The sequence below is a fragment of the Perognathus longimembris genome, chromosome 2 (genome assembly GCF_023159225.1).
Source record: "Perognathus longimembris pacificus isolate PPM17 chromosome 2, ASM2315922v1, whole genome shotgun sequence".
NCBI lineage: Eukaryota > Metazoa > Chordata > Mammalia > Rodentia > Heteromyidae > Perognathus > Perognathus longimembris.
The window spans coordinates 93710790-93854968 of NC_063162.1; the positions used below are offsets into that span (position 1 = coordinate 93710790).

Here is a 144179-nt window from a genome sequence, read left to right on the forward strand (position 1 = left end):
GAAGGACTGGAGAGTGGAAGCTGTGGCTAAGAAGCCAATGATCATTGCTTCTCAATTAACTGCTCATAGTAATAAGCAGCATGGCAACCTTTAAAGCAATGGCAAAATGATAAAAGAGGCATCATGAATTGAGAGGTTAAGAGTTGTCAGGCCAAGTGCTAGTGGCTCACACATATCATCCTAGCTACTCAGGAAGATGAGATCTGGGGATAACAAGTGAAGCCAGCCTAGGCAGAAAAATCTGTGAAACTCTTGTCTCTAATTAGCAAAAATCTGTAAGTGGAGATACGGTTCAAGTGGTAGAGCACTAACCTTGAACAAAAAAAACTCTGGTCTACACACACACAAAGAATGACAACTTGCAATTTAACAATATATTTTTAAACATTGAGAAGTGTATCTTTAAACATTAATTTTCAGCACCTAGGAACCTTCACCAAGTATTCCACTTTTTGTGTGTATACACTCTCAACTCAAAGAGAGACTGACATATGGACACACAGACACACACACATTTACACACATATACAATAAATAGATCATTTTAATCCTGAATTTGATTTATGACTTAAGTAGCCAATTAACATTGTAAAACTATGGGTCTCCACCCATAGTCTGTCTGAGACAATCAATCTCTGTCAATATCTTGATTAGTGACTGTTTATTTATATTGTAATCACAAGGAGGATGATATAGAGAGGACCTACAATTTTATAGTTTGGCCATTAATGAGATACTTGAAATCAATATAAAGAGATGGCCTATTTTACATGTTTTATCTTACAAAATTTCTGTTCAAGTTACTCTAATCTAAGACTAAAGGAGAGTGTGTGAGAAAATATTTCAATAAGAATAAAGTTGGGCTGGGGATATGGCCTAGTGGCAAGAGTGCTTGCCTTGTATACATGAGGCCCTGGGTTCAATTCCCCAGCACCACATATACAGAAAACGGCCAGAAGTGGCGCTGTGGCTCAAGTGGCAGGGTGCTAGCCTTGAGCAAAAAAAAGAAGCCAGGGACAGTGCTCAGGCCCTGAGTCCAAGCCCCAGGACTGACAAAAAAAAAAAAAAAAAAAAAAAAAAAAAAGAATAAAGTTAGAATTTAAACTACATCCAGTGAATGGAATTTTCTTTACAGACCAGGTAACTCAGCATAGAATATAGAAAGAATATAGAATAGAAAGAATATTTTCTTTTTTTTCTTTATTGATTTTTTTAAATTTTTATTGTCAAACTGATGTACAAAGAGGTTACAATTTCATACATTAGGCATTGGATACATTTCTTGTACTAGAAAGAATATTTTCTTGGCTAAATATTGTATGATTACAAAGAAGAATTAACTGCTGATGTTTAAAATTTCAACTGTAGGGCTGGGAATATGGCCTAGTGGAAAGAGTGCTTGCCTCGTATACATGAAGCCCTGGGTTCAATTACTCAGTACCACATATATAGAAAATGGCCAGAAGAGATGCTGTGGCTCAAGAGGCAAAGTGCTAGCCTTGAGTGAAAGGAAGCCAGGGACAGTGCTCAGGCCCTGAGTCCAAACCCCAGGACTGGCAAAAAAAAAAAGAAAGAATATGTTGAATGAATGGGTTGTGGTTTTAGTTAAACATCAATGGATTTAAGCTAAAACACAGGGAAGAGGATACCCTCATACAAAATAAATAAATAAATAAATAAATAAAATTTCAACTGTATTAACAAAGGACACATTTTATGAACATAGAAGGAAATTTTATTTTAAAGAAAGAAATAGAATTTCCTATGGAGGACAATGTTGGGGGATAAGATGGCAGGCTAGATATTTCATAATAAGAGGAGTCAGGGTATCAAAGAGAAGAGACTAACCTGTGAAAAAAGAGAGAAGAGAACTGAGAGTCAAAAAAAAAAATGATAGCCAGGCACCAGTGGCTCACATCTGTAATCCTAGCTACTCAGGAAGCTGAGATCTGAGATGGCTCAGAGCCAGCCTAAGCAAGAAAGTCCATGAGACTTATCTCCAATTAAATACTAACAAAAATAAAATAAAAAACAGAATTGGACCCCTCAAGTGGTAGTGCACTAGCCTTGAGCAAAAAAGCTCAAGAAAAGCACCTAGGTCCTGAGTTCAAGCCCCAGGACTGACATTAAATTTTAAAAAAAAATAATGGTGCCAGCAGGCACTGGTGGCTCCTGCCTGTAATCTTAGCTACTCAGAAGGCTGAGATACAGAAGACTGTGATTAAAGCCAGCCTGTGCAAAAAACTCCATGAGATTCCCATCTCCAAAATAACCAGCAAAAAGCTGGAGTGCAAGTGTGGCTTAGATGGGTAGCAAAGCAAGAAAGGTTGAGGCTCTGACTTCAAGCCCTGGTACCATCAAGAAAAAAAAAATTACTAAAAAGAAAGATGACAAATCAACTAAAATCCACAGAGAAACAGAAGTGGTGATAGAGAAAAGTGGAAAGCAGTGCACAGCTTCAACCCTGATTTGCCATTAGGAGGGGATACTCAAAGCAACAACCACAAGGCAGCTCTAGTGACAGCAGACTAGAAATCTTAGCCAGGGAGCATCTTGAAAAGCACACTGTTTAACATAGAGCCTTTCTGGGGACCTACAACAAGAACTATCACATTTCAGGGAACTCAGGACCCACACAATGTCTGGGAAAGAGACACCAGAGACAGTGATGGAGAAGAAAGAGCTGAGCTCAGCTTCCATAGATCATTCCCACATGTTGATGCACTGCTGGACAGTATCTGAAAGTACTATGACAGGCTGTGTACAGGTTCCTTTAGAACTGCCCCTCCAGAGAAGATCTTATTGCTCTGTTTGCTTTTCCCACAGCCTCATTGCTGTACATGCAGATACCCCTCAGGTTGCCCAACCCTCAGCTGCTCCCTCGTTGAACTCCCTTCTGGGGACTGGGAGGTTCTGAAGGTACTGGAAACCTGTCCAGTGCACTATCTGCAAAGCCACACACGGGTAGCAGAAGCTTCTGGTATGGAAAGAAAGGAAGTTTGCAATGGGAATGCAGCCCTGAGGCAAAAACACACTCTACTCACAGCTCCAGCCTGTAGGTGGGAAAGAGAGGAACCCAAAGGCCTTGGCTATGACCCCACTACCCCATGCCCCTGCTCACTCAATTTCAGTAGTAGACAACCCAGAAAGAAGACTCTCAGATTCATGGTATTTTTCTATTTTAAGTTACTTTTACTTTATTATGCTCTTTAAAACTTGAACATTTAGGGCTGGGAATATGGCCTAGTGGCAAGAGTGCTTGCCTCGTATACATGAGGCCCTGGGTTCGATTCCTCAGCACCACATATACAGAAAATGGCCAGAAGTGGCAGAGTGCTAGCCTTGAGCAAAAAAGAAGCCAGGGACAGTGCTCAGGCCCTGAGTTCATGGCCTAGGACTGGCCCAAAAAAAAAAAAAAAAAACTTGAACATTTAATTTTTTGTCCTTGTTATCTGTCTAATTTATTTCTGTATTTTCTAATTTTGATTGAATTTTTTAATCTCTTGAAGATTTCAACTTGTTTATATGTTTTCATTTTTCTTCATTATTTAATTTTATCTCCTCTTTTTCCTTTTTTCTTATCTTTTTTATTCATTTCTTTATTGTCAAAGTCATATACAGAGGAATAACAGTTTCATACATAAGGCAGTGCGTACATTTCTTATCCAACTTGTTACCTTCTATTACGGGGTAAGAAATGTTACAGGGTTCGAGCGAGGGGATTGATTCCCCATCCCTCCAAGAGTCCACCACTCACAGGCAATCTCAAGCAAAAAGATGGATTTATTGGGGATGCATAAAGCCAGCTGACCAGCCAGGGACGCAGCAAAGACTTGGGAGCTGAAACTGCAACAGTGAAAAGTGGGCTGATGGGCCAGGGACACAGTGTAGACTCAGGAGCTAACACCATGAGCCCAAGCATTCATCAAATTGAGGTTTCTAAAGGTAAAAGCATAGCACAAATGTAGGGGCTTGACACAGGGGGTAGAGCAAATAATAAGTTAAGCAAGCCATTTACAGAAGCAGAATTTTGGAGTCACGTTGACCTAATAAGCAAGATGGAGTCAGCTCTATTCCCCTCAACATTTTCTACCATGTTTTTCTAATCAAGATGGAGTCAGCTCTACAACACCTTCTCCCTCATCTCCCTCCTCCCTCCCCTCCCTATTCCCCCCCCCCCCATGAGTGGTACAGTTGGTTTATAACACATATTGTAAGTTTTGCTGTTGCATTGGTTTGTCTTTTTACCCTTTGTCTCTGGATTTAGGTATTGCCTTTCCCTTCCCAATACACATATATACAATATCCAGGGACCAAAATCAGTTACAGTGATATCAGGAGTAAAACCACAGGAAAGACAAAAGAAAAAGGGCATAATTTCATATGGTATGTTGAAAATAACAAGAACAATGATAAACCACTTGTTTCCATAACTTGGAGTTCATTTCCCTCAGCATCATCTTATGTGTTCATATGGACATAGCTATTGAGCTATTGTGATCTGTTAGTATTATCCTAGATGTGTACTTCTTCTTTCCTCCCTCCCTCCCTTCCTTCCTTCCCTCCTTTCTTTCTCTTGCTCTCCCTCACTCTCACTTTCTCTCTCTCTTTTTTTTATGTCAGTCATGGGGCTTGAACTCAGGGCATGGATGCTGTCCCTGAGCTCTTTTGCTTGTGGCTAGCTCTCTACCACTTGTTCCACAGCTCTTCTTCCAGTTTTTAAATGGTTAATTGGAGATTACAGGCTCATAAACTTTCCTACCTGGACTGGCTTCAAACTGAAATCCTCAGATCTCAGCCTCCTGGTAGCTAGAATTACAAATGTGAGCCACCAGTGCCCAGCTTATTTCATTTTGTAATTGTTACTACTTGTGGCTTTATTAATATTTCACTTCAAGGTTTAATCTGTTGTACTTTTATCACTTTTGTCTTATGGTTGTTTGTTTTGTAGCTGTCTTTAATTGTTGCTTTTTAAAATTGTATTTCTGTATCTGGTTTGATATGGCCCTTGTGATGCTATGAGAATTTGTTCTCCTCTCTGAGCAGTACTTCTCACCACTCATGAACTTCTCCCAAAATAGGTCATATTTTAGGCCACAAAGCAAGTCTTAACAAATACAAAAACACAGAAAAAAACTCTTCAATCTTAACAGATTAAAGATGGATAAAACTGTAAAGCACCAGCAAAAAAAAAAATACAAAGACTTCAGACACATAGAGATTAAACAATAGTTTTTTGAAGGACCAATGGGACACTGAAGAAATAAGGAGGGAAATTTAAAACTTTTCTAGACAACATTATACTAAATAGGACAAAACAAAGCATTTCTTGTAAATAAATGAAAGAGAAGAATGTCCATTTTTACTACTCTGAATAAATACACACTTCAATTTTTAGCTAAAGCAATAGTGAGAAAGAAATAAAATTGATATATACAGACGTCAATATCCCAATTCACAGATTATATGATCCTATACTTAAAAGGCTTTAAAGGTTCCATCAGAAAACTCTAAGATCTAAAAAACACTTTCAGTAAAGTGGAGTAAAAATTCAATACACAACAATCAGTGGCTTTTCTATATGTCAACAATGAATAGGTGGAGAAAGAAATCAGAAAAATAATCTCATTCATAACAATCTTTTAAAAAAGCATTTGGGGCTGGGAATATGGCTTAGTGATAGAGTTCCTGGCATGCATGAAGCCTGGGTTCAGCTCCTCAGTACCACATAAATAGAAAATACTGGGAGTGGCACTGTGGCTCAAGTGATAGAATGCTAGCCTTGAGCTAAGAAGCTCAGGGACAGTGCACAGGCCCTGAGTTCAAGCCCCAGGACTGACAAAAAAGAAATCTGGAAATGAACCTAACCAGGCAGATGAAAGAACTGTACAATGAAAACATGAAAAAAAAAAGGTAACCTCTCATCATTATGGATCAGCAGAATTAATCCTATAAAATGTCTATATTAACAAAAACAATCTACAGAGTCAGTTCAATATCCACATATGTACCAGTCACATTCTTAACAGAACTAGAAGAAAGCAGTCCTAAAGTTCATATTAGATTACAAATTAAAAGAAAGGCAATTCTAAGCACAAAGAGTAATGCTAAAGATACTACATTATCTAATTTCAAGTTATACTACAGAGAGCCATCGGAACAAAACAGCACGGTGCTGGCACAAAAGTAGACATTTTGACCAATGAAATACAACTGAAGACTCCGAAATATGCCAACACATATACTGCCATTTGAGTCTCAAAAAAAAAAAAAAATCCCCAAACACATGTTAGAGAGAACATAGCCTTTTAAACAAATGATGTTGTGATTTCCACGTTAGAAGACTGACGTTAGATCCCTACCTCTCTCTGTATTTAAACAAACAAACAAAAAATACCAACAACTCTAAATGGATCAAAGACCCAAAACTTTGGAATTGCTATGGAAAAATATAGGCAAAATACTTCAAACGTAGGCATAGGCAAAGACTTTCCTCAATGGAATCAGGGGATTGCACTGAATTTTAACGTACCTACATAGCAAAGGAAACAATGACAAGAGTAAAAAGATAACTCACAAGATCGGAGAAAATCTTTGCCAGCTCTGCATCTGACAAGATTAATAGCCATCTTATCTCAGTTAGCATAAATGGCAATCATCAAGCAAGTAAGCACAAATGCCATTGGGAATCTGGAAAAAGGAACTCTCATGCACTGATGGTAGGAATGTAAACTAGTGTAGCCACTATTGAAAGCAATATGGATGTTCCTCAAAAATCTAAAAGTAGGCTGGATGCTGGTGGTTCATGCCTGCATTTCTAGCTACTCAAGAAGCTGAGTTGTTAAGAATCCAGTTCAAAGCCAGCCAGGGCAGGAAAATCTGGGAGACTCATATCTCCAATTAACCACCAGAAAACCAGCACTGTGGCTGAAAGTGGTAGAGCACTAGCCATCAGCAGACAAAGCTCAGGGACCAGTGCCAGGCCCTGAGTTCAAGCCCCACAACCAACAAAGAAAAACTGATCAAAATAAATATATGCAAAAATAGTTTGAAGTTGCCATAATGAGCATAAGTATATATTTTAAAGAATTTTACCTTTGAAAATATTCTTTAAAATAACTATTTGTGATCAATAAAATTAGTTTGAGCTGAAAACATATTTTTAAAAATATTTAAATTGGCTAGGCACAGATGCTCAAGCCTGTAATCTTAACTAATCAGGAGGCTGTGATTACAGTTGGAAGCCAGACTAGGCAGAAAAGTCCCCATGAAAATCTTATCTCCAATTAACCACTCAAAAACATAAGTAGAGCTGTGGCTCAAGTGGTAGAGTGCTAGCCTTGAGCACAAAATGGCTTAGGGACAGCACTCAGGCCCTGAGTTCAAGACCCACAACTGAGAAAAAAGAATTCTAGCTGTATTATTTTAATGACTTTTAGTACGTCCTTTCACTCTTGAAATTGTCCTGGTTTAGGGAATAAATTTAACTTTTATATCTTCACAAATCAACCAGTTGAGCTGTCAAGGAACCTAGACTGTCACCTCATAAATACTTTACTTCCTTTTTTTTTGTTGTTGTTCTCACATTTTTATCCACTAAAATGAATACTATGTAAGAGTTTAACAAGGATATCAGCTATATAAATCAGGGATTTATCTATAAACTATTGCTAGTCACGAATAAGGTTAAGGCTTTCCCAGCTATAGGCCTAACAGAGAAATTTGAAGGGACACCATCCAATTGTTTCTTTGCTTTGTTTATTTGATTGATTGATTGATTTTGTGCCACTCCTGAGGTTTGAACTCAGGGCCTTGGCACTGGCAGGAAAGTCAATGAGACTCTTATCTCCTTAACCACAAAAAGCTGGAAGTGGAGTTGTGGCTCAAGTGGTAGAGCACTCACTATCCTTGAGAATAAAAACTCAGGGACAGCGCTCCGGTCCAAAGTTCAAGCCCCAGGACAAGCACCAAAAAAAAAAAAAAAAAAAAGCAAAGACCATTTTTACTCTTGGGCTATACAAAAACAAAATGGCCCATATTTCTTAGCCCCCTGACCAAGATCATTTTAATTTAGTTGTTGTTATTTAATTATATAACATTTAAGAGAAAAATCTAAACTTAGTTGCCTTTTTCCTATTTTTCTTTTTTACATGATCAAGTGAAGACTTTTTGTAAAAGATTGTGAAAAGTAATCAAATCATGGAAGTATTATAAATAGCATTTTTTATTTTCTCTCCTTTTCTCTCAGAAAGGAAAAAAAAAAAGAACTTGATCCCCTTTAGCTGTTAATTATGTTGCTGTAAACAGAGAAACCCTTAGGAATTCCTATTTGCTTTATTTCTAATCTACAAACATCACAGAGAACAAAGGGTAGAGTTTCTAATTGCATTTCCTTCTTTCTCGCTCTTTCTTATGGTACTAAAATCTGGCCAGTCAACTATTCCAGAAAGTGAAAGGCAGGAGAATGCAGCACAGAGATAGCCTTTGGTTTCATGTTATGAAGACATTTGATCTTCATCTAGAGAGACAAGAGTTTTGTTGGTTTGATTTTTTTCTTTACTGAGAGAAGCTCTCCTGGAAAGGAGTCCAGTTTTTCAGATGAGCCTAGTTTCATAAGCTTGCCAATAACAGTGCTCCTGTTTCTATGCAGGTGCAATGGTACGTCAGGTGCATGTGTGGGGCTATAAAATCCACCTTTTGTAACCAGACACATCCAGGATACCCTTGCAACACAACACAAGCACTGGCCAGTTCTGGTAAGCAAGCAAATTTTCCAGATTATTTAATCAGTCTTCCAGCTCTACTCTATTCAAATGATCTGTTTTTGCTATTTAACAGTAAGGCTCTCAGGAGAGGATAGGGAAAGGGAAATAAAACTTGGTTTTGTTTTTTTTCTTCAGTTGCTTAACTGGTTTCATAGTTTTATTTTCTATTCACAGTAATGATAGCAGAATAAACTGGAGTTAACCAACGCTACCTCTTTAAAAATTGTTGCAGTACCAAGAGTTCTTCCTTGTGTTATTGTAAATATTCCCTTACTTTGAAATATAAAAATTTAATGTAATAGTCATGTACATGGCTTGATTAAGTTACTTTTGAAAAGTAAAATCCTCCCTCATGATGGAAAATGCCAATTGACCAATGTTTATAAAAGCTACTTGTGGACATCTGATTACATTCTTTTTAAGTCCACTGAGAGCTACTGGGGCTAGCTCTCCCATGCTGTATTCATCTGACCCTCAGCAAGACATACTTATTTTACCACAGAACATATAGTTGAACTAAAACCAACAATGTATGACTTATAATGATTTCTCACAGAATATTGTTAATAACTATTTTGTAATTTGTTGAACAGTGTAAAATAGCAAACCAGAATTTTGATTTTGAAAGGAGAGGATGCTTGACAAAAGTAAACAAATACTTAAACTTAAGAATAATTGAACTCTCATTCAACGCCTAGATTTTCAGGCTTAAAATACCAAAATGATATTATTATACTTTCTTTTATTTATTGTAGATTCCTTCTTCTTAACTCTGCCCCTGACACAGAGAGATACTCCTGATTCACTTCTTTTTAACCTCTTTTTATGTTTAAGATCTTTGGATCCTCTTCTCAGGGAACGGAAACAAAAGCTCGTAACATTTTATAATTTCAGGGATTTATGAGCCTCTAAGAGCTCGTTCAGTAGTGTCTAGAAGCCTGTGGAACTCAGGTTAAGACTATTCTACATGGTGCCTCAATCTCCCACTGTTGCTTTCAGCCCGACTGAGTCTTCCCTGCCCTGGTTGGGCTTTGTGACCCAGGTTCATCTCTTTTTCCTCCAGCTAAAAGCTGTCACTCCTCCAATCCCCCTCTTTTAAATTTCAATTTTAAGTTTCAACTGCACAACGGGGGTTCATTATATTTCCATACATTTATCTAATATAATTTGATCCCTTTTTCTTTCATCCTATTCTTCCCCCTCCTTAAAATCTAAACTTTCTTAGATTCAGACTTTCAGGCACAGGATGACCAAAAGTTAAAGTACAAGATGATACCCTAGCATGTTTCATGTTTTATGGTTTAGTAAGTTATGGGAACTTAAATTGAAACCCTTATCAGGCACCATGGTTACTGTTTAACAGGGATTTTTTTTTAGTGCCTGAGAACAAAGTAAATAATAAATGTTTGATTATTCTGAAATAAAAAAATTTGATGTAATATTGAAGTACATGGCTTGATTGTTACTTTTGTAAATTCCTCCCCCTGAAGAAAAATAATGATTAGCCAATGTTTATAAAACTTACTTGTGGACATTGGTTATATTCTTTTTAAGTCCCCTGAGAGCTGCTGTGGTCAGCTGTCCCCTACTGTGTCACTTGACCCTTAGCAGGACAGAAATCATAACAAAAATTTGCAGCTCAGAGAAGAACAAAATATATACATCACTTTTCAGAGGAAAATACTAGAATGAGAAGGAAGAGGAAATATTTAGTGGAACCTAGACATTTGTAAACCTTACCACCACATTGCTGTTGGCTTTGATGACTATACTGGCTCTCTAACATTAATTAGACTACTATAGCTGGCAAAAATCTCAACAATGCACAATCATAGCTTATTAATCTTTCAGTTTTCCACAATAATTAATGCAATTAAGTATACCAACTTTCATGTTTGAATAGAAACAATAAACAACCATTCACTATATGTTGGCTGGATAATTTCTTTTTCCTCTTCTTTCCTTGTTTTTCTTGTGTTTTTTTTTCTCTTTTGTGTAATGGAACTGGGGCTTGAACTCTGGGCCTGACATTCTCCCTTACCTTTTTCAATCAAGACTGACACTCTTACCACTTGAGTCACACATCTACTTCCAACTTTTTTACTAGTTATTTGAAGATGCAAGAATCTTGGATTTGTCTGCCCAGGCTGGCTATGAACCAGGATCCTCAGATCTCAGCTTCTTGAGTAGCTAGGATTTACAGGTGCGAGTCACCAATGCCAGGCTTGCTTAGATAATTATTTTGGTGGAGAATTCATTACCAAATAGCAGAAGTCAAAAATAAAACATATTTTAGAAAAACTTTACATATGAACAATATCTGCATAATTATTTTTACTTTTATACACATGATTAATTTGTAGCAACATAATGTTACTGGTTTTATTTAAGAGCAACAGGCCAGGTGAGAATGGTCTGTGAGAAAAGGGACATTAAATACGAGTCATTTATATTCTATTTTACATCTGATCTTTTTCAAGCAGTATCTGCTCATGCATAATTTTATTTTCTTTTGGAGTTCAAATGTTTTGGGTTCAGAAGAATGCAAAGACAGAATATGTTTTGTGTTAGTATTCATCTTGCTGTTTATTGTATGCTACAACTTACATAGTACTAACAAATAGGATGCTATTTGAGTTCCGGTGTGGAACAATGAGTAGTGTGGCTCAAATACAACATCCTGTGCAGGATGCTATTCTCTTTCAGTGTCATAATAATACTTATCCCATTGAACCTGCATGAAACTGACTAAATTCTTGAAAGCTCTAGGTGGTGGTTATCCCATGTGCAATCAAAGAGCCCTTGGTCAGTACATTTTGTCCAACTCTTGGCAAATGTCTTAGTAGATTCTGAACAAATCTACTAGATTCTGAAAACTATTTTCTGTCATCCAGCTGCTTCTGAGGGGTTTTCTAGAAGACAGGATGTTACACTCAACTTTGACCATCTGCCTCTTGCATGTCACAGTTTCTTCCAACCTGGCCATTGCAATCAGAAAGGAAAAAAGACCTCCTCAGACACTTTCAAGAGGTAAGAAAATCTCATTCTACATCCAGCCATTTGGATTGTTTTTAAAATACATTGTATCTTCACCCATACTCTAGTTAGAAAGCAAATAATTAACAAAAATATGTTTGCTGTATAATTTCAAAGCATTTTTTGCTGACAGTATTGGGTCATGAACTAAGGGCCTGAATGCCATCTCTGAACTTTATTGTTTAAGGATAGCATTCTACCAGTTGAGGCATGGCACCACTTCTAACTTTCTTTGGTGGTTAATTGGTGATAAGGGTTTCGTGGACTTTCCTGGCTGGATAGCTTTGAACTACGGATCCTCAGACCTCAACCTCCTGAATAGCTAAGATTATAATCATGAATCACTGACACCCAACTTTCAAATTAGCCTAATCAAAAAAAAAAAAAAAAGAAGAAGAAGGAGAAGAAGGAGAAGAAGGAGAAGAAGAAGAAAAAGAAGAAGAAGAAGAAGAAGAAGAAGAAGAAGAAGAAGAAGAAGAAGAAGAAGAAGAAGAAGAAGAAGAAGAAGAGGAGGAGGAGGAGGAGGAGAAGAAGGAAGGAACAGCAAGAACAGAGAGAATAAAGAAAAGAAAAATCCAAAACAATGAAATAAAAGGGATGCACTATTTTAAACAGTGATCAAATTACCTTTCAGAATAATAACAATTTAAGAAAGAGGCATGGCTTAAGTGATAGAATGATTGGCTAGCAAAGCATAAAATGTAAATTCAAAACCCTGGTACTGACAGAAGAGGGAGAAGGAAGAGGGGGAAGAGGAGGAAGAGGAAGGACATAATGATTTATTTCATCTCTTTCAAAATAGTAAAGAATTGGTAGGATGTCATAGCCCTTTATTTGTTTACTCATTTCCTTACTTAGTTAATAACTTGATTACTCATTGTGCCTGTATTGGAGCTTAAACTCCCTCACAAAGCTTTTTATTCATGGATGAGCTCTGTTCTGTGACTTGAATCATACCTCAAGTTCTAGCTTTTTGCTAGTTAATTGGAGATAACAGTTTCTTTGATTTGTCTGCGTAGGATGCCTTTGAACCTTGATGCTGAGATCTCAATGTCCTGAGCAGCTAGGATTACAAGCCTGAGCGACTGGCCCTCAGCCTAGTCTTCTGTTAAGAAGATAACTGGAATTTATTTTATACAAGGACACCTAGAAAATTGTACATTGTCTCAACTCCTATAATTTTAGTTAACCAATTCCTTGCTATGACTTGGAAAAAGTTTCAGAGGTTTTAGGCACTGTAATCTAGATTTATCATCGTTGACAGGTTTTAAACATTTGTATTTTTGTACCTACTGTCTTACTTTGGCTAAAAAAGAAATAGATTTTCATATGCTAAAAATGATTCTTAACAATTCTCAAAAGTGGCTACTGTATCTCCAGATAGCAGAAAGATGACCAGAATTATTTATCCCTGCCGGGCTAGATTCACCTCCACTGGTGCGGGGATGCTAAGCTTACTCCCTTATCAGTGATCCCCTTTCACCATCCCCCCTGGGCACCCAACCTGCGGGCGGCCAAAGTGGAGCGAAGGGACACGGGCAAGCCTAAGGTGCATGTGGCCGAATGAGATCCCCTTTTCCTCCCTCCTTACCCACCAAGGAAGCCAGGTGCACACGGATCTCGGAGATGCTTCAGAGAGCAATCTGGTTTATTCAGGAGGGGCTTACATTAATATAGTGATGATGACGAGGACTGAGCAGGAGCTGGCAATAGGCTGGCGAGCTTGTCTGTCCAAGAGCAGCTCCCAAGGACCTCCCTCATGGGCTAATGTCACTTCCCATAGTACCACCCTCTGGGCAAAGCCCGAGAAAGGAGAGCACAGGTGCTCGCTGGCGCAAGGTGGGGGATGGTCTCAAAGCTACCCCTTCTGATTCCGGACCCAGAAGGAGATAGGTGTGGCTTACTTCCACACTGCCCCAGGGCTGGAGGAAGGGTGGTGTCTCGGGAGCACTCTCATCGCCCTTCCCCCTCAAGGCCAAGCTGAATCCCCAACATATCCCTACATGGCTAATTCAAAATAATGAGTATAACCAGAAAGTTCTCAACAGCTGTTTGGAATTGCAATGTGAATGGAGGAAAAAAAACAACCCAGAAAACTAACAAACACATTTCAAATTCTAAAACACTGACTCACCTTCTAAATTTATTTATTATCAGAAGTGTTGTGTATCAATAAATGACCATCATTTACTTAGGTTTATTAATTCACATTTAGTTTATCAATTACACAAACTACATGTCTAGAAAATCAATATATATTTTCCAGAAGAAATAAAAGATGAAATACTTTCCCAGACAGAACTTGTCATATAGCTCTCATTGTAGAAATAATAGCCATAAAAACAATGTGCCTAATAACTTTTAAATACCAAAGACTCAAGTAGTCTTTGTCATAAAAAGCCTCCGACTATTTAGCTAAACAACATGGTTATACATTCTAATGACTCTTTCATTATCAACACTCTGTGTGCCTGCACTTAAATGTTGATGTCAAAGTTTTGGCAAAATTTTTGAAATAGGGGTAAGGGCGATAACTGTAGAGTACAGGGTTTTCCTTGAGGTGACAAAATGATCTAAAATTGATTGTGGTAATGTCTGTGAACTTGAGAATATATAAAAAATAATATATACTTTCGAAGAGTAAATTGTATCATCAGTATGTAAATTACATTTTTAAAAATGTATTGCCAAAGAACAAATAAAAAAAAAACACCAAACAACATGGAATAATCTTTCGCTTGCCTCACAATTTTGTCTCATGACTTCTGGCTATTAATTATCCCTGATATCCCTGATATCACACACTGCAGCCTGATAATGTTAGAAACACAGACAAAAATCTGAGCCAAAATTGGCCCCTTAAGTGCTTCTACTTTTGCATTAGTCCAATCTTTCCCATGGGTGGTCTGAGGCAGTTCCTGAAAATAATTCACAATATTTCTGGAAACTTGGTGCATTCTTTGCAGTGTCTTACTCTTTAATCTCAAATATGCATTCCCAACTGTACTCACCTCTTCTTTTTAGGCTTATGGGTTCTCACTTTTCAACATGCTCTATTTCCCTCTGCTCCAATATTGTAAATGTTTCTAATAAACACCCATGTTTAATTGTGTTTTCAGTCATGAAATTCCTTCATCAGAGGTTTTTTTCAAGCCAGAACTCAAAGGAAAACTTAGCAGTCCTTTTTCCCACAATGTGCTAGGCCTTAGAAAAGGTCAGCATCTCTCTGAACTTACCATATAAAGGGAATTTAGGAATACAAACGATTCCTAGTAGTTTTTCAGAATAAGTAAAGATAAACTGTTACTTCCTGCAGATTCTGAGAAAGCACAAATTTTGCATGAATCACAGATGTCCTTTCACCTACCATAGCAGCATTATTAAGTACTCAATGCACTCGAGGTCACAGGTTTTGAGGTTTGAAACAGGCTCAAATCTACACTATAACCTAAAAGTATACCAACCCTTCATATTCCATTATAATGGAGGGTTCTTTACACTATATGTCAACTAGAAGCTTGATACTTCTATAAACTTCTGTAGGGAAATCTCATATCAGATACACATTTCAGAGCTTTTCTGTTGACCAGCATTCAAGCACTGATATTTGTTTTCTTTTCCATTTCAGGATGGGGAGATGACATTACTTGGGTACAAACTTATGAAGAAGGTCTATTTCATGCTAAAAAAAGGTAAAATGCCTCTCCATTAATTTTAGCAGAGTATTCAGTTGTCTCATAGAAAATCCAAAATGTGAAAACATTTCATCCAGTAGCAGCAGCAGGCTCATTTTTCTCAACTGTACATGGAACACTATCTAGAATAAATCAGATTTTAGGCCACCAAACAAGCCTACACAAATTTAAGAAGATTAAAATCTTATCAAACTTACTTCCTAATGATAGTAGTATAAAACTAGCAAGGAACAGGAAGGATTCCAAAGTAAACAATATGTTCCTAAACAGCCAATGGGCCAAGGAAAAAAATTAAAACTATGTTGAGACAAATGAAAGTGGCTAGCATGCTAAACTTTATATAATGCAACAAAAGCAGTTCTAAAAGGAAAGTTTATAATAACAAATGTAGAAAATCTCAAACAAACAGTCTAATCCACCTCAAATAATTGAAAAACAAATACAATCTAAGCCCAAAGTTAGTAGTAAGAAAGAAAAATAAGAACTCAGAGCAGACCTAAGTTAAAAAGCAACTAGAAAAACAATAGAAGAGACCAGTAAATATATGAACTGGATTTTAAATGGACAAAATCAGCCAGCCTGGTTGACTAGCTAAGAAAAAGAGAAAAAAAAGTCAAATAAATAAAATCAGAAATAATAAAGAGAATATTATTGTTACAGGTATACAAAGAGCCTACAATGTAAGTTATATTCCAACACAGTCAACAATTTATACATATAAAACCTACCAAGACTAAAGAAATGGAAAATTGAAAAAAATCAATAAATAAATTTTAAGCATAAGCTTAAAAATCTACAAATAAAAGTCTAGGATCTGATGTGACTACTACTAAACTTTAAAGAATTAATACCTGTTATCAAGTGCTTCCCAAAATAAATTAAAAAGAGATAATATTTCTAAAGTCAGAATTATCCCTATACAAGGTCAGACATGGGTAGTACAAAAAGTTCAGCCAATGTCACTAAGGAAAACAAAAAGGGAAAAGTCAGACAAGTTAGAAACAGAACTTAAGCAGTTGTATCTTCATGTGACAGAATAAAACCCTACAAGGCTCCACCAAAGCACTAACAGAACTAATTGGTGAATTCAGTAATGTATATAATCAAGATACAACAGCAACATACAAATTTTAGCAGCACTTCCCTTTTTCAAAAAACAAGGCACAATGATGCATGCCTGGAATCCAGCTATGCTAGAAGCATAGAGGATCTAGGTCCAAGGTCCAACCTAGGCAAAAATCATAAGATACCAACTGGAAAATAAAGCGAAGTGGGAAGTAGTTTTAGTTGTACTACACACCTGCCTACCAAGCACAAAGCAATCTATTAGTGCCAAAAGAGAAAACAAAATAAAAGCCACAAAAACTTTTCCAATTTTAAAATCCAAATGTCCTAGGGGAAAAATGGGCTGTAGGAAACTCCTATGTAGGTTGCTTGCTTGCAAGTTATAGTTTGGCACAGAATGAGTGGTTGTGAAGATAGTTGGATATTACTAGCCTTTTCTAAAAGCTAAAATAAAAACCAAAACGAAGAGTAGTATTTGACTCTAGTGAAAGTCATTGGAAACTAACATTTTTCATAACATCCCTTCATCTCTGAAGATAAAATTTATATTTATCTACTTTTATGTGCACTTTAGTACACAAAAGAACCACCCACTAAGTTTTTTAAGAATAGTTCCTGGGGGGCTGGGGATATGGCCTAGTGGCAAGAGTGCTTGCCTCATACACATGAGGCCCTGGGTTCAATTCCCCAGCACCACATATACAGAAAATGGCCAGAAGTGGTGCTGAGGCTCAAGTGGCAGAGTGCTAGCCTTGAGCAAAAAGAAGCCAGGGACAGTGCTCAGGCCCTGAGTCCAAGCCCCAGGACTGGCCAAAAAAAAAAAAAAAAAAAAAAGAATAGTTCCTGGGCACCACTCCCCAGCAATTCTGATGATTGAGTAGATTGGGATGGAGCCTATGAGTTTACATTTCTAATATGCCTTTTGGTGATATTCATTCATCAAATGACTGGGGCCATACTTAGTACTACTGTAGACAAATTATTAAGACATGTAAATATAAGATTGTTAAACTTTTTGAAAGGACCCAAAGATTCAGTTTAAATTCCTTTATATGGTTTGACTCAGTGTCGATGACTACTAAATTTCACACTTTCTTTCTTTAGTAACAAACCACTGATGGTTATCCACCACTTGGAGGACTGTCAATATTGCCAAGGTAATTTTAGCTCCTGAAACCTTGTATGTAGAAAAAGTGGCTGGCAAGAAGAATTATGGCACTCAGCAAATCCATTAAAAGAAAGGTAACTGCCAGAGTACCACAATCTTACCAAAATCCATAAAGATTACCAGGGTAGTTAGTGAGCTGTTAAATATTTATTTAGGCTGGATGTAGCTCAGTGGCAAAGTGCTTGCCTAGCAGGTGCAACACTTCAGGTTCAAATCCCAGTACCACAAAATAAATAAATACATATTTATTCTATGCCCACTGGGATGTGATATTCCTCTTTAAGAGAGAGGGGGGAGGAAGAAAGGAAGAGAAGGAGGGAGGGAGGGAGGAAAGGAAAGAGGGAGGGAAGGAAAGGAAGGAAGGAAGAAAAAGAAAGGTAAAAAGAAAGGAGGAAAGGAGGAGCAATTGAGAAAACTTGCTGAAGGAAGGTGCTTTAAGCAGTGAATACATGAGCTACATGAACTTATAAAATTAGGCTGTCCTTAATGTGATGATTCCCTGATGCCTCCTGGACAAACCCTGTCACTCCTTACTCCCCATTGAGGGACTAAATGACAAGGAGAACCAATGAACTTCCGGAACCCAACTTATTTGTGTAAATGAATGAAAAATGTTAGCTTCATTTTGCTATGATATATTCAAGATGTCTTCTTCCTAAAACTAACTAGCACTTTGGTTACCCTTACAGCACTAAAAAAAGTATTTTCCCAAAATGAAGAAATTCAGGAAATGGCTCAGAATGATTTCATCATGCTGAATCTTATGGTATGTGAATTCTTAGTATTTTCTTAATACCATAATTTTGACCAATCTCTTTTTCATTTTTCCACAACCCATGGAGCTAAGTATTATTTGATATAAATTATTACACAGAGTTGGAAAAGGTTATGATGTTCTGAAAATTCAATTTGCAGGTATATTCGATATTAACTGTCAACATGATCCAATTCCTAACACTCGTTTCTTTCTTCTGTTAGCATGAGACCACTGATAAGAACTTGTCACCGGATGGGCAATATGTGCCTAGAATCATGTTTGTTGGTATGTGTGTGACTTTACAAAGTCAGTAGGAATCTTAGCCTACTTGCTTTTATGCACTTAGAAATGCTAGTTCAAGGTTATTATTCTTTTCAAAGGGAAGACAATTTGATGTTACTTTTCACATGTTCTGTAGTGTGAATTCACTGTATCTATTATTTATAAATCTTAAATATCTAAAAAGCAAGTTATCTTGGTAAGCAAATATTCTTATTTTCTTTTAGCAGAATGTACCAAGCCAGATAAATTCAACCTAGTTGAATCAACAAACTGATTCACCATCTATTCACATATATGAAAATTATAGGCAAAACCATTTGGTGTAAACCAACTGAACAACTCATGGGGGGAGAGGGAAAGAGAAAGGGGAAAGAGGGGAATGAGGGAGGAGGTAACAAACAGTACAAGAAATGTATCCAGGGGCTGGGAATATGGCCTAGTGGCAAGAGTGCTTGCCTCGTATACATGAGGCCCTGGGTTCGATTCCTCAGCACCACATATACAGAAAATGGCCAGAAGTGGCGCTGTGGCTCAAGTGGCAGAGTGCTAGCCTTGAGCAAAAAAGAAGCCAGGGACAGTGCTCAGGCCCTGAGTTCACGGCCTAGGACTGGCCAAAAAAAAAAAAGAAATGTATCCATAGCCTAACATATGTAACATCATTTTGTACATCATTTGTACATCATTTTGACAGTAAATAAGGAATTTAAAATAAAATCAATTTTGCTTCCAAAAAAAAAAAGAAAACTATAAATTTGGTTGGCACTCTCAAGAAAAATTCCTTAATGGCTATTTGGGATCTCTAGAATAGAAAGAAAGAGTTCTTCTCAGTGACTTGAAGAAGTCTCAGCCTGGCACTGAGGGCTTACACCTATAATCCTAACTACTCAAGAAGCTGAGATCTGGAGGAATTCAATTCAAAGCAGATCCAAACAGAAAAGTCCACTGAAACTGCATTTCTGATTATGCAGAAAAATGTTAGACTGGAGCCATGCATGACTCAAGCGGTAAAGCACCAGCCAACTAAACCAAATGAATTTGCAAGGTTCTAAATTTGAATCCTGAGACAGAGAAAGAGAGAGAAATGTGGGAGAAGAAGGAAGAAGGAAAGCAGGCTGGCAGGCAAGCAGGCAGGAAGGAGTCCTTCAGCTTCTCCATAGGCTGTATATACTTCCAGAGGCTATGGACAGGGAGTCCCAGGGATCAGAGCTTAAATAGCATGATTACTAATTTTATCTATCTATCTATCTATTTATCTATCTATCTATCTATCTATCTATCTATCTATCTACCTACCTACCTATCCATACATCTATCAGTTATATAATATATATGTAATGATTACTTATTTATTAGTGAGTAAAGCAATCTCTTAGGAATTATCTTTTTTACTTTCAGACCCTTCTCTCACAGTTAGAGCTGATATAACTGGAAGATATTCTAATAGATTGTACACATATGAACCCCAGGATATGCCTGTATGTAAGTATTCATAAGTTACCTTGGATGGTGGTAAGAGTTGGCCCCTGACTATTAAAGGACCCAGTGATGGCCTATATCATTGCTACCCATAATCCAGAATCACTGGGGCTGCTGATATTCAAAATGTAAACTCCTAGCTTCCACTGAGTCATCTCTGCTTTTACAGGAATATCTGAAAGTTCTTAAGATCACTAAATTTTGAGACAACTTAAAACACCTTTATACACATGAAAATGACATAGACCTTGAGAGTTCATTTTCCTGGTGTCAGAAATCCCATGTGATTTCCTCCAATGATAGGAATGAAATATTTTCTCTGCTGCTTACAACTATAAGCAAATCATTATTAATGATATTTAAAAGGGTAATTATTCCCCTCAACTCCAGCAATACAAGGTCAGTTTAATAAGTGATTAAAAAGAAAACAGAGGCTGGAAGAGTGGTAAAGTGCTTGCCTATCAGGCATGAAGCTCTGGGTCTATTCCTCAATACCATATACACAAAGAAAGCCAGACATGGTGCTGTGGCTCAAGTGATAAAGAACTAGCCTTGAGCTAAAGAACACAGGGACGGTGTCCAGGCCCTGAGTTCAAGCACCAGGACGGAAGGGAGGGAGGGAGGGAGGGAGGGAGGGAGGGAGGGAGGGAGGGAGGGAGGGAGGGAGGGAGGGAGGGAGGGAGGGAGGGAGGAAGGGAGGGAGGGAGGGAGGGAGGGAGGGAGGGAGGGAGGGAGGGAGGAAGGAAGGAAGGAAGGAAGGAAGGAAGGAAGGAAGGAAGGAAGGAAGGAAGGAAGGAAGGAAGGAAGGAAAGGAGAAAGGAAGGAGAAAGAAAACAGATTCAATTGCATGTCTTGAAAAAAAGTTGATCAACCTGCCCTGGCTGGTGTGAGTCATAAATTTACATACACACTGTTAGCATTCACTACAGCATCGATTATACCTATTAATTTAGGAGGGCCAATTTCAGATCTGACCATTATTGATAGGCTACACCATTTGATCCTTTCATTCCTAATAGCAGAATATGTGTTTACTGTGATTTCAGTGATAGAAAACATGAAGAAAGCCTTAAGACTTATCCAATCAGAGTTGTAATGGATGATGGAAAAGGCACCTGCAATCTAAAAGGTCAGGGGGTCATGAAGATAACCTCTGGCTTACTGATAAATAACTAATATGGATATGGATATATATATATATCTTCTGCAATATTACATTATTTAAATGTTTCAATGTGCTTGAAATAACTTTATGGAAATAAAGTATTTCAATATATGTTGAAACCTAAACAGAAAATGTAGTGGTTTGGTTTCTGCCTGCATCAATACCAAAGAAAGCTTTTCTCCAACCAGTTATGGTGACAAAAGGATCCAAATAATTGTCTGCTCAGGTTGCTTCTGTTTTCTCCTCTCTTATTCCATCAGTTACTCTCATTTTGATTCTGCCCTCTCCACTGTGTGAGACCTGCCAGTGTAGAATATGAATGATCCCCACACTACCAAAACACACAGATGCTTCCAGGTCCACTTCTTATATAAACTCTGAGCAGCATATTTCAGAGCTAACAACCTTCCTATTTAAGATACACATTTAAAACTGTTATGCCTTTGGGATTCCGGTCCCTAAAGACCACCAACGAGCCGATTCCGATGCAAACACACAAGAGTCTTTATTACAAGCTTGAGCCAAAGCTCTTAACTGTCACCGACGCAGCGGATCTGGATTGAGAGCCCCGACCCTCAGATAGGCAGGGTTTTTATTGTGATTACAACAGGGACAGGGTATTTCCAACTAGGCAGAAACTTTATTGGATGGCATTTAGCAAGCTAGTCTTGTCCTATTTATATTGGCTATCTACCTTTTCAGTTATCTATTTTGGCTTTGATAACGGGACCTCAATATCAGGAACTGACAGCAGGTGGTCATGTAGCACTGATGCAGTGGGTTAATGCAGGGGGTAGAGTAGGTCACAAATGGGTTAAGCAAGCCATTTACAGAAGCAGAATTTTGTGGTCACACTGACCTAGTATCAACTTTATTTTAACAATTGCTACCATGTTTTCCCATTACCACTAAGCAAGCATGAGTGGGCTAAAACAATTGAGTACTCAATCATAAGTAAACCAACCCAACAGTTACCATGGCATTCCTACTACTATTATGATTATTTTTATAGTCTATGACTATGATCTTTCCTACTGTCCATTACCATGGTTGCTACCTAGGTTCAGAGGGGAAAAGGGGCTCCCTATGTTTTTAAATGTCAAACTATAAGAAACTAGTCTCACAGGTGGGGGTGCAGCCTTCTAGCATGGAGTCATCACCAGGGTTTAGAAGCTGTTATAATTTTAACACTAAAACTTATATTTAGTCACTCAGGTTCTGAGGTTAGCCCCAACAAAACCTAACTACAATATACTGAAAGTATATTTTAAAACTCAACTATGTGTTTTCCTTAATCTAATTACTGAACAGATAGATACTTTAAATATGTTAAGAGAAGTATGCCTGACTCAGGAAGACTCAAACATTTCTCCAGCTAACTAGAAGGAAAAAAAATCATACAGATATTGTAAAATTATCAAATATCCAAGCACCAACTCAGTTCTTCATAGAAAGTTTTCAAAGAGTCAATACTAGGTCTTCTATTTCTTTAAACAATAACAACAGCAAATACCTGTTAATGAAAATCCCATAATCAGTTCTATGGGGTGAAAGAATTTTTAAGCCCATACAATGGATTGTATGTTTTAAAAAAGTGAATTTTCCTTTTTTTCTTGTGCTGGTATTGGGGCTTTAACACAGAGCCTACTCACTATCCCTTGGCTTTGTTGCTCAGGGCTATTGTTCTACTGCTTGAGCCTCACCCCCACTTCCAGCTTTTTGTTAGCTAATTGGACTTTCCTGCTGGCTTTCAACCCCTCAATTCTCAAATCTCATCCTCCTGAGTAGCTAGGATTACAGGGGTGTGAGCTACCAGCTCCTGGCTGAGTATTATTTTTTATATGAGACACATACACAATGTCTGTTTTACAGACACATGATTCATTCCAATCTGTGACAAGATAGTCAAACAAAACCTGGGGAGGGGATGGAAGGGGAGAAGAGAAAGAGAAGGAGAGTTAGAAAGAGAAAAAGGGGAGAGAAGGGAAGAGCAGAAAATGGGAAGAGACGGAAGAAGAGAAGAGGAGACGAGGAGGGGAGGAAATGGGAGGGGAGAGAAGAGGAGGCAGAGAATGGGGGAGGAGGGGAAAAGAAAGGAAGAGAGGGAGAGAGAAGTCACATCACTTACTGAAATCAGAATTCCAATCCAACACATTTAGCTCCCGTGTTCTTACACTGCCATATTATTCTGCTTTTGATTTGTATGTTATGAATACCACAAGAGTACACCAAACGGACATTATGCGACATCTAAAATTATTTCCTTCACTAAAGAAAATCTTAAAACAGTGATTTCAATTACATGCTTATAGCAAAATTGTAGACAATACTTGCATCTCTAGCCTTAAGCTAACACTGCCAACAATCAAAGAATATTTCTATCACCCTTTGTGATCCAAGTAACTCTGATGGCCCAACCTGTCACTCTTGGGAAGAAGATGAGAGACAAGCTAATATTACTTCAGTATCCCATAAATGCACAGCACCATCAAGAACATACATTTACTATCCTAGTGTGGTGGTACACACCTGTAATCCCAGCTACACAGGAAGCTGGAAATCGAAGTTTGAGGCCAGTGAGGCAAAAAAACTAACAAGATTCTGACTCAACAAAAAAGCTGAACATGGTGGCTTGTATCTGTAGTTCCAGCTACAGTAAAGGTATTGGTAGGCTCATAGTCTAAAGCTGGCTCCAAGCAAAAATGTGAGATACTAACTGAAAAATAACTAAAGCAAAAAAGAAAAGAAAAGAGGACCAGGAGTATGCTTAGCAAGTGTGAAGCTTTGTGTTCAAACCCCAAGTATTGCCAATGAGAAAAGGGGTAGGGAGAAGGAGAGAGCGCAAAGGAGAGATTACTGTTGCCCACAGAAAATTTAAAAGAAAAAAGCTGACCTTTGGTATCATTCTTCCCTTCCTTCCAGACCACTTTCAGGTCATACAATGCCCTCTTCAAAATCACCCACACCCCAGAAGCCCTTTCCTCAGCAGACCCTTAACTCTAGGAATTTTTGCTCTCTTTAGTCCTTTTTGTCTCCCTCTGTCACACCTCATCTGCCCTTTCATTGGGATGTTCCTGAGAAGAGATTCAAGGTGGACTGTGCAAGGTGCACTGTGGCTCAAAGTGGTAGAGTGCCAACCTTGAGCAAAAAGCAGGGGCAGCACCCAGCAGGCCTTGCCTGAGTTCAAGCCCAATGACTGACACCCCCCCCACACACACACACATACACACCAAAAAAGAAGAAGAGAAATCATGTTGTTTCTTGATTCAAGCATGTTGCTATCACTCTAAAGCAGTTTAAAAAATAAAACATTCTATGCTTCCCCCCCCCCAAAAAAAAGAAGCTGGCACTGGTGGCATAAGCCCATAATCCTAGCTGCTTATGAGGCTGAGATCTGAAGATCATGCTTTGAAGCCAGCTCTATCAGGACAGTTCATGCATGACATCCTAATCTCCTTTTTTTAATTGTCAAAATGATGTACAGAGGGGTTACAGTTTCATACGTAAGGCAGTGCGTACATTTCTTAGCCAACTTGTTACTTCCTCCTTCATCTCCTTAACCATGGAAAAATCAGAAGTGAAGCTATGGCTCAAAAAGTTAGAGCACTATCCTTGCACAAAAAGAAAAAGCTCAGTGACTGAACCCAGGACTTGATTTCAAGCCACAGAACTGGCACCAATATATATATATACATATCTTTACATATATTGTTATATATATGTATATATATACATATATATATATATTCCATGCCAGAAACTTACATAATCCTAGCTACTCAGGAGGCTCAGATCTTAGAATCACAGCTCAAAGCCAGCCCTGGCAGAGAAGTCAGTGAGACCACCAAAAAGTCACAAATGGAGCTCTGACTTGAATGGTAGAGTGCCGGTCCTGAGTGGAAAAGGCTAAGGGACAATGTTCAGGTCCTGAGTTCAGCTGCAGTGGCAACACACACATACACACACACACACACACACACACACACACACACACACACACACACACACCCTTTATGATCTGTGCCAAACAACTCTAAAATCCAAGTCAGTCAATGTTCTGTCTTATTTTTCATTATATGTTTTCTCAAATTACAATGATCTCAGAGGCAAAGCTTTCAGAGGAAAGCTTTCTATGAAGAGAGTCACCTGAAATTTTTATGTTCTGGAGAGTTCTTTCACAAGCCAAGGGAGCTACTCTCCTTTCAGGTAAGGAACTCTCCCAGAGGAATTCACTTTCCAGCTTCTATAAGCTGTCAAGGTGAGAGAGCCAGGGTAAAGAACTCCAATATGAAGTACCAGCCACAGTCTTGCCTATTTAAAATAGGGATGAACAATCATTTAAAATAATAAGAATAAGAGGAGGAGGAGGAGGAGGAGAAAGCAGCAGCAGCAGCAGTCAGGTGCCAGTGGCTCATGTCTGTTATCCTAACTACTCAGGAGGCTGCGATCTAAGAATTCAAAACCATACCAGGCAAGAAAAGTCTGTGAGATTCTTATCTCCAATTAAACACAAAAAGCCAGAAGTAGAGCTGTAGCTCAAGATTAGAGTGCTAGCCTGAGCATAATTGCTCAGGGACACCCTAAGTTCAAGCCCCAGTACCCGCACTAATAATTATAATAATACACAGCTTTCTTTGACTCTGAACTTTCTAAAAATAGGGAAATGGAGCTCTCCTGCTCAATCAGACTGTGGGAGCTCAGATGTGTTGACTTTGTGCAGAAAGATAAATTATGTTTTCTCTCTCACTGCTTATATCAGACTCTGAAAAGAGAATCCATGACATGAATGCACCCAGTTTCCCTAAGCTGATGGCAAGGGAGCTTCTTTCTGACCCCAATACTGTACAACAATTTCTCTAAGACATCCTGAAAATAATCATTCTGAGTTGTGACAACTATACACGCCCTTTTGGAATTTTATCAAGCGATCTTAGCATGGGGCAGCTCAAACAAGCCAGGGCCCCAAAGCCCTCAGCTGCCTTCACTTAAGAGCAGGAGAAACAGGATATGGGGCTATATCCGTCTTCCTGCAGGTAGGTGTTGGCTCATTTTAAGCAGATGGTGGGTTTATGATCTTACAGTGCTATACGTTTCTCAATAGACAAATATTTGCATTGGACTAGAATTCACAGGGGGAAAATAGTATTCCTGAGCTCAGCTTTCAAAGAACAGATGAAGTTTTGGGACACCTCAGCATTCAGAGAAGAATGAGAGGAAGTAGGTGAATGAGTCACAATTCTGTCCTTCCTTCTACTTACGCATAAGGCCTGCCCTGAGCGATACCAGAAACCATTTGGAAGGCACCAGCATGGTGAGGCATGTGTGCAGTTCAGCCTATTTCTTCCGCTCAAATAGCTCTTGAAAATGGGCAGGAAATGCATATTTTCCCTCTAGTACACTTTATTTACATTCCCAACTTGAACCACCAAATGTAGCCTCTTCTGCACTTTTCCTCCTCTGGTCATTCCTATTGTTTCTTTCTGCAGTGTGACTGTAATCATGTTTCCTTCAAAAGTGTCACCTAGTGAGGGAATTAGAGTAAATATACAGAAAGTTTAATAGTGTACCAGCTTCACTACATAGCACAAGGGTTTGCAAGCCTGTCTCTTCTGTGGGGTTTTCCTACTTTTTACTTTCTGTACATTTGTTTTAGGAGAGTGTTGATAGTTGAGCTGGCTTCCCTGTAGAACATGAAAGGGCTGTGAGAAGACCACTGGGGAGGAGGAGGGTATAGGACTTTCTGCAGTGTGGCCACAAAAGAACAAAGATTCAGCCTTGTAATAAAAGTGTTTTGGGGCTGGGGATATGGCCTGGTGGCAAGAGTGCTTGCCTCATATAAATGAAGCCCTAGGTTCAATTCCCCAGCACCACATATACAGAAAACAGCCAGAAGTGGTGCTATGGCTCAAGTGGCAGAGTGCTAGCTTTGAGCAAAGAAGAAGAAGAAGAAGAAGAAGAAGAAGAAGAAGAAGAAGAAGAAGAAGAAGAAGAAGAAGAAGAAGAAGAAGAAGAAGAAGAAGAAGAAGGAGAAGAAGAAGCAGCCAGGGACAGTGCTCAGGTCCTGAGTCCAAGCCCCAGGACTAAATAAATAAATAAAATAAGTGTTTTGGGCTCAAAGTATATTTTAGATATGAAGCCCTTGTCTGATGCATAGCTGGTAAAGATCTTCTATTCTGTGGGCTTTCTATGTATCTTGCTATCTATGTGCTTTGCCATGCAGGAACTCTTCACTTTGATGCAATCCCATTTATCCAGTCTTTCTTTTATTTGTTGTGATTCTGGATCTTTACTTATAAAGTTCTGACCCATGCCTAGAAGGCCCATTGTTTCCCCTACCCCTTCCTATAATATTTTCAGGTTATCTGGCTTTACATTGTGGTCTTTGATTTATTTAGAAATGATTCTGGTGCAGGGTGATATATGAATATCTAGCTTCTGATTTCTGCACTTGGATAGACAACTTTGCCAACACCATTTGTTGAGGAGGCTGTCTTTATTCCAAACTGTGTTCTTGGCTCCCTTATCAAATATTAAGGGGCTATGTGTTTGTGAGTTTATTTCTGAGCCTTCCATTCTGTTCCATTGGTCCTCAGGCCTATTGCTGTGCCAGTACCAAGGTGTTTTTATTACTATGGCCTTGTAATACTTTATACACAGGGGACATGATTAATTACATAGATCTCTAGACATTCACACATTGAGGCCAAAGGAGGATATACATAGGAGCAGATAACAAAGGCTCAATAGCTATGTGCATATGGTCATATAAAATAATATTTTATGAAACTAATGACCTTAGAGTGAGAAAATCCATGGAGGTGCAATTAAAGATGACAAAGAAGTTTTATTAGTTGGTCTGCAACTGCCTTATCTTGGGCTACCCTAGAACTAGGAGTAGCAGCAGCATACAAGGGAGGAGCTTTTTTTTTTTCTTTATTCCTCTCCACAGGCCTCTCCTTTCCACAGGTGTCTCCACTCTGTTCCTAGAGTCGCCTCTCCACAGGCCTCTTGGCACTTCACAGGCCTCTTGGCTCTCCGCAGGCTGGCACTTTCCTCACAGCTCCATTCCAGTAGGCACCTCTTGCCTTCCTTTCCTCATATCTCTCTTCTTCCTTTCTGGAACCCCACTGTCTTATATCCTGTAGACTACCCCCTAGTCCCCCCCATGTGAGGGGTTGGCAGTGACCTCAGCACATGGTGGGACCCCGTTTGACACCCCGCTCCCCCAGCAGGAGGGACTTCTCACCCCTCAGGTTTTCACATTCCCCATTGGTTTTATGTCCAATCAAATCATTGATTTTTACATCCTTCTTTTGGGCCAAATCCTAAACTCCCCTCCCAACATCAAACGGGCTTAGAATGCAGCAAATATAGCACATAATAACAAGCCACCTGTACAAAGGTGTGGGTAGAAAAGCTCTCCCCATAGTAACACATTAAGAACAAGAAGGGGCAGATATAGCAAAGAATCATGTCCCTGATAAACATATTAATTAAGACTTGGTAAATCTTACCTTTAGAGGATCTTCTGAGTGTCTCTGAACATTCTATCTTGCAGCTGTCTGAGAATTGTTCCACTGCTGTTTCACTTGAGAGTGATGGATCCAATGCAGTTTTTCTGCAATTTTTCTATATAAATTGGTTAGGGATACATTACTGTTACTACATAAATGGTTAGGGATACATTACTGAGCTTGGCAGGCTGAGGTTCCACTGGCTTTCAAGATCGTAGTAGGCAGTGGCCTGGAGCAATTTACCATGGGGGACAAATAACTAGATACAGACAGACATAGAAGGCTTAAGCCTGTAACCAATTTTCACAAGTGTAGTCTCCACACTTGGATACTTGCTACCACTGTTATCCATGCCTTCTCCTCTAATCTTATTCTGCCTCATTTTCCAAAAGATTACTCTGATCCCTTGATCTTAAAGGGGGCTGATGGGTTAAGATCATCCATCTTCTGTAACTTCTTCAAGCTGACTCAGGGGCACTGACCCTATCTAACCAGGAACCTATAACTTAAGCCTAATTTACCAAGGAGCTGCCAGAATTAAATGTCATTAAGAACAATATTTTAGTCCAAACACAACATTTAACCTTTAACACCTTCATAGATCTTTTTGGGCTATGGGGTATCCTATCTAGCACTTTACAACTTTTTACACTGCCAAGACCAGCCAAATATCCAAACTGGCCCCACAGCTGTCTCTTTAGCAAGATTGCTAGAGGACCAAACCAGGCCTGTAACTGACGGCTCTTCACCTCTTGACTGCCACCAAACAGGGAGGAGCACATAGCAGGCCAGTGACCAGGCTCAGCTGGAGGGTGGAACTTTTATTCCCCCAGATATGTCAAAATGAACAACAAAAACAGGAATCCACATTTAAAACTAGTTCCAATTTTAAAAATAAAAAACCAGACAAGACAAAAACCGAAGGCTGAGTTGGGGCCTAGTGTACCCTCACCTAATCTCTACTAGGATTCTGAGTCTGTCAATTGGACCTGCTACTCCCACTCAGAAAGTTGAACCCAGAGTCTGCTGAGTGAGCCTGCCACTCCCAGTCAGCAAGCCAAACTCCCTAATTCATAGTATGAGAGCACTATCAGATACCAGTGGACTATCCAGAGACCTCCAAACCATAACAGGACCAGATGCCAAGTAAAATCCTAACAAGGCCAGACTAAATGGCATGGTGAGTGGTCAACCATGGCCCTATAACTATGCGAGGTAGTCTCTCACCCTACCATAGCCCTACAGAACAGAACCTCATGGTGCTGTCACACCTGTATCTCCACCGTTCCAAACAGATCGATCCCCAAAAGACAGAAAACATTCACACAGAAAACAAGACAGAGACTTACTTGCGAATGATTTCTTAGTGACTCTAAAAAGGTATTTTTTTTGGCATGTCCAGTATCCACGAACTGACTGTCATAGTGGCAGAAAGACCATGTGGCCCTGGAAACATCCCAGGGGGCGCTTTCCCTATGGGGATTTCCATCACTTGGCAGCCAGCCCACCTAGGCCATCTGCCAGTGGCTTCAAGGAACCCAGATGTTTTAAAAAGAATAAAAAATAGGCAGATAAAACAAGAAGCAGACAACACCAAAAGACAGATCCACAGACACTTCAGACACTTAACCTACATGACTTCTCAAGGAAGTCCCAGATGGCCTCTCAAGAAGGTCCCAGATGGCTTTGCAAAGAAGCCCTGGGAGGCCTGGACAACATCCCGTCCGGCTTCAGGCTTAGGAAGTAGGGCTGCACGAGCCTTCCACTTAGTCCCCCAGATGCAGAGATGCTCAGACCAGATGGCTTCACAAGGAAGCCCCAGATTACTTCCCAAAGAAGTCCCAGATGATTTCTTGGGAAAATCACAGATCGCCTCCCAAAGTAGCCCCAGGAGGTACAGGCAGCATATCATCCTGGCCTCACACTCACCTCTGGAGGATTTCCACCTCTGGAGCATCTGGAAAACAGATGCTCAAGGGAGGTTCTCTCTCCCCTGAGGGCCGAGGCACTCACCTTTGAGGGGGTTTTCCAGGGGCTAAGGACTGACACTTCCAGATGGAAAATATTGCTGGTCACAGCCTTGTGCTGTCTTTAGGCTCTTCTTGCCACTATTGAAGGTGGAGACATCCCAAGACTGTTCAACCAGATTCGTCTTTTAGGCAACAATCATGGGGTGGCCAAAGGTGGCCAAGTAAGTGTGCAGGGCCCAGCTGATCTCATAGGGGCTATCCACCTGGATGTTCTCTCCCCCCAACCCCAGGCAAAATGATCTTCATCAGAGAATCTATTACTTGCTCAAATACATGTCTTTCTTGAGGTTTCCAGACCCTAGTCACTCAGCCTCCATCACAAACTTCAGCACCAGATCCTTCAACTGTGCATTCAGCTTCTGCATTTCACTCACCCTGTCACACAGGTCAGAGCCCTCCATCTTCATCCTGGACTGAAACAACGAAATCTTGCTGGGGCCTCCATATGTAATGATCTCTAAGCTAGAAAATTCACGGAGCCACAATTAAAGGTGAAGTTTCATTAGTCTACAACTGCCTTGTTTTGGGCTACCCCAGAACTAGGAGCAGTTATAGCATGGGGGGGGGGGGGGAAGAGGGGGCGGTTCTTTATTCCTCTCCATGGGTCTCTCAGCTCTCCACAGGCCTCTCTGCTCTCCACAGGCCTCTTGGCTCAGGGCCATCTACTCTGCACAGGCCTCTCTCGGCACTCCACAGGCCTCTGTTCTCCACAGGACTCTGCTCCTGGAGTCATCTGTCCACAGGCCTCTCTGCTCTCCACAGGCGCCGGCTAGGAGGCGCCTCTGGCCACTTTCCTTTTTCCACGTGCTTCTCCCACCCATGCGGAAACACCCAACACCCGCCCTCGTTCATATATACGTTGCCTGCGCATCCCAAGCCGCCCCGCCCCACCCAGCGGGAGGGCGTGGCAGTCACCTCAGCACTGGCCAGGACCCCCTTTGACCCGCAGCTCCCCCAGCACTGCGCACAGCAGTGACGTCGACAGGGTGAGTCTTCTCACCCCTAGGGCTTCTCACAAAATGAACTTCAAGATAAGGAAACAGATTTTGTTTTAGTTGCGGTTGGTGGTGTTTTTGTTTTCTTTTCCTTTCCTCTTCTGTGTTAGTTTCCATTTAGGAGGATAAAGAGGAACAGAAAAGATAGAACAAAGGGTGAACACATACAGCAGTGGTACTCACTAGACACTATGTGGGCAGGGACGGGAGGGGAAAAAAACTGGTAGAGCGAGTGAGTGAAGATGAGACATGGTTCAAAAAGAATTGTACACTTTACCGTACTCAAGAAACTGTAATCTCTCTGTAAAAAACAAAATAATAATAATAATTTTAAATTTTACTTCACAGATTCAGTAAATGCTTTTCTTCTTTAAAGTTATGACATTTTGACTTTTGAAATAAATGAGTAAAGTGAGTAACCCCCTCCCCCCCCAAAAGAAAGGAAAATAGTTTGAGCTATGAACTCTTCCCATTTGGCTAGAAAAGTCATTTTTTGCTGCTTTTGTCAGTGCTGAGGTCTGAACTCTGGGCCCTGTTCTTTTTGTTTGTTTTTGTTGCCAGTCCTGGGGCGTGGACTCGGGGCCTGAGCACTGTCCCTGGCTTCTTTTAGCTCAAGGCTGTACTCTACCTCTTGAGCCACAGCTCCACTTCCGGCTTTTTCCTATATATGTGGTGCTGAGGAATCGAACCCAGGGTTCATGTATACGAGGCAAGCACTTTACCACTAGGCCATATTCCCAGCCCTTGGGCCCTGTTCTTGCTATGCAGATGCTTTACCACTTGAGCCACATATCTAGTTCCTTCTCCGCCCCCCCCCCCACCTTATTTTTTGCTTTAGTTATTTTTTGCATAACCTTTCATGGTTTTTCTAGAACAGATCTCAGACTGCCATCCTCATACATATGTTCCCCACTGGTTTTACTGGTTGTTGTTGTTTTGTTTCAACTATCCCTTGAGTCACTGACAGCATTTGTTGTTGTTCATATACTGAATGGTTGCCATTCTTACTGAGATGAAACAGAATCTCAATGTTTTTATTCCCATTTTCATTTTACGACCAGAGATGTTAAGTGTTTCTTCATGTGTCTATTATCCATTTTTACTTCTTCTTAGAAGCCTCTATTTGGCTCCCTTGTTCATTTATTGTGTTATTATTTGCAGGAGAGGATGCTTCCTGGAGTTTCTTATATATTCTAGATATTAGGTCCTTGTTAGACATACTGTATAGTGGTGGATGGAAGTGTAAATTGCTACAAATATTACAGAGAAAGTTTGGAAATTCCTCAAAACGCTCAACATAGAACTACCCTATGATCCAGGGATCACCACTCTTGGGCATTATTCAAAAGATCACAAATCAAGATAAAGTAAAGCCACCTGCACAGCTGTGTTCATTGCTGTACTATTCACCATTGTCAAGTTATGGCAATAGTTCAAATGCTCTACAATGGATAAGTGAATCAAGAAAAATGTGTGTGTGTGTGTGTGTGTGTGTGTGTGTGTGTGTGTGTGCATGTGCTGTGGAATTTTACTCATCCACCAGAAGAATAACATGTCATTCATGAGGAAAGGGGTCAGTTTGGAAAAATTAATGCTAAGTGAAGTAATACAGGCCTAGAGAGACAAAAGGCACGTTTTCTCTCTATGCAGAGGAGGATTCCAATGATATAACTCCTTTCAACAATTTATAGTTTAACAAAACGAATACTTAAAAGCTACAGTATGTTTTATCAAAGTGAGAGTGAGAGTGAGGAGACATTGGTACTTCAAGCTTCTGTTTCTAAAACCAGAATAAGCTAGAATGTATATTTTACCATTTTACCATGGGATGAGAATGAACACATAGAGATAAAGAGTAATTCAAATATTTCTGAAGTCAACAAGGATGACCAGGAAATCTGTTTCTGCTGTTTACCTTTAGGTCATTCACCTAGGATGAACAAACCTTCACAAAACTACATGAGACTAGTGGCTACTTCTGGGTTTATATAAATATGCTGACCACTACAACCTAATCCCCAAAAAGGGAAATAATCATTTCAAACCCTGATACTTGACAAATATTCATCCTCCCACAAGTGATGAATATCCAATGGGCCACCCTTTATTATCTTCAAAAATTAACTTTGTTATTTATTGTCAACTGTAGAACTAAATATATAGTCATAATTAAATAGGAAGTCATATGAGCCAGTCTCACAAGCTCTGATTTAGGACACTGAGTAGGATCTGAGGAAAAGGTAGCTTATAAGCTGGCCACCACCACTTGCTGGGGACAGCTTTAGAAACACCTAAGAGGTGTTTCAAACAGAAAAAGAATGTAAAAAATCTCTCAGGTTAGAAATACTTCCAAGATTTCCAATCTAGGGCTGGGAATATGGCCTAGTGGCAAGAGTCACATGAAGCTCTCGGTTCGATTCCCCAGCACCACATATATGGAAAAAGGCCTGTGGCTCAGGTGGCAGAGTACTAGCCTTGAGCGAGAAGAAGCCAGGGACAGTGCTCAGGCCCTGCGTCCAAGGCCCAGGACTGGCCAAAAAAAAAAAAAAAAAAGATTTCCAATCTATTTCCTACATGTACTTTCTGGTATTTTGTTTGTTACCCGCAAAGTCCTCGCAGTCTCACAGATGCCATCAACAGCATCAGGAAACTTAATATGCAGACACATCAGTTGGATTAGTTACATGGGGCTCCTCCATCTCTAGTGAAGGCCTCATTCCTACTACAGGTGACAATCCAAAATAGACTAATGAAAAAGAAAGTCTATCACATTTCAAACAGATCTCTTTATCCAACTGTTACTGAAGTCTTTACCTCCTTAGTCTGACTTAAGAATACATGATAAAGTGCATACAACATACTTATCTCAGTCTACTAATATTTGGCTTTATATTAAATTGTTTTCTTTTAATTGGTCTATTGTCTTGAACAGGTAAATGTTCCCATTTGAAATATTATTTACACCATTTCTTGGCATAGACTCACTTTTCCAAAGGCATATCAAGGTTAACGTCTACTAGCTAGATATGTATTATTATAAAGTCCAAATTAGTGGTGATTGACAGTTTGACTTCAAAACAGTGCAGTTGATCTAAGCCCAAAGGCTGGGAGGTAATAATTTTTAGCAATACAAAGACTTTGTTCTAAAGTGGTATTTAGCATTTAAAGGTTACACTATTAAAAATGTTCCATTCAACATTATCTTCCCCTTCTATTGTACCCAGATATTCAGGCATATTCAAGACAAAGATTTAGATTAAAAGAACAAAAAGAGACCAGAAAATAACTGTGTGGCATAATGGTACTCTCTCTAGTGACTAATTTTCATAAAGGAGTAACAAACCAGGATAGATTTGCTTTGGGGTTTTGTTTTTTGTTTTTAATGTAAAGGTGATGTACAGAGTGGTTACAGTTAAACAAGAAAGGTAATGAGTACATTTCTTTTTTTTTTTTTTTTTGTCAGTCCTGGGGCTTGGATTCAGGGCCTGAGCACTGTCCCTGGCTTCTTTCTGCTCAAGGCTAGCACTTTGCCACTTGAGCCACAGCACCACTTCTGGCTGTTTTCTATATATGTGGTGCTGAGGAATCGAACCCAGGGCTTCATGTATACGAGACAAGTGCTCTTGCCACTAGGCCATATTCCCAGCCCTTGAGTACATTTCTTTTTTAACAGTATCACCTCCCTCCCTCATTTTCTCCCCTTTTTCTCCTTCTGGCCCCCCTCCCTCTCTTCCAAGTTGTAAAGTTCATTTCCAACATAGGGTCTAGTGAGTATCACTGGGACCAGGATATATTTGAAGCAAATGTCCTGGGGTCTAAGCATTGGCAAACCACCTTCTAAAAGAACATACTGGAGGTACCTTCCTAGGTGGCTTTAACTGATGGTTGTTCACAAGATAATCTGATCTTGGCTGGCAGAGAGAACCATTTCCATGAATCCTTCCACTGGTTCTTTACCTCTACAGTCAGGCTTCTTTCCAAACAGCTTGGCAGTGTCTATTCTATCAAGAAACTCAGTTCTTTGAGAAGGATAGGACTCAAATTCCAGTCCAGACAATTTTTAATCTGGATTAATTTACACTCATCACCTGGCTTGTCTCAAAGTTTCCATTTATTAATGTGGAATATATATATGTATATATATATATATATACATAAAATCATATCCATAGCCACTTGAGGCAGTCACAGTAACATGCACCTGTAATCCCAGCTACTCAGAAGGCAGAGGCAGGAGAATCACTTGGACTCAGGAATTGGAACCAACCTGGACAACATACTGAGACCCTGTCTCAAAGAAAAAAAAATAATAATATCAACTTGGCAGCTTGTAAGAGAGATAACATAGCAAAGCTCCCAAATGAGAGTCTAAGAACGGCTTGATAAATGGTAATTATTTATTCAAGAAATTTTTATCCAATATTATCATCAGAAACTGTAAGCCATAAGTTGAAAAGCAGAATTAAATTTTTGCATGATCTGAGCTATTTACTGTAACAATGCAAGTATCATAAAAGGAATGTTTCACACATTTACCATTAGCAGAAATATTTTCATGCAGCCTATATACCTTCATGCTAATATCTTGAGACCTGGAGGAACTCACTGTCATTTCCATCTGCAAGCCTAACTGCCATGTTTCTTCACCTTACATTTTTTATAGCAATAAAAGCTCAATCTTGCCAGGGACAAGTAGCCCATGCCTAAAATCTTAGCTACTCATGAGGCTAGGATCTAGAGAATCACAGTTTGAGCCCAGCCAGAAAAAAAAAAAAAAACTTTGCAAGATTCTGTCTCCAAAATAAGCAGCAAAAACCTGGACAGGAAACATGGCTTAAGTGTGAGTACACCTGCTGAGTAAGTCCCAAGCCTTGAGTTCAAATTTTAGTACCATGAGAAAAAGTCTTTAGAATAAGACAGTGTGCTGCTTTCTGGTTCAACATTTAGTAGTTGTGAAACCTTAGGAACATTATTAACTTATTTTATCTTCATCTACAAATTAAAATACTGCCTTCTAATGATATTGTAAGGGATTGGAAATGAATCTTCCTGTGTTCCTGGCACCTAGTTATTTCCCAGTAGATGGGAACAGTATTATCCAAAGTTCTTTCTGTTGTTTCTGTCAAATTATAAAGTGTTGCATGTGGATGCTTAATGGAGGAATCAGCAGATGGAGAAGATAGAGGCAACACAGCCATATGACTGGTATGTAGAAAGGAAAGAAAAGATAGGACGGGACTGAAAAGCTTTCAAAAAAAATGTGATTGAGAAATGCCAGAAGACATAAACCTGGAAAATCCAAAGAAATTCAAGAATCATAAAAATGAACAAATTGCTGAAAACTAAAGACTGAAAGTAAAAACACTGTGAACTTATCTACTCATATCTGTTGAAATATTCAGCAAAAATTAAAAAGAACAAAAGCTATTCCTCAATGAAAAAAGCTTGAGAATTAATTGGTTCCTCATGCCTATCCAAAAAGGAAAAAAACAAAAACACTCGACCTAGAAGACATCTAGGCTCATGACTATAATTCTAACTATGCTGGAAGCTGAGATCTGAGAATCCAGGTTTGAAGCCAGGCAGGTAGAAAAGTCCATGAGGTTCTTATCTTCAATTAACCAACTAAAAGCCAGACATGGAAGTGTGACTCAAATGGTAGAGCACCAGTTGTGAGCAAAAAAGCCAAGCAAGAAGCCTTAAGTTCAAATCCAGGTATCAACACGAATGTGTGTGTATGTGCACATGTACATACACACTGCATTTTGAAATCCAGTACGAATGACTAAAGAAGGAATATTGGGGCTCCACGAAGTAGAAAGAATTGGAGAAAGAGGAAGAATATGGAGAAATTTTGTCTCCTTTTGTGTTTTCCAACTTAGGTTTGATCGTTGAAGCAGAGATTATAAGGTCATACTATGTATTTTTCAAGATCCATGGGAAATATTTATGACAACCATAGTATAAAAGGGAAAAGGTATGCAAAGGGAGATTAAGCTGCTCCCCTTTTTTCAAACTGATAAAATGTCATTGCCAGGAAACTTGTTTAATGTAAAATACACACACACACACACGCACATATATATATATATATACACATAAAATCTATATAACTATCATATATAACAACTAGTGCAACCACTAGAAACTATATGAAGAGATACACTCAGGGGCTGGGAATACGGCCTAGTGGCAAGAGTGCTTGCCTCGTAAACATGAAGCCCTGGGTTCGATTCCCCAGCACCACATATAGAGAAAACGGCCAGAAGTGGTGCTGTGGCTCAAGTGGCATAGTGCTAGCCTTGAGCAAAAGGAAGCCAGGGGCAGTGCTCAGGCCCTGAGTCCAAGGCCCAGGACTGGCAAAAAAAAAAAGAGAGAGAGAGAGAGAGAGATACACTCAGGAATATCATAGACAAATCATAATGGAACTTTTAAAAATGGTTATGTAATCTATAGGAATATAGAAAAAAGGTTTATTCTGTCAAGGTTAGATAAAAAGTTGGTGATGGTTTACCTACAATTTTCATTCATTTAATGTATAGCCTAGTTTCTGCCTCCTTCTCCTTTGAATATTAATTATAAGTCTAATCATTGGACTCCATTAAAAACGGTTATAATCTTTCACTCAATGTTAATTTAAAAATAATAATATTTGGAGAGCTAGGAATGTGGCTTAGCGGTAGAGTGCTTGCCTAGCATGCACGAAGCCCTTGGTTCAATCCCTCAGCACCACATAAAACAGAAAATTCCAGAAGTGGCACGGTGGCTCAAGTGGTAGAGTGCTAGCCTTGAGCAAAAGGAAGCTAGGGACAGTGCTCAGGCCTTGAGTTCAAGCCGCTGGCAAAATAATAATAATAGTAATGGTAATAATATTTGCAACAGAGTGCTTGAACAAGAGGCCTTTTTGTTTTTCCAAAATAGCCTGGATCAAGTAAAATCACAAGAGATAAGGTACTTCAGTGGGACAGAATTCTCCTTCTCTCCCTCTCTCCCACACACATAGATCACAGCTTTGATTATATTACACTTGAGTATAGCTATCTGCTACATTGGTGTGAAGATTTATCTCTTAGAAGTAACCATGTATCTAATATTATCAATAATAATGTTGATATCTTTCATTTATTACATACCTATTACATACCAGACATCTTGTATAAACTATTAATAATCCTTAATGTAAGCCCTGCATGGCAAATGTTATCTAACAGTAACTTACTCTGTATGGGAAGGAGTTCTAGAAATTGTAGCACAGTAGTTTTTAAATTATCCTTCTGTAAGTGATATAAATTGAAGGATTGAGTTTACAGTCAGATTCAGCCACAGTGTCTTTGTTTCTCCTCACCTCCAGGAAATTCCTTAACATATTTCCATGTCAGGAGCAGTGTGGATCTGATCTGGGAGACCCCCAGGGTCTTTCACTGTGACAGGCAACCTTTTCTTTCAGAATGAGACAATTAAGATTTCATGCAGTTGTTCACTAAAGCAGAAGTGTTTGATAGGCCCTTCATTCCTCTGAATCTCTTTCCTTATGTATAAATATAACATCTAGAGTAACAGATCTCTAAGCCCTGTCCTTGCAAAGTATATTATAGCATAGTAGTCAGGGGATAACTTCAGAAACTTCAAGTTTAACTTCAGAAAAGTGAAAGAAGCATCTACCTTTCATACCTAACAGGCTAAAACAAAGCAAATGAAGACACAAGGGCTCTGCCAATGAGGATCCATAACATTTAAGAACAAAGTAGCTTCTACTTCATATAGATCATTTCTCCACAATATTTGTGGGATATAGCTTCAAAAGTATAGTCCTCATCCTAAAATCCAGATGAAATCCAGAATCATAAACAATCTCCTGTTGCCAACAAAACTAAAGCATGTATTTTAAACTGATCAGCAGACCAGTTGATATACAATAAAATATATCAGAAACAACATCCTTTGAAGCAACCAATATTTGTTGAGAACCTGCTAAGTAGCAGGAGCTATGCCTGTTTAAACCTGGTGGAGTTATAATATGTGACACTACCTACAGAATCAGGTATTGATGGAAAGTTCTCCTACTAAACACCATGCTGCTTTTCCTTGTTAAGTAACTTATCATCCTTTCTCAAACTTCTTTTCTTGGTAAAAGGGGCTCTCTGTTTCAGGAGACTATGGCTATTTGTAAGACTATGGTACTAACATGTTTACATTTCCTCAAAAAGAAAGTCTAACTGAAAGGGAGTACTTATCAATCATGTTTCAGCAGACTAATATCCAGTGGCAATGCCTGCTTTATTATCCTTTTTTTCCTTCCTTGTAAATTTAATAAACTTTATCTGAAAGGTCAGGAGTCTTTCCTGTATAGCAGACCAAAGGTATTTGTAGAGCATTTAATATTTAGCCAACCCTTTACAACCTCACTGTTTATTTTCCCCCTAGCAACCCTATGCTGTTCATTACTACCAGTCTTTTTAGAAATGGAGAAGCTGAGGCCCCAGTACAGATACAATTCATCAAGTGTAACTACCAAAGTTGTCTTAACATGTTTAGTCAAGTGAAGATGTTCATTGAGCTGAATATTTTTACCTTTAAAAAATTATCCTACAAGTGTAACTGACAAAGATGATTTAATGCCAGCAGGATTTTTTTCAAGGCTAGGATTAGCTGTGCAGTCCTATAAATCTGACTACTCAGAAGGCTGAGACCTGAGGACTGAAGTTTGAAGCCAGCCTGGGAAGAAAAGTCCTGGAGACTCTATCTCCAATTAACTAGCAAAATGCTGGGGTAAGGGCATGGCTCAAGAGGGAGAGCACCATTTGTAAGCAAGCAACACCGAGCAATCATAAGATCATGAGTTCAAGTCCCCAAACTATAAAAAAAAAGTTCAGATAGATTATACATCTAATATCATACAATAAAATTTCCTGTGTTTTTAATATAAAAGTAATTCTCCTTTCAGTCTCTTCAATATCTTTTTCACCTGTCTTCATTATCTGCTAAATTATGTATGAAATAAGCTACCAACTGGCTGTGAAGTTGTGGTTCAAGTGGTAGAGCGCTAGCCTTGAGCAACAGAAACTCAGACAGCACCCTGGCTTTGCGTTCAAGCCCCAGGACTGGCACCAAAAAGAAAACGGAAAAAAGCTATCAGCTTATTATTATGAATTGCAAAATAAATAAATTACCTAAGCAATGAGAAAACTTCAGATTCAAAATAATGGGAAAAGTCACCCCTCAACTACTGTATGACTTCTCCAATTCAAGAGCAATGTGTTTCTGAAGAAAGATCATAAGTCCTAGTTGCCTGAGGACTTCAAAGCCATGCTCTCTGACTTCAGAGGCCCCTTGCTGTGTGACAGGTTTTTAATATACCTTCATTGAATCTCAGTCAAATCAGAACTACTGCTTTGAATCTTTTCTTTCTCCAAGACCCATTTTCACCTCAACAAAACTACCTCCATTTTCAGAGATTAAATGTAACCAGACTGATCTTCATCAAACCCCTTCTGGCTCCTCTAGATTTCTCTGTTAAAGAAGAGCTGCCTACCTCCTTGTTGAGGAAAGCCTTGTCCCATATTTTTCCACTGTGTCACTGGGCCTCCAGCTCTTGCAGCCCTTTTTCCTATTCTTACTAAGGAGCTTAAATGGCCTCTACTCTAAAATAAACTTTCACCTACCCTGTTGTTGCCCTGAACTATCATCCCTTCTCTTGCTACCCATTTCTTGAGTTATCAGTATTTACCTTTTCATAAATTACTCTTCACCCAATGATGTAAAAAAAGAACTAAAGACTAGTTTTTGCTCTCAATCATCTATCTTTGTGCTATATATAAAGACATCTTTGTTTATTCAGGAAATAGTTTTGGAGCACATACTTTTGCTTGGTGGTAGAAATAATTACTTATAGTTAAGGACACTGATTCTATAAAAAAAAAGAAATATGTAAAGACTTACAAATATAGAGATATACTATGAAGTCAATGAGAAGGTAAAATGATAGATGATAGCAAGGGAAGACCAACCACAGTAGTATGGTAGTCAGGGAGGCTTTGCTAAAGTGGGGATTTTAAAAAGCTATCCATTTGTTCATGCTAAGAACAACACAGTGACCGACCCTTCAGAATAAAGCAATCAGACCCACAAAGACTCAGGTCAACAAAGTGCTTAACGCACTAGAGTAACAATTGAGTTCAACTCAGCAAACAGGATATAAATGAAGGAACAAGGTCATGCAAAGAGACCATTGAGTGATAGGATTCTAGTGCCAATTTTTAATAGAAAATCCAATAATGTCAGCAGAAAACATTAGTTAGAACTAGCACCAATATTTTCCAAAGAGAAGTCCAATACAGAAGTCTAGAGAACCCTGACAAGTTAAACAGAGTGTATAATATCCAGACAGATACAACTGAGAGATCTTATCAAGTAGCATCAGGGAATTCTGGGAGTGGATAACAAAGCTTCAGTTATTGGATTGCAGGTTCAGTCCTAATCACGGAATCTTGTCTTAAAGGAACAAAGGCAGGATGTGAATCTCAGGCACTGGGAACAAAATGAAGACTTTAGAATAGAAAAATACTCAGAAACCCATTTAGCAAAACAGGGGTATCTTCTGGGGCCTGAGCTGTCATTCTGAGCTTTTGAGTGGTAGTGAGGGAACACAAAGCATCTTCAGACTATTTGAAACACATTTTTAAAAAGATTGAATCATCTGGGTGCTGGTAGCTTGTGCCTGTAATATTAGCTATTCAGGAGGCTGATATCTGAGGATCGTGATTCCAAGCCAGCCTGAGCAGAAAAGACTGTGAGATATTTATCTACAGAATGAAAGACCCTCAACTAATAGCCAAATCAAACTTAGGTTCAGACTGTGTAGCCCAGGCTGTTTACCCAGCATTAATTACACCACCTAGCAGTGCTATAGACTGTTCCAGTCTGAAACAGGACACCAATGACCACAACTAAATACATGACCTACTTTTGTGGTTGCCTGTGTCCTTATGCTTTAAAAATTGCCAGTAAGCAACCACTTTAGATCTGTTTGCCACTTCTCTGGTGATGAAACCCCCTTCACTTTTACTAGTGAGTCATCACCACCAAAATTACTTAAGTGCTTGGTGTATACATATACATCTACACACACACACACACACACACACACATAAACACAGACACAAACACACTGCATGGTATATTAGACATACCAAAAATATGGTCAATACCAAACACTGAGTTTTCTTGGGCTAGAGAAGGAAGACACATCCTGAGAAATCTCCTGACTTACCCTCTACCTAGGCAGCTTACTTCCTTAGATATTTACACAAGGGCACACACATCCTGAATACTAACACTTCTCATTCCAAGGACAAATACATAAAAATAGGAAGTAGAGCCCTTCTTCCATTCATTTAGAAAGAATTAGCTGCTATTGCCATACAGGCTTCAACCCAGGCACCCATCTGGTGTTCAGCATTTCGATCACCACCTGATTTGGCATAGGCTTGCTGCCTGCTCCCCACTTTATTTCTTCCCTTCCTGAGTCTCCCTCTCCCCACTTGAGTAAAGCTCAGGCTGGCTCCACCTAGACTTTAAATAAAACCACTCCCATGTTGCCATGACAATAATCACCATCAGACAACACTCTTTGTAGGAGCTGTGGGGCTCCTCTTTTCCGGGGAAGCAAAATAATCATTAAAAGTAATAATGAATGATTGCATTAACACAAATCAATTTAGAGCATATAATGCAGGAGACTGAGCTGCTTATAGTCCATGTACCACTTACTGACAGTTACAGAAAACATTCACAAATGTCCAGTAGGCCCAGGGTGTATGCAATTCAGTGGCAGGATCCTTGTCTAGCACAAGTGAGGGCCTGTGTTTGATCCTCAGCACTGTCAAAGAAGAAAAAGGAGGAGGAGGAGGAGGAAGAGAAAGAAATGGGTTTAGGAAAGGTGATTGGAGTGCAAGAATATGTACTAAAACCTAGAGTTCTGATGAAACTATGTACCTGAGGGGAGGATGCTACAAAATACCACCTCGTGACCAAGAAATTCAAGGAAGAAGTGTCATTTACAGAAATCCAATAAAAAGAATCAACATAAAACAAGACATATATCTGTAAAAGAGCAAAATTTCATGTCTGTCACAGATGTGGGTGTGTAAGTGAAGTATCTACTATCTCCTTTGTGCAAGAACCTTCTAAAGAACAGCAATAAGTACGTAGCTGGCCCTGGGCCAGAGAGTAATGGTGAAAATCTGAACTCTCACGGAAAAGTAATTCATGTGGAGGATAGATTTCTTTGCCCTTGGGTGCAGGGGAAGAAGACAAAAATTTTACAAATTAAAAGGAAAGAAACAATAAATAGAGACAGTTACAAGTAAGCGGATTGAAAAGAGCCAATTATAACATCTAGAAATGAGTGTTAAAGCATGTTGAGAATAAACCAAGCCCATGCAATGAGTGGTAAAAGTGGAGAATCATCCAGATGCTTCCAGGCAGACAGAGTGACACCATTTGCACTGCAGAAGAGGGAAACCTTCCGGAAATATCACCCTAATCCTAGCAAGGAGACAACACTGGAACTCCAGCCCAGCGAGCACCGGTAGTTCTCTCCTTTAATCCTATCTACTTGGGAAGCTGCAAATAGGAAGATTAAAATTTGAAGCCAGACCAGGCAGAAGAGTTCACAAGACCCCTTCTTAACCCATAGCTGGATACAGTGGGCACACCCCTGTCTACATGGGAGGCTGGGATTGGAAGGGTTTCTGTTCAGGGTCAACCCAGGCCAGAAAGTCCATGGAACTCCGTCTCCACCAAAGGAAAGCTAGATTCAGTCGGTGCGCACGTGAGGTTCCAGAGACATAGGGAAACTTACCGTAGACTGATAGCAGCTCAGGCACATGCCCAGTGAGAAACAAAACCCACTTGTAAATAACGAATGACAAATAGGGCCAAAGGTAGGGCTTATAGGTATGGCACTAGCCTAGCAAGCTCAAGGCCCAGAGTTCAAATTCCAGGGCCACCAAAAAGAAACAAGTCCTCTCTACAGTTCCAGTGTCCTTATGCTAATAGATGCCCAGCGGGTGGAGGGTTCTGGTATACAATATCTTCTAACAGCTTCTTCTACCTAGTGAATACACAAACATCCTTGGAAGAGAAGCTGAGAGGACAGAGGGACAAATGGCCTTCCAGTGTATGGTAGATGAAGAAAGCATTACCTCATTTCCCTTTTGCATTAGGCACTGAGCTTACTAATGTACAGCTTTGGATCTGCTTCTTTCTTAGCCTTTTCAAAAGATAGAAAATGAACGTTGCATTTCTGTGCCTATACCATTGACGAGAACTTTGATTCTAAATAAAACTTCCATAATTTATACTTACCCAACATCCCAGAACTGTGAGATTAGCTAGCATAAACTGGTCCCCGGGGCACCACTTTTGCATTGCTAACTTCCTCCATTTGAGTTGAATAAATCTTTTCAGGGTGATTGCCTAACCTAAAGTTTCCTCTAGAGTAACTTGCAAAAGGGAAATGGCCACAAAAATCACAACCTCAGAGTTCATGAAAATCTTCCAAAACTGTGAACTTGTCTTGGTCTGTGGTTCTTCTGAACTGTGGCATTGCTAAGTGATGAGATGTGACTGGATGTACGATTGTTGTTCCCAAAGTACGATTGTACTTTGAGGATTCGTTTTCAACTTTAATCTTTGTTGGAATACAGATGCCAGAATAAATATTATGTTACCTCATTCATGGCTGCTGGTTTATTCTAGCTCTGAACATGTAGTTAGTCAACAATGGGGAGCAATTTTGCCAAATTTCAGTAATATGTACTATTCACAATTGTACTCATAACCTGACATACTGAATTGAAGCCCCCTTCACAATAAATTTTTTCAAAACAAAAATTATAAATATTACCATGAGAATATTAATTATATTAATTAAAGAATATTAATTACTATTAACTGTTAGTAAATGTTATTGTTAATTATTATTAAACATAAATTGCATTACATAAACAATATTAATTATAAGTATTGTCATAAGAACATTAATTTCAGTTTTATTTCTAAAAGTAATTTTATGGCAAAAGAAATCTCCCTTTAAATTCATTCCTTAATTTAGTACTCATAGATAAATCATTTTAGGCCTTTTTCATTGTACTGGGGATTGAACTCAGGGCCTTTTTCTTGTAAGAAAGGGTCTGTACCACTTAAGTCACACCTCCAGCCCCTTTTGCGTTGGTAATTTTCAAGGTCAGGCTTACTTTATGCCAGGAAGAGCCTAGAGGAGATCCTTCTGTTTGTGATTTCTTCTTCTTCTTCTTCTTCTTCTTCTTCTTCTTCTTCTTCTTCTTCTTCTTCTTCTTCTTCTTCTTCTTCTTCTTCTTCTTCTTCTCCTTTTCCTTCTCCTTCTCCTTCTCCTTCTCCTTCTCCTTCCCCTTCCCCTTCCTCTTCTTCCCCTTCCTTTTCCCTTTCCCCTTCCCCTTCCCCTCCTTCTCTATCTCCTTCTCCTTCTCCTTCTCCTTCTTCTTTTGCCAGTCCTGGGGCTTGAACTCAGGGCCTGAGCACTGTCATTGTCTTCCTTTTGTTCAAGACTAGCACTCTACCACTTGAGCCACAGCACCACTTCCAGTTTTTTCTGTTTATGTGGTATTGAGGAATCAAACCCAGTGGCTTCGTGCATGCTAGGCAAGCACTTTACTGCTAAGCCATGCTCCCAGCCCATTTGTGATTTCTTGGGGATGACAAATGCACACCATGCACCCATCCTCTATGCTTTCCCCATAGCTAGGATAACAACTGTGTGCCACTGTGCCAGCCACTGGGTTGAGATGGAGTCTCATGAACTTCTATGCCCAGGCTAGACTCAAACCACAATACCCAAACTCTTTTTCCTAAGTAGGTAGGATTACAGGTTTAAGCTGTCACCTCCTGCTCATTTAGGCATTTGTACCCATTTTCCCCACAGTACAGTAATAGTGACCTGCTTAATTGACCATAAGGGACAATATGACAGAGGAAAAGTTTATGACAAGAGGGTGACACATAGGCTTAAAGGAAAGCCTATAACCATGGCAACTGTTTGCCATAAAGAAAGTGCAGAAAAACTGTTTGGTGTAAACCAACTGAACAACTCATGCGGGGATAGGGAGAGGGGGAGGGCGGAATAAGGGAGGAGGTAACAAACAGTACAAGAAATGTATCCAATGCCTAACGTGTGAAACTGTAACCTCTCTGTACATCAGTTTGACAATAAATAAGAAAAAAATTATAAAAAAAAGAAAGTGCAGAGCATGAATGACCAATCACACATTGAGATCATGTCTAAACTATAAGTTTTACTTATTCATTTATTCATTTTTGTTGGTCCTGCGTCTTGAACTCTGGGCCTGTGCACTGTCTCTGAGCTCCTTTTGCTCAAGGCTAACGTGAGCCACAGAGCCATTTCTAGCTTTTTCTGTGATTAATTAGAGATAAGAGTCACACAGACTCTCTTGCCTGGGCTGGCTTCAAACCTCAGTCCTCAATCTCAGCCTCCTGAGTAGCTAGGATTATAGGCGTGAGCCACCGGTTTCTGGCGTAAACTATAGGATTTAAAACAATTAAAGATATCAGCTGCTATATGCTTTCACAAATCTTTGACAAATTTTGCAGATTATCTGCTTCATTTTCTTTGCTTGTCTTCTAGAAGTAGTAGTTCATCCCAGTTTTCTAAACTAATCTGAGCTGTAAATGATACACATTGTGCACCTACCACATAAAAGCATTTTGAAAGCACTCAGAGAAAGTACTTCCATTCAAAAACAGTGTAAGTTAGTATGAGCCAGGTCTGTAAAATGAATCAGATGAAATTATTTAAGACGTAAATAAGATGCCTATGTATTCATTTAAACTTTAAAAATCATATTTCCTTAATACTCAAGAAACAAAAATCATCTAGTGCTCATTCTAGTATTTGAGAAAAAGTCACCTTTACAATTCCATATGGAAATCTATTTAAAGAATATCTCATTTCGTGCTCTAGGTCTAGCAGACATTATCTCCATCAGACCAAAATGAAGCCTCAGAAAATTCATGCGAAAATCATGAAATGTTTGGACATTTACAGTAATGAATTGGTAGAATTGCTTGTACTAACAAAGCCTTTTATCTGACAACCTGGCATAAAATGAGGATAATAGAAAACTGGTTTAACCATAATGAAGGTTCACTTCTAAAATTACATCATAAATACTTTCTGGATTTAAATTCATTCTCACCCAGTTTGCAGAACCCCAAAGCCTCTACAAATCTTTTCCCTACAAATGCTACTAAGTAAACACAGGAAAGCTTAGTCTTTAAATGATGACAAGGTCTTAGCGAGATCAGGAAGAAAGAAATGTGGCACATTTCTTCTGTATTTGCTTTCTGGGTTGACCTACAGCCTAGGCCTATGGGAATAAAGTTAATATGAAGTGAGTCATATGGGAAGCAGAGGCAAACAGAAGGCTTTTGAGAGCACAGAACGTGCTATTCTCTCATTGGTACTCCATGTCAAGGATAAAATATGAGAAGTAGGCAACGCAAAAATCAATTTGTGGAAAAAATAAGTGGTTATCCTTTTTAAATTAATTTTAAGTGATACTTAAAAACATTTAAGTTGTATGTAATAATGAAGTGTCTTGGTGATAGATGTATGCATTACAGAATCAGATTTACCATACCCATAATAAAGACATTAAAAATTCTTTCTTCCAGCTCTTTGAGACACGTAGCATACAAACACAATCTACACCCAGCTGTGTAATAGTAGCATACAAGAATTCCTTTATCTAGCTGCAAATAAATATCCAATTATCAAATTAATACACATTTGAGAAAAAAATTCTAAGCAATTTTTAAACCCCCAAATCACTCAAACTTGGAGTGTGTGTGTATGTGTCTGTGTCTGTGTCTGTGTCTGTGTCTGTCTGTCTGTCTGTCTGTCCTAGGGCTTAATTTCAGGGCCTGAGCACTGTGCCTGAGTTTTTCACTCAAGGCTGGCACTCTACCACTTGAGCTACAGCTCCACTTCTGGCTTTTTGATAGTTTATTGGAGATAAAGAGTCTGTGATCCTTAGATCTATTTCCTGAGTAGGTAGGATGACAGGCAGGAGCCACAAGCAGCCCACCAAACTTAGAGTTTTTTAATTAATTATTTATCTTGAGAATCAATAAGATAGACTCAACTGATATCAAAGACAGATTAGCACAATCACTGAAGTATAAATTTGGGATTGTAGCAAAACTGATTTGATATTTCAAGTTTACTTAATTTATATCAACAACAAACATTTGAGGCTGATCTGGGAACTGTAACTCAGTGGTAGAGCACTTGCATAAGGTCCTGGGTTTAATCTTTGGCACCATCAATGAGAAATAAAAAGAGGTCTTAGAAAGTTACTTATTACTATTAAGTAATAATGCACCTAAGTTTAGAAAAGTATAAGCACAATAGCACTTTTTCCTCATGAGAGGGCTTAATAGTAAAATGCAATTTCTTTTTTGGTTCCTTTTTTTTTCAACATGTTATCTCCAAGTAACCCAGGCTAGCCTTTGGCACACAATCCCTCCTGCCTGCTATTCTCAAGTGCTGGAATTACAGGTATACACCACCACAGATTGTTACATGAAATATGATTTCTGCTGTAAATTCAAAATATCAAAATTTATGCCATTTTGCTGGTTAAAGAAAACTTAAAGTTGTGAAGTGTTACATGATACATTATGGCATACCCTGTGTTATATTTATCCAATGGTATTAATATGTAATGGGCCTATCATTTCCATATTATACTGGAATTTATTTACCCCTTATTCTTATAAAACATGCCCAACTTTTCAGTATTTTTGGGTCTGAGAAGAAGAAAGAAAACTCCAGCCATAACCATCGATCAGTTGACATGATAGAAAAATAACATAATAGCTTGGAAAGAAGAAGGGAAAAAAATTTTCTGTCATGCGCTTGCACATGCATGTGCATGCATGCACGCGCGTGTGTGTATGTGTCTAGAGATACTTTATAGAAATAGAGTCAATGAAGAGCTATCTCACAAGGCACAGTTGGGCTTTGCAAAAGGTGACCTGAATGCATATGGAGGAGTGACAGCTTCAAGCAGCTCTGCTTGTTCAGTGCCCCACCCTACTTAGTGTGTTTATCATTTAACAATACTGACTCCAGGAACAGAATCCAACTGCTAAGGACACGTTGCCTTAGATTGCATGAGTCTCCTTTAAAGATGTAAGAGAACTCAAGAGGAACCTTGGTTCCAGCCTATGGACCTCATTTAGTAGCATATGGCTACTGAATGAGATATTTATTCACTGAGATTATTTCAAATTTTCAAAAGAATGATGCTTATGTCTCCTGTATAAATACTTGCCTTCCAAAAGATTAGTGTTTACAGGAAATTCACTTAATCATTTCGGATACTCACATTTCAAAATGCTTTTCCTTCTTTCTTCTTTATAAAGGGAGCCTTCATCATGATTGAAAGGATTTCAGAATGTAGGTTTTTCATCAGGGCAAACAACAGACCTGAACCTAGGTCTTCTCCCAGTTTAGGACAGGTATAAAATGTATGATAGCCAGGAAGATGTAGTGAATTATGCTAAACAAGTGTGAAGAGCCAGATGCCAGATTCCCAAGCTGGAGACTCTCTAAAAATCTCATGAGAACAAAAATCTTTAATCTGGGATCTGTGGATCCCACAAAGAGATCCTTGGATTGAATTCAATTATCTAATTGTAAAATTACGTGTGTGCATTTTCCTGCAATGTCAGGATATTTTATCACAACTCTGTCATTTATGCTTCAAGTAATGATATTTTTGAGAATGAAAAGTGAATTCTTTATTATATCCAGTAATGAGCTTAGAAATAGGCTTCCATGATCCAGCAGGGAGATACAGACCCCTTACTAATGATGGCAAATGGTAACATATGACTGCATCAGCTTTGGATTTTCACTAGTTCAGGCCCAAGCATCACTGACGAAGTGTCATTTAAGGTGTCTGATTTTTATATGACCAGGTCTGTGACCAGCTATCTACTAAAAGGATTAGTTGCATTTCATACTGGTTGTTTTGTCTGACTGATTCACAGGTCCCAAGCCTGGTGTACACATTCTTTCTCCACACCTAATGTGTTTTTAAAATATCCCTTTTTTCTCATCATCTTAAATGGATTGTGATGACCAAAACAATGCCAACCCTTCAGTTTCATCTTGGCACTCTACGCCAAGAAACACATTAGCATAAAATCACATATAAATATGTCAATGACTGGTTCTCAGCCTTTCTCCCACATGAGCTTCTCAAACATCAGCCCGAAGGACCTCAGTTTACCAGAGGAATAAATCCTTTACTTGCCACAGAGGAAGAACAAATACTAGAACTGATGCTGTTAGTTAACACATATAGAATTGAAGAGTTTCATAATGTTTTAAAAATATTAGAAAAAATTGAATGTGCTTTAAGGAAACACAAAAGAAGCTTATACTTTGGGCCAAATATTAGTCCTGTAATTTTAAAACATATGCCTAGAATTAGGATTTTTATTGGGAAAAGTATAGAATTATTTTTGCAACACTTAAAATGACTACTACAATCAAGTGAATACTAAAAAGCTTTTAATTTTATATTTGAGAAAGCTGCTACAATACTTAGAAAATTTTTGCTAATTATGTTTGCCACACTGCTCTATTTAAGACCCATTCGATATCCTCATAGTAAAATATAAATATAGATGAAAATAATCAAGGGTTTTAAAGGAAAGGAAGGAAGGAAGGAAGGAAGGAAGGAAGGAAGGAAGGAAGGAAGGAAGGAAGGAAGGGAGGAAGGAAGGAAGGAAGGAAGGAAGGAAGGAAAGAAAGAAGGGAAGGAAGGAAGAGAGGAAGGAAAGAAGAAATAGCAAGGAGATAGCTATCTGAAAGATAAAATGAGAGGTCTCAGAAGAAAAAGACACATTTATCTTGGACCCAAAGTAGTGAGAGGTTTCACTGAGGTTTCAATCTTCCAGATTATGATATTCTGTTATGGAAGTCCTAACAAACTAACATACCAAGTATTTTCTTATTCCTTAATTCATTCCAAACTCAACTATATACATCATCCCATTTTATAGACAGGTAAAGTGAAGCTTTAGAAAGTAAATGACAGTTCTAATGTCATCCAGTGCACAGGAATCAGGATGATGACTATAATCTAGTAACTAAGTGCCACTCGATGGCCATTTTCCACAAACAATGGATGAGAAAACCCCTGGACTTTGATCTAAGATCTGTCCTAAATAATGGGACCTTCAGAAAGTCATTAATTATCTTCATTTTTTCCTGTCTGCAAAATGAGAGAGTTGAATTTGGTATAAACCAACTGTACAACTCGGCAGGGGGGGGGAGGGAAAGAGGAAGAGGGAGGTGGAAAATGAAGGAGGAGGTAACAAGATGAACAAGAAATGTACCCCCTGCCTTAGATATGAAACTGCAACCACTCTGTACTTCATTTTGACAATAAAGAAAAAAATTTTAAGAATGAGAGAGTTGAGGGGCTGGGAATATGGCCTAATGGCAAGAGTGCTTGCCTCATATATATGAAGCCCTGGGTTCGATTCCCCAGCACCACATATATAGAAAATGGCCAGAAGTGGCACTGTGGCTCAAGTGGCAGAGTGCTAACCTTGAGCAAAAAGAAACCAGGGACAGTGCTCAGGCCCTGAGTTCAAGGCCCAGGACTGGCAAAAAATAAAAAATAAAATTAAAAAATGAGAGGGTTGAGTTGAATATTCTAAGGGCTAAATATTGTCATTTTAAGAATTTAACTCAAATCATTCCTTTCAAATTCTTTAAAAAAATCTTTTAGAACTGTAAGAATTGTTTTAGAAGTGGAAGAAAATTCAATTGTTTTGAGACTCATTATTTAGCTCAGAAAATTCAAGTTTCTCATTGTAAAATTATTTTGAAATATAATCATCTTACCTCACTTTAAAAGGTTATTTTTAAACTGAGTACTAATGGTTCACATTAACTACTCAGAAGGCTGAGATGCTGTGGATCAAAGCTAGCCCAAGCATCCTCCAGACTCTATTTCCAACTAACCAGCAAAAAGCCAGACTAGAGGCCTGGCTCAAGTGGTAAGGTGACAGCAGTGAGTGAAAAGGCCAGAAAGAGCACAAGGCCTTGTATCCAAGCCCTGCACTAACACACACACACACACACACACACACACACACACACACACACACAATTTTTATTATGCTTGAATCTCATTGGCTAGTTATCTGTTTTTAAAAATTTCTCACTTTTGAAAAGTTGCATATATCCTGGTGCCAGTGGCTCAAGCCTGTAATCCTAGCTGCTTATGAGCTCTACTACAAATGATTTATTCCCAAGGATGTCTTAAGCAAAACAAATATTTTTTTTTCTATTGAGTTCCTTGCCTTGATTGGCAATAAATGTAAGCAAACTTGTATTTTGTAAACTACAAAGAAAAATGCTGAATATTTTGTAGAGTTTGTATTTAACATACTTAAGGTGAAAATTAAGTTTTAAATAAATCTTTAATATTTTATCTGAAAAAATTGGGACCCCAGTACAAGTTTTTTTTGTTTGTTTTTAAGCATATATAGCCAGGCACTGGTGGCTCATACCTGTAATCCTAGCTACTTAGGAGGCTGAGATCTGCAGATCTTGACTCAAAGCCAGCCTGGACAGGAAAGACTGTGAGAATCCTATCTCCAATTAACCACAAGAAAACTGGAACTGGTTCTGTTTCTTAAAGTGATAGAGCTCAAGCCTTGAGCAAAAAGAGCTTAGGAACAGTACCCAGGGGGAGTTCAAGCCCTACAAGTGACCAAAAAAAAAAAGCATATAGTTTCATGACCAATACACAAGATTGAATTTTCTAGCAGAAAAAATTGACTTCCAGTTTTAAAGTTCTGTATGTAATTGGATAATCGTGAGTAACTATTTCTAGGTCTAAGAACTGAGATAAGTGGTTTTCTGCATGCTCAGTAAGAAACTCACATTAAGGAAGTATCAGCTAGGAATGTGGCTTAGTGGTAGAGTGCTTGCCTAGCATACATGAAGCCTTGGGTTTGATTCCATAGCACCACATGAATGGAAAAAGCTGGAAGTGGCTATGTGGCTCAAGTGGTAGAGTGCTAGCCTTGAGCAAAAAGAAGCCAGGGACAGTGCTCAGGCCCTGATTTCAAGCCCCAGGACTGGCAAAAAAAAAAAAAAACAAGTATGAAAGAAAGACAATATCTGTGAAATACCTTTAAGTTCTTTGAAGAGACGTTGATGCATATATACTCATCAACAAGTGAATTATTACAAAACTCACAGTTTTTAACAATTAATAATTTTTGAAGTAGACTAGAGATACTTGATTTATATTTTGTATGCCTCTCATGAATATACTCCCTTCCGCTCCCCGACCAAGAGAAAAGATGTGTGTCATGGAAAAGAATTTGTATGACAGGTTATATGACCACACAAAGTTAGAATTGTGAATGAACTTGGGTGTGTTTTCAGCTAAATCAAGGCAACCTGCCCAAGGGGGAGTTAAAAAAAATCTATAAATCACAAACACTAGCCAATCACATAAAGACCAATCATCTTACTGGCAAATCAAAAGTCCCCATTTAAACCTTACCTGGATTTGGCCCTATGCCCATTTTTCGTAACTGCCTTCTTAACAATGTACTTTCATAAGTGGCTTTAAATTAAACGCACTCACACAGACACACACGTGTGTGCATACTCAAAAACAGACACTTTATAACAGTTTTTAAAGAAGGATCTCTTTAGCCCAAGAAAGACAATTGCTTGGGAAAAGGAAAGTTTTGCTTCCGAGTTAGCAACCTGTAGAAACAGGATTAGTGGGTGGGATTGAGGTGTGCTCCCAGGCATAAATAGAAGGCTCAGAGCTGTGCTGGCACACTCCGAAGCTCGACCTCCTCCTGGCTGGCTCACACAAGGCAGGTGGGTGGGGCAATCCAGGTAAGGCTCCTGACAATAGCTTTGGAATGCCACTCTGAACAGCGAGATTTGGCCTCTGATTTCTTAGCTAAGTTGCAGGCCATCACCAGAAAGAGAATCTAAGTTTCACAGGGCAATCAAGTAGGGTTTAATGGAATCTCCATTAGAGATTATAGGGGGAATAATGGCATCTCCAGCAGAGGTTCATTGTGGCCTTTCTTCTGCTAGAGCTGGCCGTGTTATATTCTTTTTTTTTTTTCTCAAATTTTTATTATCAAACTGATGTACAGAGAGGTTACAGTATCATACGTTGGGCATTGGATACATTTCTTGTACTGTTTGTTGCCTTGTCCCTCATGCCCCCCTCCCTCCCGCCTTTCCCTCCTCCCCCCTGGTGTTCAGTTCACTTACACCAAACAGTTTTGCAAGTATTGCTTTTGTAGTTATTTCTCTTTTTTTACCCTGTGTCTCTCGAATTTGGTATTCCCTTTGAATTTCCTACTTCCAATACCAGTAAGGCCGTGTTATATTCTTGCACAGGTTCAAAGTGATACTTTCTCTCTTAGGGAACCAGAGGTTCAAGAGTGAGTCAATTCTAGCAGTTTTCAAGCCAGAGACTCGGAATATTCCATATCAATCACCGTCTAAGTCCTTGCTTCTCTTCCACAGGCTAAAGCAAAGACCTCAGCCCCCCTCCTCTGTGAAACTTGCACTCACATTGTCCCAGAAGAATATATTCCTGTAAACCAGGAAATTGTTTCCTTTTCTCTACTGGCATGTCTTGTGTTTTCAGTCTTTAAACTCCTGGTCTAGACTGTTAGAGAAGAGCCAGTTATTTTCCTGAGAATAGTAAGAACAAATCACCCCTTGCAAGATCATTTCTTGTTGAGGATAAGAAGACAGGATAGAGCAAGTAGTAAAAAGTGCTAGAGTCAGAATGTCCGTGTGTATGTGTGTGTGTGTGTGTGTGTGTGTGTGTGTCTGTGTGCAAATTACCATGTTAGTATTGGATTTTAATGAGTATGTGCAGGATGTTTGCAAAGCAGTCTCTTTGTCCCATGAAAACTCAGCAGAGTCAATCTCAGAACGTCACCCCACAGCAGGATGTTTGTACAGCAAGAGTTCTATTAGCCTTCCTTATAGCCTCCTGCCATAAAACACATGTGCTTTCTATCAATAGTTCCAATGTGTAATCTACAGGGCCACAGCAAGGGGCTCCAATACTCATTTGTGCAGAAAGAGTCATCACTGGACTAAAAAAAGTACCTTATTATCAATTTCCTATTCTTTTTTTCAAATATATGTAGATACTTCCATAAGTAAAACAGATGTTTGATCATAAATGCAAAGTCATATCTTTCTAAACTGATATTTCAGAGCATAAAAGTTCTTGGGTTTTTTTAATAATAGAAAGATGTCTTCACACTAAGAGAGATGAGTATGGCTGGATTGTAGTATACTTGAGGTGTTCTAGATGAACTTTAGAAGATAAAAATTGTTAGTGGCCACCTCTTTTGAATATAGAAAGTGAGGAGATTATATTCCAGAATTTTGCTTATACCTTTTTTTAGTATTTAGCATAAGAAATGCTTTAATATTTATTTTTCTTCCTTCCTGGCCTGATGACCAGGATCTTATGTCTTTCTGAGTAAGGAGTTTTGCGGCTATACACTTAGTTGATTAAGTTAATACAAATAATTACTTGGATTTCATAACATAGCAATTTTTTGATTGGTCATGGCGCTTGAACTCAGGGCCTGGTCACTGTCCCTGAGTTCTTTTGCTGAAGGCTAGTGCTCTGCCACTTCCACAGCACCACTTCTGGTTTTCTGGTGATTAACTGGAGATAAGAATCTCAAGGACTTTCCTACTGAGGCTGGCTTGAACAGCAATCCTCAGATTGCTAGGATAACAGGTGTAAGCCACCAGCTTACACCTGGGTCTGGGTGCTGTCCCTGAGCTTCTTTTACTCAGGGCAAATGCTCTACCACTTGAGCCACAGTGCCCCTTCCTGCTTTTTTTTTTTCTCAGTAGTTTATTGGAGATAAGAGTCTCACGAAGTTTCTTGGGCTGGCTTTGAGCCATAGTCCTCAAATCTCAGCCTCCTTGGTAGCTAGGATTACAAATTTAAGCCACTGTCTCCTAGCTTGATGTGGCTTAGTCAATTCAGAGTTAATACAGATCTGAAGGAAATGTGACACTAGGGAGAGACAGTTGGGTGGGTGAAAAGGACAAGACTGGCAGGCTCTAAATGACAGAATGAAAAAATCATTGAATGCATTTACATTCTTTGATAGTAATGTCCCATTTTAACTGAAGGTTAAAGAAGTGTGAAGGCTTAGGGTAATTGTTTCAGGGTAAGAAGTCAGGAGCCAGCACTACCAAATGGCAAGATCAGGAAGTCTTGGTTCTGGATCCATTTCATAAATATTTTTAGCTGGGTGCCCATGTAATCCTAGCTATTTAGATGACTGAGATGTGAGGATGAAAGTCAGTCTGGATAAGAGAAATCTTGAGATTCTTGTCTACAATTAACCACTAAAAAGTTGGAAGTGGTGCCTAAAGTGGTAGAGCATCAGCCTTGAGTTGAAGCCTCAATAGCAACACACAATTTTTTCTCTCTATAATGAGGCTTTAGGTAAGTGGGAAGAGATATCTCTAAGATACCTGCCAGTACTTTACTTTTAAAATATAAATTTGAAGAATCAATTCTCTTATCTATGCATATATCTAATTAGTAATCTATTTCCTTGAAATATCTCTACATTTATTCATTTCTATTGTGGATATGTATCTATCTGCTGATAGATAAGAGAACAGACTGTTATCTATAATATAGGGAAATTCCATTAAAGGGAGGGGGTTTTTCTCTCCAATCTTGGGACCTATCTCTGTAGCACCTCAGTTCTTGTCGTTCCACCACTGAGCTAAGACCTCAAATCTTGAGGAGTACTGATTCCTTTTTTCTTGTTTTCCACATAGTCTTACCATGGAGAAAATTTCAGTGTCAGCATTCTTACTCCTTTTGGCTTTCTCCTACACTTTGGCCAAAGAAACCACTGTCAAACCTGGAGCTAAAAAGGACACCAAGGACTCTCGACCCAAACTGCCCCAGACCCTCTCCAGAGGTAGGTAGGACTCAGCTTTCTAATAGGTTTCCAACTGCTTCTTAGGTGAGAAAGATTTCTTTCTTTTTTTTTTTTTTTTTTGGGCCAGTCCTGGGCCTTGGACTCAGGGCCTGAGCACTGTCCCTGGCTTCTTCCCGCTCAAGGCTAGCACTCTGCCACTTGAGCCACAGCGCTGCTTCTGGCCGTTTTCTGTATATGTGGTGCTGGGGAATCGAACCTAGGGCCTCATGTATCCGAGGCAGGCGCTCTTGCCACTAGGCTATATCCCCAGCCCCGAGAAAGATTTCTTAACTCATGGTGCTGAAATATAATGAATAAACATATTTTAGGATGTGTCCTTTCTCAGTTTATTTTAGTTTATAATTATCTCTACATTCTCCTGAGGCTCTTCTTTTAGTATTAAGTGTATATTTACCTTTACCATTGCTTTTCAACCAGCTTTGGCATGAAATCATAGTGTTAATTAAATATGTTGGCTTTTTTTTTAGGTTGGGGTGATCAACTTATCTGGACTCAGACATATGAAGAAGCTTTATACAAAGCCAAGACAAGGTAAGTAAGAAGGGTTACACAGAGCTCTCTCACGCTTGCAAGAACGCCATCTAGTGATAGCTAGACATACATGAAATTCTACCCACTGATATTCACAGGCTCTCTGTCTCTTTCAGCAACAAACCCTTGATGATCATTCATCACTTGGACGAATGCCCACACAGTCAAGGTAATTTATTTATTGCCAGTCCTGGGGCTTGAACTCAGGACCTGAATACTGTCCCTGGCTTCTTTTTGCTCAGGCTAGCACTCTGCCACTTGAGCCACAGCGCCACTTCTAGCTGTTTTCTGTATATGTGGTGCTGGGGAATCGAACCCAGGGCTTCATGTATACGAGGCAAGCACTCTTGCCACTAGGCTATATCCCCAGCCCAAGGTAATTTATTTTAAATATGATTTCCTTTATAGGTTTTTAGGTAGTGTCAGAGTTTCGATCAATCATCTTTGTGTCCTTAGATCTTAGCAAGAGTTGAATAAGCAAGATGATTTTAAGCAGGGCTAAGTTTTAATATGATACTAATTATTTGGGGGGGGTGGCAGGGAGGAATGGAGGGTGATCCTGGGGCTCAAACTCAGGGTCTGGGTTTTTTTTTTGTTCAAGGCTAGCACTCTACCACTTGAGCCACAGCTCTACTTCCAGCTTTCTTGGTAGTCAATTGGAAATAAGAATCTCATGGGCTTTCCTGCCCAGACTAGCTTGGAACTTCAATCTTCAGATCTCAGCCTCCTATGTAGCTAGGATTATAGGCACGAGCCACCAGCCCACGCTTAGTATATAATACAATTTATCTGACAGTTTTTTAAAGACAAAATTAAAGTGATGAGTGGTTTGCAGGGTTTCAGAATTGGGGTGAGGTAAATTGGGAAGGAGTTGAGAAGTGGGTATTATTTTTCAAAGAGCAACATGGATCCTTGTGATGATGGAACTCTCCTGGGAGACCTATAGCTCTTAAAGCCCTTGATTCACTTGTTTCTCTCCAAAGTACAGATTCTCATCTGAAATTATTATATATTTCATTGTGACTTCTTTATGACCTGTCTCCCATAGAACACTGAATTCTATGGAAATAGCGCTCACTTTTCTTAATTCATTGCACTTTTCACAATGATTAGAATTGCCACAAAGCAGTAACTGAATAAATATGGCTAATAAATGGATAGATGAATAAATGAATAATAAAAAGAAAATTATGTAGATGATAATGGTATGGGTCACAAATCATCTGGTGAAAAGGCAAAGTCTTGTATTTTAACACAATTAAACTTACAGTGTAACATCATTCAACTTAAAATACAGAACAAGGGTTTTAACCAAAGCTGAGATGAATGCATAATGATTTTTTCCCCTTATATTTCAGCTCTGAAGAAAGTGTTTGCTGAAAATAAAGACATCCAGAAACTGGCAGAACAGTTCGTTCTCCTCAATCTAGTCGTAAGTTTACCTTTCATATCTCCAACATAGTTCCTCATGGTTCATTTTCAGAAATGGATGAATCACATTTTCTGTGCATCTTATCAGACCACATTAACTGGGATCTCTTTCCAATATTAGAAGGAAAAGGATAGTTTGTCTTCTTAATAAGCTTTTTCACTTATCTGGTAATAGGCTTGGCTTCTTTGAGAAATGCTATGGGCAGGATATTCTTTGTTGCTCTAACAATGGCAAGGATTTTGTATTTGCAAATTGTTTCCTGTGCCTTTCCTACCCACCCTCAGCTTCTCGATCCCTGTCTCCCCCTCTCTCAAAAGGCAGCTCCCCAGCTGTCCAAATCTACTCATGTCTCTTACACTTGTCATTCTCACCATCATCACCACCATCCTCCTCCCGATGATATTCAGGTTTTCTAGCTGCAAATTATTTTTACTCCATAAATAAATGGGGTCAATTTTCCTTCTAAAAGTAAAACAACTATGACTATATGTCTCCTTGAGCCTGTCTCCCTCTTTTTCAAAGAACAAGCAACACCCATAATTCTTTCTCACCTCCCTCCATTCACCCCTCTTCCTCTAACCTTATCATCAGAAAATTGAAGAATCTCTACTCACTTCCCTTTTCTTTCCACATTTTTTATTCTCTATGGACATCATCTATACATACATGTAATCTATTCCTAGGTGCAGATTTCTACATCTTGATCCAAATATGCAACAACTTTCACTTTGTCTTCCCACCCATAACTAGTTTACCTCGTAACTAGTTTAAACATAATGGGTTGCATACTGAAGCAATCACTCTGAGGCTTTCCAAAAAGCTGATCTTTATTCCTATGTCATTAAAAGTGGTACTCCTCTAGATGGTACTCCCTGTTCTCCTATTCTTAAGTTCATAATATTCTTGAAACAGTGCTTCCTTATAAACTCGGGACTATGATTTTAGTGTATGACTTCTGTATTTCACCTACTGTTACATTTCTCCCTATTACAACATAAACCCATCTATCTGACCCTTCATAGTTGCAGAACAATCATTCTATTGTCTTAAGAGAATCTAAAACAGTCACCAAGTTGGGGTCATGGTATCTCAGGGCCTGGGTGCTGTCCCTGAGTTCTTTTGATCAAGGCTAGCATTCTACTACTTTGAGCCACAGCACCAATTCTACTTTCTGGTGGCTAGGTTAAATGGAGATAAGACTTTTCTGCCTGGGCTGGCTTTGAATCATGATTGTCAGATCTCAGTCTGCTGAGTAGCTAGGATTACAGGCATGAGCCACTGTCCTTTTCAGTGGTTCTTAATTGTCTGAGCAGAGGAAAACATTGGAGCATGTGCACAAGACATGCATGAGTTGACTCCTGAAATAGAACCACCATACACCATACACCATACACTCAGGCATACCTAATTCTTCAGCCCTTCCCAAGCTCCTGGCCATATGAGAAAACCTGATGCTCTTCCTCTCCATCCCTGTGCACTTGTGTCTCACCATGTGGCCTTCTCTTGTACCTGACTCGTGTTCAGAAAGCCCTAGAAGACCTTGTATATCAAGACCAATTAATGTCCTGCTCTGAGCATCCACTGAATCAGCATATCCCCACTAAAACTTTTTTTTTTTTTTTTGGCCAGTCCTGGGCCTTGGACTCAGGGCCTGAGCACTGTCCCTGGCTTCTTTTTGCTCAAGGCTAGCACTCTGCCACTTGAGCCACAGCGCCGCTTCTGGCCATTTTCTGTATATGTGGTGCTGGGGAATCGAACCTAGGGCCTCATGTATCTGAGGCAGGCACTCTTGCCACTAGGCTATATCCCCAGCCCCCCACTAAAACTTTTGAGTCAGCCTGGCACCTATGGCTCACACCTGTAATCCCAGCTCCTCAGGAAGTTGAGACCTGTTAATCAAGCTTCAAAGCCAGTCAAGGCAAACCACTCTGAGAAATTCTTACCTCCAGTTAATCAGTAAAAATACAGAAATGGAGATTTGCCTTGAGCTCCAGCCTTGAGTTAAAAAGTTAAGCAAGAATACAAAGCCTTGAGTTCAAGCCCCAGTACTGGCACAAAAGTAAATAAATATACAAATAAATAAACAAATAAATACCTTTGAGTCATCTGCTGGATCCTCAGTATTCATTTTTCTGTCTGTATCCTTCAAAAGACTATGCATTTACCAAAGATAAGCACTGCATCTTGCTAAATCCATAAATTCTAACTTAACACTAGCGGAATACCCAAAAATCTTGTCTGGGTTGATAATCTTTCCAACTGCTCTTCTCATTGATCTGTCTCCTCCTATGCCCTCCAACGTGTCTTCTTAAACCATCATCAATCCCTTTCAATACTTCCCTCCTTCCTTTCTCTCTCTCTCTCTCTCTCTCTCTCTCTGTGTGTGTGTGTGTGTCTACACACAAGCACGTGCATGTGCATGCACATGCCAGGCCCAGGCCTTAAACTCAGGGCTTGGTCACTGCCCCTGAGCTTTGTTCCCTCAAGGCTAGCACTCTATCACTTTAGCCACAGTTCCACTTCCAGAATTTTTTAAATTTTTTTGGCAGGGGAGGGGAGAGGTTAATCGAAGATTAATCTCTTGGTCTTTCCTGCCCAAGTCAGCTTTGAACTGCAATCTTCAGATCTCAGCCTCCTGAGTAGCTAGGATTACAGGCATGAGCCACTAGTATCCAGCATCAACCCTCAGGCTTGAAGATTTGCTATGTGACTCAACTTCTGCATCACAGCCCCTCCATCTTCTTATCCATGTGCATACCTTGTCTCATTATATGCTCCAAACTCTCTGTAAAAGAAATGAGCCTTGAGTTACATTAGGTCTCTGGTAAAGTAACGGTCTCAGCCTTTAGGTAGCAAGTTTGAAAGTCACTGAAGAGCAAATAAACTAAAAGTTGTTTTGTTTTGTTTTCATCTCAGTATGAAACAACTGACAAGCACCTTTCTCCTGATGGCCAGTATGTCCCCAGGATTATGTTTGTGGGTAAGTGGCAGGGACATTGGGGTTAAACACTCTCAAGATTGGTATTCCTTCCTCTGACCTCCCCACCTTCATCTTCCTCTTCACCATGGTCAAGGCCACCCTCCAAGCTGTAGAAAGGCAGATGACATTTCAAGGCGTATGACACCCCTTTAGGTTTTACATTTTTATTAGAAAAATGTGAGCTTCTGTCAATTTCCACAGCTGACTTCTCATCTGCTCATTTGAACTTTTCATCTCAAATGTATCTGAGAAGGCCAACTCTCTTATTGGCCCTACATTGCTCAGTGGTGTTTTGTTTTTTTTACTTATGAATAATTATGTTCAATATAGTTGCCCCAGCATGACCCTGTGGTAGAATTTCCATAAGTGTTTGTTGAGTGAATGAATAAATGCACTGAGTTTGGCTTTGACCAAACTCAAATTGATTTAAGAAAAATCCTTACTAAACATATAACATAGAGTTCATTCTAATCAAGAAGTTCACCAAGTTTGCAATAAATGTATAAAATAAGAGGAACAAAAATAAGCAGTGGGGCTTTCATGGATCCTAAACAATGAAAGCAATGTCTAGCCATATTGCAGGAGCTTAGTCAATGTTGGTGCATAAATCTCTCAGAGGATATGTGCTGAGAATTTTTTTTTGCCAGTCCTGGAGTTTGAACTCAGGGTCTGAGCACTGTTGTTGTCTTCCTTTTGCTCAAGACTAGCACTGTACCACTTGAGCCACAGCACCACTTCCAGCTTTTGCTGTATATGTGGTGCTGAGGAATCGAACCCAGGGCTTCATGCATGCTAAGAAAGCACTCTACTACTAGGCAATATTCCCAGCTAAGAATTTGTAGTTACATTTCAATTCACTGGAGTCGCTTTTTTTTGTTGAACTCAATGCCATAGGAAATGCAATGCCTTGTACTACTATTTTTAATACTGTAGAAAATTTAGTGGCTTAATGTTATTGTTTTTGAATGTATATTTTAAGGAATATGAATAAAATCTTTAAGAGGAGACACTTTTCAACACTAATATATCTATAAAATCTGCAGGCCAAACTTCTAAAACAACAATAACAAAAGTGACGGGAGAATATGGAATGCTGAACTAGAGAATGGATTAGATTAGGTTCTCTCAGGATTTAGAACAATCAGAGTCTTAACATGGAAAGAGAATTTGTAGGTCATGTAGTTATGCTTTTGTGGGACTTTAGTCTCCTATAAAATGTCTAAGTACATTTAACCCTCATTTGTTTCCTTCAGTCATAAGCAGCAACCGCACTGTAGTTTGCTCTAGCAGCTCGGTGGGTCTATTCCTCCATTCTGACCACATGTTAATACCATATGGAGGATTTAAAAGAACAGGCTTTTCAGGCCACCCCTCAAACCAGTTAAATAGGAACTTCTAGGGGTGGTACAAGCAGTCATAATTTTAAAGGCCCCTTAGATTGTGAAGTATAAGCTCCTGTAGGTGTTGAAATAATTTTTCTCATACTAAATTGTCCCATAGCATTATATTTCACACAGCAGGTCTTTATTTAATAAGTGAATGTCTATTTCTGGTCACTGATGCTGCTGGTTCTAGTCCAATATTCTAAATGATAAACCCCCAAAAGGATCTCACATGCCTTCTGTGTTTTCAGGACATGTGATTTAGGCTCCTTAAATCATGACTCTTATTTTTGGAGGTACTGTGGTATTGTGCATGCTAGACAAGCACTTTACCACTGAACTACTTACTCAACCCCCAATCACCCAATTTCTAGATCTCTTTACACCCCACTTTCCTTTTGGGTGTACCATGTGTGCATGAGTATGTGTGTCTCTCTAAATTTCCTCTATACAAAACTTTTTTTGTCAATAGTGAGGTGTAAACTCAGGCCAGCACATTTTCTCAGCTTGCTCACTTGACTGGTGATCTACCACTTAAGACATGTCTCCAATCTGACTTTTTGCTAGTTAATTAGAGATGGACTCTCTAAAACTTTTCTGCTTGGGCTGCTTATGTTTTTTATTTATATTTTATGTATTTTGTTATGTATACATGTTATATACTTATTATATGGCTTATATATTACATTGTTGTATAATTATATATATATATATGAAAACCAACATTGGATATGTGTTTCTAATTATCTTTGTTACTCTTAGTAAAAATCACCTGCCACATAATCACTCCAAAAGTTTACAATAATTCTGTACTGGAGAATGTTATTTGCACCAAAGCAGCAAATACCCAAAATGTATGCCCTCCTCTTTTCAAATCACATTAAGTTGGACAGTAGTGTTCAAAACTTTTTCCACAAATAGCACTATGTAGCTCTTGGATCTTCCCAGCCCTCTTCTTGTTATTATCTGCCATAGGCTGGGGAGCAGCATAGATGGAATGGCATTTGATGGAATGCAGCTCGATACAGTGGGATCCACTGCTTCTTTCACAGAATAAAGATTCAATTTGGATCATTTGCAAACAAAACATACCCTTCCCTTCGTTTTATCATTGCAGATCCCTCCCTGACCGTCAGAGCAGACATCACTGGAAGATATTCAAACCGTCTCTATGCTTATGAGCCTGCAGACACACCCCTATGTAAGTGTTATTTCCAAGGTGGATGCTATCCAAGTACCAAACATGTCCCTTTGCCATAGTGATGTGATGCTAGGCTGCAGGTGAGGTGAGCGAGAGCTCTGATTAAGGATGCCAGAGAAAACGTTTGATTCTAATTAGCCTAGTGTCCTCAGATAAATCCCTTTCCATCTCAATTGTTTTCTTTAATTCAAAAATCAGGATGAATTATTTAGATTATCTTTTTTTCTGTGACCACATTACCTTCCACTTACATTTCTCCTAGGCAGACATCAGGCCAGCTTATTGAAGTTGAATTCAGGTTCAATTTAAAGATTAGTAGGGAAGGTGATCCTAAGAGTTACCATAAAAAAGGCAGTAAGAGAGAACTGAGACATGGGGGAGAGAGAGACAAAGACAGAGATGACAGAGACAGACAGACACAGATTGAAGGGCTTAAGACAAATGAAGTAACTAAAGGGGAGAATGTATGTATATATGACATGCAATCAGTCCTTCTGTCAATATTGAGTTTTATCCTAAGAACCACTAATTGTAGTCAACTATCATAGCTGCCTATACCCATCATGACCAATACATTCCCTATTAGCCAACATGTTGCTATTTAAATTACTCATCATTAAAATTGAAAGCTTAGTTTTTCAGTTTATACTTCCCACATTCCATATGTTCACAGACTGTGCCCAGATACTATGATGATATTTTCATCACCACAGAATTTTCTGCTGTGCAGTGCTGACATAAGAGTATTATGCTGGAAAGGACAGGGTCTACTTACAGGTCCATAGGAGAGTTCCTCATTAACAATGTCTCGAGGGGGAAGCTGTGAGGACAAGGGAAAATTTATTCCTAGAACTGGCCAATGTCAATAGTGTTGAGACAATATCGTATATCTTTATAAGAGCTAACTCTTTAAACGCCATAATCCTATCCTTGCTCTGCTTTGCAGAACAAGCATTCATTAATAAATATTGTAGAAGGGACCAATAGCATTTGTCCAGTGCTGATCACATGAACATCTTATTCCAGTGGATCACATATCTCATGTCACAAACTAGTACCGAAGGCTAGTGATGTAGTAGCCTGGCCGGAGCAGTAGCTGTGCCACTAGTTAGCTGTGTGACTTCAGGCAAAGAACTAAGTCTTTCTGAAGTACTGAGTAGAGTTTCTGTGATGATTAGAAGAATTTGTCTGGGTAAAGCAAGTCAGTTTGCTGGGGTTATATTCTAGCTACTTCTAAATAATTTTCAGTAGCTATGCATAGCTAACACATAAAATGTATCTCAAAATAACCAAATATATTATGGTGTTGATAAGAGTTAATAAAGAATTTCTTCTGGAAAAGGAGTTAGAGAAGGAAGAGCTGAAAAAGAAAAAACAGAACTGAAGGAAATGAGTCATCACAAAATCTACTTAAGATAATTTTGGGGAGAAAATACAATCAGATCAGCAACTAATTGCCCTTTGGCTAAGCAGCCCCCTTTACAGTGAAGAGAAGCCAAGTGCAGGGATTTAGTTCATCTTTTGATGTGGTTTGTGATGACATGTTGATTGTCTTATCTTTTTCCACATCAGTGTATGACAATATGAACAGAGCTCTCAAGCTACTGAAGACTGAGTTGTAGAGAAAAAGCAAACTGCAAAACTCCTCCCTTTGTGTGGAGCCCTGAGACTTGGAACGAGAGATTTTTAGAAGATCAGAAGATGCCAACAAACTGAGGGGCATACAGTTTCTTACGGTTTCATGTTACAAAAGCTATTTAAAGAAAGAAAAAAAAATCTTGGGTTCAAGCACATGTGAAAATATTATTGTTAACTACTCTAGTGAGCTATGATTTTCTAAGAAGTAAATACTTTTGGAAGTACTCAAAATTATTGTTTATTTTCCCCAACTTGGTTTTTCACAGAAAAGTGACTGGATACATGTATCAAATAGCACTATACTATTACACAAAGACCAAAGACAACCAAAGTTATCACACTACAGGGTCTCAGTGATGAAAATGGGCAGGAGTATAACTGAAAGAAACCTCAAATAGCACATTTTAGTGTGAAGAAGATGCAGAAAGGCATCTAAGAAAATCAGGTTTCTACTTAAGAGCCAAATCTCCTCGCCCTGTCCAGAAATTCCTGGGCAAACACTTAAATTGTAGATATTTTTGACCCACGCTGGGAAAAGCCTGTGGCAAGAATATTTCTTCAAAAGAATAATTTAGTAGAAATATCATCTAAAGAATATCTATACCTATAAGCACCTCATGAAGACATTCTGGGAGTTAGCCTTGTGGCCTTGAATAAATTTAGTTAAAACTGATTCACCTTCTTTGCCAACATGTGACTGTCTAAGGAGGAAAGCCAAGGGAAAGGACAATGACAGCAAGTCGATGAGGGAGAGGTCAAAAGTCAATACTGTTTGGACCAGTTGTGAGAGGGTGGTACATTGGGCAGACAAGTAGTTTGTTCTACTTTTAATGCAACATTCTGACTCACAAAAATTACAAATGTGCATTTTGTTCTTCACTCCTTATTTAAGCTCACATTTATTGTTCTATGAAATGCCTCTACCACCGCACCCCCACTGACTTTTTGGCTCCTCTCTGTGGTGATTACCTGTTGTGATTACCTGTTGGCCTTATAGAACAGTCAGTAATTCACAATCCCTTTTCTGGGCAGATCCCTAGGCATTGTTCATTTCCCTAGCCTAAATAGTCTACCAGCAATGCTGCGCTGACTCTCATAGTGAAGATATATCTATCATTAGTAGTAGGTTTTGAGGACATATCATCAACTTAACAACATTCAAATCTTACACTAAAATATCATCATGGGATTAGCTCCTCTCTCATAAGCAGGTCATTTACATATGCGGACAGAAGTACAACATTCCATTTAGAAAGTATTCTGAGGGCTAAAACAAGGAAAAAGGAGAATTTTACTTCTTTATTTGTCTTGTATGACACCTTAGAAATGATTCAAGTTTCTTCTGTATTACAGAAAAACAATTTTTTTTCCCCATTGAGCTGCTAGAAAATGTTACGTACTTAAAAAAAAAAAAAAAAGTAAACCCAGGCATAATGGTTCATGCCTGTAATCCCACATTGGTGGCCAAGGCAGGAGGATCATGAATCCCAGGCCCACACAATGAAACATATTCTTACAAAAGAGGAGCCAGGTGCAAGCAGTTCACACCTGTAATTATAAAGCTACTCAGGAGGCTGAGATATGAAGATTGTGGTTCAAAGCCGACCTGGGCAGGAAAGTCAAGAGACTCTGATCTCCATTTAACTATCATATAACCAGAAGTGGAGCTGTGGCTCTCAAGTGGTAAGAGCATTAACCCTAAGCAAATAAGGCTCAGTGACAGTGCTCAGGCACTGAGTTCAAGCCCTGAACCGGCACAAAAAGAAAAAAAATCAAGTAATAAAATGTCATTAAGACATATAAACAATTCTTATATCTTTAGGAAATTAAATGTCATCTGTAAAAGTGATAAACAAGAAGAAATAGAAAGACCGAAGTTAAAAAATTATTTCTATGCTATATTTGCAACTATAGGAAATGTGTAGGTACGTTCTGAAGAGTTGAAGATTAAAATATGAAAATATTCTAAGCTCCTGAAAACACTAGCAATGCCTAGTCTACCTTTTACCATGTCACAATCTTTCGCTTGTGCTTAAATAAATTTTGAATGAAAATGCACACACACCACTTCCCTGAGAAATAGGTAGTCAAGAACAATAACATTCACTAGTACTCTAAGATCAATGAGTGTCCAACCGCTGAATCAGCACATTAATAACCCCACAGAAATGTAATAAGGTGGTTCCTAAAAATGTTAAACAAAATTACCAGACAATCCAGCATTCCCACTTCAGGGTTTACGCCCAAAGAAATGAAAGCATCTCACAGTGGCATTCTTCACAATAGATGAAAGAGGCAATCCAAATTTCAGGAAAACAAATCATGGCACAAACATACAATGGAATATTAGTCAATCTTTAAAAAGAAGGAAATCCTGGTACATGTTACAACACAGGTAAATCTTGAAGGTATTATGTATGCTAGGTGAAAGAAACAAAGCAGGAAAAGACAAATATTTGAAAAGTCTGTGTTGTGCCAAGTCGCAAGACCACCCCCAAGAAGACCACCGAGATTTAGACACTCCGAAATGCAAAAGCAAGGCAAGGCTTTAGTTAACGAGCTGCCAACTCAGGCCTCGTCCTACCCACCGACACAGCGGAGGTTAGGAGGAAGCCCCGAGCTGTGATTACACAGGGCTTATAAAGGCAAAGAACAAGGTTACAACAATCAGGTGTGCAGGCAAGATTAGGACACAGGTACAAATCTGATTGGCTCAGGGTTTAATTCTAAAATGGGGTTCACGTGGTGGGGCCTGACTTCAAAGTCTGGCACCTCAGTCTGCTTACATGGACTATCTAAGACAGTCTTCACAGAGGGTGGAGTGGAGGTTGCCTGGGGAAAGGAATAGAGTATAACTGATTAGTGAGTGTGGAGTTTCAGTTTGGGAAGATGAAATGTTCTAGGAATGGTGATGATAGATAACACAATGTATGTGTAATAAGGCCATAGAACTACAAGCTTCAAATGATTACAATGAATTTTATACTGTACACATTTTTGCCACAATATTTTTTCCTCACTTTTACCAGAGCTCCCGTATCTTAGGAGGGAAATCTATAAAAAATATTGGTAATAAAGCTACAGAAAGGATTTATGCAGATGGCCAACACACTTGATTAGCCATGTTTCACCATATCAGAACTAGAATCTTCTTGAAATGATAATCTCTGGCTATGTCTATTTTGATTTGTTGGTCTCCACCCCACCCCTTGTGTCCAGTAATGGTACTTAATTACTGAGATCTTCCTTTCAATGATCAATGGTAAGGATGGGAGCTGGAGGGTAACAGAAAATGAGAATTAGACCTCTCAGCAGTTCAAAGACTTCAAAGTTCAAGTCAGCTTGACTCATTAAAAGGCCACATGCCAAGTAATGACCTCACTTCTTTGCAAAAGGTGAAATACTCAAAGTAAGCAAACAGGCCGAAGTCCATTCCTCCATGTGTATTTTAACTCATAGGCAATTCCCTCAATTCCTTATTTGAAAATGAATTCCAAAAGCTGGCTTTCCTCAGAAAAGTGAGAAATGGCTTGCCATAATGGTAGAAAAATCTGAATTTCTCTTTTTCCCATTGTCTGAGAGTTCAAGACTACCTTTGCTAGTTGTGATATTCCGCAAAAAAAAAAAAAAAAAAAACACCCAAAAACTATCCTGACAAGCCCTGTCCTCTCCACCACCCTCCCTCCCTCAACCACCCAACTTTACTCCACCCACACCCTCACTATCCAGAAGTCTGGAAAAGTTGGTCTTAAACTTCACTGTTCCCTTCAATAAAAACAACACTGGACATGTGTGAGTGACATGTGTCCAATTCATCATGTGTGTTTTTCTCCTCTGAAAACCATTCTCAGTACTTTGCCAGTGAAGAAGTAAAATGGTTTAGTAAAGTAAGTGTATTTTCAAGGGAATGAGCAAACGGAAACAAGGTTAGACAAATATTTAGAAGACTGGGAGGGAGGTCTTGGCTCAAGGGATCTAAGAACTAAACACCACACTCCTGTTTTCCTCTCCCTCTCTGAAAGATCCCATTAAGTATATTATTAAGGTTGAGCATGTAAAACTGGTTTCATACCAAACATACTGATGCTCAGAGAACTGAAGTATCTGAGATGAATTTGAGACACGGTGAGTTCAAATTTTAGAGATTGTGGTCAAATTTGTGTTCCTCTGTATTAAAAACTATTTCTTCTAGCTAAAATTTCACCATTAACATCAAAGGCAATGAGGCACATGTTCCCAGGAAAATTCCTCTACATGGAATATGTAAACAGGAAATTGGAGAGCTTTCTTCTAAGTAGTCCTTTTTTTGGTAAGGAAAGGTTTGTAAAAAAGGAGATTTATTATTTGAGCCTGCCTACAGACCTGGGTGTGAGCCATCCCTCCTCTCTGGCAGTGTTTTGTACACACAGGCAGTGTCTTCCAGTAATCCTGAGACCTGCCTGGACTCCTTCAGGCTCACAACAGGAGCATTCAGGACTCAAAGTGGTCATGTTCAGATACCTTTCAGTGGCCACTATGATAGAGTAGAATGGGAGCAGTATCTTTATATCCAGACACACAGCACCTCAGAGTGGGCTGGTAATCCACAATCTTCAGATTTGCCTAATGACAAAAGATGTATTCCGTGAGCGAGAATAATCCACTGAGGCACAACTTAAGGTGGGAAGGGGTTTTATTTACAAAGGGATTTTATTTACAATCTGAAATCTGGAAGAGAGCTACCCTCCACCTCCCAATGCCTGCCTGCGACTACCTTGTCCTGGGTTAGTTACCCAGAACCCAGACCTGAGACCTGTCTTGACCTGAACTCCGAACCTCCACCTTAATTTCTAACCACCTCTGCCTCCTGGCCTCCAAATCTCCAAACCTCCAGAGGAGCAAGCTTCCTTCCTGTAGGCCTTTTCAAGTTTTAAGCCTCATCAAGCCCCACTCCACCCCCCCCCCCCCCCACAGGCTTTAGGCTTCTCTGCCAGCCTCAGGCTACAGACTCTCCTTCAGGCCTCCAGCCTGAGACTCCTCCTCAGGCCTAAGGCTCCAGACTCTCCCTCAGGCCTCAGGCCTAAGACTCCTCCTCAGGCCTAAGGCTCCAGACTCTCCCTCAGGCCTAAGGCTTCTGACCCTTCCTCAGGCCTCGGACCGCGAACTCTCCCTCAGGCGTCAGGCCTCAGGCTCCCGTTCTGCTCTGCCCGTTCCTCCACCCGGTCGGGTATGGCTCACCACTCTGCTCCTCTGCTTTGGACGGCCTGGCTCTCCTCTCTGCCCTGCTCCTCTGGCTGGCTCCGGTCGGCTCTGCACTACTCCAGCCGGCCCAGTTCGGCTCACCACTTCGTTCCTCCTGCCTGTCTGGTTCCACTCTGCTTCACCAGCCACCTCTCTCCTCCTCCTGCTCTTCTCTTCCTCCCCGCTCTCCGCCTATCCCCTCCTCCGGCAGTACTCCCCTTTTTATTCCCGCCACCCCCCCAGCACAGCAGTCCAGGGGTGGAGGTTCCGGTCCCCCTAAGGTGGGGTGGGATCTCCTCTTACTTCAGCAGTGGGGCGTGGCAATCATGCCAACGTGGGGAGGGGCTTCTGCCCCTCAGGTTATTACAAAGAAACCTAAATTTATTTGATGAGACCTTGGAAAATGGGCATCTTTTTGGTGGCTAATCATCACTTATAACTCACTCTCATAATCTATTAAGACACTAGTTCTAAAGATTCATCTGGCCCCATATCTGATTCTGAACCTGGTTGGCTCAATAAAGCCACAGCAATTTAGAACACAAACCAAAGTATATGCTAGTTCTCTCTGAGATCACTTTGTACACACACACACACACACACACACACACACATTTGTACAAGAAAGGTATTTTGTTAGGAGATTCCAGAGCGTTACAGGATTTTGAAAGGCAACAAAGGAAGATAGAATTAGAAAATCTCCCTTTGTGTATCACGGTTCTGTTCTTGGAAGATTAAGTAGTGTTGCAGAATTTTGGAAGTGACATACCTACAAAATGCTCTACAGTTCCATAGATCAATCACTAGTTTCCTTGATCTAAAAATCTATCAAGACCTACTAACAATCATATGCTACCCAGAATGCAAAATTAGTAACAATGTAAAATTAGTAACATTAGTAAAATTAGTAAATTAGTAAAATTAGTAACAATGCAGTGCTTATAATGGGAAAGGATTTTTTTCCTAAACAAATATGAATGACATCGCCTTTATTTCTATTTTTGTTAACCATGAACTGTTTTTTTAAAAAAAATCTTTAAGTAGCTGGGCACCGGTGGCTCATGCCTGTAATCCTTACTACTCAGGAAGCTGAGATCCGAGGATGGAAATTCAAAGCTAGCCTAGGCATAAAAGTCCTTATCTTTAATTAACCACTCAAAAACTGGAAATGGTACTGGGGCTCACATGGTAGAGTGCTAGCCTTCAGCACAGAGGCTCAGGGACAGCACCCAGGGCGAGTTCAAGCCCCACAACTAAGAAAAAAAATCTTTAAGTAGATGAAGAGGTTTTAATTTGAGTTATGAAGACAATCAATCTTGATTGGTGTTAGCACACCCCTTCCATTATCTACCCCCCCATCTATCCCAGCCCTGCCTGTCTCTTCATGTTTCACAGTTCTCACACATACACACACACATACGGAATTGGTAACAATGAATAAATGAATTGACAAACTGAAGAATTGCAAACAAACTGAAATTAATCTCATAATTATCTTTGTTGCTGAGACAAAGGCAATACTAAAATCTAAATAAAATTGGATGTTTGGAAACATTGGTAGAGAGTATCAACAACTACATTGTCTTTTAACTATATTTTTATTGTCTTTAGTTGTACAAAGGGGTTACAATTCAACATGTCAGTTTATGAGTGTAATGCATCTTGATCTGTATCACCTCTTCCATCATTCTCCTCCATCCCTCCCAATGCCACCCTTTCCCCCTTGATTTGAATGGTTTTAAAGTTGCTTTACAAAGTAAAAACTTATACACATAAAACTTTCCTATTTATAATAATGAAAGTCTCTGGAGAGACCTTGTTTCTGTCTTTCCTAAATCCAGACCTCCCTTTTTCGGTAGCTAGGCACTCCCACTCCCACCCCCGCTTTTATAAACAAGAACTTTCTCCCTTTCCATATGAAACTCATGCATCAAAATATTCCACTGACTCCTTATCCACCCACACTCATGTCTGGCTCAGGCCCAGGCACATTGTACATTACATTAGATAAATAAATCCAATGCTCTGGCCCTGACAAATGAAGCTTTTCAGAGATCATGAGGTTCAATAGAAATGATGTGAGCTGTTCATCCACTCAAGGGATTATGATCAAACAGTCTGTCCTTTAGATCTGCAAACCTGGGAACCTTGCAGCTCTGCTGACAGGAAGCTTTCTGAGCCTTTCTGGTTGTTTGGCCTCTTCTTTCTTTCTTTGGACTATATGTTTCCAGTAACACATTTACTTTATTTATGTATATATTTTTGTTTATTTGGTATTAAGTTATCAAGAACCCACATCTAATACCCAAGAACAGTAAGTGATAGAAGAATCGTACTAATAACACAGCTAGAAATGCACTTAAAAGAAACGTACATCAGCTGGGCACTAATGGCTCCTGCCTATACTCCTAGATACTCAGGTCAGTAGGCTCTAGAGGATTAAGCTTTAAGGCCAAAATAAGGAGTGAGGAAGAGGGCTCACGGCATAGGCCAAGTGGCAGAAAGCTAGCCTACCAAGTAAAAGGCCCTGAGTTCAAACCCCAGTTATCATCATCATGAGCAGAAAAGCTCTGTTTCAATGTTTTTTTCAATTCATTACCATAAATTAATCTTTATGTTTTAAAAAGTCTCTTGTAAGTATGTTGAATATATGATTTATTCAGGTGAATCAATAAATGCACAAATTCATTTACACTTTCCAACAAACTGAACAAAATCTTACAGTTGTTATCTTTGTTGCTAAGATGAATGATGTGTTAAAATCTAAATATAATTAGGTCTGAGAAATACACTGGTAAAAAGTATGAATTAAGATGGAATATCAACATCTGAATTGTGATTTAAAGTTACTTTACAACATAGAAATTTATATACATAGAATTCTTTCCTATTTTTATAATAAAGAAAAAGTCCCAGAATATCTATCTATCTATCTATCTATCTATCTATCATCTATCAATCTATTTAATGTTTTTCCTAAGTATATGCCTCCCTCTTTTGGTAAGCAGGGATGCCCCATCCTTTTTTATGAACAAGCACTTCCTTTCCTTTCATATGAAATCTGTGCACCAAGAAATTCCACATACTCCTTATCCATCCACCCATGTCTGGCCAACGTGCAGGCACACTGCATTAGATAAATTTATCAGATCCTTTGGCCTGGGTGGGTACTGATGAGTAAGAGTGAAAAGATCAAGCACTCAGGCTGTCCCAGGCAGAATGGCTAGCTAGATGCTCCAAATACAAACACACAATCAGAATGTATAAAGAATAGAGTCAGAGACTTGGCTCCTCTGGTACAGCACTAGCAAGCACAGGGTCCTGATTTTGAATTCCAGTATGACCAGGAAGGGGGCAGGGGAGATAATATCACTCTCCTTAATTCTTTCAACAATTGTTCCATTACCTTTTGTAAATTTAAACATGCATACACAAAGAATGGTTTCCATCTTTTAATGTTTTTAAACATAACATACAGAACCACAATACTATTTCACTTTAAAATTATGGGCTAGATCACATTTAAGTATGCTTGAATTTGACAATGTGCCATTATAATACTGAGAAATTTTATGAAAAAGTTAACTTTGTAAGATAGTCAAATACCTTTTTGCTGCATGGGCCAATGATTTGTTTAAAAATGGAGGGATTTTTTAGACTTCCAACTATTTTTTAAAGAATATTAAGATTATATAGACACTGAATTATTCATACTCATTCCATTTTGAAAGTGGAAGGGACATGTTATACATTAGAACCTTTCTCCTTTTTATTTAATCTGTAGAAGTCAAGAATGAAACCCCCATCTCCTAAAGACACAGATATATCTAGAATTAACATCAGTATCATCACAGACCACTATGGAATGAAATGATCACTTCTATATTAACACATCACCACAATACAGCTTTTCCTACAGAGACAAAAAAAAATATTGGGAATGTGGATTTCCCTTATTGAACTGAACATAATAGAATCTCTGACTTTCTGGCTATAATAAACTTCACCCCTTCCCAGGGATAACTATCTACACAGCACAGTGTTATACACAATTATTCCACTGAGATGTATTCTTAATTTCACAAGATGATTCACATAGTAGTGCCATACAAAGCTTTTCTGCAGATAACAATGCTAAGAAAGGCCACAGTGGACAGTGCCAGACATCATGAGGGCAGGAGAGGACAGGTACTCTCAGGGTCAGGGGACACCGTGAGTTTCCACTTTTTTTTTCTCACACCAACAGAAATAGAAAATCATTTAGAGAAACACAAGAGTTAGAAATATATAATTCCACTGTAGGTAACATAATGTTTCAGTGTTTCCTTTGTTAAATGGGCAAAGTAGCTTAACTGACAGAGAAAATGAACAAGATCCAACAATGAAAGATTTTCCTTGGTTCTCATCAAAGGAATGCGCTAGGGTTCGCACGAGGGTCCTTCTGGTTCCTGTATCTGTAGGTCAGCCAAACACCCAGGATCTGGAATTTTTAAAAAAGGAGAAGTAAACTAAGTGACAAGCTTGAATATGTTAACACATGCCCAGTGTGGCAGACTACATGTCCTCCCCAACCATCTCCATCAAAAGTCCCCAGGACTTGACAATGATCAAGATGAGGTTTGGTGATGCCATTACAGAAGTCCATAAAAGAAGGGGATGGGAAGGACCAAGTCAGAAATATGGAGAAGGCAATATATGAAATACAATGACAAAACACAAAGGAAGATCAGAGAGAGAGAAGGTGCTCCCAGGCCAAGTTGGCCTTAAGCTGGAATGAATCTAAAGCTTGATGTTCTTTGTCAACTTTGTTTCTAATAGTTAAATGTTAGCTTTTCAGTGAGCAGAGAAAAAAGGAGCTAAATTAATAGAAAACCAATCACATCTCAGATAAATTAGACACCTATATACATATATATATATACATGATGTGCAAAAACACAGTTAATAATTGGAATATTTTACACATACATGAGAAAGGCCTTTCCAAGCATAATATCAAAAGGATAAACAATATGGGGGACAATACATTCAATTCCAGTAAAGGTAAAATCTTCTCTAAATTTAAGAAAAAGCATAAAAAAGTTTGGTAAATACCAAAGAAACTGAAAGCAGAAGAAAGCGAAGTACACAAACACACACACACACACACAAATGTAGTGGGTAATGAGGCATTAAAGGGAACAACAGAAGAGAAAGGCAGGAAAAAAGGGGAAGTAGAGAGATGGGAAGCAATGGGGAATTCCGGAGGCCTTCCTACCCCCTCCCCCCATAAGGCCCAGCTTGGTGCTGAACTCTCACACCTCATATTTCACACCCTCTGGCGTTCTTAGGGAAAAAAAATCCTAGTTTAAGTTCATTATATGCAATTGAAAAGGCCCCAAATAAGAAAAAATTATTGCACAAACAAAAGTAGAAATTTAAATTATTTTTTAAATATAGATACATGGTGAAATTCACTAGTTATGTCTTCACAAGAGCAAGCAGGACTTTACCAGTAAACCTATCATGTTGCTAAGTATCTTTAATAACTAAAACAACTACTAGGTGTTTAGAAAAAATAGTAGACTCTTGCAGGAAAGCAATTTGACAATACAGTATTTGTCAAAATCTTTTAGGGTGTTCTATCCTGGGTCATATTTTACATCTAGCCATGTATCATAAGATTAAAAGCTAGGAGATAAAACCTTCTACAGCAGAAGGCTGATCATGGGGATATTTGCTGCAATGATATTGTAAAGGGGAAACCCAGTGCTCTAATCATCAAGGAACCACCTGAAAGTCTAAGCATTCAAAATACTTAGGATTTTCCCCATTTTCGTAATTATATGCTTCCTCTTACAAACAGCTTGTCATATAGTTCTGTAGCTATACACAACAATTTTAATTGAATACTTGACACATCATTTTACTGTGTTTAAAGCAGCAGCAGACTGACAATAACAGATTCTACTGTCCTGTTAACTAAGAGGGATCATGTATTGACTTACATAATCAGTAATTTGTTGTTACAAATCAACAACTAACCTGCCATTTGCTCAGTACTATTTTAAAGGTTTACATGTACTAAATACATGTGATGAATAAACATAAAACTATATCCCCAACTGTACGCTTCTGTACAGATAAGATTAAGTAACTTGGCCAAGGCACATGATAAATAAGCTGCTGCATTAGGGTGCCAACCTAGACAGGGCAGCTGTTATTCCTTTATCAAACACTTCATCTAACCAGCAAGCACTGTGATGAGGAACAGAAGCTGCTCCAAAGGTTTATTATTATAAACAATAAACATCCTGTATTTTCACTAGAAGTGGAGGTTATGAGTTAAAGGAAAATAAATACTTTTAATATCTATCTGGTTAAGAAAAAATATATACTTTTTAATGTTTGTCCGTCTGTCTATAGTGGTTCTGGGGATAGAACCCAGGGCTTTGCATATGCTAGACAAGTGCTCTACCACTAAGCCATGCCTCTATACCTTTGTGAGTCAGGATCTCATTAACTATGTGTACTTTGGTCTCAAAATGAGCTAGAGATCCTGATTCCATGTCCCGAGTAGCTGGAATTGAAGTGTCGGTCACTATGCCCTGCAAAAAACAACTTCATCATGATACACATTTCCAACTCGGAAGTATGGAAAAATTGCCACAGCTGGGCACCTGTAATCTTAACTACTCAGAAGACCGACATCTAAGAACCCAAAAGTTCATGAGACTCTTACATCCCATTAACCAGAAAAAAGCCAGAAGTGGAGCAGTGGCACAAATGACTGAGTACCAGCCTTAAGCAAAAAGGCTTAGGGGCAGTACTTTGTTCCTGACTGCAAGCCCCAATACTGTCACATAGGATAAAGATCATTTCATAAAGACAATGAGGAAAGGATTAGCATGTTTTTGCTTATGGACATATGTTATGTATAAAAAAATGTATTGAGCCAAGCACTGGTTGCTCACACCAATAATCTTAGCTACTCAGGAGACTGAGATCTGAGAACTGTGGTTCAAGGCCAGCTAGGGCAGGAAACTCCATGAGACTCTTTTTCTTTTTTCTTGTTTTGTTTTCTTAGTGGTTCATGGGACTTGAACTCAGAGCCTGGGTGCTTTCCCTGAGCTTTTTTACTCAAGGCTAGTGCTCTACCACTTTGAGCCACAGCTCCACTTCTAGTTTTCTGCTGATTAATTGAAGGTAAGAGATAGATTTCCCTGCCTGGGCAGGTTTTGAACTGTGATCCTCAGTTCTCAGTCTCCTGAGTAGCCAGGATTACAGACATGAGCTACCAGTACCTAGTTCCATGAGACTCCACCTAACCACCTAACCAACAAAAGCTGAAAGTGGAGCTGTGGCTCAAATGGTAGAGCATTAACCTGGAGCATAAAAGCTAAGGGACTGCACCAGACCCTGACTTCAAGCCCCAGGACCAGCACACATATACACACCAAAAGTATTACTTGGAATGAATAAGTAAAATATACCAGTGTTATACTCTATTGTATAAGCATATAGAAACAAATGGTAAGAGTAGTTACCTATAGGTTTTGGGAGGCTGGAAACAAAGGGGAAGGGAGGTGGGTTTTGAGAGGTTGTATTTCAGAGCACATCTTTGTGTTTGACGTGTGTGTGTGTGTGTGTGTGTGTGTGTGTGTGTATACATACACTACATAGTAACACATTAAATAATGGGAAGATTCTACCCACTGAAAAACTAAAACTAATTTACCATACAATTCTTGAAAGGGAAGGAAAAAAGTCTCATTTTCATTAAATTTTACATAAGAGGAAAGAGATCAAATAATTCTTCATCATTTGTTCTTCTAGCTAATGCTAGATTTGGCAGATGTTTTAATTGCAAGACACAAATAAACCTGTTACATTGCTAGTTCTCATACAGAACACTGACTACTACTTTTGGAAAATGAGGCTGTCATACTCAAGTACCCTGCTGTGCCTTGCTGCTATCCCAACAGGACTCACTAGGTCAAATAGAGAAGAACAAATTGTTTGCACAAACCTCTGTAAAACTGAAGAAAAGTCCAATACCACCAACAAATCTCAGAACCTCTCCAGCATACTTTCCAATTATCGGAGCACACAGCGAGCATGGCTGGCTACTTTTAACACAGCTCTGTCAATTAAAGAAAGGGGGGTGGATATGATCAACATACTTTATACACAAGTAATGAAAATAGAATAACAAAGCCTGTTAACGTTGTTTAAAAGGGGGGAGGAGAAATAAGAAAGTAATACGGTGTGTGATTTTGATTATAGTATGTTTACAGACATATATGGAAATTTCATAAGGAAATCTCTTTGTATAAAGGATATGCGCTAATTATAAAAAACAATGCACTTATGAAAAGGCACTCAATACATCTGAAGTTCATTTATGAAGAGAAATTAAGAAGTACACAAAATTATTATATTCAATCTTAAGCATATTCTTAGTGGGGAGTGCAAATCTTTAAGGTGGATCACTGATGAAGACCCTATATAACCCCACCTCCTGTGGTTGGGACCTGTGAATATAATGGAAGAGTCACTCTCATGTCTAGCCTACATTCCTTATGACTCCATCTGATCAGAATGGAGTGATTTTCACGCAAACTTTGGTGCTTTTGCTATGACCTGAGAGGCCCAGCTGACAGCCACCAAGAAAACAGGACCTTCAGTCTACAAACTACTTAGATGCCATATTCCCTAATAGTGAGGCAGATGGAGGATCCCAAGCCTCATGAGAATATCAGCCTCTGCCAACACCTGATTACAGCCTCATGAGACCCTGAGCAGAGGACTCAGTTAACTCACATTGGACACCTGACCCGTGGACCTGTGAGATGATAAATGAGTGCTGCCGTAGGTGGACAAATTTGTAAAAACATGTTACACAGCCAATAGAAACTTACTGAAGGACCCAGAGAGGTGATACAGCATTTCTCTAAAGGGCTGGGGATATGGCCTAGTGGCAAGAGTGCTTGCCTCGTATACATGAGGCCCTGGGTTCGATTCCCCAGCACCACATACACAGAAAATGGCCAGAAGTGGCGCTGTGGCTCAAGTGACAGAGTGCTAGCCTTGAGCAAGAAGAAGCCAGGGACAGTGCTCAGGCCCTGAGTCCAAGCCCCAGGACTGGCCAAAAAAAAAAGAATTTCTCTAAAATATAAAACATACATGAACTTCCTAGGTGAGTCAAACCCTGAGCTCTTTCTCATACAGGGCTGGGGATGGAGCTTGAAGGTCCAAGGTCTTGTCTGGGACAATAAGGTGGCTCTATTTGGTCCATCCGAAGTTTAATTCCAAATTGTGATAGGGGAGAGGGAAAAAAGGAAGAAGGTACTTCTGTGTGACTTCCACCTTGGTGTCTATCTGGTTAAGAAATCTAATTTGCATTCATCTTTCTCTACACTGATCTATTGCAAAAGCCCTAATGTTTATATGCTTCTTCTAAATCTAGGACTGGCCTAGCACTTCTCAGGCAAATGGGAAAAAAATTAGGGGCAACAAACCAAAAGCTTGCGTGTCTGACTAGGACCTGAAAGAGAATTCTCAGGTTACTTAAGAACAGGCATATGTTACAGTAGTGTGTATGAAATAAAATATAGGTACATGAAAGACTCAGTACAACTCAGTATCCTCCATTTTATTAATTATTTGTTATATATGTATTAAAAACAAAAAACAAGAAAGAGGGCTGGGAATATGGCCTAGTGGTAGAGTTATTGCCCAGCATTCATGAAGCCCTTAGTTCGAGTCCTCAGCACCACATACAGCAAAAGCTGGAAGTGGTGCTGTGGTTCAAGTGGTAGAATGTTAGTCTTGAGCAAAAGGAAGACAACGACATGCTCAGGCCCTGAGTTCAAGCCCCAGGACTTACCAAAAAACAAAAACAAAAACAACTAGCCAGGGACTAGTGGCTACTCAGGAGGCTGAGATCTGAGGATGGTGGTTCAATGCCAACCTAGGAAAGAAAGTCCCTAAGACTCTTATGTTCAAACAACCACCACCAAAAAGTACAGAAGTGGAGCTGTGGCTCAATTGGTAGAGTGCTAATCCTTGAGCACAAAAGCTCAGGAACAGCATGCAGACCCTTAGTTCAAGTTCCAGGATAGGCATTAAAACAAATGAACAGTAACAACAACAACAAAACTTTGGACTTACAGCCAGGCAGGTATCATTTGGGTTAAAAGTCCGGAAGCCACAGCAGTTTAAGTTTCTCTGAATGTCATTTCGAGCACTCGCTGTATTATTCCAGCCAACCTCCAGAAGCTGGCCCTAGGAAATACATTTCATGTATACATTAAAATGTGTCTTTGCATAAAATCATAAAGCTAGAGCCTATAGCTTACAGACCTGAGTGTGCACAAAAATCAATATCCTTTTTAAAACTATTAAAACCTTTCAAAGACTTATCTTTCCATTTGCAACTATAATTATAGTACCATTTCTATTCTATGATATGCAATTTTTAAAAAGCATTTGGTTCAAAGGCATAATTCTCTGACTATAAGTAGACAGTTTCATTGCCTTATTTCTCTACAAGTTTTGAACAGAGTAATTGCTACAATGACACTATGAGCATCTCAGAGAAAATATCTCTCTCCTTATTAATGGTGGGAGGACCTTATAACAGTAGAAATTTTTACCTGTTTAGAGCTAAAGCATAAAGGATACAAAAGTTTACAACACCTCATCATCTTTTCAGCTCCTATCAGCCCACTAATGCCCTCAAAAACAAGAAGTTGAGCAATTCAGAGTACAATGTTCTAGGCAAGATGAAATTTTTCACAGTCCAGTCATTTCTCCCCCTTCTTTCATGCCCAAGCTATGTGCTAGAAAAAAAAAGTAGAAGAAATAAGCTGGGTATTTGTGGCTTACACCTGTTTAGCTACTCAGGAGGCTGAGATCTGAAAAGTGTGGTTCCAAGCCAGCTCAGGTAGAAAAATCTGTAAGAATCTTATCTCCAATTAACCAGCAAAAAGCTGGAAGTAGAAGTGTGGCTCAAGTGATACAGTATCAGCCTTGAGTAAAAAAAGCCAAGTGAGAGCTTAAACCTTTAGTTCAAGCCCCAGTACCAACACTACATGAATGGATCAATGAATAGATGAATAAAAATAAAGTAGAAGGGAAAAAAAAGTTTCCACTCACCTGTTGCTCCTGATTCAGGGCTAAACAAGCACAAGATACAGAGAACTGAACAATAAATACCAGTAGCAGAATAATCATATACTGAGAATCAAAAGTTAAGGACATGTTTCAACATTCTTAAAATAGTATAAAGCAAAAGCAATGACATAACTTTAAATGTACTAGAAGAAATCCAGAACTACGTGTCTGAAAAGCATGCACATTTTATTTTGCTAACACATTGTAAGTTCATATGGAAAAATATGAATACAAACAACACATGGATAAGACATGAGAATTTCATCCCAAATAAAACTGCAATGCTTGTATACATAAAATAAGAACTAAGCAGACAAGAAACACACTAATTGTTTAAGAAACACACAAATTTTCAACCAAATATCAGAAAATATTAATAATTAGGACTTCACTGAACTTCCCAAAAAGGTTCATGATCTGACTAAGAGTAGGAATATCTAAACCCCACAATAACTTTACCCTCTCAAATGTTCCTAATATAGGGCTTTCTAGGAGTTTTCTTTGTGGCAATTCATTTCCTAATGATAGTATTAAATGAATTGTAACCATTCTAACAGTAATCAGTAGAGAGTAAGAGGTCAACCTAAGTGGGGTGAAAATTCAAATTTTCCAAAGGATACAAAAAAGAGCAACACCTGATGATGCTTCACAGCTCCAATCAGCCCCACGAGAGCAATCAAGAACAAGAAGATGCCCACGGCGATAACCACGCCCACCACACGGAGGCTGGAAATGAGCCCAAAGCCAATACCCCAGGCGGCAATGCCAATCAGCAACAGACTAACCAACTGGGGAGACAGAAGGGAAAAATTATTAGTTTACATAATAGCCACATTTTTATAGGTTCTTTTTTTCTTCATCTTAGTATCTTTCAAACAATTGCCGAGTCCCACAGTATCCAGCAAGGAACGATCCCAGAACCTCCACTGATACAAATATTAGAGGTGGGTCATCTTTCCTATAAAATGATGTGGTATTTGTGCAACACCTCTGCACATCTTCTCATGTACTTTAGGTTCACCCCTGCTCTACAATACTGGATGCAATGTGAATGTTATATAAATAGGAGTTATGCTATATTGCTATGGATTATGACAAGAAAAAAAATTGTCTGTCTCTCTGGGATGTAACTTCTTTTTTCCCCAAAATGTTCTTGATCTACATTTGGCTGACCCAGCCTCAGGAGTCTGTATCTGGGTTCTGATCACCAGAGGCTGGAGACGGATGGATCTACAGTTAAACTAGAGAACACACAAAAGGTCTCCATGGACAGTACGCCTTAGTAAATTCTACCAGTATCCTCAGTTATACTTTTAAAAAGTAACCATGTTCTAGAAAATAACTATAAAGCCTCACAGGTCATCTGGTTTACTAAAGAACCTTAGACATATGGAACCTAAGCTGGTAAAGTAAAACTGTAAGTGAAACTTCTAAACACCAATACACCTCAGTCCAATATACTGATCTCTGCAGATGAAGATTACTGATCTTTTCCTTCAAGCCCAGTTGAACTGTGGCCTTCCCTATCCTCAGGCTCCAGAATAATGCTTCCTCTAGCAGTATTGCCTACCATAGGGTTCTATTTTTCTCTTCATTGCACTCACGCTTGTTTCTAAGCCTGTGTCTCCAAAAGCCTGGTGCAATTCAACAATAAGGACCCACAATCCTCTCACCAACTTTGGTCCCCAGAACCTGTCACTGGCCTTGAAGCCTAGGAGACATACAAAATTTACTCAGAGAACTGCTGTTGAAATAAATCATTCTAGATGTCATTACCTCATACTCTAATTTAGAGAGACACAGTGGTCATTAAAAACAGCCAGATGAAAAGAGAAAAACTTCAGCTATTTCCAATGAAATGGAATTCAGAGCAAAAAAGAATTTTTTTTAATAGTCCAATCACTTTACACTGCAAGGAAGCCAGGTATTGGTAAATCAGAACTTATTCTTGCTACTTAGGAGACTGGGATCTAGAGATCATGGTTCAAAGCCAGCCCCGCAATAAAATTTTTGAGTCTCTTATATCCAATTAACCACCAAAAAGTTGATGTGGAGCTGTGACACAGAGGTAAAACACTAGCCTTGAGTAAAAAAAAAAAAAACTAAGGGACAGACCAAGGCCCTGAGTTCAAGCCCCAGTATTAGCACAAAAAAGAAAAGAATACCAGGAGAAGAGTAAGAACACTTTTTCATGGTAAAACTGTCATACTTCCTCAACACTTAATAAGTAGGATGTACACAGGGAATAAAAGTAACTCATAAAAGATGCAGCTTGAAAATGTATGAGAGAAGGGACAGAGGACTGTCTGGGGAGAAGAAGAGCATGTCTCCAATGCACCTGTGGACAAGCACTTCCTGGAACCATGTAACAGAATCATACTCACTTTGGAAAAAATCAAAATGGGAAAAATATATATTCTCTAGCATCTCTTAAGAGGACTGATAAAACTAACTTAGCATATAAAAATTACTTTTCAAAGAAATCCTTTTCTGCTCGAATGTATAATTTTTCACTTGTAAAAGAGCTCATTTGACAGACTTTACCTTCACTAGTATATGAAACTACATATATAGAGAAACACAAGCACACCATTTCTTTTATTTGCATGCTTTGCCTCTTTGGTAAAGATACAGATATTTTGGATAAAAATACAGAGGAAGAGGAGGTGTGGCTCTAGTGGTAGAATACTAGCCCTTCAGTGGAAAAACTAATGCCCTGAATTCAGCCCCACTGTCAACACACACACACAAAATACACTAAATGCACTATTTAGGAGTTTTGCCTTGTGTTTTTCTTTATATGCAGTTTAATGTACTAGTAAAGTTCAAGTTTGTCAAATGAACTACTTGACGTGTGAAAAATTATACATTCAAGCAGAAAAGGATTCCCTTGAAGTGACAAAATTGTAGGGATTGTTGGTCTCTGTTGCAGTTCATATAAACAGAAAAACTTCTGTTTTCAGAGAAGGAGAAGAGGGAGCGCACACAAATACTGTCTCTCAGCATGAATCTCCTGTTCTCAATGCTCCTTTATCAGTACTTCTGTTTGCTTCAGTTTGCCAGTCCTGGAGCCTGGGACTCAGGGCCTGAACACTGTCCCTGGCTTCTTTTTTTTTTTTTTGCCAGTCTTGGGCCTTGGACTCAGGGCCTGAGCACTGTCCCTGGCTTATTCTGCTCAAGGCTAGCACTCTTCCACTTGAGCCACAGCGCCACTTCTGGCTGTTTTCTATATATGTGGTGCTGGGGAATCAAACCCAGAGCTTCATGTACAGGAGGCAAGCACTCTTGCCACTAGGCCATATCCCCAGCCCCTGTTTGCTTCAGTTTGTTGGATCTTTTTTTTTCTTTCAGTCATTTTCTCTGTCTTCTCACAACTTTAAATAATTTTAGACTAAAGGGGAGGGGGGGGGGGAGATCTCTAGTCTTTCACAAGTGGCATCCAAATATAACATTTATTTCCCCAAGCAGCAAGAAGCAGAAGCTGAAGGAGGTATGAGGGAGAAAGGGACAGATTATGCTGGGAAGGGCCTCACCTCCACCCAAGAGAGGCCTGGGGGTCTCAGGTGAGCACAGAAATGTTCCCTACTTGCACATATGAGAGTAGCTTGCTGTAGCACTTTGAAAGCTCTAGATAAAGAGAATCAATAGTTAATAACTACATCTATTCATCTGTCAAGAGGAAAATGAGGCAGACAGAGAGGCTTTTAAAAAACAGGCTCACACAACTGTTATGATCGGCAAGTCAAGCTTGTGGAGCAGGCCAATAGGCTGGGAACTCACGCAGAATTCCTTCTACCAAACACACTCAGTAGTTGCTCTTAAGGTTTCCAACGGGTTGGATGAGGCTTACCCACATCATGAAAGAAGTATGATTTACTTACAGTAGACTGTAAAATGTCAGCTATAGCTACTAAATACATACTTTCAATGGAAAATCTGGACTAGTGTTTAACCAAACAAAATGGCATCAAAGCCAAGCACGCGCGCACACATCATCATCATCATCATCATTACCATCATCATCATCATCATCCCACTAGCCAATATCAAATCAGTACTGAAAGTTCAAGCAAGCTCATGGGAAGAGAGTACTCGGTACTTCATCCTTTGAGTCTTAGAGACAAAAACCACAAATAATCTCCAGGTACCAATACCGGGCTTATGTTTGTAAACCTACTTAGGAGGCACAGATCTGAGAATTAAGATTTGAAGCTAGCTGGGCGGAAAAGTCTATGAGACTCTTATCTCTGATTAACCACACAAAATAGCTGTAAGGGAAGCTGTGGCTCAGTGGTAGAGTATCAGGCTTGAGCACAAAAGCTCACAGACAGCCCCTAGGCCCAGAGTTCAAGGCCTAGGACTGCAACCCTTCACCAGAAGACACAAATAATGACATCAAAATCTACAGTTTTAAAAGAATCCTTACTATTTTAATGAGATTTTTAAACACTGGAATATTAAAATTAAATATTCTTAAATATCCAATGGAAAACTATTCATCAAGAAATGTTTGGTGCTGATAATGTACTGAATGCTATAAAAATAAAAGACATCCCTGCTACAACAAAAGTCTTATGAGTTTTCTCTTTAAAGGGTTGGATAGGTAGCCTCTGTATTTTTCATGGTTCCTGTTATGCTATTCAATTATGATATTGTATGTCTTTGAAGAGTTGGACAATACAGTATAAATGAGCAAGGCTGTGTTCCAATAACATCTTAAGTTTTTAGGCATTTCTTTGTTTTGTTTTGCTTTTGCTGTTTTCAGATAAGGTCAGATAGCCCAGGGTAGCCATGAACTTGCAATCCTCTTGCCTCATGAGTGATGAGTTTATAGGTGTAAACCGTTATGCTTCAACAGCAAGTTTGAATTTATGTAGTTTTCATGTATCACAAAACAAAATTCTTCCTTTGACTCTTTAACCACTTAAAAATGTGCAACTGTTCTCTATTAGTGTACTCTACAAAAACAAGCAGTGGATGGACGTGGCCCGTGGGCTGTAGTTCACAGACCTTTGCTCTACATGACAGTACAGAATGGAAAGTTACAATGGGGAAAATTTCTGCTGTTGCCAGACATCCTTACAAGGTGAGCAACAGTACAAGACAATAACTGAAAATAGAAGAAAAATCTAGGTAAAGCCTGGTGGCTGGTATCTCACACTTACAATCCTCTATCAAATCTCAGGAGTCTGAGATTTGCTAGCCTGGACACACAAATCTTAAAGTCTCTTATCTCCAGTTAACCAGCAAACAAGCTGAACTTGAAGTATGGCTCAGGTAGCAGAGTACCAGCCTTGAGTGAAAAAAACTCAGCAAGAATATAAGACAACTGTGGGTTCAATCTCAGTACCAGCATATACCCAAACACTAAAGCTTTTGTTATTGATAAATGTAACTGGCCAAAGACAGCAACAAAACACAAGGAAGGGCTGGGAATATGGCCTACTGGCAAGAGTGCTTGCCTTGTATACATGAAGCCCTGGGTTCGATTCCCAGCACCACATATATAGAAAATGGCCAGAAGTGGCGCTGTGGCTCAAGTGGAAGAGTGCTAGCCTTGAGCAAAAAGAAGCCAGGGACAGTGTTCAGGCCCTGAGTCCAAGGCCCAGGAGTGGCAAAAAAAAACACACAAAAAACAAAAATAGGCCCACTTGTGAATATTACCTCATGATACAAAAGAATAAATATTACATGTATGCAAGGATATGACTAAATTAAGTATCTTTTGTGCCAGTCCTGCGGTTTGAATTCAGGTCTGGGCACTGCCCTTAAGCTTCTTTTGCTCAAAGCTAATGTTCAACCACTTGAGCAACAGCTCCAAATTCTGGCTTTCTTGGAAGTCAGTCACTATTGGAGGTAAGAGTCTCACAGACTTTCCTGCTTGGGCTGGTTTGGAACCAAGATCCTCAGATCTCAGCCTTCTTCTGAGTAACTAGAATCTACAAGAGGGAGCCACTGGCACTAGGCTAAATGAATGATCTTAAGGGAGCTTATCCTGTATTGTCAGTGGAGTCTTTGATGTTATAATGAGCATCCTTATGAGAGAAGGGCACAAAGAAACAGAAAAAGGAAACTATCGGTATAGTTACAAGCCACAATAATGTCAACAGCAACCAAAAGATAGACATACAAGCCCCTTCCTCCACCCTCAGATCTAACAGGGCAGGATCTTCACTTCTCTTGGACCTTTTTCCCTCCCTCAGAACATTTTTTTTTTCTGACTTGGACACTTCTTTCTGCCTCTCCCAATAACCTTTATGGTTATGCAAGTTTACTCAGAATAATTCTCCAATGCAATTAATTCAATCTCATCTTCAAAGTTCCCTTTGCTATGTAAGGTAACATAAGGGCTGATTCCAAGGATTCATATGTAGATCTTTTGAATACAGGCAATAGTCAGCCAACTGCATAGGGTTTGAGAACATGGGTAACTAAGTTACCATAGAAACCTTCCTGCTGCATATATTTTTAAACAATGAAAAGGGTTCTAAAATTTGAATTATATACATAAAACTGATCACAGAGAAACTATGGGACATTACACAGGCCAGAAATTAAAACAGAACTGAAAGCCCGCACTGTAAAAAAAAACTGGAGAAATGGGGCCCATAGAGGGGCATAAAAGGGGCTTCTGGATCACATGGTTTCTGAAGGAGACTCTAACTTCAAGCCAGGCAGAATTGGGAAGTAGAACTGAGAACTTCACCTAATGAGGAATTTCAAAAGGCTATTTTTTCAGGATGGGGATGAAGGGGAAACAAATCAGACCACTATATACCAGGGAGACAGCAGAGATTTTGTAGTCTCTTCAAGAAAAACACAAGCCTACCTGGAATTTAAATGTGTAGTACCTAATGCGTGCAGTGCATGAAACTTCATGCCAAGCAATCCAGAGAAAACTAATTATGAGGAGTGATAGCAGCTAAAGGAGAAATAAGTCATAGGAAATAAATCCAAAATGACTCAGGAGAGATACTTCTAAATTGCAGTCTTAAGCCATTCCCAAATTTAAAAATATAAACTTGATTATGAGTTTAAAAAAAAACTCATAGGAAAAAAAATCTACTATTAGAAAGAAACAACACATACATAAGAAGGCTCAGTGCTCCCAAGAACTTTAGATAACAGAACTAAATGAAACTAAAAAGAGTACATTTAAACTAACAAGATAAAAAAGACCCCCCCCCACTTTGGTCAGTTGTGGGGCTTCAAGTGAAGGCCTGGGTGCTGTCCTGAGATACTTTTAAAAAGATTTAAAAGAAGCTTAATGAGATAAACAACAACAAAAAAAAAAAAAAGAAGAGAAACATAATAGAAAGCAAAAAAAAATGTCTTTTTTAAAAAGATGGCCCTCAATAAAAATTACTTTTAAGGAAAAGAACACAAGTAAAGACACCTATCAAAAACCCAGTGCAAGCCTGGCACCAATGACTCAGGCCTGAAATTCTAACTACTTAAAGCCAGCCCAGGCAGAAAAGTCCCCGAGTCTCCTCCAGTATTGCCACCACTCTACCAAAGTACAAAACTCAGAAACAATGACAAAATATGACATTTCCTTCAAACTTCATTTCACTTCTTCTTTGCAGCAATACAGGAGTGGTCTCACTACATCTGGGAAACAGTGAAGATAAAACAAAGTTGGGCAGGGTACTGGCGGCTCAGGGCTATAATCAAGCTACTCGGGAGGCTGAGATCTGAGAATGGCAGCTCAGTGCTAGCCCAGGAAGGCAAATCCGAGATACAAAAGCTAGAAACAGGGGCATGCTCAAGTGGTGAAGCACCAGCAGTGAACAAAAACATCTGAGCAAGAGCCTGAGGTCCTGAGTCCAAGGCCCAGCACACACACACACACACACACACACACACACACACACACACAAAGTTAGAAGGGAAGAGGGACACGGCTATCATTATTTACAAATTAGCAAATTAGCAAACATATATGCAAAGAAAAGGCTATCATTATTTACAAATTAGCAAATTAGCAAACATATATGCAAAGAAAATCCAAGACATCTACAAATCATTAAAATTGGCATGAACCAGCCAAGCTGCTGTAAGCAGGAGCAATAAACAAAAACATTTTTAAATGTTTCCTTAAGATACCATTTATTACAGACCCCACATGCACAAGGTGCTTATGCATAAAGCTAACAAAAGTAGTCAAGACCTTCATGGAGAAAACTCTGAAACAGAGGGAAGGATACAAACACACACATACATACATAAACACGTGTGTGTGTGTGTGTGTGTGTGTGTGTAAAAGAGACATAGCATGGGCAGTGACAAGGGAACACTTGTAATGATCAGGCATCAGTTCACTCCCCAATTAGCCTACATTCTCAATGTAATATGTAATTCTGGTCAACATCTCTATACGGTTTTAATTTGTGTGGAGGCATTGGTGCCTCAGAGCACTCTGGATGTTGATAAGATGATTAAGGAGAAGTACAACATCTGCTGCACTTTCTGTCAACCCAGCTACACTGCCATCAGCACCATGACCTTCACTTCACTGGCCCCTCATACATGGTTACATCCACAGTGTCCTGAACACTGTCTGCCAAACTAAGCCCAATTACATCATTTGGACATATTTTATTCTTGAAAACTTAGCAAAAATGGGTACAAAGAATGACAATAACTAATGATCTTAAAAATCATCCTAATAGATCTCAAAAAGTATTATAAATAATAGCTCAAGACAGCCACAGCAGCAAATTGTCTTGGGGAGATCTCAAATTGTAAATCAGTGGAAAAGAAAGGACATTAGTAGCCCATGACCATTATTTTCACAGTTTGAGAAAGGATATCTAATCTCTACCTCACCCTATATATTAAATCCTAAATACGAGAGCATAACTTTTAAACTGTTGGGGAAAAAAAGTTATAAAGGGCTTGCCTAGCAAGTATTAGGCCCCACACATTGGATCCCATAAAAAAGAAAAAGAAAAATATGTGATGAGCCTAAGACTAGAAGAAAATACTGTCTGTACACATTTTAAAATGCCTACATATCATACTGAGCACACTGATAAGGATTCAATGGCAGTGTGAAGAAATCAGCAAAAGAAGTACCAAAAATCAACACACGAAAGTTGTTATATCTCATTAATACTCAGAAAATGAAATTCAGAACACAGAGATGGGATTTCACATGCACTGTAGTGACAGAAACCTGATGACACAGAAGGTATAGAGAATTTACAATTCATATTCAAGTGGACATTTCTGTAGCACTTTAGCAGGAAAGCTAAAGACGTGCATCTCTTGTCACCGCAGTAATTCTGTTTCCAGGTTGATCCCCAAGAGAAACAGGCATCTCATTAGCTGTACACACTGCAGGGTTCTACTGAGGCCTGGTTGGTAGCAGTGAAAACTTGAAAGCAACTGTAACCTGGCAAAGGAATTCAGACCCTCTGATATAATCACATTGTAGGATTCACATGTTATTTATCTATACCTATGAAATCAATAAATTTCAAAATGTAACAAAATAAAGCAGATAAACTATGTAAATACAATGAAATATATAATGTATGTCCATTTCCAAACCCACACTTACTATATTGTACTCCTTTGTGGATTAGTATGTCAAGTAACATGCCATATGCTATATACATGCATAGAAATAATTTTTTTTTCATCATGGTGCTTGAACTCAGGGCCTGGGTGCTGTACATGAGCTTTTGTGCTCAAAGCTAGCATTCTATCACTTTAAGCCACAGCTCTTTTTCCGTTTTTTGTTTCTTTCTGATGGTTAATTAGAGGTAAGAGTCTCATAGACTTTCCTGCCTGGGCTGGATTTGAACCCTGATCCTCAGATCTCAGCCTACTGAGTAGGTTGGCTTACAGGCAAGAGCCACTGGTGCTAGGCTTACAGATGATTTAAGGATAGTGGCCAATTCTGAGGTAGAAAAAATAGGAAAGGATCTTCAATATGACCCTACAACTCTGTTTAACTTCTTAAAGAGAAAGAGATTCTCAGAACACTGGCATCTGTGAAATCTAGCTAATGAATTAACAAGATTTGATCATATTATTTTCTATGCATATGAAATACTTCCTAACTCAAACAAGAAACTTTTGAAATTAGGATTGGTAGAACACATCCATAATCCGAACACTCAAGAGGCTGAGGCATGAAGCTCTTGAGTTTAAACAAAGTCCAGGTTACACAATGGAACCCTGTTTTTAAAAAATAAGAGGAGGGGAGAAGAAGGGAGAGGGAGAGGGAGAGGGAGAGGGAGAGGGAGAGGGAGAGGGAGAGCGAGGAGGGAGAGGGAGAGGGAGGAGGGAGGAGGGAGGAGGGATGGAGAAGATTTTTAACAGCATCTTCTTACAAGGGAATTTTGTCTATACCTCAAGGCAGTAATAATTTAATGACTTTCCACACATGTATAACAAAATGTATTTCTCAGTCTAGGGGGTAGCTCAAGTGGTATTGGCTTGGCTAGCATGTGTGAGGTCCTATGTTAGTTTCCCAGTACCAAGGAGGGGAGCGGGGAGAGGGGGATGGAAGGAATAGGAAGAGCAGGGAAGGGAAGGAAAGGAGAGCAGCTCTCTAGGACTATGACACTTGAGTGGGATCAAGTACGAGCCAATATACCACCCTACGCCCCCTCCTATACACGCACAAACACAAATTATTCAAAAGATGGAACAGCAAGCCTATAAAGCAGGCTGAACAAGTATGAGAAGAAATAAATAAATAGAATAAATAAAATACAGGAAAATACAGTAGAGGAAATCAGAGAAAACATACTTGTGTGCAACTGAGGTTTCTGAAGCATCACAACAAAATTCAGCTAAATATCCATAATTAGCTTTTTAAATTAGAAATACCACCTAAATAATTTTAATCTGTCTCTAGGATTTGATTATAAGGTTTCTTTAACTTGTGCTTAAAAGGAGCCTTTAAAGACAATAATAAAACAATTTATTTCTGAGTAGTGGTAATTACGTACTATTGTTGGTTTGCAATTTTGTAGAGAACAAGATTATAGAAGTCTTCTAAACTAGTGATGTGAAAATTATTGATTCAAATAAAATTAATTCTAACTGCATAATTAAAAGTCTAAGCTTGTCAATGTAACTTAGTATACAAAGGAACTGGAAGGAACCCTTTGTTCAATTATAATAACAGTTTCCTCATGAAACTGATTATAATAGAAAATAAATTTAGGCTTATGACAAATAAGTTTCCTTCCTCTGCGAGACAGAATGCTGATAAAAACAGATTATGGCTCTGTTAAGTCCTTGATAATGATGTTTTTATGAGCAGGAAGTGTCAACCTTTCCTGTTTTCTCTTTAAAACAAAACTAGATCATATAAAAAGGGCTGTAATGGAAAAAGGCACTGAACAAGATTATTAAAGTGTCTAAAATTGGCCTAGCTTCACCAAACAAATAGCAAGAGACAGTGGCAGGAGCAAACCTACCAGCAGATAAATTCTGACAGAGAAGAAACAAGAAACTCAAAAATTCTCAGCCAAGACTCAGAGACTGCACAAAATCACTGAACCAGAAGGCACCAAGGGCCCTGGCCAGGGAGCTCAATCTTTCATTTTACAGATAAGGAATCAGAGTAGCAAGTTACTGTGCCAAATGATACAGACATAGAGCTGTAGCAAACTCTGCATAACACAGCTAGCTCTTCCTCCTTGTTGGACCATGGCATAGAGCCTAGCAATACAATGAAGTACACCTTTAATACCGAGGCACAATACTAAAGCTACCATTAAAATGCATAAGAAATTTTAGGGTAGGGTCATTGCTTTGTAGCCTGATCGATATATTAAATAGCACCAATGACTATTCCTTAGGAGACCTGGTTGCAGAGTGTCAGGTAAAAGAGCAAAAAAGCTGTCTTGGCATATGACCTTTCCAATAGTTCGATGCCAAATGCTAACCTATTCTTTTTGTGCTTCCTATTTTTCTCTTACATGAATAAAGTATTTTTACACATACACACACACACACACTTACATTCATTCACAGAAAAGCACACAGTGTATTAATTGCCTAGGAAGCTAGAAATTCTATTTTACAAGGAATGACTTTATCTTTGAGACCACTCAAGTAAACAGAAATGTAGAAAATTAATCATCATGTTTTCATGCAACTTTAGGGTTGAGACACGTAGTGCTACTAAAGAACAAAGATAACATGAGCAATGTTCTTTATAATCTAGCACAAGTGTTAAATATTAAGCCATTAAGGCATTCAAATGAAGAAATTGCTGGACTGCTCTAGAATTTAAAAATGAAGAAACAAAGAAACTGTTGCCTAGAGGAAAATTAACCTCTAGAGTGGACAGACATAGGTCATTTTTTTCAATCTAGTTTATTATTTTCACACAACCATTAATCCTAGTGACTCTCCCCTATGCCCAACAGCAAATACACAAACAAGACTTAAGCCCACCTTCCTGTCTATAGTGCTAGATTTAACAGATGGATTCCTAAACCAACAGAGTATATTGGTATTACATATATTCAGGTACAAAGTCATGAAAGGGAAATAAATGGGTCCCTCTGGTATAGAAAGCTATACGGACAAAGTTGATCTGTCAGCAGCCATCTTACATGTGGAAATAAAGATCTGGCCTCTACAAAATCTAACCAGCTAGGTGCCAGTGGCTCACATCTGTAATTCTAGCTGTTCAGGATGCTGGTGTCTGAGGATCACAGCTTGAAGGCAGACCAGACAGAGAAGTCCATGATTCTTTTATTTCCAATTAATCACCAGAAGCAGGATGTAGAGGTGTGAGTCAAAAGAACCCCAGCCTTGAGCAGAAAAGGCCAAGCATGAACTTAAAGCCCTGAGTCCAAGCCTCAGAACAAACACTCACACTCCTTGCAAAAACAACAACAACTACTACAACAAAACTAATCAGAGGCAAGCTGAGTTGAAAGTAACTAAAGGGAGTAAAAAGAATTTTGACCTTTCCTGATCTGAGCCTTTGATCCAATCTAATCTATGATCGCATTAATGGATGTTCCCATTACATGAATCAAAACATTCTTCCAAGCTCATCTATAACTAAAAAAGAATCTTAATTAATCAAAGCTTCATCTTTCAAGTGTTCAGAATACATTTTTAATAACTGAAAATTTGCATTAACCTTAACTACCTTCACTACTATGGCCACTTTTCCTTCCAAAACCAAATTTAAACCCCTCATCCTTGTCAATAAGCTTTATAAAACATGAGCAACCTTTGTCACTGAAGCAAATAGTAGATAGGCTAGGCACGGTTGGCTCACACCTGTAATCCTAGCTACTCCAGAGGATGGTACTCCTTAGTGACTATGTTAAAAATGAACTATACAACTTGTAGGTAGGGACAACAGGAGGGAAAAACTGGGAGAGAGCAAAGAAAAGGGTTACATGGTCCAAAAAGAAATGTACTGTTTACCTGACTTATGTAATTGTATGCCACCTTTATAATAACAATTTAATAAAAAAGGAGATGAGATATAAGGACTAAGGTTCCAAGCCAGCCTGGGCTGATAAATCCATGAGATGCCAATTAATCACCCGAAGGCCAGAAGTGATGGTGTGGTTCCAGGAGTAGAACACCAGCCATGAATAAAAAAGCCAAATGAGAACATGAGGCCCAGAATTCACCAGTATTGATACACACACACACACACACACACACACACACACACACAGAGCTAACAGAGCCTGGAAAAATAGGTAAGAGAGTGTGTGTTCTATAGTAGACTAAAATAAGTATGTTTACAACCATTGAACATTTCAAAATAGCTAGAAGGAAAGATTTTCAATATTCCCAACACAAGAAAATTATGTTTGAGATAACAGATGTGGCAATTACTCTGATCTAATCATTATGTAATATATGTGTATATATTGAGATGTCACACCGTAGCTCATAAATATATACATATAATCACTATCAATATTTCTTTAGGGCTAGAAATGTGGCTTAGTGGTATAGTGTTTACCTAGCATGCATGAAGCCCTGGGTTCGATTCCTCAGCACCATAATAAAAGAAAAAGCCAGAAGTGGCTCTGTGTCTACCCTTGAGCAAAAAGAAGCTCAGGGACAGTACTCAGACCCTTAGTTCAAGCCCCAGGACTGGCAAAAAAAAAAAGTATTTCTTTATTTAAAAAAAATACCCCTCCTAAAGCTTCTTCCTCCAAGGTGAAAGTAAGAGGCTAATGAACCCCAGTACTGGCTTAGACTGTCCTTTTTCTGCAGCCTCCCTTGGTGAACTAAACTCAACTCCACCCTATGACCAACTGTTGAGGTGAATGGTGTTTATAGGTGGGAAGAAGGAGTTTAGGAGGGAGAAGGAAAGATTACAAAGGATGAGGAAGAGACTTTTGTGGGTGATGTATTAATTATATTATTATGTGCTCAAAGGTAATGTTCACATACCTACCAAAGTGTTGTTTTCAGTTTTAATATCTCAAATCTATGACTGTACCATAAAGGCAAAGCCTGACAACGAAAAGCATTTTGGAGTATTAACTTCCTTCTGTCAAGGAACAAATAATAATTCCTACATTTGCAGATATAATTTGATGGCTAGGAAGCATGTCTCATGTCCAGCCTGACAACAATAACCCTTACCATTTTAAGCAGCAGTATAGCTACAATCCTACTACTTGCAACTGAACTCATCTTTTTTCCCTTTTTTTCTTTATTCCTTTCTTTTTTGCGGGGGGGGGGGGTGTCTTGGGGGTCGAACTCTGGTCCTGGGCACTGTCCCTGAGCTCCCTTTTTGCTCAAGGTTAGCACTCTACAACTTGAGCCACAGAGCCACTTCCAGATTTTTCTGTGATTAATCAGAAAGAAAAGGCTCATAGGCTTTCCTGCCTGGGTTGGCTTCAAATGGCAATCCTCAGATCTCAGCCTCCTGAGAAGCTAGGATTACAAACGTGAGCCCCACTGCCTGGCTCTGAACTCAACTTTTATGGCTTGATTGTGTCCCCCTGAAATTCATAGGTTGATGGCATTTGGAGGTGGGAGCTTTGGAAGACAATTCCAATTCAATGAGGTTTCCAGGATGGGGCCCCTAGGATGGGGTTAGCGGCTTTATGAAAAGAAGTGGCCGGAGTTTGCAAACTCCTGCTCTCTGGCCATGTAACTCCTTCTTCAATGCTGTCATGCAGCAAGAAGACCCTCATGAGGCCCTCCATCCTTAGACTCTCCTTCCTCTTGAAAAATGAGAAATTAATTTCCTTATAAGGTACTCAAACTGCAGTACTGTGTTACAGCAGCAGAAAACACAGTAAGAAACAAATATATTGCACTTTTTAAAAAGCCAGTCAGGTTCAGTCATTCCCATAGCAGCTATCCTTTGTTTCTTGCTGTAGGATAAAGTTTATATTCCTAAAGTTTCCCATACCAGGATGTGAAATCCCACTCTATACTGAAGGTACTTCATTAGCTGCCTCTTCCCATCCCATCACACTTTGAATTCTTCTCAGGAGCCCTCACCCTCTAAGTGCCACATAATCAAGGCACCTGTTGATCTTGTATTCCTAGTGTATGGCTCAGAGACTAGTACTGAAGTGGTCACAAAATATAGTTTAGGTAGATCTCATGGATACTGCATGCTATAATTTAAGGACATGGTACTCCAGAGGCTATATGATAATCGGTGGGCAAAAAAAAATTCACTGTAATGATGTTCCAGATTATTCTGTTTATGCAACATACAAAATATTTTCATTGTTTCATTACAGTCACATTTCAAGAAGGTGAGAAAAAGATAAGATGCCAGATACAATTAGTTCTTATTGTCAAAATCCTAAGAGAATAAGTAACAAGACACCTGAAAAAAAACTAGATTAAATGCCATAATTAAATTGTGCTGCAATTAAATTATGCAATAAATGTTTTGCAAGCACTAAAGCAAAAAGGAAAGATGACAACAGTGGAAGGTAAGAAAATTTAAAGCCATTATTCTTAAGATAAAGGAGGACTATACTGCCAAAATGCAAAACTGCATCATTTCACAATGTAAAAGAAAACAAAAGCCCCAGAACAGCTCCTTTTACATGCTTCAGCATCAATGAGGATTGACACTATGAAAACTGAACTCTGTTCTCAAGTTTTGAATGTGGAAAACTGAACAGCAATTCAAAGAAGATCATGCATGTTGATGTACTTCCAGGATGACAAACATCTGAACAAAAATGTGAAGCCTCTATAAATAACCTAGATATTGCTAAATAGTTAGATATTTAGTGTTGAAGCCAAAACCTCAGTCCTCTTATTGTACTTATTCTTCAAATGGTACAAAAACCTGAAGTGTTCTTATACAGATTTTTCCTCACGGTTCTCTATTGTGTCATTGGTATGATGTTTACTAGGCACAATGGACAAAAATGTAACTCTTAATGTGGAGAAAGAGGAACCCTACTGCACTGCTGGTGGGAATGTAAACTAGTACAACCACCCTGTAAAGCAGTCTGGAGGCTCCTTAAAAAACTAAACATAGGCATACACTACGACCCAGACATACCACTCTTACGTATCTATCCTGAACAAGAGGGCCAGGATATTACAAGGACACCTGCACCTCCATGTTCATTTCTGCACTATTCATAGTAGCCAAGATATGGAAACAACCCAGATGCCCCACTACAGATGAATGGATTAGAAAAATGTGCTACCTATATGTAGTGGAATTTTACATTACTATTAGAAAGGATAAAATAATGGCATTTGCTAGAAAATGGATGGAAATAGAACAAGTCATGTTGAGTGAGACAAGCCAGGAACAGAGAGACAAATGGTGTATGGTCTCCTTGATATGCGGGTGTTAGAATTAAAATGCAGAGATAGAACAAAGTGAACAGGTCTCAAGATACCAAATTACAGTAAAAAGAAAAGAGGACACATAATGAGTATGAAGTGTGTGAAAATAATAATATTAATAATATAGCAGAGGGGACATTGAACACTGATGAAAGTGAACTAAGCAACTCATAAGTGAGAATGGAAAGGAAGGAATGGGTGAAAGAGGGAACAGATGTTACTAAACAAAAGGAAAGTAATGTATATATCATCCAAAATGGAGGAAATGACTCATTGTTGAAGTTCGTAGACTTTGTAAGCTATATAGAATGATAATTTTCATCCTTGTGAAAGTTAAAATGTGTACTGTAAGATATATGTTGTGTCTTAAACCCAATAAAAAATTTAAAAAATGTACAACTCTGGGAAAGATATTATTAAGGGGGAAAATACCCTAATTTGTCATTTTCCAAGGTCAAATAATTGGAAATAGCATCCACAGCCACCGAGAAGTTCTAACTCCATCCTGGCCTTTCCTTCTCTGGAGAAGTTCTGAAAAATAAATGGACTTATAGGCAGAACAACCCTGCCCTTTTAGTAACTAATACTGACCATATGCACTACTGCAACTCAGGACAAAGAAATAATTGAGACAAGATCCTTGTTGTTGATAGGAGATAGTTTACCTGCTATTTTCAATCATTTTTTTCACTGCTAAATTAAAGAATTAGGGCTGGTGCCAGGCTAGATTTACCTCCCCTGGTTCGGGGATGCTAAGCTTACTCCCTTATCAGTGCTCCCCTTTTCACCCTCTCCCCTGGGCACCTGACCAGCAGGCGGCCAAGGTGGAGCGACACGGGCTAGCCTAAGGTGCATGTGGCTGAACGAGATCCCCTTTTCCTCCCTCCTTACCCACCAAGGAAGCCAAGCGGAGACGGATCTCGGAGACGCTTCGGAGAGCAATCCGGTTTATTCGGGAGGGGTTCACAGTAATATAGTAGTGATGACCAAGGATTGAGCATGAGCTGCAATAGGCTGGCGAGCTTGTCCTTCCAAGAGCCGCTCCCAAGGACCTCCCTCATGGGCTAACGTCACTTCCCATAGTACCGCCCTGTGTGCTCGCTGGCGCAAGGTGGGGGATGGTCTCAAAGCTACCCCTCTGGTTCCAGACCCAGAAGGAGATAGGTGTGGCTCACTTCCACACTGCCTGGGGGAAGGGCGGCATCTCGGGAGCGCTCTCCTGGCCCTTCCCCCCCCCCCTTAAGGCCAAGATGAATCCCCAACAGGCTGGGAATATGTCCTAGTGGCAAGAGTGCTTGCCTCCTACATATGAAGCTCTCGTTCGATTCCCCAGCACCACATATATGAAAAACGACCAGAAGGGGCGCTGTGGCTCAGGTGGCAGAGTGCTAGCCTTGAGCGGGAAGAAGCCAGGGATGGTGCTCAGGCGCTGAGTCCAAGGCCCAGGACAAGCAAAAATAAATAAATAAATAAACAAATAAATAAATAAATAGAAGAATTAAAGGTCTCAGTTCTCATCTGATCAGCAGCATGTAACACCTACATCCAATTTTATCTCCTTGACACACATCTACATCTGGCTTCTAGGACACCAAACTCTCTCAAAGTTTTCCTCTTCCACAACCAGCTACTCCTTTCTCAGCCCTTTACAGAATCTGCCTTGTATCTCTGAGTTTTAATAAATATCAGTCCATAGACCCCACCCCTTCTGTAGCTCCTGTCACTCACATATTGACGTCATCCAGTTCCAACTGAGGAAATAACATTCTCAATGCTGACAGATGAATGACTGCCCATCTCTTAGTAGCCTTCTCCCCTCAAAGTTGGTAATGATGTGTGAGAAAAAGAGATAAGTCACAGATGAGTCATGCTTATGGCCCAAGCAGCTAACAATAAAGCTATAGCAGTAAAGACTCTGGAATGAAAATCCAAACCATCAGGAGTTCAACTGGCTTCTTCCTCAAAAGGGGCCCAGATTTTATCTTTTTTTTCTTTCAATTTCACAGTTAATGTTCCATACTGCCTCATATACCTACTTTACAGCCTGGGCCTCCATTCTCACACTAATCAGACTGTCACCTCTAAAGCCTCAAATTGCCAAGAATGTCCCCAAGCTCAAGTCTTTATAAAAGTCTCCAAGCCATTTGCAATCTGGACTCTACAGGTTCATCAGCATCCTTTCCTACACCTGCTGACTGGTTCTATCCCAGCCACACGCCATTCCTTCATCCCTTACACAAATAAGGAATTCTCCCATGAGGTCTTTTCAAAGGCCATTGTTCTAGCTCAAAACTTTGCCCAGATACCTGTCCTTCATTTCCTTCCAACCTCTCCTCCAACATGGTCTTCCCAAGCAGGCCAAGTATGAGCACCCTCCATACCAACACGACACCCAGCATTACTTCAGTCCTCTTACTCTGCTTCTTTCTTGGTGGTATGACTATTTTTTTCTGTTCAAGAAGGATCTATCACTTATTAACTTGTTTATTATCTGTCTTCTGTCATAAATATAAGCTCCATGAAGTTAGGGCATCTTGGTTTTATTTATTATTATGTGCTGCTCAATTTATAGCATGATTAGAATAAATAAAGGCAAGACAATGACTTGGGTTTATCTTATACCACACTTCTGCTAGACTACAAATAAGGAATCCCACTCAATAACAATTATAATACAGTTTACAATTTCACTGGATAAGTAAATATGCTCATGGGACAGGCTGTAGGACATGTTGAAGTCTGACCACCACAAATAGAACAACAACAACAACAAAAAAGCATTTCAAAACACAGGACATTCTACAGTGACAAGCAAACTCCCTCCCCGTCCCACACCTCTCTCTTTCGCTACTAGTCCTGGAGCTTGAATTCAGGGCCTGGGCCCTGTAATCTAATGCTAACTTTTGTTGTTGTTGTTGTTGTTTTGTTTTAAGGGAGTGTGGTAGGGTTAGCCTGATGTGATAGTGTGTTTATCTCACATATGCAATCCAATGCCACACACAAAAAAATTAAAAATGAATTGGAGGCCACATGTGGTAGTACACACTCAGGAAGCATCTAGTCTGTAACTTTTGCTTGCTGTGTGTGTGTCACAGTGCTGGAAATCAAACCCAGAGTCTGAGATAGTAGGCAAGTGCTTTATCACTGAGCTAACCCACCCCTCACCCCCCACCCCCCAGTCCTGACTTTACTTTGAATCATTATGAGCTAAAAGAAAATAATCATTTTTCATAAATTTTTCTTATACGGCATTTACCTATGAAGATAAGCTAGAAAAGGGGACAGCCAAGTCTGCAAATTCAGTTCAGGAAGTTAGAGAACAGAAGCTCTGTGTTAGTAAACATAATATAATTACAAGAGGGAAAAATAGGCCCTAGAGAAGTCATGACCTCTGCCACCAAGAAATGTGTGCTCCAGCAAGAGAAAAAAAACAGGCCCAAGGCAATCTTCAACAACAGAGAACTGGGTTGGTCATTGACAAAGACAGAATAAAAGCAAATCTGATCATACCAGCTCTCATTGTAAGGTAGAATTAGCTACTACAAAATTTAGGTAAGAATTTTATTTTAATGTATCACATGCATGCCCTTCACCTCCCTGAATTCCACTGGGACATCACTAAGATGCCAGAGATGTGTGTGTGTGTGTGTGTGTGTGTGTGTGTGTGTGTGTGTGTATGTGTGTGTTTTGTTTGTTTGGATTTTGTGGGGTTTTTTGTGGGGATAGGAGAGGATGTTCTGAAGCTGGAAGACAGGGCCTAGTACTTACTTAGCTTCTTTGCTTAGGTGGACCTCTACCACTTGAGTTACACTTTCAACCCTGCTTTCTTTGCTGATTAGTTGTGGAAATGGTGTTTTTCTGGATTTTTTCTGCCCAAGCTTGTTTTGAACTCTGATCTTCTACATCTCAGTCTCCTAAGTAGCTAGGGCTGCAAGCATGCTTCAGCCCCAGTTCTCAGCCCAGACAGCAAACTTCAAAGTAAAAATTCTTCCTAACTGAAGAGGTTTTATTAAAGAATTTTCCAAAGAGGGAGTAGGGGGCCAGGTGCAAGTAGCTCACACCTGTAATTTTAGCTACTCAAGAGGCTGGGATCTTAGCATCACAGTTTGAAGCCACCCTAGACAATTAAGTCAATAGCTGTGGCCCAATTAGCATTAGGCAAAAAAGCTATGGACTAGTGCCTGGTACTAACTAGTTCAAGCCCATATTGGCTCTCTTCTCGCTCTCCTCCCTCTCTCTCTCTCTTTCACAAACACACAGAGAGCAAAGTAAGGCACGGGTTGACAGAGACAAACAAGTAGGAAAGGTTAAGGCATGCAGAACTCAAGGGAAGTAAATGATAAAAAGTAACATACACTACTGCTGGGGGTAAAAGATGCAGAATGGAATGCTAAAGAATTTAGATTCACTCAGAGTTTTCACATGTAGTAGAAGTGAGTTTGGATTAGTCATACAGGCGTGAATGAATTGGAAATGATTCAGGTAAAATTTGATAGAAAAGGCAGCAAATAGAACCTGCCTTCACCAGAAACAAAAAGTGTGAAATGGCACCCATCATGAGATCACCAAAACCCATGTAAATCTCAAATGTCAATTAGCGCATTTCAAGAAAAAAAGACATGAAAGATATTCTTGTTATGGTATTTTTAACATATCTGTCACATGAGATTATAAATATGGCCATAAGAATATCCTCTGGAGGAGATTCTAGATTCTGCAAATTGCCAAATAATTTTCATCCACCAACTGAATCATTTAAACTACCGATTGATAATACCACAAGTCTAATCACACATTAAATTATTAAAGCAGAATAGTTTGAAAGACGGCTGTGAGAAATGGCAAGAGTCGTATTTGAGAGGAAGTGAAATAAGGAGATTTTGCTTCAGCTCAAATACTTAACTTTTTCAGCTGATTGGGGAGTTGAAGCGGAACACAATCATAGTTTTTTCTAACATCCTAATGATGAGACCAAGAGTCAAGAAAATAAAAAACATAGTGCTAAAATTTTAAATTATAAACCTGAATGTATACCATACCACAGACATTTTTTTTTCTTTACAACTGACATATTTTTATTGAAAGGAAACTCCTGCCTTCTGTAAACCTGTTGATCTAATAAAACATGTTCAGAATCCTAACAGCTTGCAAACCTTTCCATCACAGCAGGCTGGTTTATAACTCAGAAGTTGGAAATAATTCAACATTTTCCACCCAAAGCTGTAGCAACTTAATTTGTTTCTGTAGCAAATCCAAATAAGTTATAGATATAATTTTCCTCAATACAATCCCAGGAGGAGGAAATAATGGAAAATATCACCCATTTTATAAATAAATAAACTAAAGACCAAATAAAACATGCATAGAATTGGAAGAACTAAGTTTCCCTCATAACCTCAGTATTTTTCTCCTCATATATTACATGGGCATATTTTTATCAGAAACTTCCTGCATATTTATTTATTTTGCTAGTATTGGGGTTTTAAATTGGGTTTTGCACATACTAGACAAACACTCTAACATTAAAGCCATGGTCCAGGTCCAGCCCTTTTTGCTTCAGGGTTTTGGTTGTTGTTTTGCCCACAGGGAAAGGCCTGGTGGGGCCAGCCTAGGATTATAAACCCTATGCGTCCTGCTGTTGCTATGACTACAGACCTGGCTACAGACTACATGGCCTATTTGTTGAGATAGGTCTTGCTAATTTTTTGTCCCACTTGGCTTAGAAGCATGGTCCTTCTTGTTAAAAAATTGCCTGGGATTTGGAGCATGGTAAATGAGCAAGGATACCAATTCAAAATGAACTCAGCAAGGCAAAGTTTACTTCTGCAGAGGGACAGGGCACCATCAGCCAAAATCTGGCAAGCAAGCACACAGAGCAGGCAGCCTGCTCCCTTTTTACCCCTAACCCAGCAGGCCCTGCCCCTCTGCTCCAATGACTTAGTTCTGGTTCACAGTCTGCAAAAGGATGTGTTAATAAAAAGGATGTAGCTAACATTCAAGGAGCTTCTAACAGGATGTGTCAATTAGAGTGTAGCAGTACAGGAAAAGTATATAAATCAATTTAATGAAAAAGGGCCAAGTTAACTGGCCAAAGCAGGAACTTTTCAGAAAAACAATTCTCACAAAATTAACAGAATGGAAGCAAACTACTTTGATAGAAAAGAGCTTTCATTACATTCTGATCTCCACCTCCTGAGTAGCTGGGAGTACAAGTGTGAGGCACCATGCTCGAACAACTTTTTATCAACAATAAAATGCATCTCAATTTTAGAATGAGGTGGGTGGCTTGAACTCAGGATCTCTGCTCTTCTTTAGCTTTTTTTATTGAAGGCTGGCATACTATTACTTGAGCCACAGCTCTACTCCAGCTACAAGCTGGTTAATTGGGAGATAAGTCTCATGACTTCTCTGCTTAGATTAACTTTAACTACAATCCTCAGATCTCAGTCTCCTGAGAAGCTATGATAACAGGCATGATATTAATTAATAAAAACTCATGTGCTTTCAAAACTGCATGAGGACTTTTCTCAAAGTTACAGTGGGGAAAACACACACACACACACACACACACACACACACTAGAAAGGAAAAACATGTACAAGAAAACTTGGATTTTAGATGAGCACTTAAAGAAACAGAACTAAAATTTCTGAAATACTCATTCTAAGACTATTTTCTACCCTTACTTTCCTGAAAAGTTAAGACTCAGATATATTTTATCCTTGTATATATTTATACATACTCTGGCAGTACAACTCCTTAATATTGCAGCACAGTAAATATCTTTCTGGAAATATTTTTCACTGTTTCTATTTAACAGTCATCTATTCAAACAGAGCTATCTGTCTGGTTAACAACAGGAAGCTGTATTCCAAAACTTCCATGCAGGATTGGAATGATATAATAAGGGATATAATCAGTATAATGTAGGACTGGTAATTCTTAGAACATTTGTAATGCCCTGGGTTTAAGCTTCAATGCTAGAAAAAAAATTGCTAAGCTTCAAAATGTTTCAAATTTTATTACACATTCCATATGTACTACATTTCTCAACAAATCACTACGTATTCTTTAAAATTTCTATTTATGAAAATATTTTCAATCTTAAACAATCATATAACATGTAATTATAGTATGCATTCATTTTAATAGGCTATTGAAAATAAATCAACTTCTTGAACTAGAGTTAATTTACAATTATAACCTAGCATTCCCACTATTTGCAAATTCCCCAAATTCAACCATTCCTTGCTGATTTCTAACCAAAAAAATCTTCCCCGGTCTTAAATTTTATGACACCTACAATTCACCACTAATTTCTACAACTAGAGCCTGCCTCACTGTGCCAGTATTGTTCTTAGTCTCTGTTTATTTCCCATAGTTCTTTAAATAGAGTGCACACAATAGACAAATGTTTACTGACTGAACTCAGTTCTTGAGATCATATGGAGAAAAGGAGGTAAATAAACAGGCTTCATGGAAACCCAGGGACTTTCAAGCCCTGTTTGATTTGTGAAAACAGAAAGAGGTCCACAATAGGCATGCAACCATATTTATAGACTAATGTGTTTTTATTTATTATCTGTAAATACAGGAAGTTTTGAAGCAAGTCATCCTCTCCATTACAACACCAGGAAGATTCAGGAAGAGGTCATAACTTCTAAGCTGGGCACTGCTGGATCATACCTGCAACCCTGGCTACTTGCCTAGGCTGAGATCTGAGGATCATGGTTTGAAGTTGGTCTAGGGAGAAAAGTCCATGATCCAATTAACCATCCAAAAGTCACAAGTGGAGATGTGGCTCAAGTGGTAGAGTGCCAGCCTTGAGTGAAACAGCTAAGCCACCATACCCAAACACTGAGTTCAAGTCCAAGTACTAGAATGCACACACACACAGTCTGTAGCTTCCCTCTTTTCTCGCCCACTTACAAATTGTGTACATATACTATACAATTTAATTAAGGTCATGCCTGGTGCCAGTGGCTCATGCCTATATTCCTAGCTACTCAAGAGGCTGAGATCTGAGAATTGTAGCTGGAAGCCAGCCCTTTCAGGAAAGTCCATGAGATTCATATCTTCAATTTAATTATCAGAAAACTAGAAGTGGCACTGTGGCTCAAAATGGTAGCACTGGTCTTGAGCAAAAACAAAAGCTCAGGGGCAGCCTAACCCCTGAATTCAAGTCCCACAACCAACTACAAAAAATTTTAAAAATTAAAATAAATTAAGGTTATTCTGTATTGGTGATCTCCATAACTTAATAAAGTAAGGTAGAAAGTGGATCTATGACTCAAAGTGGTAGAACACTAGCCTTGAGTAAAAGAACTCAGGGGCAATGCCCAGGCCAAGTTCAAGCCCCACTACTGACAAAAAGAAGTGACAAAAACCAACCATTACCTCAGCCTAGTCACCAAACTTCTAAAACACATATGGAGAAGTGCCTTTTAACTTGTTTTAGCATCCTGCTTTCTGGACTAATCCTGAATACAGCCCAAATCTCAAAACTCCTTAGACTACCTGAGGATGTACAGGGCTTAGCTGTTCAAACCCAAAGCTCCTCAGGAAAATGCTCCAACACTATAGTGATGAGGTGAAAGGCAGTCCTAGCCTCTACACCCTCTACTCCACTCCTTCGTGTAGCTCAGGTCCTATCACTTTCAGAGATGGCTTCAAACCCAACCCAGCGCATGCTTCAGTGGCACTGACAGAGAAAAATAGAATACAGGAAGGAAGTCAAGTGCCAGTAGCTCCTAACACTAATCCTAGCTCCAGGGAAGGCTGAGATCTAAGAACTGCAGTTTGAAGTCGGCCTCAGAAGGAAACTCTGTGATACCATTACCTCCAATTAACCAGCAAAACCCTGTGGCTTAAGTGGCAGAGTGCAGCCTTGAGTGAAAAAACTAAAGGAAAGCACAGAGGCCCTGATTTCAAGCCCCAGTACTGGCATAAGGCTGACACCCATAATCTAAGCTATTCAAGAGGCTGAGATCTGAGGATAACGGTTCAAAGCCAGCCCAGGCATGAAAGTCTATGAAACTCCTATCTACAATTAACTTGAAAAACGGAAGTAGAGCTGTAGCCCAAAGTGGTGGAGCACTAACCCTGAGCAAAAGAAGCTCAGGGACAGGGTGTTGCCCCTGAGTTCAAACCCTACAACCAACAAAAATAAAAATAAAAAATTCACTACTATTTAATGTCTAGCCTAACTTTTGCCTATTATTCATCTCTTTATTTAAACTGTTGAACTAGTTATTTACCCAATTTAACAGTGTATACACTGGATATGGTATATACACTTACTGAACTAGAGAAGGGAAAGAAAAATGAGGGAGGGTGTAACAAATAAGACAAGAAATGTACTCACTACCTTATTATGTAACTGTACTCTCTCTGAACATCACCTTGTCAATAAAGTTAAATTTAAAAAATAAATAAAGATAGGCACTAACTTATTTTAATAAATGTCCCTTCAAAAATTCCTAGGATTTTAAAGAGCTATTTTTATAGTCCCATAAATTTCCAATTAGTTATGTTTTACTGCAGAGCACACTTTGAGGGACAATGATTCAGAACAGACATTAGTCTCAATGTGCACCTTTAAAAATCAACCTTCTTCCTCCTTGCCTTTGAGAAACATTGTAAATACAACCAGAAATAATGTATCTTGAAAGCAATAGCACTTGGCTTGAAAATTATTTGCTTTTAAAAAAAGTCGTTGGCATTCCACATTCATCTATACGGACTCTTTGGCCAAGTACGTGTGCAAAGCAGACACTCTATTGTGTGTAAGCAGACACTGTAAGATTAAGTGTCTGGTGGGCAGATGACTAAATCATTGGCAGAAGAGACGGGAAAAAAAAAGAAGCCAGGGCCCCAAATTGAGAAAATACAAAGCCCCAAGCAGATCATTTGTGCTATTAAAATACTTAACTCATGTTTACTTAATAAACAATGAGATAAGTAAGCATACTAAAGGTAAAGCAGGTGAATTTTGATCTGGAACCTGACACACATCTGCAATTACAAGAAACATACCACCAAGTGTTCTATCATTAGCAACCCTGCTGACAACTTTCTACTCTCTGGCTAGAAAAGCAGCTTTCTATCCTGCTTTTCTCTCCCTTGCTCTCCTCCCCCTTCCCCCCACCCCACCCCCACTAATGGTAAAATGACCTAGTGTCTTCTCTCTCCCTGTTTTGGTGACCTCAAGGCATCCTCTCCATTCCAAGCCTGTAACCTAAGCTTGTATAGATGGCCTAGCTCTCTGCTAATGCAAGGGAACTGGAACTGGGTTTGTTTTCAGGGTGGGTGGGGGCTGCAAAACACCAGGTATATTTATAGAAGGGAGCAAGAGCTGGATGGAGGGATGATGACAAAAGAGGAAGTTTCTTCTCAGTAGAAGCAGCCAGTAGAAAGATCTGGATTCCACAGCATAGGTACCCCTCATGCCCACCAGCTACAAAACTTATTAAAACATTTTGTGTGTGTGTCTGTTATCATACCTATCATATTCAGACAACCCCTTGCTTATCAGAATGACGAACGAATATCGCACATGGAAAACCTGGTCATGCCGCAGTCATTCAATAACCAGTAACTTCTTCCTCCTCCTATTCACCCAGAATTGTGCCTCAAAGGGGGGAAAAAAATCACAAAGAATCAGCAGCGCTGAAACTAAGAGGTCAAAACTGGGGGGGAGGGGGGGCGGCGGCTGAGGAGAATGAGGACTTGGGTGGAGGCTTGGCCTAAAATGGAGTTGGGATCTTGATAACGGGGTGGGGTGTGTGTTGGGGGGGGGGAGTATTAAGTATTAGTAAAACTGGCGATCACATCAACGAAGACACAAAAAAAAGCATCCCTTATGTAAGCATGAAACAAAACTTGAGAAGCTGCGGGTGTCCAGTGAACCTAACTCGGTGGCCTCCATTCAAATCGCAAGAGCTCACGGAGCTGAGAAGCACCCCAGCCATATGCTGCTGCCTCGTCAATTTCAGATCTCGCTAGGGTAAAAAGAAAGAAAGAAAAAAAAAAAAAACTGCTCAAACCTCAGGCGGCGATCCCGCCTCCAAATCCGCTCCAGATGGGATTGGAACGATAAAAGGGATGGATGGGGGTGGAAAAAATGGGAAGGTTTGATTAAATGGGAAAAGGGAGAAAAAAAAAAAAAAAAACAGACGGTGGGTGAGGGGGCGGGGTGGAACACTGAGGCAGGGACGAGGCCAGCCAGCTTCACAAAGAAGGAAAAGGAAGAGACTGCGACAGGCCCGGACGCCCAGCCCCAGGCGGGCACAGTGATGGCGAAGCCGGGGACCCGCAGGACGTGGGAAGACTAGAAGGTGGTGCGCGATGAGGCAAAACAGTCTGACCGTAGGCTGAGGCGAGGCCCAGGGGCGTCCAAGCAGGTGCAAAGCCCGCCCCGCCCCCGCCCGTCCACGGACTAGAGAGACTCACGGTGTACAGCAGGTTGAGCGCGCACAGGCAGTTCTTGGAGCACGCGAAGCCCCCGCAAACCATCTTGGTGACTGGTTGCCGGCAAGCTGTGGGTAAATTCGATTCGGCGGAGCTTCCCGGGTAGCTGCTTTAGTCCTGTCCTTCGGGAGCTGGCTAGGGAGGGGGCCGAAGCGCCGGCGGCCGGTGAGAGGCCTGGGATTGGGGTTGGGGTCTGCAGTGCGCGGCGCGCCCGCGGCAGCTCCAAACCGCTCGGGAACCTGCGGCCGCAGCAGCTACAGCCCGGTCGCCAGCCCCGCCCAGCCACCCGCCTCTCCCCGCGAGCTGATTGGTCGCTGCCAGGGAACAAAGGTAGAAATATGCAAATAAATGCGCTGGGCGAGCGGGGATCCGGGAGAGGCGGGGAGGTGTTGAGCTCCGGGGAGGGGCGGGTGCTGGCCGACGGGGAGGCCCTGGCCAGGGCTTGGGACAGCAGCCTGGGTCATTTCCCCAGGAGCAGGTGAGCAGCTGGGGGCGGGGCTCCTCGGAGAGGAGATCCACGCTGGCAGCGAGAGTTGTGACAGCACCTCTTCTTGGACTGGACGGATGACGTGGCACCATTTTGAATGAAATTTCAAAATTAAGCACCTGACATTGCTTGAATGAAAAAAAGGAAGGAAGAGAAAGAATGAATTAAAAGACAAAATGAACTAGAAGCAAATGAAAGGGGGCGGGGAATGAATTTAAAATAAATAGAACCTACTTATGTAACTGCAATCCCTCTGTGCATTACCTTTATAACAACAATTAAACATTTTTTGAATCCCCTAAGGGAAAAAAAAAGAATAAATCCTGGGTAAGAAATGTGGCCCATATATTCGCAGGGAAATGGTCAGAACTTGAACAAATAATGTTGAGCGAGATAAACCTAGAACACAGAAAACAAAGGGGCATGATCTCCTTGATATATGACTGTTAAGGAGGGGAGAGGGGGAGACAGTAGAGACCAAGTCTGCAAAACCAAAAACTTCTTGTCAAATGGTATTTCCCACAGGTTTGGGTCAGCGACCCTACATTATGTAACTAAAACCAAACAACTACTCAACATATAAAGGTCAAAAATAGACCTCTCAGTGGATCACAATAGCTCAAGAGCTATGTATGTACGTTCATATAAGACTATTGTCGACATATTGTCTACTGTGACATTACATTTAAAGCCCTAGGCGAATTTTCTCTGGTGTAAGCCACGTGGCTACTGTATATGTTCTTGGTACACTGTGTATTGTATATATGTCTACCTGACCTAGGGAAGGGAAAGAAAAACAGGGTGTAAGATATCACAAGAAATGTACACACTGCCCTACTACTATGTAACTGTACCCCTTGTGCACAACACCTTGTCAAAAAATTTTGTTTAATTAATAAACTGCCCTACTATGTAACTGTACCCCTTGTGCACAACACCTTGTCAAAAAATTTTTGTTTAATTAATAAATAAATTATTTTTTAAAAAAAAGAAATGTGGCCCATAATTGTGTCCTGTATCAGGTCAAGAAAGAATTGCTCTTTGGAGATTTGCTAGATAATAAATTTTGAAGATTATGAATACAGGCTTGCAAAAGAAAATTGAGAGAGGAGGTAGCAAGTTTTACAAGAAATGTACTCACTACCTTATGTTTGCAACTGTAACCCCTCTGTACATCACCTTGACAATAAAAAGAAAATTGAGAGTGATTGTTTCTGTGATCCAGTCCCGAATTTCAATAAGCATATGTCTGCCCAAATAAGACCTGTGACCACCTTTAAATAAGTCCCAGTTGATTTGTTTTTACTTTATTGCTTGGTTACTATTATCCTCAATCCCTATCTGTAACTGGAATATGAAAAATACACTTTTTTTGCATAGAACCTGCTTGGTACAGGGTAAAGACTCAAGAACTGCCAACCAGTGTTAATAGAAATAACTTTAAAAAACAAAGTGAAAACCTGATATGCCCCTGGCATTAATAGAGGGTTGTTTAATTCAGGACCTCTGCCAATAAAATACTTTCATAAAAAGATTTTTAAGTTTACAATACTTATTTGAAAACTAAAGTTGTGTATTTAGTAAGTTAAATTAATGCAAATACGAAATGTGTTTAATAAAATGCTGGCTTAAACAAGCTAATTAAAGTAATTGGTCTTCTTTAACTATTCCACCCCCTCCTCCAACATCACCACACCAACAAGGTCTCATTGGTTCTTACATCATCTACGTTGGCTTTTTATGTATACCCAGAAATATTCCAAAAGCTAACATGGAAAAAAACAACCTTCAATTCTAAATCCTTAAATATATGGAATTGCCTTTATTTTATTTTTTTTAAGCCAGATGTTGCTGGGCACCCGTGGTACATGCCTGTAAATCCTAGCCACATAGGAGGCTGAGAGCTGAGTATTGCAGTTCAAAGCCCTGCTGGGCAGGAAAGTCCTTGAGACTTATCTCCAATTTAAAAGCAGAAGTGGAGCTGTAACTCTGGGGGTAGAGCGCTAGCCTTTAGCACAAAAGCTTAGGGACAGTGCCTAGGCCCAGAGGTCAAGCCTGATGACCCAGAAAAATAAATAAATAAAAAATAAAGTCAGATGTTTACTAAAGAGAAAGTGTTGGCAGGGGATCTCTAAGCCACCCACACCAGAAACCTAACTAAATAAGGGGTAAACCATTTCCTTTGGGAAAATAGCAACATCAGTCCCAATTTACATTTTATATATACTTTATGACACATAATTAAAAATTAGGAAAGTCTTGGATGATCAAGAAAAGATTCAGTTCAAAAGAAGGTTTTCTTGAGGGATGGGGAGAACCATGAAAGGGATGACATTGATCAAGATACTTTGTACTCATAAACTGACATGTTGAATTGAAGTACTTTTGTTCAACTACTTGAAGATAATAAGAGAAAAAGAAATATTTTCTAACAATTGGGGAGATTGTTAAACCTTTTTCTCCTATCCTGTCTCTTCTCCCCTTCCCCTACCCAGGCTTTCCTTTCCCTCCTTATTCTCCTCCCCCCTCACCTCCTTCTTCTTTGTCTTTTAGTGTATTTTTTAGCAAGGATGAAGGAAAATTCTTTTGCATTAGTCCAGATCTTCAGAGTCCAGATGCCAAGACTGGGTTAGAAGTGCAAAAGATAAGTGAAAGAAATAACTGTGAGGGAGGGTAGGGAGAGGTAGGGAGAGATAGGGAGAGGCCGGGAGAGCAAAGTGACCACAATGCAAATGTGATATCTGTGAGAGGTTAGGAGAAGGAAAGGAAAAGGAAGGGAAGAAGGAAGAAAGGGCCTAATGCTGTAATGCACTTTTAAGATTTGACAAAGGCTGCAAGGTTTTAAAACTGGTTTAGTGTAACCCTCCCCATTTATGTGCTGAAATTTAATCACCCATTGTGAATTATTGAGAAGGTAGAACTTCATTGGACCATGCCCTTTGAGAGGCGATTAGGATTATATAAGTTTATTGTGCCAAAGCCCCATGATTAGATGCTGATAGCTTTACAGAGAGATCAAGAGATGCAGATACAGCTGAGCATGCGCAGTCTCTTATCATATGACAAAAGCCAGGTGATGATGCCCTGCATTGCCAAGGGACTTGGCTGCAAGCAGGCCTTCACCACATGCAGTCTCTCCACCTTAGACCTCCACCTTGTGAGCCAAAGTAAACCTCGTTTTGTTCTGTTGTATCATGCTAGTGGCAATAGAAACAGACTAATAAAAGTCCAACAGGAAGTCTCAGGACCAAACCCAGAAATCTTGCGTGCTTCCCTGAAATGAACTTGCTTTAGGATGTTGGCACACTCAAATCCCAGGCCAAAACATCAGCACTGATGCTGACGTGTATTTCACAGCATTATGCTGGGCTGGCTCTGGTTACAATTCCCACAATGGTGGAGGAGGAGGAGGGGGAGGGGGAGGGGGAGGAAGAGGGGGAGGGGGAGGGGAAGGGGAGGGGGAGGGGGAGGGGAGGGGGAGGGGGAGGGGAGGGGGAGGGGGGGGAGGAGGAGGAGGAGGAGGAGGAGGAGGAGGAGGAGGAGGAGGAGGAGGAGGAGGAGGAGGAGGAGGAGGAGGAGGAGGAGGAGGAGGAGGAGGTTGCATGTGTTCCTTATGTGATACTAACATCTTTCATCTAGTGATAGTGATATTTCAAACCATTGTTCATTCCTGCAGCCCTCATCATTTCATTAGGGAAGGAAACTCTCACTTAGGGTAATCCAGTTCAGGTTTTCATAATTCTAATTTTAAAAATTTTTTCTTAGTTCAGGTTTTGTTTGACATCATCTGAACTCTTGTTTTTTTACTCTTACTTTATTATTCATCTACGGTCAGCATTTCTTTTAAATAACTCTGCATTGGTCTCCATATGTCCTAATAAAAAAAATTACTCCTAAACACTTCCAGCTCTGCTACTACAGACTGTACCAAAACATTTCTAGGATCCTCAGAAATAAGCATGTGAAATTAGAGCAGGGTGCTGGTGGCTCATGCTTATAATCCTATATCTTTAGGAGGCCAAGATCTGAGGATCACAGTTCAAAGTCAGCCCAGTCAGTAAAGTCCATGAAACTATTATCTCCAATAAACTACTCAGAAATAGCCAGAAGTGGTACTGTGGCTCAAGTGGTAGAACACTACCTTTGAGCCAAAGAAATTCAGGGACAGCACCCCGGCCCTGAGTTCAAGCTCTAGGACCAGCACACACACACATACACACACACACACACACACACACACACACACACACACACAGAAGAGAAAGAAGGGGAAGGGGGAGAGAGAGAAGACAAGGATTATTCATACATACACAAATTATAGTGACATAAAATATCAGTAAAGTTCAAATTGCTTCACCCACAGTCTGAGATGCTATCACTAAGTACCAATGTAATATTTCCTTAGCTAATAAAATATACAGTCATGATATGTGTAAAAGTTGAGCTGGGTAACTTGGGGTTATAAATGGGATTGGGAAAAATGATAGGGAATGATGGAAGAAGTAACATTAAGATGCATTGTGCTCATAAGCAGACTCATTGAATTGAAACCCCTTTGTACAACAACTTACAATTTTTTAAAAAATAAGGGAGGGGGGAAAGGAGCGGGTGGCACTTTTCAAAAGGAAATGTACTTATTACCTGACTCACCTAACTGCAACCCCTCTGTACATCATCTTTACAATAAAAAAATTAAATTTATAAACAACTATTATATAAAGTAAAACCAGTCTTTAAAATGTCATCAGTATTATGTGGAATTAATATGTTGAAATGATTTCTAATGACAAATAGACTTTTTTATTATCAATATTTATTCTTCTGCCTGCTAAACAAAGGAGAGAATATGGAAGTTTCTTTTGTAATGCCGAGGAAGTTTTTAGATGGGGAAGCACAGAAGTGTTTTTGTCCAGCAGTGAAACGAAGAAACAAAGAGCAGCAGAGTTCTTCCATGCTATCTCCTGCTCTGTTTTCTCTGGTATCCTATTCTTTTTGATGTCCTGCCAGACTTCAAGAATTAAATGCAGCACATTTCTACAATAATATTCCATCTCCCTTTTGCACCACAGGGTGCTTGACTCTTCCTGCCAGAGGACTTCAAACTAGAATTCAATTTTTAAAAAAAGTTTTGCTTCTAACTGCAAATTAAACAAAAATGTCTCTTATCTTGCTATTTTTTGTACTTTCACTAATCATTTGTCATACATAAATGATTCTTTTCCCCTCTATCAGCTTCATATCAGTAGATCTAAATCACACTAAGTCATATGACAATCTTGATACATATTGAAACATCTCAGTTCTGAATTTCTATAAATAAGTTTCTTTTGGTTTGGTTTGGGCTTTTTTCACCCCAATTGGTATGGAAACTTGAACTCTGGGTCCTATGCTGGGTTCCTTGAATATGGCTGGTACTCTACCTCTTGAGCCAGGCCTTTAGCCTGGCTTTTTGCTAGTTATTTGGAGTTAGAGTCTTGAAGACTCGGAGTTGTCTTCAAACCTTCTCCATCTCAGCCCCCTGAGATTACAGGTATTAGGCTCCAGGGCCCGGCTAAGTGAGTGTTTTTAACAGTTTATTTGACTACTGCAGCATTATATACAACTTTAGAGCCCAAAGGCAAATCTAGCTTGATGGAAAGGCACAAGCAATGCACCCAGTGACTACCTGGCTTAAATGAAGGGGAAAATCAGATTTATTGACAGACAAGTGCACATAACTTTCCACCTACTTTCATCTCCACACCCTCCTTTCCAACTCACTCTTCCTGCTTCATACTAACAATATATCAGTAAGAATACCATTTAGCCATTAAGGATACTTTTAGTATTGTTAATATATCACATTTAAAGAACTTTCTGCAAATCTCCACTCTTTGGATTCTGAGGCCTGAGTCTGCTTGTTTCCAATTTGAGTGTTGCAGATCAGTGTTCATTTCTTCAAAACTACTTAAACAAGTGTTTTTTTCTCTTTTATCTGAGCGCTAATAAGATCACCTTATTTCATATATATCAGAAAGTAATCATTAAGAACAAGTGGAGTTTGGTTGCGGGTGGCTCAGGTCTATACTCCTAACTGTTTAGGAGAATGAGATGTAAGGATCCCAGATCCAAGCCAGTCCAGTCAGAAAGGTTTCTGAAACTCTTATCTCTGATTAACCAGCAAAAAGCTGAAGGTGGAGTACTAGCTCAAGTGGAAGCACAGCAGCCTTGAGCCAAAGAGCTAAGGGAGAGTGCCTATAGGCTCTGAATCCAAGCCTTAGTACTGGTGTGTGTGTGTGCACACAAACACACACACACACACACACACACACACACACACAGCCAAAAACAATGAGTAGAGAAAAGAGTGATAAAGCTGGGCAGCTCAGCTGATTTAAATAAGTTTTGCTTAGGTTTGGAAAGATGGAAGGAAGTATGAAATTTATTAAGGGTTTCTAAATTTCATAAGAAGGTACCGTTCTCCCTTTTATTTATGGACAGCTTATGAGTTCTAAAAGTGAGGCTCATACATACTGATTGAGCTGTGGTGTACTGGAAACAACTTGAATATTCATCACCAGTAGAAACATATAACCAAGTCATGGTATATTCACATAATGAAAACTTACCCAATATCAGAAATGAACAAAATATAATCATCTCAATAATATTGTGGTCTCTGACAGACATAGAATTGAGTCCAAAAAATTAGAAATACAAATATAAAAGTGTATACTGTATGATTCCATTCACATAATGGCTCATGGTGTGTGTGTGTGTGTGTGTGTGTGTGTGTGTGTGTGTGTGTGTGTGTGTGTGTGTGTGCTGGCACATACACATGCATGTCAGTACCAGGGCTTCAACTTGGGGCCTGGGAACTGTCCTTTAGCCTTTTTTGCTCAAGGCTGGTGCTCTACTTCTTGAGCCACAGCCATACGTCTACCTTTGTGTGTATGTGTGGTTAATTGGAGATAAGTGTCTAATGCTCTTTCTTTCCCAGGCTGACTTGGATCCATAATCCTCAGAATTTAGCCTCCTAAGTATCTAGGATTACAGACATGATCCCTCAGACATCCCAGTTACAAAAACATAAATTTTAACAGCAGTTTTTTAGGACAAAACTACAAATACAAGCAGGTATTAATAAACACTGAAGGTAGAAGAATAATGACATTGGCAGGGAAGGAGTACAGAAGTAGTGATTGGGAAGGACCTGAGGCAATCCTGGATGGGAAAGAAGGACTAGGGAGGAGACAAGAATACACCTAGAATCTAGATCCTAGATGGCCACTTTGTTATTAAGCAGTAAGAGTGGGGTAGGGGAAGTGGGGTGCCAGTGGTTTATACCTGTAATTCTAGCTGCAGAGGAAGCAGAGATCTGAGGATCATGGTTTGAAGCCAGTCTAGGCAGGAAAATCCATTAGGCTTCTATGTCCAATTAATCCAATTAATCACCAAAAAGCCAGAAGTGGAGCTTTGGCTCAAGTGGTAGAGAGCTATCCTGTAACACAAAAGCTTAAAGCCTAGCACACACACACACACACACACACACACACACACACACACACACACACACACGGGGAAAGGAAAAAAAGTATTTATAGACTAATGTCCCAACATTCTGAATTTTATTTATTTATTTATTTATTTGCCAGTCCAGGGCCTTGGACTGAGGGCCTGAGCACTGTTCCTCGCTTCTTTTTGCTCAAGGCTAGCACTCTACCACTTGAGCCACAGTGCCACTTCTGGCCTTTTCTATATATGTGGTGCTGAGGAATCAAACCCAGGGCTTCATGTATACAAGGCAAGCACTCTTGCCACTAGGCCATATTCCCAGCCCCATTCTGAATTTTGGATGACACAAATTATGCTATTATGTGAAAAAAAATAGTAAGCATGTTTTTCTTTAGTGCAGTAGCTGTTTATTAGGAATGTAGCTGATCAGGTGACCTTCAGCACTAACTTCAAGGTGCTACTGCTCCAAGTGCCAATTCTGTCTTCATGATATTTTTGGCAAAGTCTACCAGTACAATCTAGGGCAAGAAGACATCATTTTGGGAAGTATAACTGTGTCAGTATTAAGTCATATCCTGTTTATACAACTTCAAATATACTGGAACTCATTGTTTAGTACTTTCCAAAAATAAAGTATAGGGTAAAAAAATTAAGACTTTTTACACCAAATTTTTCTTATTTTTTCATCTTTTCTGATTTGACTGAAATGCCACAGTATGTCCAATTTGAGGTTGGAAATTATTTCTGGTTAAAAGCTAATCAGGAAGATTGAAAAGTCCAAAGACACTCTAATTCTGATCTTTTGTATGTGACCATTTGTTTTGGTTTTCTTTTTCTTTTTTTTTTTTTTTGGTGGTGGTGGGGGGGGGGGTTGTTGGGTTTTGTTTTCTTTGTTGTTGTTTTGTGCCAGAACTAGGGCTTGTACTCAGACCTTCAAATGCACACCATTGGCTTTCTTGGTCCTGGCTTGCACTCTAACACATGGACCACAACTGTACTTCCAACTTTTTGCTTGCTAATTGGAGATGGGATCTCAAGGACATTTCTGCCTGCCTTGCTTCAAAATAACATCCTCCAAGTCTCACCTCCTGAGTAGCTACAATTACAGGCATGAATCACCAGATCAGTGTGATAGCAGTGACTGGGTGACCTCAGAAGGAAGTCCTAAGAAGTCTTGGAAATTTCTACATGGTGAGCCAGGAGAGGTTCCAGCAGAGAGTCAGCAGCTTCATTTGATTGGGACCAACATACCTTGTTTACAAACTTTTCAAAACTTGAACTTTGCTTTTTTAGAATCCCTCTCCAGGCTTTAAAAGAAACCTATTTAATAGGTTTTTTCTCCCTTTCTGTCTTCTACCTGCAGGTCTCTGTCATTTCAGAGTGGAATTGTTACCATTACTCTGTAAGTAAAATCTCAGGTGTATGTTCCTTTCCATCTATTCTCTACCATAGAACATTGAAAAACAAAATCATGACCTCATTGTCAAACCAGCCTCAAGGCCTTTTTTTTGCCATTTTTAAAATTCCTTAATATGATTTAGAAGTCTTTTCAAGACCTAGATGTACCTAGTCTTTCAGACTAACTGTTCCTATTGATCTATTGACCTTCAAGTACTCTTTAATCCAATCACAGAAAAATATGTCTAATTCCCTGAAACTCTTTTCAAATCTGGGTCTTCTTGACTCCTAAGTTTGGAATAGGCACGATATTAGGCATAGTAGACTATATTTGTGTGTGAGAGAGCTGGTACTGGGGCTTGAACTCAGGTCCTGGGTGCTGTCTGTTCTTTATAGCTTTTTTTTTTTTTTTAACTCTATCTCTTGAGGCACAGCTCCACTTCTGGTTTTAGCTTGTAAATTGGAGATATTCATCTCATAGACTTTCCTACCTGGGATGGTTTGAAATCTTGATCCTTAGATCTCAGCCTTTGAGTGGTTAAGATTATAGGAGTGAGCCACCAATAACCAGCTTAGAAAGTTTGACCTGACGTTGTGTGATTGCGATGGTACAAAGTTTGTGGAAGCACATGCAAAGTTGAGTCAGAGCAGCTGTCATCAGTGATGACCCAGAAACTCAAGCATCTTCTACCTAACCACACTAAAGAGGGAGAGTGAGCCTGGAGGACACAAACATGCTCTTCAAACTTTCCCCAGGAATGGTCCATGGAGGTCTGAAGTTGTACTGTAGCTCAATGGTAGAGTGCTGACCTATAGTGCACACTTGGTTCAATCCTTATCAAAAAGGGGGTGGCAGGGGAGAGTCTGTATTACTTTTGCTCACTGTCCTTTGGCCAGAGTGAATCAAACTGGTGAAATAAGCCAGACAAAGTGGCACATGCTTGTAATCCCTGTGCTCTGGAATCTGAATCATGAGTTCAAGGCCAATCTGGTTTACACAGAATGACTGTCTCAACTTCACCCCTCCCCCAACCCTCCACCCCATCCTTATATAGCAACAAAAAAGGGTGAAATAATTAGCAATCATCACCAACCTGGTCACATTATCCATCTAAGCTCTTCCATGTGCCTTCAACAAACCTCACCATCAAATTTGTTACACTTGTTGCCCAAGTCTTTTACACTATCCTGACACTGTAAATTCTATGAGAGGAGTAAGATAAACAGTTTTCTTTTTTCTAGTACCTAGCAAACTCTAAGCATTGAATGAATGCTTACTAAATGTATAAATGAACAAAATATTACTAAGTTTTCAAATTTTCATTGTAAGGCTTAACCTCAACTTTTCATAATCACCAGAATAAATTAGGAAACGCATCCATACTTTCTTCCTCTTGTTTTTGTGCACAATTTGCTTGTTTGTGGTTCTGGAGATTGAACTCAGAGCCCTGCTCATGTTCATGCTAAAGCTAACGCTAAGCAAATGCTTCACTACTCACCTTCCTGCTTAGGCCCTTGATGCTTTCATACAGATAAAACAGCTTACGCAGGCTTCATGCCTGAGATCCTCCTGCTGTATCTCCTAAGTGCTGGGGTTATTGCCATATGCCTCCAACCACAGCCATGCCTAGTAGGACAATATGATTTCTTACTTTATTATTAAAGATTTTTTTAAATCTTGAGGGATTTGATAAGATTTTTAATTTTTGAATTTATTTTGGCCATCTTTAAATAGTTGCACAAATTCAACCCTTCAGTTCATTAGTACAACACATTTTGATCAGTATCACCCCTTCCATTGTTCTTCCCATGGAGGATCTTTTCTACTGGTCATATAGTGCATCCAATTCTACATATGGACAGTGAGCTCCAGTAGCTTCATCATGTACATTTCAAAGGAAGGCAGGTTTTCAGGACTGCTATTGGATACTTCCCAAATAAAAATCTCTGAGCTCGGGAGATATTCGTCCCAAATAAGTTTGAAGTGTTTTGCATACCTGATGCCTTGAACCGTGCTTTATTTATGGTGAATGCCTGTTTGTTGCAGTGGGGTGGGGGAGTGGGGATTGGAGTCTGAGCAGCTGTGATGAGTCATACCATGCTACCAGGACACAAACATGACCTGGATGTCAAGGCTAGGGCATGCGTTCCCATTTTATGACATTTTCAGTTATCATACATAATGCTGGGGAAATTATGTGCATCCATGGAACTCCTCAGTGAGGGACACTTAGAAGCCCTTGCTTCTGATTATTCTTCTAGAACTTTCCCTGCAAGTCTTTTCTTTCACGATTCTTTTTTTTTTTTGCCAGTCGTGGGGCTTGAACTCAGGGCTTGAGCACTGTCCCTGGCTTCTTTTTGCTCAAGGCTAGTACTCTGCCACTTGAGCCACAGCGCCACTTCTGGCCATTTTCTATATATGTGGTGCTGAGGAATCGAACCCAGGGCTTCATGTATACGAGGCAAGCACTCTTGCCACTAGGCCATATCCCCAGCCCACTTTCACGATTCTTATCTGCATCTTTTGATTGTAATGAACTGCCACCAAGCCTGTAGCAGCTTTCTGAGTCCTGCTAGTCTTCTAATGAACCAACCAGTTGGAAGATGGACTTGGAGTTATGCTACAGCCAAAGTCTATTCTATGTTCATTATAAACTTGTGCTTTTGGGTGGAAATTAAAATACTTTTCATTCAGGGCTAGAGGTCTACTACGTAATCCGCATCTCTACATTTAGATTTCTGCTGGTTAATTGGAGATAAGAATGTCCTAGCTTTCTCTGACCAGACTGGGTTTTAACAGTGGTTCTCAAATCTCAGCCTCCTGAGCAACTAGGATTCCAGACATGGGCTGCTTTTAATGACATTTTTGGGGGGTTAAGGATGAGCTCAATCAATGACTATATCTCTAGTCCCTCAACTTCTTTATCATAAAATATTACCTTGCTATTTCCCAGAGATACATTGTGTATATTCCGAATTTGTTTAAAAGAATTACCGAATATTACAAATAAGAGAGTTGTACATCATTCTTGTGTTTCTTACAAGCATCAAGTCAATAGCCATCTCTGATAAGTTATCTTAAGTCAAATTAGTTTACACTACTAAAAGCAAAATAGATCACAGTCTCTTCTTTTTTTCTTTTTTTGTGCTGGTCCTGGGGCTTGAACTCAGGACCTGGGCAATGTCCCTGAGCTTGTGTGTTTAAGGCTAGTGTTTTACCACTTGAACCATAGCTCTAGTTGCAACTTTTTTGATGCTTAATTGGAGATAAGAGTCTCACAGACTTTCCTGTCTGCGCTGGGCTCAAACTCATCCTCAGATCTCAGCTTCCTGAATAGCTAGAATTACAGGTATGAGCCACTTGTGCCTGGCTACAGTCTTCCCTGCACCCCCCTCCTTTTTTTATAAGTCATAGGAAATATAGCGTGGCTTTTGGAAGATCTATTATGGCTATTAAGTTTTGATCTGTTACATGGTGCAAGTTTGACTTTGGAGTCAGTGAGCCTTGAGTAAATATGACAATTTACTCATCTATAGACTATAATGATAATGTCTTTTTCCTTTTTCCTTTTCTTAGGTTGCTTTTCTGTTTTGTTTGGCTTTTTCCACTCTGTAGTGGGGTGGGGGGATAGGATCAACTCATGGCCTTATACATTCTTGGCAAGCACTCTATCACTAAGCTAGATTCCCCAGCCATAATAATCTCTTTTATTTTATTTATTTATTTATTTTTCCAGTCCTGTGGAACTCAGTCCCTTGAACTCAGGGCCTGAGCACTGGCCCTGGCTTCTTTTTGCTCAAGGCTAGCACTCTACCACTTGAGCCCCAGCACCACTTCTGGCCTTTTCTGTATATGGGGTGCTGAGGAATCGAACCCAGGGCTTCATGTACGCAAGGCAAGCACTCTACCTTTAGGCCATATTCCCAGCCTAATAATCTCTTTTATAACACTTCATCAAATGAGAGTTCCAAAAGGAATAAAATTACTCAGAAAACATTAAATCCATATGTAAACATAAAGCATTATTATAAATTTTCAATGTAGTGACAAGAAAGCTGTTTTCAATCTAGCTTATTTGTTCTAAAGAAATCTTGCTCTTAAGTAGACTTTTATAGTAGTTACTTGAATATTTAACAATGAGACTCATACTTAGAAGCCTAACAAGTTTTCTCATAAAAGAAGAACATGATTATGCTATTAGGTACGGGCCAGTGGCAAAGCTGGTTTGAAAAGGCACATTTGATACATTAATTTGTGGCCTTAGAAGAGACTAAAGTTAGGCTAAGTGTTACTGGTTTGTGTCTGTAATCCTAGCTATTCAGAAGGCTAACATCAGAGGATAACAGTTCAAAGTCAGCCCAGGCAAAAAAAGTCTGTGAGACACTTATCAACAATTAACCATCAAAAAGGCCAGAAATAAAGGTATGACTCAAGTGGTAGAGTGCCAGCATTGAGCAAAAAAGCCAAGTAAGATCATAGGGCCCTACAATCAAGACCCAGCATACACAAAAGAGAGACTGAAGTTGTATTATAAAGAGAAAATGTCTCAAAGCCAGAAGTCACTCTTCCTGACAATATGAATATTACTTTATAAATGTTAAATAAAAGAAACTGAAACTTACAATGAAGTGCCAGACTTTGAAGTCAGGCCCCATTTTACCATGTGAACCCCATTTTACCACACGAACCCCACTTTACCATGCGAACCTGAGATAAGCAGGCCCTGTGAGCAGACCCAGGACAAGCCCATTAGGGCCCAGTCTGTCTAGAACTCTAACCGCTGGGAATGCTTAACTCTGACCACCCCTAGAATGCCTCGAACCTGAGCCAATCAGATTTGTACCTGTGTCCTAATCTTGCTTGCTTGAACACCTGATTGTTGTAACTTTGTTTTTTGCCTTTATAAGCCCTGTGTAATCACACCTCGGGGCTCCCTCCTAACCTCCACTGTGTCAGTGGGTAGGATGAGGCCCGAGTTGCAGCTCGCTTGAATAAAGCCTTGCCTTGCTTTTGCATTTCAGAATGTCTGAGTCTCAGTTGTCTTCTTGGTGGTGGTTTCATGACTTGGCACAACATTTGGGGGCTCGTCCGGGATCGCCCCAGAGACCCCCGAGACCCCAGACTCTGAAGGTAAGAAAACAGCCCTGTTCATTTGTCTTGTAATGTGTCTGTTTGTCTGTTTTGCTTTTGCTTATTTCTTGAAGGCATTGTCGAAGCAGACGTGCTTACTCGGCAATCCTGGGGAGACTGGGGGATGCCCCAGACTCCCCACCTTTGAAGGGGGACCTCTGGAGCCCCGCTTTCAACTTGAGTTCACTCTTTCTGCACCCTTGCAGGATGTGTAGGCCAACTTGGGAGATTTCCAGTTTTTCTTGTTCTTGTTCTTGCCTATGTTTTTTTTTTCCTTTTGTATTAATTGTTTTGGTTTCTTTTTTTCTGTAGCCTTTTGGACTAAACATCTGATCAGAGCTATGGGTAACCTTCTATCTTGGGGACCTCCATCTAGCCCCCTAGATTTGACTCTAGCTCACTGGAGGGAGATCAAGGAGATAGCTCAAAACCTAGGTGTGGCCCTTAAGGAGGAAAAATGGATTACCCTGTGCAAATCAGAATGGCCCACACTTGACAGAGCTAATTGGCCACCTGGGGGAGCTTTGACATAATTAAGATCAGGACTTTACAAAGCCTAGTCGATGCCCCTCATTCAGGCTATCTAGACCAGATTCCTTATATAGACACCTGGAGGGAACTAGTTGACAGGGACACTCCAGCTTGGGTTCGGCCTTTCTTACTGACCCCCTCCTCCACTTCTTCCTCTACCCCAATATTCACTCAAAAGACATGGGGTGACAAGAGAGAAACCAAGAGGGGAGAGAAGAAATTATATCCACCTGTCCTCCAGGGAGGAAGCACGGAGGAGGAAATGCTTCCCCCTCCATACTCCCCACCCCAGTTAACTCTCCAAGAGGACTCTGAGGAAGATATTTCAGCTGTGCCCTCCGCCCCGGAGGGCCCCGCTCAATCAACTTGCCGGCGCTGAAGAATTACATCTCTTCATAATTCTGTTGCCCTTCCCCTACACCCTATAGGTCCTGTGGATGCAGATGGTTAACAACAATTCCAATACTGGCCATTTACTACTAGTGATCTTTACAATTGGCGTGCCCAAAATGCCCCCTTTTCTGAGAAACCTCAGGACTTAATTCGCTTGTTTGAAACTATACTTTTCACTCACCAGCCCACTTGGGATGATTGTAGCCAGCTTTTACAGGTCCTTTTCACCACTGAAGAGATACGACCTCTTCGTATCCAAGAAGCAGCCCGGAGACTTATCCCCAGCCCCAACGGAACGCCCATCACAAATCCTGCCTTGATTGACACCTATTTTTCTGAGACCCAACCAGAATGGGACTACAATACGGCTGAAGGTCCTTGTCTATCGCCAGGCTCTGCTGGCAGGTCTCAAGGCAGTTGCTCGCCGACCTACTAATATGGCCAAAGTTTATGATATTAGGCAGGGAAAAAGTGAAAGTCCGGCAGCATACCTTGAGCGGCTTGTGGAAGCTTTTAGTCAATACACCCCGTATGATCTTGAGACCCAGGAATCTGCTCAGATGATTATGTTTGCCTACGTAAATCAAGCCGCACTGGACATAAAGCGAAAGTTGCAGGCTGTAGACAGGCTTGGTGAAAAATCTATTAGGGTTCTAGTAGCAGTGGTGGAAAAGGTTTATAATAAGAGAGAAATAGGAGAACAAAGACAGGAAAGGAAGGACAAAGAACGTGGAATTGAGCAAGAAAAGAGGAACAGAGTTGAGGAAAGGAGTTTGGCTAGAATTTTGGAGCAACAATGCAAGGACCTCAGGGAAATCCTGACCTCTATGCAGGCAGGAAACTTTAGACAGTCCTCCTCTCCAAGTAAGGAGCAGGGGCCCAAACCCCAATCAAGAGTGGGGAAGAATCAGTGTGCCTATTGCAAGGAAGAGGGGCATTGGATCAAAAACGGCTCAGAGCTAGCCAAGAAAAAGGAGGAAAAACATAAAGTAGGATCAAGAGTGTTGTCAACCTTAGAGATGGCTGAGGACAGTGACTGAGGGAGTCGGGGCTCAGATCCCCTCCCTGAGCCCAGGATAACATTGAAAGTGGAGGGGAATCCAGTCATGTTCATGGTAGATATGGGAGCAGAAAATTCAGTATTACTAGCCTCAAGAGGGCCCATGTCCACTAAAACAACATGGGTCCAAGGTGCAACGGGCACTAAACCCTGTAAATGGACTACTCGAAGAACAGTGGACTTGGAAGCGGGCCAGGTAACCCACTCATTTTTAGTCATCCCTGACTGCCCCTATCCATTACTTGAACGTGATCTCTTAACAAAAATGAAAGCTCAGATACAGTTCACAGGCTGTGGGGCTTCTGTGATGAACTCAAGAGAAAAGCCTGTTAGTATACTAATAACTAGCAAGTTAGAAGAGGAGTATAGGCTATACCAGCATCTTAAGCCTGAGTCTCCGGAAAATGAGTGGCTACGGGCGTTTCCCCAAGCATGGGCAGAAACTGGGGGAATGGGACTGGCAAAACATCGTCCTCCAATCTTTGTGGAACTCAAAACTGGGGCCGACCCAGTAAGAGTTTGCCAGTACCCTATGTCACTAGAAGCAAAGAAGGGGTTCACTCCTCACATCAGAAAATTGTTAGATTTAGGAGTTCTGAAGCCCATCCAGTCAGCCTGGAATACTCCACTGTTGCCTGTAAAAAGCCTAATTCCAATGATTACAGACCAGTGCAAGACTTGAGAGAAGTTAACAAGAGAGTAATGGACATTCATCCAACAGTCCCAAACCCATATACCCTGCTGAGCTCCCTGTCACCGAGCCATGTGTGGTATACTGTGTTGGACCTAAAGGATGCTTTCTTTAGCCTGCCTTTAGCCCCACAGAGCCAAAGCTACTTTGCATTTACTTGGCACGATCCTGAAATCGGGATAAGCGGTCAATTGACCTGGACCAGGCTGCCTCAAGGATTCAAGAATTCGCCTACCATCTTTGATGAGGCGTTACATGAAGACCTGAGAGAGTACTGCTCCCAAAATACTGAAATAAGTCTATTGCAATATGTAGATGATTTGTTAATAGCCACTCCAGACAAGAATAGCTGTCTAAAGGGAACAGCTAGGCTCTTAAAGCCTCTTGGCAATTTGGGCTATAGGGCCTCCACTAAAAAGGCACAAATTTGTAAATCTGAAGTCACCTATCTGGGCTTCATACTAAAAGAGGGCAAGCGTTGGCTATCAGATGCACGTGAAGAGACTGTGCTAAAAATCCCTGTGCCTAAGTCAGCCAGACAAGTCAGAGAGTTCCTGGGAACAGCAGGTTTTTGCCAGCTGTGGATACCTGGGTTCGCTGAGGTGGCCAAGCCTCTATATGAAGCCACCAAAAACCTCCCAGAATTTCATTGGACTGAGCAGATGCAAAAAGCCTTTGAGGCAATCAAGAAAAGCCTTCTAGAAGCCCCAGCCTTAGGCCTACCTGACATGAGTAAACCATTCACATTGTTCGTGGCTGAAAAGAAAGGAATAGCAAAAGGGGTGCTCACCCAGCCAATTGGGCCCTGGAGATGACCAGTCACCTACTTGTCAAAGAAATTGGATCCTGTCGCCACTGGGTAGCCTCCGTGCTTAAGAATAATAACTGCAGTAGCCCTCTTGGTAAAAGATGCAGATAAGTTGACTCTGGGACAGAACCTGACTGTGGCCACTCCACACGCTCTAGAGGGGGTGCTACAACAACAGCCCGACCGATGGATGAGCAATGCCCGCATGGTCCATTACCAAACCTTGTTACTTAACCTGGCACTTATCAGCTTCTGTGTACCTACAACATTAAACCCAGCAACTCTGCTGCCGGATCCAGATCTGGAAGCACCCCTGCATGATTGTGAGCAGATCCTGGCCCAAACACATAGCCTCCGCCAGACTTGCTGGATTTACTGCTATCACATGCCAAGCACACCTGGTTCACCGATGGCAGCAGCTTCATTCCGGATGGAAAAAGGTATGCAGGTGCGGCAGTTACTATGGACACTGAGATAGTGTGGGCAGATGCACTCCCTCAGGGAACTTCTGCACAAAGAGCAGAACTAGTGGCACGAACAAAAGCCTTACAGATAGGAAAAGGAAAGAGACTAAATATCTATACGGACAGCCGGTACACTTTTGCCACCGTACACGTCCATAGACCCATCTACCAAGAAAGGGGGCTATTGACAGCCGAAGGAAAGACCATTAGAAATAAGCAGGAGATTTTAAGCCTCATCCTGGCCCTATGGGAACCAGCAAAGATTGCCATTATGCATTGTCCAGGTTGATTCGGTGACTAGAGGGAATAATCTGGCCGACCAGGCAGCTAAGGAAGCAGCCCTCCAGCCCAGAGCAGAAGTATTGACTCTAGTAGACCCAGGGCCACGAGCTTTGCCTCCTGTACCCCAGTATTCCCAAGAAGACTTGGAGTGGATAAAGAAAATTCCCATGGCCAACAAAACCCCGGACAGAGAAGGAAACAATGACTGGTAGAAAACTGGTGAAGGGAAACTTATCTTGCCACAAGGGCTGTATAAGGGGATCCTTAAAAGAATCCACTGAGCTTCTCACATGGGAACCTGAAGAATGCAGGACTTGCTCTGATACTCCAAAGTGAAAATTAGACAAGGAAATCAACTTACTGAAGATATTGTTAAAAATTGCAAGGCCTGTCAGCTTACCAATCAACAAGTTAAGCCTATCCAACAAAGCATGACTAAAGGAGCTCGCCTCCGTGGGGATAGGCCAGGCGTGTATTGGGAAGTAGATTTCACAGAAATTAAACCTGGAAAGTTTGGATACAAATATTTGCTAGTTTTTGTAGACACCTTTTCAGGATGGGTGGAAGCCTATCCAACAAAGCATGAGACTGCGAATGTAGTGGCTAAGAAGATCCCGGAAGAAATCCTACCCAGGTATGGCTTCCCACCCACCACTGGGTTGGACAACGGACTGGCTTTTGTCTCAAAAGTAAGTCAGGGAATAGCTGCTGCACTGGGGATGGATTGGAAATTGCATTGTGCTTATAGACCCCAGAGTTCAGGACAGGTAGCGAGAATGAATCAAACTCTAAAAGAGAACTTAACTAAATTGGCCTTAGAGACTGGCGCAGACTGGGTGTCACTCCTTCCTTTTGCTCTGCTTAGAGTAAGAAATTCTCCCTATCAGCTTGGCTTTACTCCTTTTGAAATGATGTACGGGTATCCCCCGCCCATTATGTTGTGCCAAGTTGCAAGACCACCCCCAAGAAGACCACCGAGATTCAGACACTCCGAAATGCAAAAGCAAGGCAAGGCTTTATTTAACGAGCTGCCAACTCGGGCCTCGTCCTACCCACCGACACAGCGGAGGTTAGGAGGAAGCCCCGAGCTGTGATTACACAGGGCTTATAAAGGCAAAGAACGAGGTTACAACAATCAGCTGTGCAAGCAAGATTAGAACACAGGTACAAATCTGATTGGCTCGGGGTTCGATTCTAAAATGGGGTTCACGTGGTGGGGCCTGACTTCAAAGTCTGGCACCTCATTTCCCCCTTTTTCTTTTTGGTACCTTGGGAGCCAATCATGGCTCCATTCTGTCCATTTCAATGGCTTGCATGTCTAGGGGATGATATAGAGGTAAGGCATGGGCCAGTAGGGCCAAAAGTAGTATCCGAAAATAACTCTGGTCCCTCGGTTTTAAAGGGGGGGCTGATGGGTGAAGATCATCCATCTTCTGTAACTTCTTCAGGCTGACTCAGGGGCATAGACCTTACCTAGCCAGGAACCTATAACCTTAGTCTCAGTCTAACTTTCTTTTCTTGAGGCGAAGGCAAAGCGGCTGAGTTGGGTGCTTGGAGACCTCCCATGTTCCATCACGGTAGTTGTCATCCAGGGCAAAGGGGTCAGCTGGCCTGGCGTGGAAGCAATGAACCCAAGTGGCGATGCCGTCCAGGGTCCCCTCCACCGTGGTTAATCTGGAACTTATTAAGGGTCAGTATTAGATCTTGACAAACTTGTAGGAATCACCTGTGCTTCTCTGTGGGCCTGCTGGAAACGGTTACAAAAAAACCTACAAAGAAGCTGGAATGGCAATTACACATTTTGGTAGCCATAATTCTCCTTTTCCCACTTTGCAATAATTATTTAGGACAATTTTACTTCCAAATTTCTTCCAAAAGGCTACAAAAACAAAACAATTAATACAAAAGGAGGAAAACACACAGGCCTAAGAAAAGTTACGAGTTGGAGATCTCCCAAGCTGGCCCACAACCTCCTACAAGGGTGCAGAAGGAATGGACCCGAGTTGGCCCACAACCTCCTGCAAGAAGGAGTGGACCCGAGTTGGCCCACAACCTCCTGCAAGGGTGCAGAAGGAGTGGACCCAAGTTGGCCCACAACCTCCTGCAAGGGTGCAGAAGGAGTGGACCCGAGTACAAGGTGGGCAGGTTGAGTCTCGTTTAGGAGGCCGTCCTGGTCAGTTCCGGCCAAAAACCAAATTGACTCGCGCCCTACAAGTATAAGCAAAAGCAAAACAGACAAACAGACAAATTACAGGACAAGACAAATGAACAGCGCTGTTTTCTTACCTTCGGAGTCTGGAATCTCGGGGTCTCTGGGGCTATCCCGGACGAGCCCCCAAATGTTGTGCCAAGTTGCAAGACCACCCCCAAGAAGACCACCGAGATTCAGACACTCCGAAATGCAAAAGCAAGGCAAGGCTTTATTTAACGAGCTGCCAACTCGGGCCTCGTCCTACCCACCGACACAGCGGAGGTTAGGAGGAAGCCCCGAGCTGTGATTACACAGGGCTTATAAAGGCAAAGAACGAGGTTACAACAATCAGCTGTGCAAGCAAGATTAGAACACAGGTACAAATCTGATTGGCTCGGGGTTCGATTCTAAAATGGGGTTCACGTGGTGGGGCCTGACTTCAAAGTCTGGCACCTCAATTATCCCTGTCCTTCAGACTGAATTGCTTGCTGATTTGGATGATGCTGAATTTTTGTGTAAATTCGATTATTTGCAGCTTGTGCACAAGAATGTGACCCCAACTTAAGGCATTATATGATTCTGCTTCTGTCCCTACCCCCCATTTATTAAGACCAGGGGACTGAAATCCTTAGAACCACGGTGGAAGGAACCCTAGACGGCATCGCCACGTGGGTTCATTGCTTCCACGCCAGGCCAGCTGACCCCTTTGCCCTGGACGACGACTACCGTGGTGGAACATGGCAGGTCTCCAAGCACCCAACTCAGCCACTTCGCCTTCGCCTCAAGAAAAGAAAGTTAAACTGAACATTGTTATAATTTTCTTTTTGCCTTCTTTCCTTACTACCCTGGCTAGTGTTGATGTTATTTTGGCACCTCACTCCAAAGTGAGGTGACCCCCTTATTTTAGGTAGTTTTGGTCTTGCTCAGGAATACGGGTATAGCCACCCGACCCTTAGAGCACAGCTGAGAAGTTTATGTATTATTTTGTTGCTTACATTTGGACACTAAACACTACACAGCTAATGGTAAGTCTGTATAGCTGAAAGTTAATTTTCAGTTTGCAGTAATCCTGCAGTCCCTTGGTAAAGTAGATAAGGTTATATGTTCCTGGCTAGGTAAGGTCAATGCCCCTGAGTCAGCCTGAAGAAGTTACAGAAGGTGGATGATCTTCACCCATCAGCCCCCCTTTAAAACCGAGGGACTAGAGTTGTTTTTGGGAAGATGAGGCAGGATAAACTAGAGGCATGCAAAACAGAGGTACAGAGACTGTACTTGTGAGAAATGGTGACAGGCCCTTTGGTTACTACTTTGGGCCCTATTGGCCCATGCCTTATCTCTGTATCATCCCCTAGACATGCAAGCCATTGAAATGGACAGAATGGAGCCATGATTGGCTCCCAAGGTACCAAAAAGAAAAAGGGGGAAATGAAGTGCCAGACTTTGAAGTCAGGCCCCACTTTACCACGTGAACCCAATTTTACCATGTGAGCCCCATTTTAGAATCGAACCCTGAGCCAATCAGATTTGTACCTGTGTCCTAATCTTGCTTGCTTGAACAGCTGATTGTTGTAACCTTGTTCTTTGCCTTTATAAGCCCTGTGTAATCACAGCTCGGGGCTCCCTCCTAACCTCCGCTGTGTCGGTGGGTAGGAGGAGGCCTGAGTTGCAGCTCGCTTAAATAAAGCCTTGCCTTGCTTTTGCATTTCGGAATGTCTGAGTCTCGTGGTCTTCTTGGTGGTGGTTTTCGCAACTTGGCACAACAGGTCGAGAACTCTAACAACTGGGAATGCTTAACTCTAACCACCCCTAGAATACCTAGAGCCCTGAGCCAATCAGATTTGTACCCGTAATCTTGCTTGCTTAAACACCTGATTGCTGTAACTTTGTCTTTTGCCTTTAGAAGCTCTGTATAATCACAGCTCGAGGCTGCCTCCTAACCTCCGCTGTGTCAGTGGGTAGGACAAGGCCCGGGCCGTGGCCCCGCTTGAATAAAGTCTTGCCTTGCTATTGCATTTCGGAATGTGAGTCTCGGTAGTCTTCTTGGTGGTGGTCTTGCGACTTGGCACAACAGGATAACTTCTGCTACCACTGCATAGGGTGTTAACCTTCACTTTTGGAATTGACACTCATAGTTCCTAAGTTTCAGTTTGAGAAACCCTTAGATATTCTCTTGGTCCCAGTGAGCATTCCAGTGCTTGGCTGTCATTAGCCTCCCACCAACTTAAAGAGCTGCTGCCAGAAGCTTGTTCATTGCCCAGAGTTGCATCTTAAAATGCCTCTAATATGGAGGTCAGATCTGGCCAGCGCCATCATCGGCTGTTGAGAGGTGTCAGATTGACTCCATCTCAGATTAGTTAAAGGGAACAGAAGCTGACTCTATCTTCACTAAGATCTCCCTCACCCTATCTAGGGAAGGTTCTCTTCCCTGTTATAAGATTATGTAAACTGCTTGACCACTTGAGTTGTGGAACATTCAAGGTTAAACCTGTGCCCTCCCATGAGTAGGCGTATCTGCCTGCATCATGTGAGCCCCACCAAATCCGTGTGCCAATTCTAACTAAAATAATAGGTTACTTAAAACAGTTGCTATAAGGCAGATTGTAACTCCATTGGCCACATGCATGTGACCTGGCATATTCTGTAAGTGTTGTAACCTCACTGGCCACCTGCGTGTGGCAGGTTTGACCATGTGGTATTTGCCTTTATAACCCGACCCCGGTCAGTCAGTTAGCTTTTTACTTCCCCAATAAATCCATCTTTTTACTTGAGACTGTCTCTGTGTGGTGGACTCTTGGAGGGTTGGGGGATTTCCCCCCACCCCCCCTGGTCGGACCCCATTACAGACCCAATGAATCCAAAGGAGACTTTCAGGAGAAAGAAACCCCGCAATTCATCCACTGATAGTTTTCAAACTAAGCAGTGAAACAGAGGCCAGCCAGCAGCCACTAACATAGAAGCCATCCATCTATATGGGATTGAACTTCATCTTTCTGTAGCAACAGGTAACCAGTTTGCTGGCTGGTGTGGAATGAGGCCCTGCTGGCCTTCTTGCAACACAAGATCTCTACCATTGGGGGCTGGGGATATAGCCTAGTGGCAAGAGTGCCTGCCTCGGATACACAAGGCCCTAGGTTCGATTCCCCAGCACCACATATACAGAAAACCGCCAGAAGTGGCACTGTGGCTCAAGTGGCAGAGTGCTAGCCTTGAGCGGGAAGAAGCCAGGGACAGTGTTCAGGCCCTGAGTCCAAGGCCCAGGACTGGCCAAAAAAAAAAAAAAAGATCTCTACCATTGAGCTATATCCCCAACCCCTAGTTACACTACAAATGTCACTTTACAGTTATGTGTATCTAGGGGCTGGAAATATGGCCTAGGGGTAGGATACTTGCCTCGTATACATGAAGCTCTGGGTTGGATTCCTCAGCACCATATATATATAGAAAAAGCCAGAAGTGGCACTGTGGCTCAAGTGGTAGAGTGCTAGCCTTGAGGAAAAAGAAGCCAGGTACAGTGCTCAGGCCCTGAGTTCAAGCCCCAGGACTGGCAATAAAAGAAAAAGTTATGCCAATCTATGCTTAGGAGTATTTTGACTTTTCCCCTTCCTCTTGACTGACATTGCTTGGGACAAAGTCTTGCCATGCAGTTCCAGCTTCCTGATTGTTGGGGTTACTGGCATGTGTGTCTATACATTGCTTGGTAGACATCTTGTTAGTATATTTAATTTGACTTTGAAGAAAGAAATAAGAAACACACATTTACAAAAAGCAATGGAGTCCTATGTGTTACTTGAGATCCATGTCAAATAAAATTAGCTGTCTGCTCAGCTTCCTGGTATGGTAGTTCCACATTAAAAGAGGACTTCAGAATTATCTATTAAAATTTTGTAAATATTGTATTAGGCATCTTTTACTACTGAGCCTTAATTAAAAGTCACTACTTAATTATTCATGTGGTGCTCAGGGTATTCAAATAATTCAGAAACAACTAGCAACTAACCTTTTTACAGATTTGAGTGACCTGGCAGACAGGAACTCAGCGTGTATTCAGAACACTACTGTGATGTCAGTTCTTTGGGTTTGTATCCATTATCCTTCAAAGGAAAGCTGCCAGCTGAAGTGCTCACTGATGAGATGAAAAGTTAAGGAGATGCTATTGTTTTGAATTTGCACTTGAAACTCCACAGAAATGTCAGACTGAATTATTCCAGCTCACAGGAAAATAATTTGGCTGATACACAGCTGATATTTTTGGGTGAGGGAGTAGTACTGGGGTTTGAACTCAGGGCTTCAGATTTACCATGCAGGTCTTCTACCATGATAGCTAAGCCTCTAGCCTTATAGATTTTTAGAAATTAAGACACACACAATCATAGCCAAATAAATTTCTGATCTGTCAAATGTAACTGGACCTTCTGCAGTCCTTTGGTGAGCAGGCAGGCCCTGAGAGGGCTGGGGTCCTCAGCATGGCACAATCCACTTTGGGGCATCTGGCCTAGGGATTTTCAGGAAGATGAGTGGAGGGATATCACAATGATCCCAAAACAATGCCACAAAATGAACTCCTTGGTCAATCTCCACTCTGTGTGTGTGTGTGTGTGTGTGTGTGTGTGTGTGTGTGTGTGGTGGTGGTGGTGGTGGTGGTAGGGTAATATGTGTTTGCAAGTACCGCAGCTTTAACTTCAGGCCTGCTCACTGTTTACTTGTACCACAGCTTCACTTTTGGTTTTTTTGCTGGTTAATTATAGATAGGAGTGTCTAAAATTTGTTTGTCTGGGCTGGCTTCGAATCTCAATCCTCAGATCTCAGCCTCCTGTGTAGCAAGGATTACAGGAGTGAGCCACCTTCACCTGTTGGGGATTCACACTGCCCTTCCCCCAGCCCTGGGGCAGTGTGGGAGGGAGCCCCTCCCACCTTCCAGCCTCAACTGGAAGAGAAGCAAGCGGTCCCTGCCTCTCGGTTTGGCCATGTGTCTAATGGTGGAGGCCTGGCTTTTGGGGGATTGTGGTCCCCACCCACAGAGGAAGTTTCATGACATCACCTGATGGGCAGCCCAGCTCAGCTAATCAGTTAGTCACCCCAAGTCCCTCCCCTTCCGCCTTTGTCACCATAATAAATTCTTCTGTCCGCCTTCTGGACAGGTGAGACTCATGGACCATCAAATACGTCTCCCCGATGCCTCTCTCCACCGCCGTTCCTGACACGTGAGGGGATGGGGGAAAGGGAGGTTATCGGCAACCTTTCCTCAACTTAGCGTAATCCATGAGAACATGCTTTGTTCCTTCTGCCGAGGGGAGGGGAGGAATAAAAGCCGAGTGTTCTTTCATAGTTTGGGATCAGGCATTCCTCCGGGAGATAGGGGGAAAGGGAGTCCAGAGCCCCCTGACAACCTGGTAGATGGCCATCTTCTTATAAAGTATTTTCATACAAAGAAAGAGCCCTTTGGAATGTCTTTTGTAAGGTCTCTACTCTCATTCATTTATTGAGACTCAACTGTGTTACCTAATTATCCTCCCAAAGCTCATCTCCAAACACTATCAACCTCACATTTCAACATAGGCATTTTTGAGGAGACACTAATATTAGCCCATTGCAATAGGTATAGATAGGGTTTCAGTTTGTAAGGGGAAAGAGTTTGAGAGATTGGTTAAAAAACAATGTGAGTGTCCTGGATTCGTGGACTGGAATCCTGTTCCACAGGCCCAACTGCAGGGTCTTATCACATGTAGGTCCAGCCCTAGACCCAAATGTGCCAAATAGAAATGGGCAGTGGTGAAGGGGAAGAAAAAGGAAATTTGTAAGCATACTGTGGGAAGAGGCAAAGTAAACATTTCAGCGGTCTTCCAGGTACAGACATGAGTTTAGGTTTAGATAGAGGAAGAATGAGGACGGCGGGGTGGGGGGGGTTGCATTTTAATTTATTGGTGGCTATACACTTTTCTGCCTGGGCTGGCCTTGAACCACGATCCTTATAACTCCCACCAGTACCTAGCAGATCCTAGGGCTTTAAAGATAGCCTATGCCTTGGGTCTTACCTTTATCCAGGACCAATGGTGTGTACTGCCAGTGTACTATAGGTTAACTAAAGCAAGACTAGTCACAGATCCATGCTGCAAAGGAAAACTGCAGTACTATTTTGAAATAGTTGGACTCATAAAAGCTTATATCAACTTAAAATCTCTTTGCAGTATCATACATATTTTATTGTATTATTTTATTTTGTGCCAGCACTGGGACTTGAACTAAGGGCTTCATGCTCTTGCTTGGCTGTTTTTTTTCAATGTTAGCACTCTACCACTTGAGCCACACCTTCACTTCTGGCTTTTTGGGGCTTATCTGGAGACAAGAGTCTCCTGGACTTTTCTGCCAGGCTTATCAATGAACCTTGATCTTCAGATTTCAATCTCTTAAATAATTAAGTTAGGATTACAGGCTTAAGACATCACCATCTAGAAATATCACAGAAATTCTAACATTGTATTTGGTAATAAAAGAAGTGTCCCATTTGTAAGAAAATGGAAATACTGGGCTGGGGATATGGCCTAGTGGCAAGAGTGCTTGCCTCTAATACATGAAGCCCTGGGTTCGATTCCCCAGCACCACATATACAGAAAACTGCCAGAAGTGGCGCTGTGGCTCAAGTGGCAGAGTGCTAGCCTTGAGCAAAAAGAAGCCAGGGACAGTGCTCAGGCCCTGAGTCCAAGGCCCAGGACTGGCAAAAAAAAGAAAATGGAAATACTTAGAAAAAAATCATATTAAGTGAAGTGAGACAGACCCCAAAAATATAGATTATATGGTTTCCCTTATTGGTAATAATTAGTATATGTCTAGGATAGTCCTAGCAGAGGATCACAATAGCTCAATAGCTATGTATGTATGATCAGAGAAGATGATACTAAGCAAAATGAACTCCAAGATATGGAAACAAGAGGTTTTGCACTGTTGTTGTTTTTTTAATATACTATGTGAAGTTATTTTTTCTTTCATTTTTCTTTCCTACAGTTTATCCCTTATTGTCACTGTATTTGATTTTGGTACCCTGGGTATTGTATATACATTTATTTGAATTAGGGAAGGGAAGGGGAATATCAAAATGTTGAGACAAAGGATAAAGGGTGAAACAATGCAGCAGTGATACTCACAAGACACTCTGTTGGAAATTAACTGTACAACTCCAGGAATGGGGGCGGGATTGGGGAGGAAGGGAAGGTAGGAGAAAAATGAGGGAGGGTAACAAGTTTGACAAGAAATGTACTTGTTTATGTATGTAACTGTAACCCCTCTGTACATCACCTTGACAATAAAATTAAATTAAAAAAAAGTGAAGTGCCATTAGCTTTTCTAAATGGCCATATCTGAGAGAGAATCACCCTATTGAAAGAAGTTGGGAGAAAAATCAGGACAATCATGAAATTCTGTGCTTGCAAATAAAGTTCTACAAAGAAGAAGGCTATATAGACCTCTTTTTCACTTAATGGCTAGGGTGTTTTTTGTTTTTTGTTTTTTTTTGGCTGAGTCAATTATGACAGAATTAATGATGTCAGCCAGCAATGATCACAGGTTGATAAGGAAGTCCCTCCTCTAGCAAACATCATTTACAAGTGTAAGTCACCAAATATAATTCTCTAAAACAAATATTGCTTTCTATAAAACAAAATGGTTCAAAGGCCAACAGTACTTAGAGCTTAGTTCATAAAAACAAATATTAAATATACATAGTTGAAATATGATGAGGGAACTCTCTCTCCCTTGTAAGAAACAAACTAACATACTATTTTAGGAGGACAGAAAATGTAAATAAAGACTAAAGATTCTTTTTCTCCCCCTGTCAGTCATGGGGCTTGAACTCAGGCTCTGGGCACTGTCCCTGATCTCTTTCACTCAAGGCTAGTGCTCTATCACTTTGAACTACAGCACTACTTCCAATTCTTTAGTGGTTAGTTGGGGATATGAGCCTCACAAACTTTCCTATGTGGGTTGGCTTAGAACCACGATCCTCAGAGCTCAGGCCCCTTAGTAACTAGGATTACAGGTATGAGCCACCGGTGCCCAACTAGATTCTTTATTCTTTGTCTCTTTTCTGTCTCTAAAACCTAGTAGCAATGAAACCCATACTTGCATGCAGTCAATTATTTCAGCAAGTTTTTCTTTTCCCTTTCTGCTTTGTCTTTAAAACCTTTGCCTACTGAATTTTTCCCTTTAATTTAATGAAGGTGAATTAAAGTCTTTGTGGCTGATAATTTGTCTTTTTTGTTGTGAATAATCCAAGCTGCTGCAGCTGCTTCTTCCTTTTCCTGCTCCTCCTCCCTGCTTCCTCTCTTCTTCCTCCTTCTTCTCCTCCTCCTCCTCCTCCCCCTCCTCTATCTTCTCTTTATTTGTTGGGGGGGATTGAGCCTGGGCTGAGAAGTAAGCCTAAAGTAAATTCTTATGCATACTGAGCATATATACGTACTATCTATTTTTTTATATTCTTGGTTGCATTTAAATAATGTGTGGAATAGCCCTCAAAGATATCCTCATCCTAACCTCTAGAACCTGTGGGTATGACCTTCTGTGACAAACGGAGTAATGCAGATGTAATTTAGTATGGACTTTGGGATGGGGAGAGCAGCCTATATTTTCTGGCTGTGACATAATCACAAGGATTCTATGAGAAGGAGAGAGGGCCCAGTGACCAGGGGTACAGAGGCCAGGGTTCAAGGAAGGGACCAGGAGCCAAGAGATGCAGGCAGCCTATAGAAGCAAAGGACACAAGGACTTAGATTGTTTTCTGGAGCTTCTGGAAGGAAGGAAAGAACATGTCCAGGATGACCCACTTCACACTTTTGAGTTCCTCAACTGTAAATCAATAAATTCGTGTGCCACTTCTTTGTGATTTGTTGCAATCCTAATAGGACAGGGTCCCAATAATAAACAAATGTCACTTACCATCTTTATGGGAATGCACATTTAGTCTGAATGAGGCTTTTAGGTTTTTTTTTTTGCCAGTCCTGGAGCTTGAACTCAGGGCCTGAGCATTCTTTTTGGCTTCCTTTTTTCTCAAGGGTAACTCTCAACCACCTGAGCCACAGCACCACTTCCGGCCTTTTCTGTTTATGTGATGCTGAGGAATTGAACTCAGTGCTTCATGCATGCAAGGCGAGCACTCTACCACTAAGCCATATTCCCAGCCCATGACATTCAGTTTTTTGCTTTTTGTTTGTTGGGGCCCAGCACTCTCAAGCCAGTGAAGTAGTTGAAGCTTTAGGTGAAGTGTGCAGCCTACACTGCCTTGACATAAATAATTAGCTTACCCTACATATGACTACTTGAGATCTAGGTAACAATGCTTTTACAATGCAACAAAAAATACTAGCATGATAATTTTAAAGTTAGATAATTCAGACAAGCATTCAAAGAAACACCAATGCTGGCATCTAATTAGTGACTCTTATCAGTACCTCTTAAATGTTCTTCATTATTATTGGACCTAATTTAGGTTTCTGGATAGATTTGACTAGAATAAACTCACTCTGAATTCTTATTCTTTGAGAACTATCACACCAAATTGATATAAGAGGTGTTTCTCAACAAAGCATAATATTGGACTCTCCTTAATTAAATATTGATCTGTGATGTTTTCTCTGATTGTTCTCTCACCTGTCCTTAACTTGCTCCTGTTTCCATGTAATGTCTCTGAGCTGGCTTCTTTGATTGAATTCTGTTCCTAGTCCTGCTTCTCTTCTTAAATAATGATGACCTGACAGCCATTTGTGTGTGTGTGTGTGTGTGTGTGTGTGTGTGTGTGTGTGTGTGTGTGTGTGTGCATGGATTTTCTACCAAAACATTGCTGAAACAATGGACTGGGAGAAATGAAATTGTGAAAAGGCAAAAATGCAGCTGAATTCCATTCACTCTGGTTATTGCAATTCTGGACGTGAGCACAACCATTAACCACTTCAGTAAAGTTAAAAAAATTATCTCTATCCCTGTTTGTTAGCTTAATTTTCGCTGGTACTAGGGCTTGAACGCAGGACTACACCTGGGCACTGTCTCTTAATTTTTATGCTCAAGGATCTACCACTTGACCCACAGCTCTACTTCTAGGTATTTGTGGGTTAATTAGAGATAAAGGTCTAACAGACATTTGCCCAGGATGGCTCCTGAGTAGCTAGATTACAGGTATGGGCTACTGAAACTTGGCATGCTTTTTATTTTTTACAACATATTTAAAGGGCAAAGATTATATGAATAGATTCTTAAAAAGGAAAGACAGTCATATGCTGTGTACAAGGCCCATATTTTAGTTATATAAGCACAGATAGGTTCAAAGTAAATATACAAAAGAGATATGTCAAGCCAGGTGTGGTAGTACAAACCTGTAATTGCAGCACTCAGGAGAAACATGATATTTGCCAATTCTCCACTGCCTGTGCTACTGGGTAAGACCCTATCTCAAAACAAAACAAAACAAACACAGAAACAACCAACCAAACAAAAAAACCCAAAAATTGAAGTCAGGCACTGATGGCTCAAACCTGTAGTCCTAGGTATTCAAGAGACTGAGATTTGAAGATTGTGGTTCCAAGCCAGCCCAGGCAAGAAAGTCTGTGAGACTTATCTTCAATTAACCACCAAAAAAGAAGTGGCTCAGCTGATAGCATGCTAGCCTTAAACATAAACACTCAGATACACTGCCCAAGCTCTGTGTTGATGCCCCAAAACTGGAGCAAAACAACAGAGAGATTGAGAGAGAGAGAGAGGCAGAGACAGAGAGACAGACAGAGAAGGAAAGTATGAGAAAAACATGAGACAGAGATCATACAGACAATATGCCTAAAAGTGTGGAATGGTAAGATGATATCACTAAGATGATATCACTTCAGATATATCGTATTGCCAGCGATAAAGCAAATTTTATGACAAACTAATTAGTCATGAGAAAGACATCACAATCATAAATATCCATGCTTGTAACCAAAGAGCTTCCAGACGCACAAAATAGAATTGGCTATGTTTAGCCAATTAGTTACATACAACTTTAGATACTTTAGAGGTTTTAATTCACCTTTGTCAGCAATTTATAGAATGCAGCATTTAGATCAACTACCAGACCCCATTGATATTCCTAGAATACTTCAAACAGTAACTTCAGAATACACATTGTTATAGAACATTTTGCTCACTAATGACAAAAGACACATTGACCTAATAGACCATATGCCAGGCTATGAAACAAGTCTCAGTAAATTCAAAAGCACCGACAGCATCCTGTTTCTGTTCAGTGGCAACAAGGAAATTAAACTAGAAAACAATGACAATATATTAGAAAAAAAAACAAATATCTGAAAATCAAAAAATATATTTGTAAAAATA

At 40.1% G+C, this 144179-nt stretch overlaps 3 protein-coding genes across 4 annotated transcripts; 2 read left to right on the forward strand and 1 right to left on the reverse strand.

Moving 5' to 3' along the window:
- The first annotated feature begins 11659 nt into the window (after positions 1 to 11659).
- On the forward strand, positions 11660 to 21340 carry Agr3 (anterior gradient 3, protein disulphide isomerase family member). The gene is made up of 7 exons (XM_048337829.1): positions 11660 to 11795; positions 15430 to 15493; positions 17666 to 17718; positions 18419 to 18495; positions 18708 to 18771; positions 20164 to 20247; positions 21291 to 21340. Exons 1-7 carry the CDS (start codon positions 11690 to 11692, stop codon positions 21338 to 21340), a joined length of 498 nt encoding a protein of 165 aa, XP_048193786.1. The 5' UTR covers positions 11660 to 11689.
- Positions 21341 to 33899: 12559 nt separating this feature from the next.
- Positions 33900 to 67429, forward strand: Agr2 (anterior gradient 2, protein disulphide isomerase family member). 2 transcript variants are annotated; one of them, XM_048337830.1, is made up of 8 exons: positions 33900 to 33974; positions 57921 to 58066; positions 58555 to 58618; positions 58735 to 58787; positions 59977 to 60050; positions 62967 to 63030; positions 65530 to 65613; positions 67186 to 67429. In XM_048337830.1, exons 2-8 carry the CDS (start codon positions 57928 to 57930, stop codon positions 67233 to 67235), a joined length of 528 nt encoding a protein of 175 aa, XP_048193787.1. In that variant the 5' UTR covers positions 33900 to 33974; positions 57921 to 57927; the 3' UTR covers positions 67236 to 67429. The 2 variants fall into 2 exon arrangements, with proteins under 2 accessions (XP_048193787.1, XP_048193788.1); XM_048337831.1 differs by lacking the exon at positions 33900 to 33974 and adding an exon at positions 54909 to 54959.
- Positions 67430 to 75912: 8483 nt separating this feature from the next.
- On the reverse strand, positions 75913 to 112173 carry Tspan13 (tetraspanin 13). Its single transcript, XM_048339743.1, has 6 exons — positions 111880 to 112173; positions 84249 to 84416; positions 83611 to 83691; positions 82624 to 82737; positions 80480 to 80593; positions 75913 to 76951 (listed from the first exon to the last, which is right to left on the reverse strand). Exons 1-6 carry the CDS (start codon positions 111940 to 111942, stop codon positions 76877 to 76879), a joined length of 615 nt encoding a protein of 204 aa, XP_048195700.1. The 5' UTR covers positions 111943 to 112173; the 3' UTR covers positions 75913 to 76876.
- Positions 112174 to 144179: the final 32006 nt, after the last annotated feature.

Coding starts and splice junctions, on each gene's coding strand:
- Agr2 (XM_048337830.1), top strand. CDS start 57,928: ATGGAGAAAATTTCAGTGTCAGCATTCTTACTCCTTTTGGCTTTCTCC. Junction 58,619..58,734: donor TTATACAAAGCCAAGACAAG/GTAAGTAAGAAG, acceptor TGTCTCTTTCAG/CAACAAACCCTTGATGATCA. Junction 63,031..65,529: donor CCCCAGGATTATGTTTGTGG/GTAAGTGGCAGG, acceptor TTATCATTGCAG/ATCCCTCCCTGACCGTCAGA.
- Agr3 (XM_048337829.1), top strand. CDS start 11,690: ATGTTACACTCAACTTTGACCATCTGCCTCTTGCATGTCACAGTTTCT. Junction 18,772..20,163: donor GCCTAGAATCATGTTTGTTG/GTATGTGTGTGA, acceptor TTTTACTTTCAG/ACCCTTCTCTCACAGTTAGA. Junction 20,248..21,290: donor ACCCCAGGATATGCCTGTAT/GTAAGTATTCAT, acceptor CTGTGATTTCAG/TGATAGAAAACATGAAGAAA.
- Tspan13 (XM_048339743.1), bottom strand. CDS start 111,942: ATGGTTTGCGGGGGCTTCGCGTGCTCCAAGAACTGCCTGTGCGCGCTC. Junction 84,417..111,879: donor CGCTCAACCTGCTGTACACC/GTGAGTCTCTCT, acceptor CTGTCTCCCCAG/TTGGTTAGTCTGTTGCTGAT. Junction 83,692..84,248: donor ATCAGGTGTTGCTCTTTTTT/GTATCCTTTGGA, acceptor TTTGATTCTCAG/TATATGATTATTCTGCTACT.